Consider the following 127746-nt stretch of genomic DNA (forward strand, 5'->3'; position numbering starts at 1 on the left):
GGCTGGAGGGGGTGGCTGGCAATCCATGTCACTCTGCTGCCACTTCAGGAGCTCTGGCTACGCTGTGGATGTGCTGCCGTGTGGGGAATTTGTCTTCAGGAGTCCATCTGGGGCGTGGAAAACCAGAGATAAACACTCTAGCAGTGTTAAACCTTTAACTCTTCCCTGTGGCTGGGGATGCCACGCAAAAAAGCCTGCGAGGTCCCTGCAGCCCCATCAGAGCAGCTCTGGGTGTGATCACTCAGCTGAGATGCTCTGAGTTTCGCTTGTCCCAGCGGAAAAGCCTGGAATTGCTCAGGGACAGCTCGGTGGAGGCCGTGGGGACACGGCAGGGAGCACGGCAGGGTGCTTGAGGGTGGCCCTGGCCAGCCCCAAAGCTGCTCTAAGCTGCCCAGCCGCAGGACTGAGGCGGAGGGAGGGAGGGAGGGTGGCTCACAGATCCTTCTCTTCTCCTGCTCTGTCTGATCCCGAGGATGTCTCAGACACATCCAGGGACCTGCCTGTCCCAAGGAGGAGAACAACCCCATCCAGCTGTGCTTGCACTCCCGACATCACCGCACTCACAAACATTCAAGGTCCAGGCAGGGTCCAGAAACGTTCCTCGGGACTCTGAGGTCTGCACCGACACTTAGAGATCTCGACCTCAGAGAAACTCCTAGGAGGAAACAGGGCAAGGGAGAAGGTTTGTACCTGGTAAAGCCCGACCAGAAAGCTCAAGGACAGGGCCACGGTGATGGCGTAGCAGCTCCTGTCACAGGCCCCCGTGGTGCCGTTCCTGGGGGAGCTGGAGTTGTCCCCGAGGGCAGCGCTGCCGTCCCCGTACCCCGCCAGCTGCAGGTGCCGCGTCACCGACTGCCCCACCATGAGGCACAGCACCCCGAAGGAGCCCACGCTGGCGTGGCGCGACGTGGCCGCCGCCGCGTAGATGATGTTGCAGAAGAAGTTGGTGTAGATGCCGTAGATGGGGTCCTGGTTGGCCAGGAGGGAGTAGGAGATGGACTGGGGGATGGCCACGACGCCCACCAGGAGCCCCGAGACCACGTCCCCCAGCAGCTGCGTCCTGGGGCTGTACTGGGGCAGCCACTCCAGCGCCGGGAGCAGCCGGCGCAGGGCCGCGCTCAGGCGCCGCGGGCTGCACCTGCAGGCCGCCCTGGCTTTCTCCAGGATCAGCTCCCTGCCGCCGGGGCCCGCGGGCTCGCGCTCCTCCAAGCTGACGAAAGTCTCCAGCGGCCCGAGGGAGCCCAGGGCGTCTTTGCTGGGCGCTGGCTCCCGGCTGGACGCGTCCTCCACGGCCCCAGGGGAGCGCAGGCGGGCGTGAGGAGGGGATGGCCCGAGAGGATCCTTGGGGAGAGCTGCTGGGAGCTGCATCCCACCCGCATCTGGAGCTCCTGGAGCGCCTGGAGCGCCTGGAGCGCCGACATCCATCCCTCCCTGCAAGGAGATCTTCGGTCAGTTCAGCCCCTCCGGCACAGCGGGCGCGAGCACGAGGGGCTTTGCTCAGCTGCAGGGCTGGTGGCATGGATGGAGAGATAAATAAATAAAGGGAAATAACCTCAGACAAATTGAACAAAAGCGTTTTCCCAAGGTCGACTCGTTTGTTGGCACTTAGGGACCCAGTTCACCCCAACCCCCAAATCAGGGGCAGAGCCACAGAGCCCCCCATGCTCCTTCCCCACACCTCATGTTTTGAAACAGGAACTTCACTGAATTTCACTGAAATTTCACTGAAATTTCACTGAAATTTCACTGTATTTTACTGAATTTCACTGAATTTCACTGAAATTTCACTGTATTTCACTGAATTTCACTGAATTTCACTGAAATTTCACTGAAATGTCACCGTATTTCATTGAATTTCACTGAATTTCACTGAATTTCACCAAATTTCACCGAAACAAAGAACTTTCCTTCAAGAAAGGAAAGTTCTTCCCTAGCAAACGACTCCTTTTCCTTTAAGAACTCTGACTTCCATCAAGACACTGCTACTTAGGCAAAAACTTATTTTGGAAATGTTAAGATATTCCAGGGGATACTTTAGGAATCAGGATGTGGGTAAGGGAGATAATTTGCAAATTAATTTTTCCTTCAGCATCACATAATTTTAAATTGCATTAGGGGCTTGATTCAACCCGGGGCTCCCATCTGCAGAATGAAACCATCCTGCTTTTTCCAGGCTGTTAAAGTCACAGAGGCACCTTCCAGAGCCACTCCGGGTTTTTTTTCAGTCAAAATGCAGCTAAAAAAAAAAAAAAAAAAAAAAAGCTTTTTGTGACAACTGGGCAACAGACAGAGAGAAAAACATTCCTGAGGGGAGACCCAGAGCGGCGGTGGTTTGGGACTGAACTGGGATGAGGAGAAATGGAGAAATCCCATTCCCCTGCCCCGCACACATCACCAAATCTTACCTCTGGCTGTAAATTGGGTGTTTCCTCAGCACCCGGAGCTTCTCCCCTGGGGACAGACCTGCCTCCACCTGGCAGCACCCCTCGGGCAGAGGGAAACCCGGCCCACGTGCCACTTCCCTTGGGATCTGAGCTCCTGGGCCAAGCCGTGGCTCTTTTATCTCTGTCCAGCTGCTGCAAGCGGTGCAGCCACCAAGCAGAGCTGTGTTTGGAAAACAAACACCGTTCTGAGAGAGTATTTTGGCTGACAACTCGTTCTGGACACGAAGAATGATTGAAGGGGCTTAGAGGAGTGCTCCTGCCAGATAAGAGGATTGCTTGGATCTGGAGAAGTGTTTGCTAAACAAAGGGAATGATGGAAAGAAACCTCCCTGCTCTGCCCCTCTCTGAACTGAGCGAGCTCGGGTCCTGCTGGGCTTCTCTGCCCAGGTTCTATCTATTCTGGACAAGCTTTTGGGCCAAAAAACAAGAAGCAAAGCTCGTTCCAGAATGCCTTTCCTTTCCTGGTAGTTTTTCCTCCGCAGAGAGCAAAGCTGCAGAGACACAGATTATTTCGGGGAGACGGCAGAACTTCGGGTGTGTCAAACCTGCACCATTCGCGTTCTGCAGAGCCCTTCAGAGAAGGGGTTTAGCGGCGCAGAAAAGAGCAGGGCTGTGTTATTTGCTAGGCCAAGGTGAGCAATTGCACTGGCAGCCAGGGGAAAAAGGACTGTCCATCACCCTGAAGGGAGAGAGCAGCCTCGTAAATACCAGCTGGAGCTGCTGTGCCCCGGCGAGCTGCGCCAAGGACCTCCAGAGACCCGCCGGCACACAGCGCCCTGGTTCTGCCTCCCTCCTCTCCAACTCCCTCCCACCCGCCTAGCCCTGGTTTTGCTGGATGTGCAGCTGGATAAATGCACCTCGGAGAGGGGGCTGAGAGCCCAGAGAGTTCGGAGAGCTGGAGTGGGGCTGGGTGCAGGGACAGGGTGAGAAGCTGGCCTGGCATTTCCTCTAAGTGCAGGTAACCACCTGTAAGTTCCCTTGTGGAGCTGCGTTGAGAATGAGAAGTTCCTTCAACACAACAATCTGTTCTGAGGGCGAGAAACAAGGGCACCTGTGATAACGAAGGATTTGTCCCCCAAGGATCCATAAATACGTAAGAGCAGGTAGATTTGATGGACAAGTAAAATGTCATTTACTAACCAAGAGAACAATTAGCAGGAAAGCTATTAACCAATTAGAAGTTGCCCTCAAAGTTTGTGAAAACTGTGTAAAAGGCAGCATGAGGCCATAATAAAGAGAAGCCTTCTGAGAACTTGATACCGTGTCACTCTGTGTGTCGCGACCGTCCCCAAATCGACGGATGGAGAGGCGGAATTTCCACAAGGTTTGGGTGTAGAGGCTGGGGAGACACCCCGAGGGAAAAGAGAAGGGGAAAACCAACATCCTGAGCTGCATTTATCTCATCAGGGCGAGTCTGGATCTCGGTAATTAGGAGTAAATAAATAACAAACATCCGTGTTCTCTGGCAGCGGCAGAAAATGAGAGCGCGTGGTAGGGAGGCAGCTGCTCAGTGTTTTTGTCTATTTATATCAATCCTTTCTTTCTCTGCCGTTCCTCCTCATGTATTTTCAGGTGCATTTTTGAGAGCTCCCCTCTCCCTCCCCTGCTCTCAGTAACAGACTCTGTCTTTCCTTGGCCTCATCATTCCTCCTGTCCCGAAAAGACGATCCCTCCACACACTTTGTAATTGTTCCCAGTGACAGCTCCTTCTGTGCCTTGGCCTGGACGATGTGGTCTCTACTCACTTTCTTTTTCCATCTTCCTCCCTAGCAAATGACCCGAATTTCCATTTTCCCTGTGAAGCCTTCATCTTGAAATCCACTGAAGAAGCGATGAGTCAGCCTCTGAAGAGCTGGCCAGGCCGGACTTCTGAGGCTGACTGCTCCCTGCGATGAAACAGGGCTGAGCACAATCCATCTTTGGGTCTGATCTTATTCAGGAAGATCCAGCCCTGGATCTCTGCCCTGTCCACCACAAAAACGGGGCGAAGCACTTTTCCCCACGTGTGGCAGGATTTAGGTCACCTTCAGCCTCCAGCCTGCTGCTGCTTTTCCTTCCAAATCCCATCTTCATTTATGCTTTCTGGAGCTCTTTTATTTGTTAAGCCCTGCCAGAGCCCTGCTCTTCCCCTTCTCCGAGGTTTCTGCCTCCCAGCCTTCCCTGCCGTCCCCCCCTGGAGCTTTTTGCACTGCACTGGCTGTGGGATGGATGGATGGATGGGTGTCAAATCGCTCCCACACCGTGCCAGGAATAAAAACTTTGGATTTCATGCCCTGGAAAACCAGAGGGGGCCGTGTCAGGGCAGGCAGGGTCCTGTCTCCACCTGCATTGTCCAAAACCATCCGTGCAGCCCAGCCTTGGCCGGGATGGAGCGAGTTTACAGTGGCAATAAAGGGCCAGCCTTGAAGATGCTTTTGGAAACAAACCGTTCCAGCTGTGCTGACCCTGCAGGGGAAGGCAGCGCAGCCTCGGGCGCCTCAAGGTCGCCTGAAGTTTCCTTTTCTCGTGATGCATTTCCCACAGCCAACGTGAAACTTTTGTCTTCTCTGCCCCTGCCTCGCCTCATCCAGAAAAAGGAATTCCAGAGGTGCCCACAGAGCCACCCAAGGGTGTTTTACATCCCCTCTGCTGGGATGGACGACGTGGAGCGGCCTCTCCTCCCTGCCCAGAATTTCCAGAACCAGCAGGGACAAGGAGCTTGGGAACTGCAGAAGGCATGGAGTATTTGAAAGTAAAGTATGGAATACATTGAAACAGGTATTTATTGTTCGAGTGTACAAAAGCAACTGGGAATTCGGACGCAAGAAAGGGGAGAAAAAAGTTCTGGGGGATAGGGTGGAGCGGAAAGGTGGAGACACATTTCTATTCCATACTGAACTGGAACCCAGCCTGGGCGGTTTGGCATCACTGGGGGGTGAGGACCTGGCACAGGGTGCCCAGAGAAGCTGCCCCGTCCCTGGAATTGTCCCAAGCCAGGCTGGACAGGGCTTGGAGCAACCTGGGAGAGTGGAAGGAGTTTGGAGTGAGATGATTTTCCAACTCAGCGAAGGATTTTCTCCCAACACCTGATCTAATCTCCTGCCATGTGACAGGATTGGATCTTCCATCAGATTTTAAACAGAAGGAGAAGCTTTTTTCCCAGCACTCAAACACTGGGATGCTGTCACAGGGCGTGGTGGGAGTCAGCGGGTTTGGGAAAAGGGCTGATGAAGCCTCTTCATGAGGAAACGTTGGAAAAGCTGTGCCAGTGCCCAGAGGTTTGTGTGGGAGGGCTCTGGAGGGGCCGGAGCCCTGGGACACCTTTCCCAAGCAGCCCCCACACCCAGGAGATGGAGCTGGGAAGGTCCCACCAAGGCCAGGAGCGTGGACGGCAGGGATTAGTTAATCCCAGGTAAGGCAGGGCCTAAAGCAGCCCAGGTAAACGTGCTCACCGTGCTTCTCTCAGCCGTGAACCAGGCTCATTCTGCTGGAGGCAGGGGCTGTTCTCTGCTCTGCAGGAGGAAGCTCCTGGGGGCATTCCCCAGAACCCGAGCGCTCCTCCTGCTCTGCTGGCACCAGCACAAGAGCTGCAGCCGGCGCAGCGAGGTCCCCTGAGGTAAAAGGCATCCTCAGGTAAAAGCTGAGCCACGCTGGGCCAGTTTTTTCCATGGCTCAAGGACACACTTGCAGATGCAATGTCACGGGAACTGCCCAGAACTGCCCTCACAGCTGCTCCCAGGTTTTTCTGGCTCTCACCGGCCATGACCTGAGCCTGGGATGGAACCACAGGATAAAGGGAAAGGACCCACAGGATCATCCAGCCCAGCTCCTGGCCCTGCACAGCCCCAAAATCCCACCCTGGGCATCCCTGGAGCGCTGTCCAAGCTCTCCTGGAGCTCTGGGGCCGTGCCCATTCCCTGGGGAGCCTGGGCAGTGCCAGCACCCTCTGGGGGAAGAACCTTTCCCAAAACCCAACCCAAACCGGCCCTGGCCCAGCTTGATTTATCTCCAGGATCACCAAAACAAGTGTGAAATACCAGCTGCTGTAAAGCACAGGCAGCACCACGCCCGGCCGTTCCCACACCTCAGGAACCCGGTGCTGGCCCGCAGGAGGGTGGCACAGGGCTCACCACTGTCCCCACAGCGCTGATTACGGTCATTAATGCCGGGAGCAGCTGGAGCAAACAGGGGCTGGGAGCCGGCACTGGGACACACCCGGCCCTTCTGGCCAAAATTCACAGCTGCAGCATCCTCTGAGGTGGGCAGAGAGCTTCGTCCACCTCGGCTGGCTCTCCTCCTCCCAGGCTGGCAGAGGGAGGATTGAGACCTGCCCGGTGCCAGGGGCACGGGGTTTTGTGTCACTGGTGTCCCCCAGCGCTCGGTGCTGGCCCGGGTTCGTGTCACTCACCCATCAAGGACCGGCTGAGGAGCAGCCAGCACCCCTGGGGGCTCTGCCGCCCTCCCAAAGGGGCTGGGCAGGGCGGAGGGATGGGCAAAGCACCGCCCGAAACTCAGCCAGGGCCGAGGCAGGGCGCTGCAGCCGGGCAGGAGCAGCCCCACGGAGCAGCACAGCCTGCGGGACGGGCTGGCACAGCGTCCTGGAGAGGGAGCTGGGGCTGCAGGGGGACACGGAGCCGTCCCTGAGCCAGCTGAGGGTCCTGGGGGCCCTGAGCAGAGCCCGGAGAGGCGATGGAGTCCCCTCCCTGGGGATGTTCCAGAGGTGTCTGCACACACTGCTGTGCCCTGTGCGCTGTGGTGGCACCGGCGACCCTCCGAGGGCCCCTCCAGCCTCACCCAGCCATCCTCACCATCCACTAATTTATGTGACAACGAAAAAAAAAACACCCATAAATCTCACCTTTTAATTGTGCTGAAGAAACCCCCACGATTTTCACCGGATTTGACAGAAGATTCCCGTGCTCACAGATCTCCAGTGGCAAAAAAAGAGGCACACCAACAGTTAAAAATGACAAGGGATGCAGCTCAGCCAGGACAGGGCAAGGAGAGCCACCACCAGGCAGAGGGTGGACACAGAACTGATGGCAGGAGGCGAGAAAACCTCTGAGAAAATCAGATTTTCCCCACAAACGCTTGCTGGTGAGCGCAGCAGTGAGGGAGGGGCTGGTGGCAGCGGCTCCGTCCCCACACCGGGCACGGGGACAGCCCCTGCCAGCAGGGAGTGACACAGCTGCCCCAGCCCCACCACCCAGATTCCACTGCACACACAAGTCACAGCGAAAAAAACCAAAGCGACCTTTCCTACACGCTCCACAATTCCCACACATTGTACTGCAATAACGCATAAATCATCCTGGAAACAGATCCGCTGGCCAATGGGATCTAGCCCAGTCCTGAGGTCCCGTGGGGTTAAAATGATTCAAACTCCAGGCACGGTTTTGCCATTTTGTTGGTTCTGCAGAAGATTCTTCACAAGTATCGAAAAATATTCTGAAATTTTGGTTATTAAAAAAAATCATAACCCAGAACGTACCAGAGATGCTCAGGAACACAAAACTAAAGACTCAAAGCATCATGTGCTTGTCATTAAAAAAATGAGGTTTTACCTCTCCTTAACCATGTCTCAATTGCGTTTCAAGTATACATAAAATTCACTTCTTTAAGTTAAAAAAAAAAAAAAATCAGATATAAAAAATTGGACCCAAGTTCAACGAAACGTTTCCTATCTACGTGTGGTGTCTTCAGATCCTTCGGGAGCTGGGCTAAGTGCTGTCAGAGCTGGGATTCAAATATTGAAGCAGCAATTTTACCTCAACGGGAATTTGGTTCTCCATCCAATGCTGAAATATTTGATGAATTTGCACATCAAAGAATACCACACTGCCTTAGCTTACAGAATCTCTAGAAAATAAAATAGACAGGTACTAATTATGCTATGAATTAAATATATATATATATATATTAAATATTTGCCATTTCACCTAACCAGAGGCCTTGCTTTTAGCACTGCAGTGATCTCAGAAGAAAAAGCAAGGCTCAAATTTAATTCCACTTCAAACAGAATTCAACTGAAATTATAAAGATCAGGTTGGTTTTCACACGAGCAGCTGATCCTCTGAAGGCTTATAAAGACGATCACTCGATGTAATTAATTCTTGGGAGTTAACGAGGTTGTTCCCAGTGCAAAGCCTGCACTGGGGACAGGATTCCTCCTGTCTGTGCCAGCAGGGAATTGCAAACCCCTGTGGAGTGGAGAATTGCACCGACACTGGGGTGACATCGATCCCGGAGTCCCGCAGCAGCACCCCACACTGGGCAGAACAACCTCAGCCCAAACACAGAGCCCCAGCACGGCGAGGAATATCTGCATCACGGCTTCATCAGCTTGGAAACGTCCACGAGAAAAAAAAAAATAATTAAAAATGTCAATTACCTCAAGCATTTAATCACTTTTCCAAAGCAGGTGGAAAAAAAAACCCAACCCACAAAACAGAAGATAATGCCCTGAAACAGATTTTTGCCCGAAGAGTTTCACCCTTTAGCTGGAGTCAGGACAGAGTTCCCCAAGCTCAGCACGAGGCTCTGGGCACAGCTTAAACCCAGGATGTTTTCCTGCCTGCAGTTCTCACCTCTGCTCCTCAGCCCCACCAGCAGAGGATTTCAACCTCTTGGCAAAATCCAGCAGAAATAAGGAGAGACAAAAGGGTGGCTGAGATTTCTCCCAGGAGGGAGCAGATTGCTCTGCTGGCCGGGCTGGGACAGCCAGGGGTGCACTGAGGTTAAAATGAGACAAAAATAAAGAACCACAACCCCAGAAAACCCTGATTTCTACACGGGCGGCTCGTGTAGAGAAAGGCACGACACCAAATTGCAGTAATGCCGTAATAAAGACACCTCCAGTGTGGTTCCTGGGCAGCACAAACAGCTCCACAAACCCTCTGCCAGCCCCAAACCAGGCTCCAGGCTTGCACCCCTCTGCCAGCAGAGCCCCCAGCCCCGTTCTCCCAGAGGACTGGAGGTTTTTTGGGGTGGTTTTACACTCACTTTACTGCTCAGGAGCTTTGGCTTTATCGAAAGATCACGAGAACCGAGCAGCAGGTCGCGGGGAACACCGAGACACACACACAGCTTCTCCTGTTTACAGTCAATACTCAGCGAAACACGGAGGGAAGCCCCAGCAAGGCGGAGGTTGGTGCTGCAGGGTTTGGGAGCAGCCGGGGCCCAAAGGGAATCAGTAAATCTCAGTTTGGCAACGCCAGTACCAACCCAAAGCAAGCACCTCGTGCCCGCCCCTGTTCTGCGGGCTGAAAATTGGGGTTTTGTCTCCAAACACTCAGAAAAGTGAAACATTTCTCAGGGCAGCTGCCGAAGAGGAACTGACGGCACTCAGCCACAGCAGCAACACGGGAGGGAAAAGCAGAGAAAAACAGAGAAAAGCAGAGAAAAACAGGAAAAAAAACCAGAGAAAAACCAGAGAAAAACAAGAGAAAAACAGAGAAAAAAACCAGAAGAAAACAGAGGAAAACAGAGGAAAAAAAAGAGGAAAAACAGAGAAAAACAAGAGAAACACAGAGGAAAACAGAGAAAAACAGAGGAAAATAGAGGAAAACAGAAGAAAACAAAGAAAAACAGAGGAAAAACAGGGGAAAAACTGAGAAAAAACAGAGAAAAACAGAGCCCGGCGTTCAGCAGGAGAGTGCTACAGACATTTCCAGAAGAGCTGAGACTGAGAGCGCTCATTTCCATAACGCTCTGTTGTTATCATTAATGAACGTGCTAATTATCTCTTAATTCCTCCTTTAGAGTGATAATTGCTGATTAGGACGTTTGGGAATAGAGATGAACTGATTTATAGCCCGGCCCGGGGTTCTGAAGGTTGCACCTGGGAGGAACATCCCTGCTCCAGACTGATGGATAACCCAAACCCAACCGCCCTGAGCGTCCCTCTTCCCGAAGTTTACAGATCCAGGGGATGGGGGAAGGCACAGGGAGCAGTGAGAATGGCAGATTTCCCTTAAAAATCCTGGCACACGCCTACCAATGTTCATTTAAAGCAGCAGAAGGCAGGAGAGCCCTTTCCAGGAGAGGACAGGAATATCACAAAAGCTTAAGTGGATAAAAAGCACAAATTCAGCTGCTGCATCCATCACACAGCAGCAAAATATGCAAATACATGGAATTCCTTTACAAAACAAATGCTTTAGAGGAAAAGTTCCCAACCAGTGATCCCCAATTCCCAAAATAAAATTGGATTTCCTTAAAGGCTCCATGAACAAATGCAAGCAAAATGTGCAGCTTGCCAGGAGGCTGAAATCAGATTCATGTCACTGCTAAAAAACTATTCCAGGCCTAAAAGGAAAAGGGCTGAAACCCACTGCTCTAAGAAATTCCAGCCATAATAAGCTTTAATCTCCATTTAATCCCCAGGAACTCCCTATTGCACTGAACTCTCTGGCAAATGGAATTTATTTCAGCTGCCTTTTAGCCAGGGCAGTGCGCATTAATAGATGCTACGACCCCTGGATGTTATTTTAATTAAGAACATTAAAAGTATTTCTTTTAGTCGCCTGGCTGCTTTTGCTGTTGCATTTTAATAGTTTCTCGTGTTTTGCTGGAAACGGAATTTGGAGGCTGCACAAACAGCACTGAGGCCAAATGCAACGTGCTCCAGGTAATCCTCAGCACATCTTTGAGATATAATTTAATTACATGAAAAAAAAAAAAAAATTATGGCTGTTTTATTGTGCTTTAATGTAAATAGGAGCCACAAATACACATCCCAGCAGTTGTGGGGAGTGGGTCCTTTTCGGAGTTAACATTGCTCTTCCTCCCCGGCACAGGTAGGAATGGATTTGCAATTCCATCTTTAAACAAAGAAAGGTTTGGAATTCGGTTACACAAACCATGGTCACAGGTGAAAAAAAATCCCCACCTGGGCAGCACGGAAAGAACATGGGAGATAGGGAAAGAGGAAAGAATCACCCAGAGCAGTTTTTATCTGATTTTTGTCCACCCTGAAGTCTCCTGGGCAGCAGCTCCCGCCTCTCCCTGTGTCCTGCCCATGCCTGGGGGCAAAGGGGAGAGAACGAGGAGCTGCAGGGAGGCAGGAACATTTGCAATAACAAATAAAACATCTGCAACAGCCAAAAAAACCCCAGTATTTGCAACAACCAGGTGCTGTTCTTTGTCGCCAGCACTTTCAGTGCTTCTACCTGATCTGCCCTCTGGCAAAAGAGGAGTTAAAAACCAGCGTTTCAAAACTGCATCGAGGCTTTTGTTCAAAGTTCCAGAGATTCCTTCTGCTCATGTGAAGGAACTGTGCTGCAAAGGGAGTCTGTCTCCTTCCCTCCCAGGGGCTCCACACAAACCAGGTTTAGTTAAAAATTGAAATACCACCTAAAAACTAAACCCTGCTCTCTGCTTTCACCCAGCTCGGCCCAATCCTCTCTGGCAGCGCCAGTTCAGGGGTCACAGCTCCCCAAACTGCACAAAGGATGCTCAGCCCAGAACGAAAACGCCCAGGCAGGAGGTTACGGCAGCAAAGGAGAAATTCGGCAGAATTTGGGATTCGCCTCCCTCGTAAAGAAGCCTCCAGGCAGAACGGTATCTGTGGGGTGGGAACGCTGCAGGCTTCTCTCAGGGACGCACGGAGGGCTCCTCCCTCACCAGTGCCAGTTCCAGGATGTGGAATTCCTGAGGTTCTCCCTCTCCAAGCTGTGCTACAGCCACCCCTCACCTCCCCTGCACTTCTGTGCTGCTCTGGTGTCCTAAGAAATGCAATAAGTGCAGTGAACACAAAAAGGACTCATCTTGCTGCTGCCTCATCCTCCTTTGAGGCTCCCAGAGGGAAGCGATCCGTGACTTTCAGCTTTCACAGAAGGAAGAGAATCGTTTACTGGTCCTTGCTCAGAAAAACAAAACAAAAAAAAACCCCAACAAAACAATTTAATCTCAAAACATCTTTCTATTTAGTAAACAGTTCACAACTCATATTGGATTTTATGCCTCTTTTGGCTTCTGACTCATTATTTTTGAATTGTTAAGGATGAGAATATTGTCCGTACCCAGCACCTTTCCCTTTTAAAAGCCGTGAAGCACCTGAAATTCAGATTGTAAACTCCTGGGGAGGAAGGCACGCTCCTCCAGGGATGTGTGCCGTGTACAGCTGGAATTCAGGAAAAGCTGTTAATCTCCCAGTTCTGCCTTCACAATTGCATTCTACTGCTGTGAGGAAAGAGGATCTCTTCCTACCCTTGTATTTTAGCATGAAGAGCAGGCGCTCTTCACTTCCACGTAATTTAAAATCAAAAGTTAAAAGCTCTATTTACACTGATCTGGTTAAAAAAACAAAAAAAAAAAAGGTTCAGGAAAGAATTTTCCTGGCTCCTTTTCCAATGGTCTGTGCACTCCCATTGCATAAAGTCCAGGACAGAGCAAAGGGTTTATAGCCAATAAACTCATGCACAAAGTCTGTGTGACGTGGACATGTGACATTTGGGCAGATGTTGGATAACCTATTTGTCCCTTTTCACTTTGGTGCCTGTGGTTCTCCTTGCCTGGCATAAAGAACTGCCCTGAGGGGACTTCTTTTGGTTAAAATTAAAGAACTAGATATTTTCCATATCTAAAGCTCACAGTCCTAAAGAGCTCCTAAATATTAGGAAAACAGTTGACTGATCATAAGAATGAACCAGACTTCCGAAGAGTCATCTATGGAAAGGAAATTTCATTAAAATCAAGCTGGAGAGGCAGCGGGTCCATGGGCCCAGGCAGGTCAAGGCCTGTGGAGAAATGAGATAACCATGCCCTCGTGGCCTGGCTGAATTAGGAGGCAACGCCAACACCTCAGGAGGTGAGAGGTGCTTGGTTAGAAGATGTTCATTAAGATATTTTCCTGCACATTTATATTTGATTTCTCTATCTGAGATTCAGGGGAAGTCAAACAGTGCCCAGCAAGGCCAGAGCAAACGGCCCCTGAGAGCCATTCCCTGGCAAACACGGGTGCGGTGATGGAAAGCGATGCCAGGATGAGGGATGAGAAAGGAGCTGCCTCACTCTTCAGCTGGACAGGACGTCCAGACCACCCCAAAACCCCACCCCACCCACAAGGACAAGGCTGCAAAAAAGACTCGATCACAACTTCAGAGTGGAACTGAGACACGGAGAGCTCCAGAGAGGAGACACGAGATGAACGACCCAACGCCAGCTTAAGGTTCGCAGATTGGCCGCCATCAGGTTGAGAACCTCCTTTGTCCAGTACCTCCTGTGGGATCGCTCCCCCTGGCAGGTAAATCCAGCGGGATTGCACGGCGCCAGCGGGCTGGCACCCCCCTGCCCCGCTATCTGAGCGCACACACATCCATTGCACAGACACACAGACACGTCTGCCCGGGCTTTGCTCCCGTCTCCCGCCTTTCCCAGCTAGTTCTTCGAAGAGCCGTGCCCCCGCGTGCCCAGGGCGAAGTCCACGGCCTGGTGCACGCTGTGGAAGAGCAGGTGGTCCTCGCCCTCTCTGAAGAACTCCCCCCGGAGCAGGGAGCTCCTGACGGAAGGGTTGCACTGGGCCAGCAGCACGCGGACGCCGATGTCCCCGTAGTCCTTGCAGACCTCCTTGAGCGTGCGGATCCCGGCCGTGTCCAGGAACTGCACCGCACAGCAGTCGATCACTACGGTGTGAAACCCCACGGGTTCCGGCCCCAAATCCACGGGGATGCCGCTCTGGTTGTCCCCGGAGCCCGCCTCCTTCTCCTTGAGCATTCTCTTCTCCGCTTTCCTCTTGGCCGCCTGCACCCACGCGGGGTTGACCCCGGTTTGCTTGTAGAGGGAGGATTTGAAGCGCTCCTTGTTGATGTAGTAGAGGGGGGCTTCAAAGCGGAACACCACAACGCCGGGCTTGGTTTGCAGGTTCTTGTAGGCAGAGAGGGACTCGTAGGTCTCCGACTCAGCCACCCAGCCCAGCAGCGGCGCCTCCGGCCGCTGCGTCCGGAAGATCACGCAGAGCATGGAGAAGCAAACCCCCACCAGCAGCCCGATCTCGGTGCTGACGAGCGCCGTGGCCGCCATGGTCACCCCCCAGATCACCGTGTCCACCCTGCTCAGGCGCCACATTTTGGGCAGGTCCCTGAACTTGCGCAGGGCTCCGCGGAGGTTGACGATGGTGATGACGGCCAGGACGCACTTCTGCAGGGAGTAGAACAAAGGCGCGATCACAAGGAGCACCAAGAGGATCACCAGGCTGGTCACCAGGCCCGACATCTGGGTCCTACAGCCCGTGGACTCCTTGACCAGCGTCTTGGCAAGGGCTGCGCTGGTTGTGAAGCAGTGGAAGAAGGAGGGGATGATGTTGCAGAAGCCGATGGCGTACATCTCCTGGTTGGCCCTCACAGAGTACCCGTGCTTCTTGGCAAACATCTCCGAGAGGGACACGGTGATGGCAAAGCCGATTATGGCGATGGGGATGGCGTCCAACGCCACGCTGGGAACCAGGCTCCAGTCTGGAGGGCGCGGCGGCAGAAACCCAGTGGGGATGTGCCCGGAAATGCTGGAGCCGTAGGTCTCCTTCAGCTTCCCGAAGTGAGACGCCAGAGTGGCCGCCACAACCACGAAGAGTTCCACTGGAACCGGAGCCTTGAGCTTGGATTTGAAGCGTTCGTTGAGCTCCTTGGCTGGGACGAGCACCAGGAAGCACAAGAAGCTGGTGATGAGGTCACAGATGTTGGTCCTGTGGATGTTTCTGAAGATGTTTATCCAGGTGGTGATGAAGGAGCCGATGCCCCCGCTCCGAGGGATGTCCAGGCCCAGAAGGTACTTGACTTGTGAGGTCAGGACGGTGATGGAGGCCCCTGTGACAAAGCCACTGAGCAGAGAATCCGAGAGGTACACGGAGACAAAGCCCACTTGGAAGAAACCCATGGCCACCTGGAAGGAATCAACCACACACAACGTGTCAGGACACAAATCCCGCAGATTTTGCCACCTGGGATTAAAAAACCACAACATTGTGCACGGCCCTGGAGGGTGAGGATTCGCGGAGTTTAGAGGAACTGAAATGGCAAAAGCCAACAGTGTTTCCAATGTGGAGTTCGGGGTTTTTCTTTTCCTAGGTTTTGTTTTTTCCACACCAGGGTAATTAGCAGGGCAAACAATGAACATTTGTTCAGGGGAAGAAGACCCCCAAAAAGCCTGGTTTGAATACTGGGGACTTTTCTCCCTGCTCAGACCATGATGACCACCTCAATGACCTGCTCAATTACCCTGGTGGGGAAAAAAAGAAAAAAAGAAAACCTAAGGAAAAAAAAAAAACAACCCAAACCCCACATCTGAAACACTGTCTGCTTTTGCCATTTCTCTTTCAGTTCCTCTAAACTCCGTGAATTTTGCAAGGATCTAAAAACTTTTCTGGTGGCCTTTGCCTGCCTTACACTGGAGTTCAGAGCCTGCAATAAAACCACAGCTCGTGGGGTAACAACTGTCCTTTGCACGGCAGAAAGTTTGTTGCCCCTGACTCAGAAAAGACTGTGAGCTGCAAATTCCTCTGCTGCAGATCATATCAACAGAGATAACTGGGAACTCCATGAGAATGTCAGAGAATTACTGAAGTGAAGGCAGGATCGGGACCTGGGCTGGTGAAATCAGCTCACACCTCTCAGAAAGGCTCCCTTGTAGCCTTGGTAATTAATTCAAGGTTGTTCTAAGTGTAAAAGATTAACAATAATTAGCTTACCTAGTTAGGCTGTATTAACTAGTGTGAGAAGGTTTGCTTTTTATGATTTGATTGTAAAGTTTCTGATACAGAGAGTATGTGATTTTGGTTGAAAAAATCTAAAATTTAAGGGTGTTGGGCTGTAGAGAATATGCCCAATATTCAGAGGGACTGAAGATAAACTAACCTGATTTCTTCAGATAAAGAAACTCAATTGTATTTGTACTTGCCAATAATATTAAGTGCAATTCACAACTCCAAAACTGCACCCATCCCACAGGGATGAAAGATGAGACCCAAAATCCAGCGCAGCCTGGGAGGCCCAGAACATTTCTGAAATAACTCAACATGACCTTGCAGGACAAAAAGTTCCAGTTTGTGTCCAAAACCCGTGCTCCAAAGTACCACAAACAAGTTTTGTTCCCCTCCCACAGGTTTTGATTGGTTGTCACCCTGGACAGGTGAAAACAAATCAATGTGAACCCACAAACTCAAATACCACAGTTCTGCAGCACTGCTAAAAATAATCCCATTCTGGTTAATGTATGAGACTCTAAAAACAAGGGTACCTGCTTTAATTTAGGCAAGCAGCGAGTTCTAGAAAATAGGTAGAGATATATAAATATACAAAATATTGTATCCTCTCAGCAGAATCCTTTCCACGCAAGAGCATTTTCTTTTTTTTTGGCTTCAAATGGGCAAACAGCAAATTTTTAAAAGCGCGTTTACAAGTAAAAGGAAACTGGAGATACTTTTAGAGTCCAGATTTTTCTTTGTTAAAGGCAAATGATAAAAAGACTGGGATTAGGAGCTGATGCCCCCACCTTTTGGCACAATGAAATGGGGTCTAACGCAAAAAAAAATAAACAGAGCTTCAGGCCACAGCGAGGGAGGAGGAGAGCAGACCTTGAGAGCTGGAGGCGCAGGTCCTTACATTCCCCAAAAGAGAAACAACGGAGGCAGGAAAAGCCGTGAAAAAACGGGGAGCGCTCCCCAAAAGAGAGGCAAAGAGAAGCAAAGCAGGCAGGAAATGCTGTTACCGAGCGGGGAGAGCACCCCGAGGAGCTCCCTGCACCGCCTCCAGCCCCGAGGCGCAGACTGAGGATGGGAATGGGGACGGTCCCCTGGAGAAGAATGACAGCTACGTGCACACCACGCCCGTCTGCCCAGCTCCCCTCACCTGGTAAACTCCCGAGACGAAGGTCGTGGTGGCAGCCACGGCCATGGCGTAGCAGCTTCTGTCACAGAGCGGCTCCGGCGCCGTGCCGTTGCTGGTGCCGTTCCCGTCCCCTCCCGGGGCCGGCAGCGCGCTGAGCGCGGCCGGCTCCAGGTCGTAGCCGGCTCTCTCCACCTCCCGATCCACCACCTGCCCCACCATCAGGCAGACCACGCCAAAAATGCTGACGGAGATGTGGCGGGAGGTGCCGAAGATGCAGTAAATGATGCAGGAGAAAAAGGAGGTGTACAGGCCGTAGATGGGCTCCAGCCCGGCCAGGAGAGAGTAGGCAATGGACTGAGGGACCAGCAGGACCCCCACGATCACACCGGACATCGCATCCCCCAGCAGGTACTCCCGGAGTTTGTACTTAGGAAGCCACTGTAAGATGGGGAAAAACCCCAAAACGCAATCTTTAATTCTGGCTGGGGTGCAGCTGCAAGTTTTCTTCGCTTGCTTGACCAGCAGAGCCTTCACGTTCCTCTTCTTCTCTCGGGGTTCCAGGAACATCCTGCGGTGGAAACTGCACTTGGCGTCGTCTCCTTCCGTCCCTTCCGTCACCGCATGGATATTGTTGGTCTCTGCCATTGCTGCCATCACCAGGAGTCACTAAAAACACGAAGAAAGAGCACAGAGCCAAAAATGAATGTACAGCGTGAGACTTGAACATTTATGGAAAGCAAGGGCCGAAACTCTCAGCTCAGCAGAGAGAAAGCAACTCCCAAGCAAACTGGGAAGGAGCCTCCCCACTGCATCCCTGCGGAGCAAGGCAGGAGCTTTCCCAGGAGGGAAGCTGATAGCCTTGGGAATGCAGCTGCTGCTGGCAGCGTTGGGAAATGGACAGGAATGCAGCAGCACTGCCTTTCTGACAGGCTTCCTGGAGAAAATCTCTGCCTGCAGCCTGTCCCACCTTGCAAAGCCAGCCGGAGGGTTTACTGTAGGGCCACAGCCACTCCAGTTCCACTGCTGAAAATTAACTGCAAGCGGGACTTCTCCAGCAGAGCACAGCTCAATCTGCACCTCATGGGTTGGTTTTAGTTTTTATTTTAATGCAGTGGTTTCACCTGCCAAATACCGTAAAGGTTTGTTAGCTAAGAAGTGTTTTTGTTTTTTTTTTTACAGCCAATGGCACGCTGCAAAAAGAAAAAAAAAAAAAAAAAAAAAGCACTTCACGCTTTTGAAAAACTGGTTTTACAAGGAAATTGCACCTGATCAAAATAACGTACACAAGTGGAAAAGGTATTAATGGGCACAATGATAGGTAGGTAGGTAGGTGGAACACTTCTGCTGGAACTGGTGCTCACAGATGGTAAAACAGGGTAATTACACCGATAATTTAACACTGGGGATATACTGACTGACTGGAAAAGAGCAAAGCCTTGATGAGACAAACCCTAAGGAAACTTGAGCACACCAAGTGACTGCCAGCACTTACACAACTCTCCCACCTCCTGGAAACATCCAGAATTCTCCAGAAAGCTCCTTAAGCCCCAACACCTGGTACCATCGGTAAAGCTGAGCCATTTCGGCCAGAAACTCACGGGTGTGGGGTGGGACCCAGCAAGAGAACCCTGAGAAGTGGCACTGCCAGGCTCCCCTCTCTGGCACTGCAGCCCCAGAGGGCCAGTGGTGTTACCCTGGCTTTTCCGAGTTTCTTTATTAGCCTTTTGATTTTCATAAATGGAGTCAGATCTTTTAGTTCCTGTAGAATATTAGAGCAGTTTTCTACCTTTCCCACAGAAGTAATATAAACAAATCCTTTGTTTTTCATTCTCTGTCCTTTGTTTGCATGTTTCTAACCTGAAAACAACTGTAACTGACAATTGGTCTGGCCACTGAGGCTGAGGGGTGGAAACCCCAAAAAGCCAATCTTCTGCTAGACCCACAAATGTATAAAAAGTAAAAAAATAAACAAAGGGGTGTCTTCTCTCCGCTCTTTCAGCTGGGAGCTGGATCAGAAGAACCTCTGTGAAAATCTCTTGTCTGCGTGTGAGTGCTTTGTGCGTCTCGGTGACACCAGCGGCCGCACGGGCTTTGTGCGCTGCTCACGTCCTCTCCGGGCAGCGCCAACACGGCCAGACTGCTGCCCGTGGAACGCCCACCGCCGAGCTGACCGCCCAATTAACAGTCCTGAATTAATTGCACCAGTCAATAAATTGCTGCTGGAACTGGCAGCGCTAAGGGTGCCCGCTTGAGTCTGCCTCAGAATGTGCTCGCTTGATTTCACAAGCACAGTTCTCAGCACACAGCTGTGGGGTCACCGGGGTTGGAAAATCCCCCTGGGATCACCCGGTCCAACCACTCCCAGCAGTGCCAGGGCCTCCACTAACCCGTGTTGTGCCCAAGTGTCACACCTACAGGTCACTTAAATCCCTCCAGGGATGGGGACTCCAGCACCTCCCTGGGCAGCCCTATTGGCACAGAAGCATTTCCTAATTATGCACTCACTGCTACCGTCCCTCAGTGTGAGTTTCCCAAAGACACGGGAGGGAGAAGCGAGAGAAGGGACTTTGAGTGGCGCCTGCTGCCTTAGGACAGCCTGAGCAGAGGGAACCCACAGGAGCAGAACTACCTACAGAAGTTTAATATTTAGAATGGCTTCTTCAGAGACCTCCAGATCAAAGCAGAAAGGAATTCCACCCAACTAATGCCACCTCACAGCGCGGTGTCCTTGTCCCTGGAGCTGCGGACGTATCTAAAGCCAGCACGCAGAGGCTGACAGAAGATACCAGGGAGGAGTTTCTGTTTTATCTCCTCCCTGCTGGGACTCCCAAAGGTGTTCCCATCCACAGACCCAGACAGGGAGCGTATCTTTGCTGGGTGAGCTCCTGCAGCCACCCAAATAACCGAACGAAGCCCCTCTTTGCTGGCTGTCCCTGAAGGGAGGGCTCCAAACGCAGACCCCAAGCCGTGGACAGCCCGATGGCACCAGCAGGGAGGGATCTTCTGTGGGATAGGAGCTGTGTCCCTCCCTGCTGCAACATCCCAGGGTCACTGAGGCTGGAAAATCCCTCCCAGCCCAGAGCACCGAGTGCCACCTCCAGAGCCACAGGAAGAATCAGGATCTTTAAATGAAGAAAGCTGCACTGCCAGAAGGGACGTGCTCGGGATGACAGAGATCACACTTGGAGGAGACCCCCACCCCCACCTCGCAGGTCTGCAATCCCACCCGCCTGTAGAGGACTGCAAAGTGTGCTCAGGGACGATTTACAGCCCTCACAACCCCCCTAAATACACACAGAGAATCCAGGGAGTATCACAAAAGCCCCTGTCAGCTCTGCTTTGCAAAAGCGCAATTTGGAGCTGTATCTGCTCAAGTTTTACTTGTTTTACTAGAAGGGAGTTACAAATCAAAAGGCTTCTAACCCACCCAAAGCTCAGCAAATCAACGCTGTAAAATCTGAGGGGGGAAAAAAATCAACCCAGACCAACCTTTATGCGCAGCAATGAGTTTGTTTCCTGAGATTTTTACTAGAAGATTTCAGTAGTGAAAATCCTGCTGATTCCTTCTGTCCCTCCTCCAGGACTTGCAGGCAGCTCACTGAAACCTGGGAATTTTCTTAAATGTGCCAAGACAAACCCCAGACAGCTCAGCCTGGTGCTGCCGTAAAACATCAGCACGGGAGGGGGTGCCTGGGTTTCAGTCCTGTCCAGACAGTAGGGAAATGTTCTAAATAAAACCCTTTTGGCTCCACAACTCTGAGCACATACTGGGTCTTTGTGCCGATTGCATGACAGCTTTCTCCCCGTGGCATGAAAGGGACCTTTCTCCACACAGCCCCTGCCCCTCGCCATGCCAGGTTAGTAGGAAATGACACAATTTCCAACACTCATTTCACCCTCTTCTGCCTCAAAGTGCTGCCCTGTATTAATTTTGTAACCGTTAGCCTGGGCTTGTCTAATAAAACTGGATTTTGTTCTTAAACATAAAAAAAAAGAAAACCAAAAAACAAACAAACAAACAAAAAAAAAAACCCTTGAGAAAACCCCTTTGGTTCATGGTTTGGACACTGAAGGACATTCTGTATGTTTAACTTGAAAAAGGAGTTGCTGTCGTTTTTATTCTGAAAGCTGATATTTACACACAACCTAGAATTCACTTTTATGACTCACTCGGCCTTTCAGGGGGTGTCTCGTTGCCACAAACTTCACTTAAGATTAAAAAAACCCCTACAAGACAGCGTTGAGGAAATTTCCAGCATCTGATATCAACTGACTGCCATAAAATAAAGATACAGGGAGGTCCTGCAGTCTCTAAAAGTCATCAGACCTCCAGACTATTTCTGGAGCCCACCTGGGCCCTTCTTTCTGATCCCATGATGTGGCAGCATCTGCCTGGCTTCTGTTTTTGGGGGAGCACTGCCTGCAGCCCAGGGCTGGCTTGGACTTCATGCATCTGTGGCAGGTCAGAGTCACCTTGAGAGCAAGAGAAAAATGGATAAAAATAACAAAAAAATAACTGCTACAAGGTAAAACTTCAGGGGAGAGCATGTCAGAGTAGAAACTAAATCAAAAGCGTTCTTTCCGCAGCACCCATCTCAGTCTTCCTTATTTTTCTACATTTAAGTTATCACTGTGTGCGATCACACCCCCACCCTCACGTACCCCTTTCTAGACAGGAGGATTTACATGCACTAAAAATTGATGCGTAAATCCGTAATCTAAAAAGACAGGAACAGTTTCTGTAAAGGAGAAGCAGGTGACTCAGAAATCCAAGTTCCACACAAACCCAGCCAGAGCTGGGCCCTTAGAAGAGGCCTCCCCTAAGAACAGAACAGGAAAGCAGACCCCAGCATTTTGACAACTAAATCTTCGACCCTTCTCTTGTTGGACAATGGCCTTTTTCAAATAATGTCCTTACTGCTGGGGAGCAACAAGGAAATTCAGTATCACCGTGATAACACCCCGATAAGCACTGGCACAACGCTGCCTGCACCTGGGAATGTGACTGAATCCTTCATATCCTCCAGCAAAACATCCAAGCCACAAACATTTACTTCCACAAAGGACTGGAAATGACAGGAATAATGAAAACCTCGTTTAAGGAGCACATGTGGAACAGAGCTGCCTCACTTTTGGCACGGTAACCAGCAGCCGTCCACTCGTGGGAAAATCTGCGAAGCCGGACAATAAAACCTCGCTTTTGTCAAGTGTGGGATCTGCTCCTACTCCAGCTATGGGATCTCCCGAGCAGCAGCAGCCTCCAGCATTTTCGGGGAAGATCCCGTGGGATCGGCTCCCTGCTGGCAGCCAGATATTCCAGGGAAGTAGTGTCAGCTCCCAAGGGCAGCTGAGCGTGCTGCCTGCCCTGCCCTGCCCTGCCCTGCCCGAAGCAGATCCCTCCGGCAGGTTCCATCCCACCTGGATTTCTCATGGAGAGTTTGCCAAGAGGCCCTTTCAGCAAATTATCCAGGTGCTGGAGCCCTTCTCCCACCTTTCTGCTAGCAGGGAAAGGTGGAGCACCGAGGAGCGGCGCTGGGCAGCGAGGATGGGCTGAGGAAGCGCTGCCCAAAGGAATTTCCTCAGGCACCAGCTGCCGGCTCATCCCGGGGCATCCATCCCACCGCGGATCCACAGAGAGACCGTCCCATCCCAAAGGAAACCCGCCGGGATGGAGCTGGACAACGCAACTGCGTCGCTTGTTGTGTTTTAATGAACAACGATTAATAAAATTAACAAAACCCCTGCAGGAAGAGCCCCTCCTGAAACTGCGGGGTTTCGCCGAGCGCTTTGGAAGCCAAGCCAACACTGGCGGCGCCGGCCGAGCGAAAGGGAAGCGAGAGCAGCAGCTCAGCTTTGGGCCCCACATTCGCACCCACCCTCGGGCTCCCACCGCCTCCCTGCCCAGCTTCCTCATGTGCCGTTCGCTCTCGTCCCGCTCGTTCCGGGGCTGCGAGCGGCAGCCGTGCCCCCCTGTCCCCCCCTGCCCTCGGCACTCACCGCCCGCGGCTCCCCGGGCACCGACCGACGGACGGGGGGACCGACGGACAGACGGAGGGACAGACACAGTTACAAACGGAGGGACTGACGGACAGACAGTGTTACAGACGGAGGGACAGACGGAGGGACAGACGGAGGGACCGCCCGCCCCGGGCAGCACCGCCCCGCTCCGGGCAGAGCCGCGCCCCTTCCAGCCCCGGCCCGGGCCACTTCCGAAGGGATTCCGCCCGTGCCGAGGTGCGGGAGGCCCCGGGAAGGTGCTGCCGGCCCTTTGCTTGGCACTCAACCCTTCTAAATTACAGCATCGCTCGGGCTGCAAGAGACCTCCGAGATCAGCGAGCAGCCCTGACTCCTCAACCGAACCACGGCACCGAGTGCCACATCCAGTCTGAAAACATCCAGGGATGGTGACTCCTCAACCGAACCACAGCACCGAGTGCCACATCCAGTCTGAAAACACATCCAGGGATGGTGACTCCTCAACAAAAACATGGCACCGAGTGCCACATCCAGTCTGAAAACACATCCAGGGATGGTGACTCCTCAACAAAAACATGGCACCGAGTGCCACATCCAGTCTGAAAACACATCCAGGGATGGTGACTCCTCCCCGGGCAAACCATTCCAGTCCTTCATCACCCTTTCTGTAAAAAAACTTTTTCCTCCTATCCAAGCTATACTTGGATATTAGGAAAAATAAATCTCCCTTGGCGCAGCCTGAGGCTGTGTCCTCTGGTTCTGTCAGCTGCTGCCTGGGGAAAGGAAGTGTAGGTTTGATAATGTGAGGTGAGATTAAACTGTGCAGGTGCAGAAGCGTGACACTCCCTGGCCCCTTTTTGCTCTGGGTTACCACTGGGATTCATCACAAAGCTGGGAAGGATGAAGGGGCCTTGGCAACGTGGCTGTTTCAAATCCCAGCTTTCTGTGAAGTGCTCTGCTCTTATCTCTGGGCTGGAGGTTCAAGGCTGGAGGGGCCATGCCCAGCCGTGTCTGCCTTCCCTTCCTGGCTGCACAGAAAAGCAGACGTTCATCTCAAGTCAAATATTGCCCAATATTTGCATTCCAGGTGGAGCCTTGAGCTGTCAGAAAAACCCATCAATACACAGTTGGAGCAAACGAAGCCAACTTCAAGCCTGCAGAATTCATGCTCTTGTCTTACAGTGTTAAGCAAATGCTGCAAATCTTACTGTAGAAATACTGAATATTTCCCTTGAAAGCCTTTCCCTTCTCCATGAGGGTTTATTAGATGTCATGGTAACCAGAGCAGGCAATTGCAATGGAAATAGAAGAGCCCCCTCCCTCTCTCCTGACTGTCCATTGTCAGAAACATCAGTGGCTGACTTCCCAATCCCTTCAGGGGCTTCCACAGGAGTTTTAATTGAGTTTGAAGTATATGGCGACTCCAAGACAACCAGAGCAAATCCTTGGGAGGAGCGACATCTATGACAAAAGCATTTGAAGCCTTTTGTTTAGGGACTCTGGAGAATCCTAATAAGAAATCACGAACCCAAGCAACGGGTGTTCCAGCATTTTCATTCTTGTTCTAGAAGCACAGGCTGTGGAAAAAACTTGGATCATCCAGTACATCATGTCTTCATGGAAGAAACGGGGAAATAATATCTTCTTGGAACATGATATTAAAAGAAAAAAAATCCCAAGAATTATTATTTTTCTGGACCTAAAAAAAAAATCAGGCTTTTTTTATTTCTTGCTTTTAGACTGATTTTCTAAAAAAATGCATGGAAAAAATCCAAGCAATCATTTAAGATAATTAAATCATTTCACTTCCAACTGCTTTCCTGTTCTCGAGGTATATTAAGCTTTATGGCTAATATATTTCTGTGCTGAGGGAACCTTTGGCCCGGGAGAAATGTGCCTCTGGGCTCCTCACGCTCCAGAATCTCCTGCCAAGGACCTGGGGTTTGCTGACACACAAATGCCAGCGTGTGCCATCTGCCCATCCCACTCAGCCTGCCTGGCACACCTGCTGATTCTCCAGATCACCACATCATCTGTGGAATATCAAATCTCCACAGACCAGTTGGTCAGACTGCAAAATAATCCTGGAAATTGCTTTATTCCACTGAGCAGGTGCTGCTGGGCAGCCCTGGGAGCCCTGCCTCCTTGCCTTTTGCCCGGGCAGCTCCTGTCCAGCGCCCCGGTGCCACCTGGCACATTGCTCTGCGGGCTGTGATGGTGTTATCAGCCCTTGGCCATGAACCCTACAGGAAGAGACTCTTCCTGGCTCTTCCCAGTCGTTCCCAGGCTCCCAGCTCAGCGTTATCACTCAGCAGATAAAGGCAGCCTGCGATTTCCCCCGGATCTCAGCTGCTTCGTGCCACCTGGCTCCCAGCCTTGTGTAAGGAGCCTCCTGCCTTCAGTCCCGTCCTCCTGGCACCTCCCTGCCCAGTGCCCTGCTCTTGCTGGTGCAGCTCTGTGGAAGGATGGCTGGGTTATGCTGGAAGTGGTTAAAAAGGAGTTCTTTTCTCTCCTTGCCCTTCCTGCCCTCTACGGCTCGCAGCGCACCGAGATTCAGGTCTGAATTTGCACACTGCTGCGTTAAGTTTGGAGATGGAGAAGATGGAACTGCCTGGATCCCGTCTGTGAGTTCCACCAGAGCTGGGACAAACCTTCCTCCCCACCCTGACCTGCTGGGCTTGGAAGGCCCTGATTAATGTCACACACACACAGATCTACGTGTGGCAGGTCTGACTTAGAAACTCCATCAGCCTAAGTAACAGAAAGAGGCCCATCCTAATGCTCGAAATGCATTTCATTTAATTCAGCCACATCAGTCAGTGCTTGGCAAAACCAAAAAAGAAGAGCTAAAATGAGCTGCTTTTAAAGGCTTCCATCAAGGATGAGACAAATGCCAAGTAAAAATTGAGTGGTTGGAGGGGAGAGGGCGTAATACAAAAGGAAAGATGCAATGAATCAGAGTTCTTCAGTAATCAAAATAATTAAGCCATAAAGATATCAAAAAGAGATAAGCTCTGTCCATATCTCAGGACAATTATACTGCAATCAAGAAAAAGTATTCTGCACAAACATCTTGCAGAATTACTGCACTCTCAGCGTGTGTCACAGTCCAATGTTGTCACCTAGAGTCAAGAAGAAATTAGGTGATAAAATTTTCAGTGTTGATGTGTGTTGGAAGGTTTAGTTAAATAATTGCTGGACTCAGTGTGTCTTCTCACCCTGCTTTCATCCAGTCTTTCAGCTCTTTGCTTCCTCAAGGCTAAGGCATGGAACTTTAAAACAAGTCACAAATTCCGAGGAGTCCCTTTGCAAACAAGCAAATGCATGGGGGAATTAAACTGCACCACCAACTTGGCATCTAACTCAGAAATTCCACCTTCCTAGACACTCACGTTCAGCCAGAAGCTTTGTGAGCCTGCAGCAGGATCACAGATCCCACGTTTGAGTGAGGGTTGCTGCCTGCAGGGATTTGCAGCACTGCAGGAGCTGTCTGCAGCAGCAGCTCTGACCTGCACTGGCTGCTCCCAGCTCCTTCAGCTGGCAGCCAGAGAGAAGCCCAGATCAGCAGTGCTGAAGGACAGGCTCATCTCTTTTGCCTCATCTGAGTGCCTGAGAGCAGCTGCCCTTTCTGCCTCTGCTGGCTTCGAGCAGGAAGGAATATTTGCAAAGTCACCTTGAGCAGCCGCTGAGCTCCCCGAACCTGGCCACGTGCTTTTGTTATGCTGACAGATGATGGGTGCAGCAGAGCCAGGGCTGAGCACACAGCACAGCTTGGAGAGTCCGCTTAAACCAGGGAGAGAGATGTTACTCTAAACCTGAGATGGATTGCTGTGTTTATTTTCAATCCCTGAAATCAGGTACGTGTTGACTTTGACAAGTGACAGAACAGAGTTGTGGCCACAAGCGCTGTAAAAGCACAGAGAACTTCAGCCTTGGTTTCCTGGGGGTCTAGCCACGAAAAATGCTCCCAACAGCTAATTCCTGGTGATGGTATGAAATCCTCCAGCCTTGATTGCGTGTATCTGGAGCCATTTATTTGCTTATTCAGCCACGTAGTGACGACAGGGTCACCACAAATCATCGTACAAAAGTACAATTAGACCCATGAGATGATGCAGCCCACAGTCTGCAATGCAGCAGCAGTTGGAGATTTTATTGTGTTCATGTTAATCCTAACAGTTACAAAATAAATTTTAATTTGTTACAGAATTGATTTGAATGCAAGGTAGGAGGGGAGATCGAAACACGTGGGAGGCTCTCATTATTAGAGGTAATTTTGGGTAATATTCAAGTTTTCCTTTCCATCTCATTCCCAAGGTCTCTTTTTCACGTGTCCCTTATGTCTGGGCTTAGGAGAATCAAAATTCCCAAACAAGTTGTTCAAGAAGTTTATATCTTGTTCCTCCTCGATGATGCTTTCCTGCAATAGGAATAAACAAGATGAAAAAGTTTCACTTACTGTAAAATAAAGTAATATTTTATATCATATTTGACAAGTTGCTTCCAAGTAGAGGATTGCTTTGTCGCAGAAAAAATATTTCTTTTCTCTGAACTGTTTTGAGTGACTGTTTGGTTCTGTACAGAGCACAGCCACTGCCTGAGCCCACAAGACAAATAAATGGACATGCACACTGATTTAAAAAGATACCTCTGGATTTGCTCCAAAAGTTAAAAAAAGGTGGTGAGGAAAGTAAGATTTTCTTTTGAATTTACGAATTAAGAAGAAAATAATTTTCAAACTGAAGTTTAGTTGCAGCAATTAAAAGAATAATTATAAAAAATCTTCTGTATAACTTCTAAACAACATTTATTTTAAAAAGCGTGTAGAAAAGATGCCCTGCTGTGCCCAGCATGTATGTATCTGAGCACTGGACTAGTGCTATCTGCAGAGAAATACAGTTCACACATTTCATATCTCCTGCAGCATTTGGATTTGTCTAGGGAACATTTTCAAGTACTGGGTTTGCTCCAGCTCCTGCCCGGTTGGTGGGAACCCCTCCGTGCTCTTTCCTTGGAACAGGCTGAGAGTTTTCCTGAGTGTTGAAGCAAACCCAGTGTCTCCCTCAGGCTGAGGATAAATCATCTCCCAGAGATTTCTGCCCAGAGCTGTGCCCTGAGGCTGCGTGCTCTGGCAAGGACAGGAGATACCCACAACAAAATACTGATCACGTTGTTAGGTGGGAGATTTCCTCTGCAAAATTCACAGCCCCAAGCCAGAGTCCTGAGGAATAAATGGTATTTTTGGACACTTACATTCTGGAGAGGTTTCAGTAGGTGAAACCTCACTCTAAAGAAATAGTAGTGAATGTTAGAGCCTTGTAAAACACAAATCACATCTTGTTAATAGCAGAACAAGAGATGTGAATAGATCTGACTCCCTTCTTTTAAGGTGAAGGACAGCCTTAGGCCTTAGACCCTCAAGACTCTGCTTAGGTCTCCTTGAAACTGAACCAGGAAAGTGCAGGACATACAGTCCTTAAATGAACAAGTGGAGAAATTTGCAGGGAACCTTTTTTAAGTAAAGAAAAGGATTTACCTCCTCCCGCTCCTCTCCATTTAAGCTGGTGAATTTATCTAAAAAAAAAAGAGAAGAATGGTTAACAAAGCTGGCAATGAATTCAAGTTTGGGGCTGGGTACTGTCCCCTTGGAGCTCATGGTCAGAGATAAACCAGGAGGGGATGGGCTGGGCAAATACAGACCTTGACAGCAGGACTGAGCACCCAGAACTTGGGAAGTTCATGGGAGCAGGAAATCACATCAGAGAGAGGAGAAACTGGCCTTGCACTGCTTAGGAGCAGACCTCCTCCTTGTTATCCACAAAAACCTGTCTCCTGCCCCCTCCCCACACTCTGAGGAGCCCACAACAGCCCCTCACACCCCGGTGGAAGGAGCTGCCAGCAGGGATTGGGGTCCCTGCTCCCCACGGGGCCGCTCACCGCGCACGTCGTTCAGCAGAGAGTCCAGCTGCAGCATCAACTTCTTTTGCCGGGTTTTGTACCGGGTAAACATTTTGTTATCCAGCTCCACTTCCTTCACTTCCACACTCTCAGTGTCCAGATCCAGACTTGCAACCCTAGGGCACAGAGAGTCATTGCACCAAGGAAATCCATCCAATGTCCAAAGGTAAGAGAACTCTTCCATAGGACAGAGTCTGCAAAGAGGAGAGGGCTTTGGCAACATGAATTATTGGGTTGACAGCCCTTTGTGAAGGTTGAATTCCAGTTGTTACACACTGTTACTTATTTGGCAATGCCTTTCACTTACCAGCCTGCACTGGAACTTTCAAATGCTGGTAATGAGAGAGGAGGAGGTGGTTTGGCTATCCCCAAGTGTGAACACGGCCTTGACTTGCTGCAGTTACTGTTGTAGCAGTGACAGAACAAGAATGCCAAACATATCAAACGGTGTCCAGGTTTCTGGAGAGTTACCTTGATCCCACGGGCTAGGATGTGGCTTGTGGCACAGCTGTGAGGAACAGACCGAGCTGCAGCCCCGAGGCGCACGGTGATCCCGAGTTCTCCTCACAGCCCGAGTTTGAACTCAGCTTTAATCTGTGCAAGTTACAGAGGTGACATCTCAGACTCCAGGTAGATGTTTGAGCCAGCCCTTTGTGCAGCTGGCAAAGCCTCTTGTGGATCTGGGACTGCTGGTGCGGTGCTGCACCACTGAATTACAGCTGACACCCACGCATTGCATAGGAAGTGGGAAGTTATAAATGAAAGATATCACTTGCAAGAGAAGAGATAATAAATCTTTCTAGCTGCCAAGCTTGTCCACAACCCAAAAACTAGGTGGGAAATGAGCTGGTTACTTCTGCTGCCAAAGGCTGTTCCCTGGGAACTCAGCTGAGGGAGGGTCACCAATGTGCATCCGAGACAGCGTTACTGTAAACTGAACCCGAGGGGCTTCATCTCTGATAAAAACAGTTTTCTGGTAATAAAGGCCAGTGGTTTTCATCAGAATCCAGCCAGGAAGCCGAAATTTAAAGGGAGAAGTGTAAGAGCAGGCAGGGATCTCTCCGTGCCTGATAATTGAGTGGACGTGGTGCCCTCTGGCTCAGCTGGAATAGGGAGCAGCTCTGCAGCACAGCGTGGTGGGACGGAGGGGCACAGGCAGTGGGGTTTGACCCCAGTTACCAGCACCACATCTTATCAAAGAAGAAAACAAGAGTTATGAAATGGAACATTACCTGTCTGTGACCAGTTTCAGATCCTACCAAGAGGACTGCAAAGAAAAAAAAAAGGAAAAAAGAAGAAAAAAGGAAAAATATAATTAGTGTGATTTTCGGAAAGGTCACCTGGCTGAGAAACAGGCAGAACCATGAAGAAAAGCAGACTACCACTGCTTACTTTGAAGAAGAGGAAAACATCTGGTTGCTTTTTTATCTTCTGCAAAGCCTGAAGATTTTGCTCAGCCTGGTCCGTCTTCTGTTCCATTTTCTTCCTCACGTCAGCGATGACTGCCAGTGGTTCTTCCTCATTAGACCGAATGTCACTCAGGATCATCATCTTTTTCTCATGAAGCTTTGTCTCTATATCATCAAACAGCTCTTTTAGCTCCGAAGTCAGTGTTTCGGCATTGATCTAAATGAAGAGATGAGAAAAAGGGGCACTGGCTCAGAAACTCCACCCTTCAGCTTAGTGCCTCTGCTTATCAATTAGGATTGTATCTGTCCTTTGCACTGGCTTTGGAAGGAAGCAGACAATAAACATTTGCTTAGAATATCTGATTCAGCAGAAGCTTTTCAAAACTAATCCTGATATGGTAACAAATTCAGATGAATTTCAGCTACCAATGTGAGAGCTTACTGGTACACGCTGAAAATCCCACTTGTGGATATAAATTGCTTTTCTTTTATTAAACAGGTAGAAAACTTTAAAAACACATAATCCTATGTACAATCTGTGGGCTGCCAGTCCTGCAACCTGGTCTGTGCAACCACAACACAGGGTGGAATTCCCCAGCTGGCTCCTCCTGTGGAGGAGCTGGAAGGTGTGATAAAGTTTGGCTTCTGGCAGTTTCTCAAACCACTCTTTTCCCTTTCTATTCACCTGCTTCTAATGGTACAGTTACCATAATTTATTGCTGGGAAACTGTGAAGGAAAAATATTCTGAATTAGCAATAACCTGGATACCAACCTTGATCTGATCCTCCCTTTCCTGAAGCTTTTCTAGGGCAGTAACTAAATCACTTTTATATTCCTGCAGCTCTGTCATGGTGTCGAAGAGTTTAACCTGGCAGAAGGAAAGACAGCACTGAACTTCCCAGCAGGAACAACTTCAGACCAGACTGGCAGTTTGTGGAGCTGGTGAAATGGCCATTGTCTCACACATCCCACTTCTGCTTGGCAGCCCTGGAATTCTGGTATGTAACCTGGGGGAGGAAATCAGTCTGCAATTCATATAACTGCAAAGGATGCTTCTGCTAATTCCTGAGGAGGCTGTGACCTGTCCTGAGGTCCAGAGGGAGCCATTTCCTGCCCGTGCACTGGGCTCCTGCAGGGTTTTTGCTTGGACTCTAAGCTGACATATTTCAAATGCAAGGCAGTGAGTGAGCATAGGAAATGCATTTTATCCCCTCAGTCCCAGCTGATTCTGGAGCATTTTAAGGACAGCAGCTGGACTCAGAGGCAGGAACACGGAGACCCCATGTCTCTTGTATCTGCTGGGACACTGGTTCCACAAGATTTGTGGCAGAGGGAGGAGTCCTTGAATCACTGAAATTGGAAAAGACCTCCCAGCCTGCTGAGTTTAACCTTGTCCCCACCTTGTCACCCAGCCCAGAGCACTGAGTGCCACGTCCAGTCATTCCTTGGACACTGCCAGGGATGGGACTCCAAACCTCCCTGGGCAGCTCCTTCCAGTGTTTAACAACTCTCCCAGTGAAGAAATTCCTCCCGATGTCCAACCTGAACCTCCCGGCACAGCCTGAGACTGCGGCCCCTCATCCTGTCACCGGTTACTGGGGAGCGGAGCCTGATCCCCACCGTGCTGCAGCTCAAGGGAAGGACCTCGAGAGGGACAACTCCCTTCCCCGCCCGAAGTTCGGAAGCAGTGGCATTGCAGGGGCTCTGTGGAGGGGAGGGATTTTCTAATATTTCTCAATCCCAGCCAGGAGCACCGCAGTGAGGGCGGCGGGCAGTCCCGGGGCTCGCTCCGTGGGGCAGCCGAGCCTCTCGCCGGCTCTGCCACACGCCTTGAGGGACTGACCCACGCTCGTCCCGCCAGCCCCAAACGCCTTTCTCCGCTCTTCTCCCTCTGCCTTGCTGCCCACACTGCTCTGGCAACGCGCAGGAGGGGGTGAAAAGCAAATTCCAGCACAACGCAGCAGTCCCTTGCTGGGGCGGAGAGGAAATCCCCGGAGATGCCTTCACGCCCATCCCCATTGCCTGTGAAAGCCCTTTTTTTTCCCCCCTTTTTCGCGGCTGGGGCAGGAGCCATGGGGAGGGCAGAGCTCCTTACCAGCTGTTTGTCGTGTCCCTCCTTCGTGGTGATGACCTCGTGGCCCTTGTGGGTGCCGGCGATGGAGCAGAGCATGCAGACGCACCTCTCGTCCCTCACGCAGTAGCACTCCAGCAGCTTGCCGTGATCCCCACACGTCCTCTCCTCCGCCCGGCCCGCTCCCGCCTCCACCAGGACGTGCTCCTGCTGGAAACCCTTGGCGTTGTGTTTGCTCAGGCGGGCCTGGCACAGGGCGGCCTCGCACACCAGGCAGGCTTTCAGGGCCGGCAGTGCTCACAGGGAACCGCGCCGGCCTCCCCCTGCTCGGCACCTTCCTCCCGGTTCCAGGCTTCCTCCTCGAGCCTCTCGCCCTCTGGAAGTGGCGGCCTGAAACTCCTCCACGCTGTTGCCCACCTCGCAGTCCTTCTGCAGCTCCGGGATGGGCCCCAGCTGGGCCCTGCATATGGGGCACGTGGAGGGGCCCTGGGAGCTCTGCTGGGCTCCCAGCACCTTCTCAATGCACTGCTGGCACAAGCTGTGGCCGCAGCCCAGCGACACCGGCTCCTGGTACAGGCCCGGGCAGATGGGGGAGGCCAGCTCGGCCTCCGGGCTGCCGGCAGCCCCACATCCCTCCCCAGCTTCAGCCATGGCCACAGCAGAGAACCGAAACTCAAACCAGACGCAGGAACCCAGCCCCGAGGCCACAAGCCCTTCCTCCGCCCCACGCCGGGCAGAGAAATGTTCCCTCTGCCTGTTCCACCCTTCCCCATGCTGTGACAGCCACTTTGGGAAGTTTCCTTTCATTCTCCAGCAGAAAACGCTGCCCAGTCTCTCCTCACCTCCCAGGGCAGCTTTGCTTCTGCACTGGAGGTGCAGGATGGAAAGAGGCGGCAGAGGCAAAAGCTGCCGCCTTAGATCAAAGATCAGCATTGCTGCTGCCTAGTCCTCTAGCAGTTCATGTTGTGCTGTCAACTTTTTAGATAAAATAAATTGCCATCACGTTTTGCAAGCTAGTAACGTGACTTTAATAACAGGAAGCCAACACAGTGTTGTTGGCTGAGCAAAAATGAGCAACTAAAAGGAACTTCCATTATGATTAACAGAACAAATAAAAGAGGAGCTCTGGCAGGAAGAAGCAGGGTGCTGTGATACACCTCCTGTCATAGCTCCTGTCATAGCAACCCACAAACCAATTTCTGAAATGTCAGCTTAGCGCAGCCTCCGTGCAAGGCCTGGAAATACCAAATAACACCTCGTCTCCACATCACTGCAGGAGCTTCAACACGCTGGTGGCAGCACGGATGGGATACTTCAAAGGGAGGGTCCCTGTCTCGGTAAGCCTGAAATTCTCAGCAGAATGTCCAGCCTTGACAGACACACCAAGCAAAGACAGAGTGCTTCTTCTGCCGCTGATGTCTTTGAAGTAAGGAACTCACAGAGGTAATTGTGAGGCATTTGCAGGCAGCATTCAAACCAGGCACAAACAATTCCAAGCTTCCAGCAGCTCTCGTTGCTGGTGTCCTCCCAGCAGCAGCTCTGGTCACCCTGCACGTCTGGGATGGCACCGTGCGTGCTGGAGTCCTGTCCTGGTTTGTGCTGGGATGGAATTCATTCTCTTCTCAGCAGCTGGTACAGTTTTGGGTTCAGTAGGGAGTAACGTTGGTGACACACTGATGGTTTGGCTGTTGCTGAGCAGCGCTTAACCTGAGCCAAGGACCTTTCCATGCCTCGTGCTCTCCCAGCCAGGAGGTGCACAAAAAGCTGGGAAGGAGCACAGCTGGGGCTGGTGACCCAAACTGGCCAAAGGGATATTCCACACCACAGAACACCACGCCCAGGATATGAACTGGGGGGAGAAGGCCAGAAGGAGCCAATTGCTGCTTGGGAACAGTGGCTGGACATCTGAGAGCAGGTGATGGGGGAGCAGTTGTGCTGTGCATCGTTAGTTTTGGCTGGGGTTTCTCTCTCTTTTCTCTCTTTTTTATGAGTGTTATCATTATGATTGCCACTGAATTTGTATTTCGTTAGGCTACTTGAAAGAAAAACCAGAGTAACACCCAGACATGGGGACATGGTGTGTTGTATGACCACCAAACGTGAAGGGACCTAAACAGAAAAAACACATTATGATTAACAGATAATTGTGGAGATTTGGAATCTGCCTCTGTCCTGACCTGAGGCTCGCTGCCAGCGAGGGCTGAAGCACCATCCAGAGAGCAGTACCCAGGGAACCCTAACTTAATCAATTCAGTCAGACAAGTGTCCTACTGTGCACAGCTCTGGGACTGTAGGCTGAGCTTACAAAGCATTGCAAAGGAGTAGAAGTGTTTACACAGAAAGACCAGGTTATTTATGTCCTAAGCAAACTCCACCTTGCTGCTGCTGTGATGAGTTCTTAACTTTCCCCTTGAATCAAAGGGATGCCACAGAGTATTCTACTTCTTAATCCTCCCAGAAAAGCCCTGGGACTTTCAAAAGCCTCTTTGTCCATAGACTGGTTTAGCAAGGTGTATTAAGGCATGCCCCAAAGCCCTGAATCCCAGGACCAGCTCCCTTTGCTGCACACACATGTGCAAATAAGCATACAGTGTGAGGAATTAGCACTTCTAGAGGTACTTGGTGCCTCATTATAGTCCTGTCTTAAAGATGTTTTATTGACTTCTCCATCTTGCATTTGACAAAGTGAAATGAGCACTTACCAGGTGTTGATTCGTATCCCAAAGGTGATGGTGCCTTAACGGAAAGGACCATATTTGAGAGGTATTGCTGGAAAGAATTCTGAATAGCCTCTGCTGTTAATTTATGCAAAGCAATGGGTGGTTCTGGCACCCTCACACCATCCATTCTAGGAAATGGCTTTCGTTGCCTAAAACATGCAGAAGGAATCACAGAACCACAGAATCACTGAGGTGGGAAAAGACCTCCAAGGCCATAAAGTGCAAGCTGTGTCCAATGCCTGCCTTGTCCCCAGCCCAGAGCACTGAGTGCCACCTCCAGCCCTTCCTGGGACACTCCAGGGATGGGGATCCAAACCTCCCTGGGCAAAAAGCCTGAGCACCCTTTCCGTGAAGAAATTCCTGCTGCTGTCCGAGCTGAGCCTCCCCTGGCCCAGGCTGAGGCCGTTCCCTCTCTTCCTGTCCCTGTTCCCTGGGAGCACAGCCCGACCCCCCCGGCTGTCCCCTCCTGTCAGGGACTTGTGCAGAGCCACAAAGGTTCCTCCTGAGCCTCCTTTTCTCCAGGCTCAGCCCCTTCCCAGCTCCCTCAGCCTCTCCTGGGGCTCCATTCCCTGCCCTGGGCACGCTCCAGCCCCTCGGTGTCTCTCCCCACGAGGGTCCCAGAACCGTTCCCAGCGCTCACGGTGTGAGCTCAGCAGTGCCAGCACAGGGGACAGTCACTGCCCTGCTCCTGCTGCCACACTGCAGCTGAGACACTGGTGTGCCACCGGCCTCTGGCCCTCCTAGGCACACCTGGGCTCGTGTTCAGCCAACACTGAACAACATTCCCAGTTTCCCACCAGGCACCTTTCCAGTCACTGTTTCCCCAGCCTGGAACTGCGTGAGATCGTCGTGACCACAGTGCAGGACCTGGCACTTTGCCTCACTGAATCTCACACTGCTGGCCTCAGCCCATGGATCCAGCCTGTCCTGACCCCACTGCAGAGCTTCCTGCCCTCCAGCACATCCACACCTGCCCGACTCAGTGCGGTATGTGAACTTACTGACAGTGCACGCCATCCCCTCGTCCAGATCGTCAATAAAGACATTAAACCTCAGGAAGAGCTTACCTGGCTTTAATTGCTGCAAAAGCCTGTAAAGACATTTTGAAAGCAGAATTAGCACAGTGCAGGCACAGGCCGGGCCTGGAGCTGTGTGTCTCTGGGAAGGGAGATGCTGATAGGTACCTTGGTGAAAAGAAGTGTGTCCCTCTGATTTCTTAGAGCCTCCAGCTCCTGAACATCATGACTGACTGAATCCCTCTGCCTCTTGTGACTATTCATCTCTATCTCAATCCGATAAATTTGTTGCTCCTCATAGTCGTTGAGAACTTTCAGGACGTTTCCTTTTTTGTTCTCTAACTTCTTATGCATCTCCTCAAACAAGTCCTCCACCTGTGCCCTCAGCTGGCTGTCTCCGCTCTATTAAGAAAACAATTTCAAAATTGTAAGGGACATTTTCGACATGAGCTCTCACTCAGAAAAAAATCTGTCTTTCTTCTGGGATGAGAGAAGTAACTAAACACTGAAGGTTGGAAAAATAAAAAAGCCACACACCAGCCGCTCATCAAGAGGCACGGACTCTCAAGCCTGACTAAGAATGTAGCCCCCAGACTGGAAAGAAAGTTATGCACCGTCCTTTCTCAAAGAAGACACATCAAAAATATGTGAGAAACCACCCAGGAACTAAAAAAAGCTTCAAAATCCTTCTGGGGAAGGGCAAAAGAAAACTTTATCTCATCATTTACCAGCAAGCAACCACCCCAAGGTGATATGGGACCTTGAAACAAACCTTTAGGTCCTCCACTTGTTTCAGCAGCTTTGCTATGGTTTGATCCAGCGCAGCTTCCTGGTTTTTCAGTGTTTCCAGAGTTCCGGGATAAGATATCTACAGATATAAGCGGAAGGAGATATCAGGACAGGACTGGCATAATGCACGAGATCAGCAGCTTTATCCACAGGGGTTAAGCTAGACTGGCAGCAGGTTTGCTCACTGCATGCTCTCAGGACAAATCAGTAGATAAAGATTTTATCCCCGAACAAATGCCACGATTACAAGCACAAAAAAAAAAAAAAAAGACAATTTGAAGCTGAAAACTGTTCATGTGCACAAGCCACATATAAAGCTATTTCCTCTGTTGGCACTTTTCTTTCTGTTACTCTGTCATTAATTATCTTTGCTTAAGTGCAGCTCAGGCTCATATTCGGCTTGGACGCGCACCAAGAGCTAAAACCTTCCAGGAGCACTCAGTCCCACCAGTCCGGCCAAACTCTTCCCTCGGGAGGGGAAAAAAGCGTTTACAACACCTTGTTTTGTATCTCAAGGGCCAAACCCAGAGAGAATCTGCGACAAAACCGAGAATAAAAGCCCAGGGTTGCAATTTAGCCCCATCCCGGGTCTGCAATTCCGGAACTCAGGAGCCGCCCCCGTGCCACGGGCAGCTCTCCGGGGTTTTCCGGGCACAATCCGTGCCCATCCCACCGTGCCAGCAGCCCCTCACCTGAGCTTCGCCGAAAGCCTCCTCCAGGCTGATGATCTTGTGGTTCTTGTGGGAGACGATGGAGCACAGGATGCAGACGCAGTCCCAGTCGTTCTCACAGAAGCACTCCAGCAGTTTGCCGTGCTTGGGGCATTTCCTCTCGGCCAGAACCTGGGCATCGCAGGGCTCCACCAGCACGTGGTTCTGGGCGTTCTTGCTGCCGTGCTTGCTCAGGTGGGCTTGGCACAGCGAGGCCTCGCAGCTCACGCACGTCTTCACTGCGGGCAGAGGCTCCTGGAGGCAGAAATCGCACAGAACCACCTTCTCCGGCCGGCCCGAGCTTTCCCCCTTCTCCTCGCCCGGCCCTTCCTGCTCCGGCGGCTCTTGTTGCGCGGGAGCATCCATGAACTTGTGCACGATGTTGCGCAGGAGGAAGTTGGGCCGCAGCTCGCCGCCGGGCGAGTGGCAGAGCGGGCAGCGGGCAGCGCTCTGCGGGCTCCGCAGCGCCTGCTTGATGCACGGCCTGCAGAAGCTGTGGTTGCAGCTCAGCGACACCGGGTCCTTGTAAACGTCCAGGCAGATGGGACAGGTCAGCTCTTCCCTCAGCCCGGCCATAGCCTCTGTCCCGGCCATGGCGCCGCAGTTCCGGGGCTGGGCTGGGTGCCTGAGGGAGGGCTCTGCTGGGAAACGAAAGGAAAATGCCGTGCGGAAGAGAAGCAGCCTTCACCCCGTCGGCTGAAAGCCGCTGCCTCCTCCCCTTGGCCAGGGAGGGTCATTTCCCCCCTCTCTCCGGCTTCCTGCCTCTCCGTGCCCTGCAGGAAAGGGCCGTGGTGTTGAGGGGGAAAAAAAAAAAAATTGTAACAAGTCGTGTTTAATTAAGTCTTGGGAATGCCTTTCGGTTTACCCGACAGGGCTTTGTCCTGTGTGCAAATGGTTATCTCAGCTGTAAAGGCTGTGAGCCTGAGCGATGCTGATAAGAAGGAATGTCCTGGCCAGACCGCAGCAATGGGATGCATTCAAAGAGAAGAAACGTTTTTGGAAGCCTGTGACCAAAAAAGAATCATTGGAGGAATGGGATGTTCCCCAAATGACCAGCCGAGACCCTCAAAAGAACACTATTCCAATGAAAATAAACTCCAAGAAGTGATTTAAATAAGCAGAAAATTCAGGGAGTGTTTAGCATATCAGTATGAGTTTGGGGAAGTGTATTGAATATATAAAAGTTACATAGATTTAAACTGGTCCGTTAGCAAGGTGTGATGTGTATAATAAATAGGGAGTTACGCCCCACATGCCTGGGGGCTGAAATAAAGTAATGCCGCTTTCTAATATTGAAATGACAGTGTTAGAGAGTTTAATTCCCTCTTTTCAGTGACAACAGGCCAAACTCTGCGCAGCAGCTCGAGGCTGAGAGCGTGCACACTTTGAGGGGAACATGGCAGAAGGTCCAGCCCTGCTTTGATGGGTCAGGAAATGAGGCAGGAAGGAAAGCTGGGAGGAATCCTCGTGGGCGGGGAGCTGGGACAGCTGGACCAGCAGCCAGAGAGCAAAGGAACCAAACCTGTTCCCCTTTACAAAGACACCTGGATGGACCTGGACAACAACCTGGGACTGATGAACCCTGAGCGGGCACGGGTTACTTAAGTGCAGCCTCCAGAGCCCCTGGGCAGACCTTGTGTGGCACAGGGCCGAGGTCCCTGTCGGGGAGCTCCTGTGCCAGCAGAACCCAGCAGGATTTGGTGTCAGACGTCACTGCTCAGGGCACAGGTGGGAGCTGAAACGCTGAAAAGCAGCCCAGGACAGCTCAGTGTGCCAGGAGATAAGTAACACTGCTTCCCTCCCCTCCAGCAGCCACACGGAGCTACTCCAAAAAAGCACCCATCTGTGTGAAAAGGAGTTGTTTTATCACAAAGTTATGCCAAAATAAAACCAGTCATGCTGGGATTTTTCCCAAATGCCCGGAAGTAATTGCTGGGACCAACGGAACCGTTGGGCTGGTGTCAACGTTCACCAACAGCTCCCTTCAGACTCTAGGTCTGCTTGCAGGAGTTATCTTCAATAAACAATTGTTCAATACAGTGTCTGTGCTTTATTTTCCAGGAGGCTGCCTGGGAATGCAGTGTTGGAGGCACAGGTATGGCTGGGAGGACAAACATCAGCTCTGGGTCTGTCCCTCCCTGCAGACCCTTCCTTTGTGTGCCCCTCTCCCTCCTGGGAACCCAACTCCAGTGTCTCTGCTCCACGAGTGCCCACCCTGGGCACCCCGTGGCTGGCTGTCCCAGCTGCATTCCCACATTTCCCCCCTCCAAATTCATGTTTTCACCTCTCTGGGTGCGATTGGCAGCGCAGTGCCTGATGTATCTCAGAACAACATTCCTCTTTGGTGGCCTTGAAGCCTGCTGGGTTTGGAAAGCGGCAGGGAGCAGGCTTTCCATCAGCTGTGCCCTCTGGGTGCAGCAGTGGCAGGGATGAGGGGCTGGGTTTGGGGTGGGAGGCTGGTTCCGGCTGGGGGACCCACACTGGGCTCCCACAGATGTGCTGGAGACAGGCAGGTGTAGAGCTGCTGCCTAAATCACTGCAAACCAGCCCAAGGCAGCAGCTGGCACAGCTCAGCACCTTGCAGAGCTGCTCCTTTGGGCTGCTGGGATCCTCCAGCCTGGCAGCATCACTGACCCGTGCTGTGGATAAAATCAGTGCAGCCTCTCCAGCCTGGTGAACCCTCACAGGGGCACGGCTGGCATGGGGTGCCCGGGGCAGCTGTGCCCGTGCTGGGCCTGCCCAGGCCTTCCAAACATCCCTTCCAGAGCCTGGACTGCCACAGGGACCAGGACACCAGGACACCAGGACACTACGACGCCAGGACACCAGCACACCAGGACACCAGGACACGGCTGTGCCCCTGGAAGAGCAGTTTGGCTCCCAGGGCCTGCTCTCCTGGCCCCAGGGGCTCTCCAGGTGCCATCCTGAGCCAGGACACCACGGCCATGCCCCACTTTGGCTCCCAGGGCCTGCTCTCCTGGCTCCAGGGGCTCTCCAGGTGCCATCCTGAGCCAGGACACCACGGCTGTGCCCCACTTTGTCTCCCAGGGCCTGCTCTCCTGGCCCCAGGGGCTCTCCACGTGCCATCCTGAGCTGCACAGCTGCCGCATCACCACCTGGAGCCTTTCCACACTTTTTCCTGCACTCTTTTTCATCACTCCAGACTACCTCAGGAGCATGCCCTGCTTCATTCTTCACCCACTCCACCTGGGGACTTTCTTTGGCCAGGGGTCCTATGGCAGTGGCCCCACTCGAAGCCCAGAGCCCAGGTTTTTCCTGCATGAGTCAAACTGGGGGAAGCCACACTTCAAATAGCAACAGAGAGGGATGTTCCCAGGCAGGAGCTGCATCCCTGGCAGCTGGGAGGCTCTGCCACCCTCTTGGCACTGGCACCGCCCCACTGCCAGCCAGGCAGAGCAAAACGCCTCACCCCGAGCAGACTTGCACTAAAAACTAAAGTATAGCAGCACAAATGTCTTCCTTTTTTTGTTCTTTCCACTTTATAGTATATATGTTATCGTTTATTTATAGGCAGATCACTTCACTATTTACAGTACATGAGCGTAGAGATTCTACAGTCTTTTTGATGTAAACAAGAAACTCCACGGCAGGGGAGTCTGGAAAAAGAAGCCAGTTCTGAAGTATTTACACAATTTAAAATAGAACTTTTATACCCACTGGATAGATATAGAGAATACATTGAGCGATTTGGTTAAATTATCTATGAAACTATAGAATCTGACAATGTAAAAATACAAGAAAACGTTCTCTCATTTTAGAAGGTAGACAGTTAAATCACACTAGAAATAAATCTCTTTTGTTTTTTTAAAAATAATAACAATAATAATAAAGGAAAGGCATAAGAATCCATGCCATCTCTTAAGGTTAAAGTATATTACATAAATAAGGACACAACAGAACGGAACCGGGGGAAAAATTAAGTGAAATATAAAAAAAAAAAACCAAAACCACTACCAATTAAAAAAAAAAAAGTACTAAAAACTTGATTCTTAATCATAGAGGAATCAATTCTGCTGCTTTTACTTATTCTGCAAGTAGAAAATTGCAGAGTTAAGTAGTACTTACTCAGCGTGAGCAAGGGAGGCAGAATTGGCCCCTAATAATCATGAGCAGTGTCCTTTTACATAGAAAAAAATTAAAAAAAAAAAAAAAAGGAGAAAAAGACAGAATTCAGCTTTTTTTTATAAATAAGAAAGCAGATGTGCCCCTTTTTAGGTGAAATTCTTACACCTTTCTCAAGAAATGCATCAACTGAACCGTTCTCTCTCTTTCTCACATGCACTCACACACTCCCTCCCCGACTCCTGCTGCTGCCCCTGGCCCCGGGGAGGGCGAGGGAAGAGGAATGAAACCCCAAAATGAAACCCCAAAATGAAACCCCAAGGCTGCATTTGGCTCTGTATTGCTTGAGATTGTCAGGGCTGCACTTAGAACAGAACGGTGTCGGGTTCAGCTCCAACACCGGTGTAGCTCAGGACTCGGCAGACCTCCGGAAAGAGAAAAAAAATCCCCCCCCAAAAAAAGGAGAAAACCGTGTTGATCTGCAAAACTCATTTGCATGGCCCAGAGCTGAGATCAGGCTCAGGGCTGTAACGTGCTGACAGAACGACGCGCGGCCCAGGCAGCTGCGCTGAGGAATCGAGAGAAACCTTTGCTTTGGGGCAGCATCCAACCTAAAACCTGGGATTGTCCTCTGCATTCAGCCCACACACTCAGAAACTCAGTTTGCTCCTCCCTGCGGAGCCTCAGGGACACGCTGGATTCCAGCCAGAAACCTGCTGCCCCCCCCGAACAACGAGTTTTTCTGGGGCAAACCTGTGCAAAACGAGCAAAGGGGGCATTTTATCAGAAACTCTTCACACATTCGGCGTTTCCCCACGGCACCTGCAGCAAACGGCTGGGGGACGTTCTATACGTACACAGTTTTAAAAAAATAAATCTCCTCCCGCCTTTATTGCCTACCAGAAGAAACCCTTTTGCTCCCAGGTTTCTCCTGCCCATCCTTCAGCCCCTCGCAGGGGGCTGGGGTGCGAGGGGTCCCTTTTTGAGGGGCACCCACGGTGATTCCAAAGGCTGGGTGGGGTGTAAAGGCAATCCTTGGGAAAAGGGGGGGGTGCCCAGTCCCTGGCAGCTCCTGCAAAGCTCTGGGCACCTCTGGCAATGCCTGGGCGCTGCTTTGCTCCTGCCCCATTTTCCCTTGTCAGCATCCAAAGCTTAGGCAGCTCAGCAGGGAGCTCTCAGCTGCCCCTGTGCCCGACCCACCTTCCTGCAGAATCGAGTGCTGGGAGCTAAAGACACCTTTAGAGTTAGAAAAAAAATCCCCACGAAAACTTAAAAAAAAAAATAAAATTGTTTTTCAACCAGTCCTAAAAGGTGGGGGGAAGCCACAGGGCAGGCAGCACACAGCCCAAGGGGCTCTAAGCATAGTGCATTAGTCCTGGAAAAGAAAGATTTTTTGGGGGGAGGAGGGAAAAGGAACCATCCCAAGCGAATGGGAAAAAAAAATAAAATAAAAAACCCAAACCAAAACCAAGAAAACCCAACCCCACTTATAGGCTTCAGGCACCACGAAGACCACTTATTGCATCTGTTCCTACCCTAGGGCTGCAGTACTGATGAGCTCTGTGCAGGAACAGCTCTCCCCTTCCCCAGCACCGGCTCGGGGCCCGACCCAGGGCACCCAGCCACAGGGAAACACTGGGAAATTCTGGATCTGGGTTTGCCAAAACCAGTGCTTGGGAAGTGATGGCTGATCCCCTGGAGCGGGCTGGAGCCCCCCCAGCTCTGCGCTAACCCTTCCCCTCCACCACCCTTGATGCATCCCCAGCGGGGCCCGGCCATGGGTGCCTCCAGCTGAGTGGGAGATGGAAGAATTCCACTTATTTGCCTTTTTTTTTTTTTTTTTCTTTTCTTTTTGCCTTTTTTTTTTTTTTTTTCTTTTTTTTTTCCTTGGTTGCTTTTTTTTTTTTTTTTTCTTTTTTTTCTTCTTTTGGATTGATCTTTTTTTCTGAAAAACATCAGCACAGCACAGGACAGTACTACCCACCCTAAATGTGTCGCTATATACATTCTACATAAGCTCTATAGCAATCACATGTAAACATCATCATCGTGAGGAAATACTAGGACAGAAAAAGGCAAAGCTACAATGAGGCAATTGCCAATAGCAGATGCTCGGTCTCGGCCAAGAGCTGCTCGCGGTCGCTGAGGTGGGATGAGAACAGGGCGGGTTTTGGGGTGGGGAGAGACGCCAGATTTCACTGCCGAGGCTGAAGTGGCACAAGGGCCGTTCCCCGGCAGCGATCGTCACCGGCGGCGCCTCGGGGACCCCGCGCTGGCCTCTGGGCCCTGGCGCTGCCGGGCCGGGTGTTGTCAGAACCACGGCTCTCCCGAGGGGAACAGCCAGGGAACTGTGCTGGTGTCGGCGCTGCCGGCGTTCCTGCTCCCGCCAGAGCCCGGCTGCGCTCCGGCCCCCGAGCCAGGGGCCACCCCGGCAGGGCTCCGGCGCTCGGTGTCGCATCCCGTGCCATTTCCGAGGCTTTGGTCACTCTCCCTGCAGGACGGAACATACCCAGGGAACCGGGGAGAGAACCCCCCGAGTCGTGGGGAGACCCCAGGAGACTCTAATCTATCTATTGGCAGAGTTAAGGCTATAATATTCTATCTACAGAGGATGGCTGAATCCCTAGCGGTCTCTGGGGCTCGAAAATAAAAGGAGAAGGTGGCAATGGCTTGAGGAGCGGCAAGATCCCCGCTCCCGTGGGAAAAGAGTGCCTCTGGCCGGCTGGTGGTGGGCTTTGCTCCGGCTGGTGGAGGGCTGCGTCCCCACCCCACCGCAGCCACGCGCCGAGGGCAAGTGCACGAGTAAATGTGGCATTTAATCCAGCCCCGAGCGCCCTCGGCCGGGGGCAGAGCTGTGCCCCGGGGCGCTGGCGGGCGTGGGACGGGGCCGGGCTGTGGGTGGGTGCTGGGACCTGTATGGCTTATCAGCTACGGGGCAGGGTGCTGGGCGGGTGTTCGGTGTGGGTGCTGTGCCCCACACCTCTCCGCATTTGGGCTGGACTTTGGGCTGGGTTTGGGGCTGGACTTTGGGCTGGGTTTGGGGCTGGACTTTGGGCTGGGTTTGGGGCTGGCTGCCCAGCGGGAAGCACGGACAGCTTTTCTCGCCCCGCTTGCTTTGCAGGGTGTGGAAGCGAGCGTGGATCAAGCCACAGGGCCTGGCCAGTCTCCCAGCCACCCAAGGGGCTGGAGAGGAGCCAGCTCCTCCACACGGACCGGACACATCCATCCTGTGCCAGCAGGACCCACCGAGCCGGGCCTGGCTGGCCCAGCCCCTCTCTCCTGGCTCCAGCAGGGCCGGAGCAGCGCTGGCTGCGGGCACTGCATCCCTGTCCCACCCTCTGCAGCCTGCAAAGCCCCGGCTCCATCACCCAGCTCAGCACGGGGGTGATGCTGGGGGGGCTCGGGCCACCCCAGCACGAAGAATGGCTTTGACAGCAAAGTGGGTGACCCCGGGGCAAGCACCGAGCACCCCGGTTTGCCAGCAGGGGAGGCAGGGGAATGTCAGCTCCGTGGCTGCTCTGACCCCCCATTTGCTGAGTGGCAAGTGCCTCATTACAGTGCATAGTTAAAAATCAAGGAAGCGGTACAATAAATCTGAATTACAGTACATCTGAGCCATAAATACTTTTTTTTTTTTTTAAGTATATACTTTTTTTTTTTTTCCTCTTCTTCTATTAAAAATTAGTTTATAATCCTGATTCTATTCACAATGAACAATTTCATCATCACACACTACGGACAAAAAGAAAATGTTATGGTGAACACAGCTGCAACTCCACGGCGGGAGCATGGGGAGGGCCGGGAGCGGGGAGAGGGGCCGGGGGGCTCCTAGGCTCACCCTAAAACAACCAGTCAGAAGCAGAGGGGGGGACTAACGTGTGGCAGTGAGACATCAACACCATGGGGACTCACAGACAGAAGCAGCTTTGTTCAATGTAAACATCGATCAGGGGACAGCAGTCTCTCTCTCGCGGGCGTGCTCTCGCTCTCTCTCGCTCTCTCTCGCTTGCCATAGACTGAATAATTTCTTTGAAAACGTAAACATATTGGAAGTGCCTTGACTGAGGTATTGAGGTATTCCTCCAAGGTTAAGGCTGTTACCGATGCAGGCTGAGCTGGGCCTCCTGCAGCAAGCTGTCGAAATCCATGGTCTCGTACTTGCTTTTCACCGGAGCTGGGGAGGACTCGTCCGTGCCGCAATCTGGGGATGGCAGGGACACAAGGCAGCCGGGTCAGTGACTGGGGTGGGGATCAGCGTCCTCTCTGCCTCACTGAGGGGGAAACTGAGGCACAGCAGGGCGCTGCTCAGTGCCCTGCCACTGCACAGGCAGGCTGCACGCAGCGGTGATGGTGACAGGACTGGGGCAGAGGGGCTGCAGCCAGCTGGGCAGGGCACACGGCTCTGACATTCACTGCCAGGGCTGAAAAAATCTGCTGAATTTGGAGGGGCTGGCACGGGGCTACCCCACGGGAGCCATGCTGGTGGCAGAGCCAGCCTGCTCCACTGCCAGCCCTCTGCCAGGAGCTGAACACGGGGTGCCCCTGGAAAGCCCAGGGAATTCAGCAGAGCTAAGGCTGAATTTCACAGCAGCTTAACGTTTCGGGTGTGTATTTTTGAGTGGTTGCATTCCACCTCTGCCTGGGGGCTCCCCTTCTCACCCTGCAGCAGGATGAGCAGGGTTTTGGCAATGAGCCGGGCTGTGCAGGAAGGGGGTGAGTGGTGGCTCTGCAGAAATCAGGTGAGGAGCACTGAGGGGGCTTCTCTCGGCCAGGGGGGCAGCTCTGGCCTCCCTCCCCACAGCACTGCACAGCCACCATCTCCTCATGGGGTGCTACCCGGTTCCTAACTTCTCTGTGCCCAAAATGGGAGGCTCTGGGATTTATTCAGATGAACAACGGACATTTGTGCCCACAATCAAAGTCAAGGGGTGGCTGCTCTAAGCAGAGCAGATGCTGCAAGGCGATAAAAAAATCAGGGAGTACTTGTATCAGATGGGGCATCTGGACGTAAGTCAAGACTTGGGGCTTTATTTTCTGGACCTCAGTCTTTCACTCATCAAGTGGGATCCAGAACCCTTCAGCCCCTGCAGAGGGTACAGCAATAAACATGCAGTGTTGGTGGAACACCTGAAGCAAGGAGGGCTGGGCAAAGCCTGGGACACATTTCTCTTGCAGGACGAGCTCAGGGTTTGGCTCCTGGCCCTCAGCTCAGCTGCAGCCCTGGTGGCACAGTCACTGAGACCTCGCTGCAGCACCGGGAGGATTAATGTCACCACGGCACATTTCAGTGCTGTCACTTTGGCTCCGGAGCGCACGGGCAGCGTGGTGGATCTGTCCTGCAGGGCAGCAAACCACCCACATCACCTCTTGGGCTAGTGAAACGTTGCTGACTGCCTTCTCTAATGCCTGGGAAGGGTTTTCTGCTGGAAAGCCTCCAGCACTGTGCAAAAACTCAGCAGACACAGGACGGGCAGCGCTCAGCTGAGACCCGGCAGCCCCGGGCTGTGATGCTACATTTTGCAGCCAACACACCCTGAGGCCTCACACCAGGTTTTTTTCCCTTCTCCCCAGTTTGCCAATCCACCTGTCTGAGCCGTGAGCAGTTCCACGAGCCGTAGGAAAGCCACAGGGCTTTTCCTGCAGGCTCGGAAGGTGTTTGGGATCCCCGCGTGAGCGGGGCTCAGCGGTGCAGTGTGCTGTAACAGCTCTGTGCTGATAAAAGAGACAAAGCAGCTGCTGCTTCCTCACCCAGGTCGGCGTATCTGGTCCAGAAGAAGCGCCCCAGGCCACCAGAGCTGAGCTGGAAGGAGGGCTCGTTCCTCTTCCTGAGCGAGGGGCCGTTCTTCAGCGATAAGGCGGCGTGCTCGGAATACCGGTACGTGATGAAGCCGTACTTCTCCCCCCTGAGCAACCAGAGAGAGAATTCAAGATGTGATGAGCCCCACAGCCCTTGTGATGCAGCACTACACCCCTGGCCCGTCATTCTTCCACTGCTCCGTCCCACGGATGCCCTTGGATCCCCGGACACACTGAATCTCCTTGACCGAAGCACCAAGACCGAGGGCTCGGCTGACCCGTTGATGTGGCACTGGCAGTGCTGTGGGGCTTGGGGAGAGGAGCTGCCTGTAGCTGCTGGAGCCCTGGACCACAGCTCACCTGTTAGTCCTGGACAGGACCTGACACTCCACGATTTCACCAAACACCTCGAAGCGCTTCTTCAGCTCGCTGGAGCTCATGCTGCTGGAGAGGTTTCTGATGTACACCACCCGGCCTTCCCCCTGCCAAAGCAACCAAAAGCTTTCAGGCTTGGAGCCTGCACCTCTGTGCTGCTGATGGGCTGTGGAGGAGCCCCTGCAAGCCAGCACTGCCGTGGACACACTGACATCTCCACTGTGTCACCCCCAGCACAGCCATAACCAGGCTGCAGCAGCCGCTGCCCCCTTCTCTTTTTTAAAATTCTCCTGCGTTCTTGAAGCTCCTTCAGCTTCTCCTGGCAAACATGGGATATATTCCCAAATATTGCCAGGGGCAAAATCCAGTTGCATTGCAATTGGAAAAAGTGCCAAAGCAGTGTGTGTGTGTGTGTGTGAGTGTGTGAATGAGTGAGTGAGTGAGTGTGTGAGCACAACAGTAGGGAGCACCAATTTACTCTGCCGCCTGCCCACCCCTCTCCCAGCTCCCAGCACGTGCCCACGGCTTCCTGGTGCACGAGGACGCAGCGGGGCCACATCTGTGACAGCTGAGCAGCTTCAGGGATTCCCCAGTTCGCCCCACAGAGTGCCAGTGCCAAGAGCACTGAGGCACCAGCGTAGGCTGCTCCGGGCATCCCCGTGCCAAGGACTCCGTGTGTTGCCAGTCGCTGGCGGCTCCCTCTGCACGTTGGGTTTTCCTCTCCCCCCTCCACCCCCGTGTCCTTGTTTAACGCTGGCCTCGCACCAAGGGATGCTGAAGCCAGGGCTCCACTGGTGCTTTTTGGAGCAGATGAGCCGAGGGCTGGGGTTGCTTTGTCCCCGTGGGGTCCTTGCTCACTTACCATGGCCTTCTCCCGTCTCTTCAGCTGGCCCCGCTGCCCGCTCCCGCCCTGACACTGCTCGCCGTTCTCACACCTGCAAGGGAGGGACAGGAGGTCAGCCCGGGGCTGGGGGAGCTGCTGGGAGAGCTGCAAACATCACTGAGAAGCTGAGACACCCACAGGAGTGGGTGGGCACTCAGGGGCACTGGGAGCCAAGGAGAGGCTGGGGTCTGGAAACACTGGAAAGGACACCGGGGAGGTTTTTCTCGTAGATGCCAGGCCTGGCTTGGGTCCCTAGTTTGGGTGCCTGCCCACACCCTGTCACCCATGGAGCACCCCCCCAGCTGCTTCGTTCTTCCACTGCTCCCTCAGGCCGTGGCTGATGCTTGCAGCAGCGGCTGATGCAGTACCAATTCTTTCCATAGTTCTTCTTTCATTAATTAGCATCTTTAGCGCTGGTGCCAGCACAGCAGAGCGCACTGGGGCTGCCCCGCGCCACGCTGAAAATTCAGGGGGCAAAACCAGCCCCGAAGTCCCCGCGCCGCCCGTACCTGAAGGTGCGTCTGCTGGCAGGTGACCGCGAGCGGCAGCACGAGGAGCCCGAGCTGGACCTGCTCCGGGAGCAGTAATGCAAACTGGTCCTGGAAAGGGGGTTTCTCCTCAGGCACAGCTTGGTGTTGCCATGCTCCTCCTCTTCCTCCTCCTCCTCCTCTTCCTCCTCCTCCTCCTCCTCCACGGGGGAGCCGCTCTCACTGCAGCTGTCCTCGAAGACGGTGTCGTACTCGGGGGTCTTGCAGAACACCATGTCCTCGTCGTCGAGGGCACTGTCCAGAAAGCCAAAGTGCTTCGTCAAGCTGGCTCTGATCTCCTGGTCTCTCAGCTGCTTGACGCCGTCCTTCCACAGCATCTCCGTGCCCGCGTCCTTGCCGAGCTCCAGCCCCTGGTAGTGGGCGGCCGGGACCCTCCTCTTGTGCTCCGTCTCCACCTGGCTCGGGGGCTCCCAGGACTTGAGCACCTTCCTCTGCAGGGCGGCCTCGGGTTTCAGCACCTGGCAGTAGTCGTGGTCCCCGAAGGAGCGGGAGAAGGGTCTCTTGAGCAAGCCCTGCTGCTCGGGGAGCGGGCGCCCGCCCGCCCGGCTCAGGTGGGCGAACAGCTCCGTCCTCTCCGGGTGCTTCCTGGGGGCTTTGCTCGAGGCTGCCACGTCCCCGGCGCCCCCGGGGCTGCGGGACAGCCCGTCCTCCTTCCCTGGCTCCTGGGGGATGTCTGGCTTGTACAGGTCCTCCTCGGCGGGTTTGTAGGGCGGGGTGGTGGGCGGTGTGAGACCTGAACCCCCCAAAGAAAGGGCGGGAGTCAGCTCTGCCCCCTCCGTGCTGCGCGGCCCCACGCCAGTCCTGGGCTGCACCCACAGCCTCATCCAGTGGCACTTGGGGGAACAAGAAGGATGCCTTGATCCCAGTAGGGACCAGAGGACTCTCCCTTCCCTCCTGGCTCAGGCAGGGCCCCCCCTGAGCAGCTCCTCCCACCCCAAACGCATTCCGGTGCTCGGATGTGGTGGTGCACAGGGAGTCTCCTGTGCCTGCAGTGGCAAGGGGACAAAGGTGTCCCCTTGGCTGGGTAGGCTGGAACTGATGGCTCCAGGCTGATTTTAGGGTAAATGAGCCCCTCCCACCCCCCAGAGGAGATTTGAAACTAAAGAATTCAAAGCCTGTCCTACCTGCTGTCCCGCACAGCTCCACAGTCAGCATTGGCTCAAAGTTTCTCTTCCCAAAGGTTGGGTCACTGGAGAAGAGCAGAAAATCAGCAGAGAGAAAGTGTTCAGGTGAACCACAGCCCCAAAACCCAAAAGAAAGCTGAGAAAACACTGCTCAGGACTGAACTCTCCCACCCTGGCTGATGGAGCAACCCCACAAGAGCAGTGGGGTCAGCATCTCCAGGGCACACACACAATGCCCTGCGCTGGGCATGGGACTGTCCCAGCTCCCTGCAGCCTGTGGCTCCCCACAGCCCCGTGCCCAGCTGGCTGTGCTCTGCAAACACAGAGCCCTGCCCAGCCACCACCACCCCAGGCAGTTTCCAGCCCCAGCCTGGTTCGCTCAGCCCCATCTGCACTTACGTTTGTGCCAAGGACAGCGTGAGACACCGGGGTGTTTCTGCAAGGCAGGAGAGAAGCGGGTTACCAGTGGAGCTGTGTCCCTGCAGCGCCCACTGAGGGCTTTGCCCACAGGACAGGGACGGCTCACGCTGCCAGGGCTGAGCCATTCCTGCACTTGCAGCTTGCTGGGGTCTTGGGGCACCACTGCAGCTGAACCCCAGAGCCCAGATCCAGGGGGAGAATCTGGAGGGATGAGGCAACCTAACCCCAGCTGGGTTAAGGCCACGCCAACTCCTTCACCTCATTATGAGGATGGGGAAACTGAGGCAGAAGACGCCCGTGGATTAAAAAAACACCCCAAAAGAGAACAGACCCCCAGCTCCCCATGCATGGCACCCCACAGCCAGGCAGCACAGGGGGCTGCTCACAGCTCTCCTGCCAGCAGCACTCGCCCACGGCAGGGGCGGCACGGGCACGCCAGGGTGGGCGAGCGGTGACGATCCCCCAGCCCTCACCTGTTTGCTCCAGGAGGGCACAGCGCCGGCTCTCGGTGCCCGCCTCGCCGTCCCCCAGGGAGCCCAGGCAGAGGGGCTGGGGCTCTGCCAACGGGGCTGTGCCCCCCACCTCCACTTCGGCCGCCGGCTCTTCGGCAGAGAAGCCCTCCAGCAGCGGGCACGGCGCGGCCTCCCTGCAGCCCAGGGGCGCGGAGGACTCGGCGTGGGGCTCGTCGAGGAAGGAGAGCCAGTGCCCGAGCTCGGGGTTGAGTCTCTTGGAGCGGCGCACGGCGTAAACCGCGCCGTCCTGCCTGCGGGCCGCCTTCCCTGCGCCCTCCTGCTTCCCAGCATCGTCCTCAAGGCCGCCCAGCTCCCGCGGCGCCTCCTCCTCGGGGCTCCGCCGGTGCTCGCCCTTCTCCGCCGCCGCTCTCGCCCCGGCATCGTCCCCAGCGGGCGGCACGGGGGAGCGGGAGCCGGGCGGCCGCGCCAGGGCCGCGTACACCGGCTTGCCCAGGCGGTACGGCTTGCTCACGTCGCACAGCAGGTCCCGCGCCAGCAGCTCCTTCAGGATGGAGAAGGACGCTCCGGGTTTCTTGCAGCCGCCCGCCGCCTGCCAGGCGCAGCCCGGCCGACCCTGGGCGCTGCCCGGCGCGGGGGCACAGTCCGGTTTGGCTCTCTTGAAGGGGCTGCAGGGCTGCTGGGGCTGGGCGTCGGCGGGGTCGCGGGCGGGCAGCTTGCGAGGGGGCAGGCAGTAGGTGTGCATGTAGCGGATCAGCTCCACCACCGAGTGCAGCTCTCCCTCGCACGAGAACTGCCCGCCCGTGCCGTCCTCCGCCGAGGACAGGCCGGCCGCAGAGTCGCCGGAGCTCAGCGAGTCCTCGCTGGAGTCGCTGTCGTCCTCGTGATGGGCGCAGGCGCCCGGGGACGGGTGGTGGGCGCTGCCGGGGCACTCCTCGGGTGCCTGGGGGGCTTTGGTGTGGGAGCAGGAGGTGCTGGAGGTGAGGTGCCGGTGCAGCTCCGTGCAGCTGCGGCTCTGTGCCTGCGGGACGCTCGCCCTCCTGTCCCGGGGACCCTCCACCTTCCGAGAGGAGAGAGGAGAAAGTCAGCCCCGAGCCCCGCTGCCACGACCCCGGGGCGAGGCTGACAGAGCCGCCCCACGCCCTCGAACCCCCCAGTTCTGCCTCGCCGGCACCCCGGCCTCGCTGGGGTCAGCCCCGTGCCCCAGTGCCGCCCCTCCTGCACGCAGAGATGCTCCTTCTCCCCAGGAGGGATCTGCTGCTCTTCCCACACAATCTAATTTGCCAGGCCTAATGCACCGCACAATTACCATTAGCAAGGCAGGAAAAATCTCTGGTGGCACCTTCTGCCGGGTTTCACAGCAGCTGAAGCGTTGGGGTGGGTTCTGCACTATGACTGGTGGCCAAAGGCCGTGGCTTGGGCTCAGTCAGCAGGGAGGGGGGCAAGGGGGTGCCCAGGGAGCGCAGGGGGCTTTCACATGTTTGATTTCACAAATGGGCGCTCAGAGAAGGGGCAAAGACCGAACCCCCGCTGGGCTCAGGGGAGATCAAGGTGCTTCTTAGCACAGCACCAAGTCTAAAGTTGCGCAGAGCCCAGACAGGGACGGGAGCGCTGCGGGTGACAGCCCCTGCCTGTCCCCAACCCCTTGCCCAGCCCAGAGGCTGCCCACGCTCCCCACCAGCCCCGTTTGGGACAGCGGGGGGTGCTGCAGGGGCTGCAGGCAGTACCTTTGTGCAGGGCCGTGCGGGCCGGGACTTTGGGGTCCCCGGGCGCCGGGCGCTCCCGTCCCGCTGGGCCTCGCAGCTCGGAGGCGACGGAGACAGGAGCAGCTTCTTCAGCTGCAAAGAGAAGGGGCAAGAAAAGGGGTCGGCATCGCAGCGAGGGCAGGAGATAAACGCCCAACGCCCTCAGCCCCTTGGCTCACGTGTGAGCGCATCCATCATCGAGCATCCCACCCAAAAATGGGGTGTAAAAAAATCAGGCAGGGAGGGTTGGGGTTAGGATTTGCCAGCCCCTGGTGGCCGTGGGGCAGGTGCCTGGCTGTGTGCAGCCCTGTGGGGGTCGGGGCTGTCCCCACAGCATTGAGCCCAGGGACCCCCAGGCAGGTTGGGGCAGTGAGGACAGGAGGGAATCTCCTTCCTCCCCGCCGGTGTCACACACACAGGAGCTGCCGTGGCATCCCAGCTTCTCACTCCACCAGTTGTGCCCTGAGGTGACAGAGGCTTTACACCGGTGTGAGGGATGGGTTTGGACAGCTCGCTGTGGCCTTTCGAGGCTCATTTAGCCAAAACATCCACAGAGGGCCTCGACTCATTAATGAGCTCTCAAGGCATTTTGCAGATGCAAATCCCTGTGGGATCTCGAGGATCCCCCAGCACCGTGCCAAGCCCACGGGCAATGTGGGAGCAGGGTTTTTCCCCAGGCCACCCCGCAGTGCCACCGCTTCTGACAGCACGGTCAGCACAACCTTCTCCTTCCACTCAACCCCAATTTTGGTCAGGGGGAGGGGAAAAAAAAAAAAAACCACCCCAGACCCCATGCCCAACAACGACATTTGAAATTATGCCCGTGTGGCGCTAACAACCCGAGGCGACAACAGCTCGACAGCAAGACGACTGCGTAGGCACCGGGGACTGCAGGAAGAGACAGATCTGGGGCTCCCGGGGGGCACGGAGCCCTGGGGGGTTAGGGAGGGATAGAAAAGGGGTGCCCGGGGCAGGGTCTGCCAGGAAACGCCAGCCGGGGCACCCGCAGCTTTAGGAGTGAGGCTCCTGTTGGTGGAAGCGCCCAGCACCCCTTCCCGCCCGCCCCTGCAACGTATACATCCTATATATACACATACAGGTCATGTGTGATATATACCCCGCGGGGCGGGGGCGGTGGAAATGCACGCTGTCACCACTGGATGTCACTCCTCCCCTTTGCTGGCCTTTTGGGGACACCCCGGGGCCGGGCTGGGGGCTCTGGGGAGGACCCAGAGCCGCAGCAGGGAGCAGGCTGGGGGTCCTGTGCCAGGGAACCTGCCAGGGACGGCAGGAAACGCTCCCAGTTCATCCTGGCCAGGAAGGGGAGCGGGGCTGGAGCCCCGGTATTGCAGGGAACCCAGTGGGATGCTCCAGCCACGGAATCTGGAGGGGCTGGAGGCCACACAGCCCCCTGAGGGGCTTTGGTGGAAGGCACAGGGAGGGTCAAACCCTCCCGCTGAAAGCCGAGGGCAGGGGCTGGCACTCGGGCAAGCCCCTCTTGTGACAGCAGGGAGCTCAGCCCGGGGCAAGAGCCGGGGGGAACGGCCACCACTGCCCACGGGCACGGGGCTGGGATGAGGCGGGGAGAGCCCCGGGCAGCCCCACACCCGCGGGTGGCATTAAAAGCAGGAGTGGGTGTGCCAAAGCAGCCCCCGGCCCTCTGCCACGCGCCCCCGCCCCGTCCATCGGTGGGTTTGTATACACACAGCTGGTTCCCGTGAGGATGGTGATGGAGGTGACAGCGATGATGCAGAACATGTATACGTATACAATACAAGTATATGCTTTGGTATTGACGGTTAAAGAGAGTTTTAAGCCTAGAATGAAAAAATTCAGACCTTGGCTTCCTATCATACCCATGCAGCCGGCTTATCTGGGGCTCATCCAAATCCACCTTAAACAGTAGGAAGTGGGTTCTTACTAGAGACAGCTCATCACACTCGGGGGCCGGGGGCGGCCCCCCCGTGACCGGGGCGGTGGGTTTGGGGGAAGGGGCGGGTGAGGTGGTGGCGGAGTTGAGCGTGTCCCCCTCTTCCATAGTTCGGAAGGCAGCCAGGCCCATGTCATCTCCCTGTATATCATCCAAAGTCTCGGTGAGGGCTGCCAGCAGCGCTTCGTTCTCGCTGTCTATTATCTGAAAGGAGCAGGCAGAGAAGAAAGGGGGTGTTAGGCGGAGGGTCCCCGGGATGCTGGAGAGGGGACGGGGACCAGCAGAGCCACAGCAGCTCCCACACTTCCCAGTGACCCCACTGTGGGAGCTTTTTCCCAGCACAGCACGAGCATGGGATGAGGAGGGACCTGGAAAAGGAGCATCAGTCTGTCCACCTGCACCCCAGCAGAAGAATGAATCAGAGCATCTTCTTTTCCAGCAGACCCTCCACCCCACCATGAGGCAAACAGCAGCAGATGCAGGATCTGTGAGGAAAAACTCCTGGCCCAAACCCTCCTGACTCTGGGCTGCAAGAGCTGCGAGCTGTGAGCTCAGCCAGGGCTGCCCAGTGGACGAGAGGGCACAGGCTCCCAGGAGGGCACAGGGGAAGCTCTGCCCGGGCTGCACCGCTGCCACAGCTTGTGACAAAACCAATCTGAGCTTTGTGTTCACTAGAAGCCCCCGAACACAGGCACCTCCGGCTCCTCAGGGGCTCTCAGCCCTCACCCTTAAAGCTGGTGCACCCAGTGCTCTGTGAGAGAGCCTGTCCGGAGCACAGCCACAGTCACACCCAAATCTCCCATCAGCATCCCCAGACCACGCTGTTCACCCAAAAACTGGCTCAGGGGAGCTGTAGCGCAAGGCACATCTCACTCTGGGCCAGGCAGGGCTCCTGCCTTCCCCATGCCCCCTGCTCCAGCTTGACTTGGGTCCCTCTCTTCATCTGGGCTTTGGCTTTGCTGGTGCACCTCCAGCCTTCCCAGCGCCCTCCCAGCCCCACGAGTTCCCTTCCAGTCTGACGACACGGTGCAGAAGCCCAGAAGAGGATGCAGAAGCTGAGGAATGGCTGGAGCGAGCCAGGAGTCCCTTCTTTTTTGGTCCTCCTCCATCACAATCTGAATGTAAACCGTGTCCAACGAGAAGCAGGCTACCATCAGCGATAAAATTAGCACGGGGGTAAAGCCAGGCTCACGGGCAGGACTGCTGCCTGCACGCTGCCTCCTGTGCTTCTCTCCTCTTGTTCGAAAATTAAACATCTTTTGTTCCATGCCCTAACCTTGCTCGCAGTTACTAGAGCAGGCTCCAGGGAAAGGCAGCAGGATGCTCCATTTTTGGCTCCGTTTCTTTTCCTCCTGTTATTGGCACGAGATTGCTGCGCACACAAGTTCAGTGGGATACATTTCATCACAGTCCACTGCTCCTCATCGGCCTGGCTTTTGCATTTCTTTTCTGTTTATCTTTTCCCCAGGAAGTTCACGGAAAATATGCATCTCGTGATGAAGGTCCCTCAGCTGGGCTGGACCATTTTCAAGCACAGCATCAGCCCGGCATAAAAGCCAGAGGGCTGTTGTTATTATGGGCAGGTTAGAAAATATTGAGGCTTTTTTTTTTATTATTTTTTAATCTCCTTGTTTAACTAGAAATCCTTCTCCTCCCAAAATGTAACCCAGGGTTGGCGATTGGCTGGTACCAGTGGCTCACGCCCTCCTTGTGCAAAGGGTAAAAGGCCTGGGTGCTGCTCAGGAGGGGACAGAGACCCCAGCTCCAAGGTCAGGCACACCCAGGGCATGGCATGAGCTTTGGGCAGGCGAGGGGGCTGCCCAGCCGGCTCTGTGCCCGGTCCCCTCTGCATCTCCCAGCTCCCAAGCTGTCTGTGCTGTGCCCACAGCCCTGCCCTGTCCCCACAGCTGCAGGAGATGAAAGAGATGGGAGCAGAGGGACGTGGAGCAGCCCTGCCCCAGCCGTGCACCACGCTGGCACAGCCATGCATCCATCCCAGAGCCCAGGAGAGGCACCAGCCCCTCTGCCCGAGAAAGCCCAGCCCCACACAGAGGGGGAGCTGGGAAAACAGAGGAAGGGGCTGCTCTGAGCTCCTGGGAAGGGAATTCTTCCAGAGCCGAGACCCCCGCGCTGCCGCCCTGGCATTCCGGGAATGGAACAGGACACGCTGCACCCCGGCTGCGACTCCCTGTGAATAATCCAGCACAGGAGGGCTGGCTCAGCAGCAGCCTCCTCCTCCTCCTCCTCCTCGTTAGCCCTACTCCGCTCGCCCCATTTAGAGCCGGTGCACAAATTAATGGAGCACTAATCAGCTGGGGAGGAGATATTAATAGTTGTGTGTGTGTTCCCAACTCCCACCCTCCCTCTCCTCCTCCCCCTGCCTCGGTGCTCGGGGGGATGGGGGTACCTGGAAGAGCTCGGAGTCGTCGGTGCTGTACTGGCTGGAGTCAGTCTCCGAGTGCTCCCCGCCCCACTGCAGCTCGCTGAAGCAGCCGGCAGAGTCCAGGTCCCCGGCGTCCAGCTGGGACAGATCGATCTCAGGGAAGTCGGAGTAGAGGTGCTCCTCGCCAGACACCTCATACTGCACACGGGAAAGGAGAGAGACACGGGCTGAGCACGCAGGTGCAGGCAGAAGAGGCAGCAGATCCCCCCATGGGGACAGCGATCCCAGCCCTGGTGCTCCATGGGGACAGCGATCCCAGCCCCTGTGCTCCGTGGGGACAGCGATCCCAGCCCCGGTGCTCCATGGGCACAGCGATCCCAGCCCCGGTGCTCCATGGGCACAGCGAGCCCAGCCCCGGTGCTCCATGGGCACAGCGATCCCAGCCCCGGTGCTCCATGGGCACAGCGAGCCCAGCCCCGGTGCTCCATGGGCACAGCGATCCCAGCCCCGGTGCTCCATGGGCACAGCGATCCCAGCCCCGGTGCTCCATGGGCACAGCGATCCCAGCCCTGGTGCTCCATGGGGACAGCGATCCCAGCCCCTGTGCTCCGTGGGGACAGCGATCCCAGCCCCGGTGCTCTGCGGGCACAGCGATCCCAGCCCCAGTGCTCTGCGGAGACAGTGATCCCAATCCCGGTGCTCCATGGGCACAGCGATCCCAGCCCCGGTGCTCCGTGGGCACAGCGATCCCAATCCTGGTGCGCCATGGGCACAGCGATCCCCATGGGCACAGCGATCCCAGCCCCGGTGCTCTATGGGGACAGCGATCCCAGCCCCGGTGCTCTATGGGCACAGCGATCCCAGCCCCGGTGCTCTATGGGCACAGCGATCCCAGCCCCGGTGCTCTGTGGGCACAGCGATCCCAATCCCGGTGCACCATGGGCACAGCGATCCCCATGGGCACAGCGATCCCAGCCCCGGTGCTCTATGGGCACAGCGATCCCAGCCCCGGTGCTCCGTGGGCACAGCGATCCCAATCCTGGTGCTCTGTGGGCACAGCGATCCCAGCCCCGGTGCTCTGTGGGCACAGCGATCCCAGCCCCGGTGCTCCGTGCACAGCGATCCCAGCCCCTGTGCTCTGTGGGCACAGTGATCCCAGCCCCGGTGCTCTGCGGAGACAGTGATCCCAATCCCGGTGCGCCATGGGCACAGCGATCCCAGCCCCTGTGCTCCCAGCCCCTCCGGGAGCAGTGACACGGCACTGGCAGGGTGTGGAGGGCACCTTTTCACCCAATGGATCTGCACAGCCTGGAACTGCTCACTGTGAGCAGCCCCACAGCCGCCACCAAACCCCCTCTGGGGTCCCAGCTGTGGCAGAGGATGGAGCAGCAGGACCTGCAGAGAGATGGTCAGGGCGCAGCACAGCCACCCCTGGGGCTCTTCGGGGCAATTCCTGCCCTTGGTGCCCTAAAAGTGACATCCAGCTTATATCCAGGTGGCCTGGGGATCAGCACAAGGGACCCGGGAGGGCAGCACACAGGGCCAGCCTCACAGCTGGTGCTCACCCTGCCCCCAGGACACGGCCCTGAAGCGCTCAGGGCATCCCAAAGGCACCCCAGACCCTGCTCCCTGCAGGATGAGAAGAGCAGCACGGAAGTGAGTGGATGTCTGAGAGCACACGGGGCGATGGGAGCTGCAGGAACCGAGTCAAAAATCTCCATTTAACCACAGAAAGGAGCTGGCACCTGCCCCAGCTTCCAGCCACGAGACCCCACGGCTGCAGCCAGCACCCGAGGGAGCCGGGGCTGGCACCAGCACCCGCCGCCTGCCCCAGCATTTGGGCCGTGCCTCGGTGTCCAGGTTAAAACACGGAGGGGAAAGGTCTGGTGCGACTCCTCCCAGCACTGGCTGCCCAAGGGGAGGTTTCTGGCAGGGAGGGAAGCGAGTTTATTTACAGAGCAAATGGATTTTGGAGCAGGCAAACATCTGAGCATGTGAGAGAGGCTGCAGGGGAGCGTGGGGGCCCCTCCTGCCGAAGCACCCTGGAAGGGTCTCCTCCACCACTCAAAGGGAAGGAAAAAGCCATTTCAAACCCAGCTGCAGGAATGGAAAAGACAGCTTTCCTCTCTTTTCTCCTCTCGTTTTTTGTTTCTCAAATTGGGATAATCTGGGATTACTGAGTGTGTTGCCCCGGGCTGATGAGCCTGTCTGCCACGCTCCCCACCACATTAGGACACTCCAAAGGACACTTGTCTGCACACTCACTCCCATTTGGCATCTCTCACCTGCTTCCCACCCTGCCCAGTCCCAGGGGAGGTGGAAAACAGGGAGAGCACCTCGGAGGGCACAGCAAGGGCAGGGGAGAGTGTTTTCGTGGGCTGGTGGTGAGCCGGTGCCATGCCCCAGCTGCGCCCAGGGGCTGCACTGGGGCTGGGGGATGCAGGGAGCTGCTGCTGCTGCCCCAGACAAAGCTCTGGGAGCTGTCCCCGCTCTGGGGGATGTTCTCCCAGCACCCTCCCTTCACCTTTTTGCTGGAGGGATGTGTATCAGGTAAATACCACAAGCGTGGTGCCACAAAGTGCATCGGGCAGCCCTGAGTGGCTCTGGCAGCTGAGACTCCTCACCGGGCCCCCGGGGATGGGGATTTTCCAACCTGCCCTGCAAACCCCTTTGTTCCCAGGTGCCAGAGCAGGTGCAGCAGGTCAGGAGTCCCCACTGCCAGCTCTGGGGGACGCAGACGCTGCCCTTCCCCTTGCTCTGTCCCCTCTGCTCTGGGATCAGATGTCCTTTGGCCTTTCAGATGTGTCCCTTACCTGCTGTGGCTCGTCCCTGCCTTCCTGTCCCCGCTCTAGCTCCTGCTCCAGAAAAAGTCTTGTGACAACTCTGTCTCCCCCTTCTCCCCAAACCTTCCCATGGGAACACAGGCGAAGGCTTTTATTTTTAGCCAAGCCATACATACATCGCTATACGTGTGTCTGTGTGTGCGTGTGTGCGTGCAATTAAAAATAGCAGAGCAGCCAAATTCTCCTGCTCCTTTTGATATGCCACAAGGGGAAAGATCCTGGTGCTGAGATCACAAGGAGCAGCTGACACCAGTGCTCGGGATGTCTTTTGATCAACTCCACAGATGTGACACGTCCCCGTTGGCAACAGGGCCGGGTAAAAATAAACTCCTGGGTAAAAAATAAGCTGCCCTCTCTGGGCACTGCGGGGCAGGACTGCCACGCTGGGGATGCTCCCAGGTGCCTGCCTACCACAGGAATGCCCAAAACTCAGCTCTGTCTCCTCCTCCTCCTCCTCCTGGAAAAACACGGGGACAGCCTTTCCTTATTTGGGTCACTCACTGCCACCCGGATGGGCACCCCAGGCCCCTCTGCTGGGCACTGCCATTGACCCAGCACAGCCACCAAGGCTCCAGAGGGAACCTATCGCTCCCAGCCCAGAACCCACAGCAGCCCTGAGAGCCCCTGCGGGTGGGGAAGGGCCCAGCCCCTGCCCAGCAGCCATGGGGAGGCTGCCCGTGGGCACGGGACCTCATCTGCTCCGACTCTCCCTTTTCCCACCCTTTGCACTTCCTGCTGCCTTGGGAGACGAGTGAACTTTTGTTCTAATTTTACTCGGGACTTCGTAGGAAGATCAGCCATGGGTTCTTGGTGTGCAGCCAGCGAACACCCATGGAGACACGCTCAGAAATTGGGAGGCATCCTCCAGCCCAGACACCTGGGCCGGGTGTGCTGCAGCAAGGCAGAGAGAGCAGAGAGCTGCTGGCGGTGTCTGCTGAGCCCCTGCTCCAGGGAGGAGAGCTCCTGCTGTCTCCTTGCTCAGCATCCCTTTGTCTCCTGGCAGTGGAAGAGCTCCTGGGTGCTCTGGGGCTGCAGGCAGTGCTCCCGCTGCCTGTCCCTTTGCAGTGTCCCCAGCCTGTCCTTCCCAGGCAGCAGGAGGAGCTGGCACAGGGGTTTGATCCATCTCCCTGCCCGACTGTCAGGGTGTTCAATGCAGGTTGCCGTCCCTGGTGTCCCCAGAAGCTCTGGGGACACGTCCTGGGCCGGAGCCACATCCAGGGATGTCCCAGCTCAGCGCTGGCTCCTGACACCCTGGGGACAGCAGGTGGGACACGTCCGCTTTCAGTTCTTCTGGTTTGGAGCAGTGTGGACTCTGGCACGTGAGCTCTTATCTCTGAAGAGACACAAGACTCCTCTCTGAGCCCAGCTCTAACTCAAACACTGGATTAACCAGACAGGAAATGTTTTCCTCTTCTTCAGTGTCAACTTGGGCTCCCCAAACTCAGCCGCCAGTGCAGTCAGCAGGACTGGAGAGGCCTGGCTGGGGTCAGGCTGCTGGCTCCTGGGGACAGCTCTATCCACGAGCCCAGGGACAGCAGGAACAGCCCTGCTGCCAGGGAGCAGCAGCCCGAACCAGGGCAGGGGCTCGGCTCACTGTCCGCTCTGCTTCGCCGGCTCAGCGAGCTGGGCACAGCGCAGTGACCGTGACACAGAGACCTGCAGGTGCTCTCCTCTGTCTCCCTCCAACAAAAGCACCGCCAGGAATTACCCTTATCTGCAGAACCCCCGGGTCCAACCCCTTGAAGTCACGGCCAAGAATTTTGGCGTGGGCTGCGGGCTGAGGGCACACGCGGGGCTGGCGCTCACTCAGCTGCACGGGAGCAGCCTCTGAAGGGCCGGCGTTGGCAGCGCCTTCCAGGAGCCTCATCCTGCTCTGCCATGGCCCTGCCACTCACGTGCCACCCCGCTGCATGGAAAAAAGGAAGGGAAGAGGCAGCACCTCGGCGGGGCCAAAGGGAACAGCCGGGAACAGGCAGCTCCTCGCTGGGGAGCAAATGGTGACTCAGCTCCTCCTGCACGGCCGGAGCCTTCCGCAGGCATTAAGGGATAAATATCCATCCACACGTGCTGCAGGCGCTGCCCCGAATCAGCCAGCGGCGTTCAGGCTGGCACCCAAAGCAGCAGAGGGTGAGAAATGCCGAGAACACCGAGTGCTGCTCCCACGGGCAGCTTCTCCGTCCTCATCCTCATCCTCACCCTCCCCCGGGCCTGACTCGAGGAAGGAAGGAAAATCCTTGGGCAGGGGTTTTGCAGAGTTGTCTGGGCCGATCAGGGAAATCCGTAATCACAGACTGCCTCAAACGGGGATTACAGCCCTGCAGGGAGATTGTGGGGCTGCTCCGGCGTGGGATCTCACCGGGGAGGTGCTGCTGGGCTGGTGACACAGGCTGCTGTGACACTGCTGTGACGCTGCTGTGACACTGCTGTGACACTGCTGTGACACTGGCTGGTGTGGCACTGGGCTGGTGTAGGACTGGCTGCTGTGACACCGGCTGGTGTGACACTGGTGTGACACTGGTGTGACACTGGCTGGTGTGACACTGGGCTGGTGTAGGACTGGCTGGTGTGACACTGGGCTGGTGTAGGACTGGCTGGTGTGACACTGGGCTGGTGTGACACTGGGCTGGTGTAGGACTGGCTGGTGTGACACTGATGTGACACTGGTGTGACACTGGTGTGACACTGGCTGCTGTGACACTGGGCACAGCCACTCACCCCTCTCAGGGTGCCTGCAGACCCCCAGCACCCTCCTGAGCTGCCCCAGAAGCAGGGCGAGGAGGCTTTGGGGACGTGACCCACACTGGGACCAAACCCAGGGTGAACCCTGCTGTCCCCACAGCTCCCAGCCAGGGGACACGGTCCCCCTGATGGCCAGGTGCTGCCAGCCCCTCATCATCCCCCAGGATGTGCCAGCTCCCTCCCAGCCCAGAGGGATGAGGGATGTGTGGGGTGGGCAGCCTCCAGCACCAGGGAGGAGGGCAGAGGTGGGAATGGAGCAGAGAGCTATAAATAAGTGTAAATACAGCAAGGAGGCACCTGGCCAGAGCTGTGAAGGTCACCAGAGCGTGTGCCAGCAGATAAGCAACCCCCCTCCCCAGTGGCATTTGACGAAATGTCACCGTGATTGAGGGAGAGGTGGTGTCGGGTCACCCCTCGACGCCCCCGGTATTTATAGCCTGAGAGCCCCACAGGGAAGGGCGAGGGGTCCCTGGGGGTGAGGGGACCCTGCCTGCACACACAGTGAGCACAGGCACGGGCAGGTCCCTCATCCCCTCCCAGGGCTGGGGGACAGGCACACAGGAACCTCCCAGGCTCCCCGGAGCAGGAGGCACCTCGCTGTCCTGCCAGGCGTTTTGCCCTCTGCCCCCTGTTAATTTTTAATTACGTTTTTTTTTTTTTAACTTTCTGCTGATCCGTCCCAACGATTCAGCCCAGCCAGCGAGAGGCAAAACCTCGTTTAAAGCCCAGACTAAGCAAACTGAGCAGCTCTTTCTTCCTCCTGAGCTACTCCAACCTCTGCTGGTGCCTCTGGGTGCAGCACGTGCGAGCTGCTGGGCCCCACGCCGGGCACGCTGTGCCAACACAGCCTGGCCTCAGAGGTTGGGCTCAAAGGTTGCACCTGATGACCTTAGAAGTCTTTTCCAACCTAAATGATTCCGTGATTCCCTGGAGCAGCCGCCCTCCCAACACAGCCTGAGATGTGCTGAGTGGGAAAAGGGGTGCTGAGTGAGGAAAGGGGGTGCTGAGTGGGAAAAGGGGGTGCCCAGTGCCAGGCTCTGAGCCCCAGCCCCAGCCTGAGCATGGTCTCGCTCGCTGACTTTTGTCTTACATTGGAAGGGTGTAATTAAGATCAACCATGAGATGCCAGTAATGGGAAATATTAAACATTAACCACAAACAATAAACATGAACTTGCCAGGATAAGTTTGATACGGAGGAAGGATGGAAGAAATTGCCCTAAACTGTCCTTGAGTCGCAGGATAGAGAAAAGGAGCCTGAGATACTGGTAATAATGCCCTGGCTAAACAACATTCTGCTGGAACACTTCAAACAAAGGTGTGTCGGGTTTAGGAAGAAGGGCAGCAGCGAAGTGTATCACAGGTTACAGAGCTGCGTGTTCACACCACGCTCAGCTCATTTATCCAGGCTCCAAATTACAGAGTCCACTTTGGTCCCGCCTGAGCTCCCCCAGGGAGCCCCTGCAGCCCCCACAGACCCTAAAGCCCCCTCCCAGTGCTGCCAGGCACAGGGCAAGGGCAGGTGGTGCCCCGTGCAAGGAGCAGACACGGCAGGAACAGGCTGTTCCCAAGGAGCCACCTCCTCTCTCAACACCCCCTCATGGAAACAGCCCTGCCCGGCGTGCTGTGCTGTGCCAGGGCAGTGCCAGCACACCTGGGCACCCACAGCGTGCTCGGGACTGTGCCTGCCCGAGCGTGACGGCCTCATCCTGCACCCCCGGGGACAGACAGCAGCACCCCTGGCAACCCACCCTGCCAGCCTGGCCAACGCCATCCACCTCCAGCACCCCCAAATACACGGTGCCAGTGGCTGCTGCCAGCCCTGTCCCTGTCACCAGCTCCCTGTCACCGCTCCATGGCACCAGCCAGGCAGGGCACAGCCCCCGGGCTGAACGCTGGTGGGGATTTCTAGGAAATTCCTTCTTATCTCCCCCAAACCAATGGCAGGACCAACGGACAGCAGCTGGCACGTGCCGAGCAGGGCACAAAGCACAGTGGGCACTGAAATGTCCCAACAGCTCCGAGCTCTCCATGTGACCCCTGGCCATGGGGAAGGAGCAGGAGCAGGAGCAGGGGAAGGGGAAGGAGCAGGAGCTGGAGCTGGAGCTGGAGCTGGAGCAGGGGAAAGAGCAGGAGCTGGAGCAGGAGCAGGAGCAGGAGCAGGAGCAGGAGCAGGAGCTGGAGCAGGGGCAGGGGAAGGAGCAGGAGCAGGAGCAGGAGCAGGAGAAGGAGAAGGAGCAGGAGCAGGAGCAGAAGCAGGAGCAGGAGCAGGAGCAGGAGCAGGAGCAGGAGAAGGAGAAGGAGCAGGAGCAGGAGCAGAAGCAGGAGCAGGAGCAGGAGCAGGAGCAGGAGCAGGAGGTGGAGCAGGAGCAGGAGCAGGAGCAGGAACAGGAGCAGGAGCAGGAGCAGGAGCTGGAGCAGGAGCAGGAGCAGGAGCAGGAGCAGGAGAAGGAGAAGGAGCAGGAGCAGGAGCAGAAGCAGGAGCAGGAGCAGGAGCAGGAGCAGGAGCAGGAGGTGGAGCAGGAGCAGGAGCAGGAGCAGGAACAGGAGCAGGAGCAGGAGCAGGAGCTGGAGCAGGAGCAGGAGCAGGGGCAGGGGAAGGAGCAGGAGCAGGAGCAGGAGCAGGAGCAGGAGCAGGAGCAGGAGCAGGAGAAGGAGAAGGAGCAGGAGCAGGAGCAGAAGCAGGAGCAGGAGCAGGAGCAGGAGCAGGAACAGGAGCAGGAGCAGGAGCAGGAGCTGGAGCAGGAGCAGGAGCAGGGGCAGGGGAAGGAGCAGGAGCAGGAGCAGGAGCAGGAGCTGGAGCAGGAGCAGGAGCAGGAGCTGGAGCAGGAGCAGGAGCAGGGGCAGGGGAAGGAGCAGGAGCAGGAGCAGGAGCAGGAGCAGGAGCAGGAGCAGGAGCAGGAGAAGGAGAAGGAGCAGGAGCAGGAGCAGAAGCAGGAGCAGGAGCAGGAGAAGGAGCAGGAGCAGGAGCAGGAGAAGGAGCAGGAGCAGGAGCAGGGGAAGGAGCAGGGGAAGGAGCAGGAGCAGAGGAAGGGGAAGGAGCAGGAGCTGGAGCAGGAGCAGGAACAGGAGCAGGAGCAGGGGAAGGAGCAGGAGCAGGAACAGGAGCAGGAGCAGGAGCAGGAGCAGGAGCAGGAACAGGAGCAGGAGCAGGAACAGGAGCAGGAGCAGGAGCAGGAGCAGGAGCAGGAGCAGGAGAAGGAGCAGGAGCAGGAGCAGGAGCAGGAGCAGGAGCAGGAGCAGGAGCAGGAGCAGGGAGGGTTCCCCCAGCACCATCTCACCTTCCTGCTGCCTGTCTGTGCAGCAGCACTGCCTGGGTGGGACAAGGACACAGCAAGAGGTGGCACAAGCCCTGCAACCCCGAGAGGATGGCCAGTGGGACTGGGAGCAGCGGGGACTGGAGGCCAGCAGAGCACTGAGACACTGAAATCCTTGGGATTGCTCCACTCACACACCGCTGGAGGTGCCAGGAGAGGCCGTGGCTGCAGACAAGCTGGGAGCCAGGCTGGCAGGGCAGGGGAGCAGGCTGGGCCATGACAGGGGCAGGTCCTGACTCACTGAGGAGCTGACTGTTAGCCAGCTCCGCTGGTCACAAGAATTCCCCACGATGGCAACTCTCTCCTTTTGTAAGGAAAACATGAGGGGGTGATTATTTTCAGACCTTCCTCTTCCGAGGTGCCTGCAGGCAGCAGCCACATGACTGATGTGGGCACAGGGGCACCAGTGAGGAGGAGCAGCCCTGCTCTGGAGGTTTGGTGGCCAGCTCAGAGACTGGCAGGGCTCCACCAGGCCCTTTCTGCCCAGAGGATGTTGTGAACATTCCCGCATGGCACAGCCTGTCACACCTGACCCCAGCTCAGCTCCAGGGGCACTGCTCACCCTGCCCCTGGCACCTCTGCACCCCCTCAGCCAGCTCCAAGAGCAAATCCCTGCCTGGAAGCAGCAGCTGTCCCTCCAGCTGCCCACAGCATGAAGTCAGACCTGTGGTGGCACTCAGAGCCACTGCCCATGGGGACGTCACCCCCTCGTGCCACCAAGCCCAGCCACAGCCGTGCTCCCTACCCACGGCCACAGCCTTGGGATCTTCCAAGCTCCCCAAAGCTGCCCTTGGCTTTGCAGGAGCCACAGCCCGTGGGAAGCCCTGAACCGCTTCAGCCTCCTCGGCAAGGGCTGGAATCCCCAGCACATCGTGGCACTCGGTGTCATCCCGTGCGACACGGAGCTGAGGTCACACCCGGTCCAAATCCTGCCCAAATCCTGCCCAAATCCTGCCCGAATCCTGCCCAAATCCTGCCCCTTTACACCTGACAAGCAGCTGGAGAGAACCTGCTGCCTGCCAGCCCCCCAGGCCGGTGTCATCGCCCTGCCAGGTGTGTCACCATCACCTGTGGGACGCCCTTCACCTCCCCGAGCCACAGGCTCGCACTTCTCCCACCTCGCTGATGCTCTGCTGAGGAGCAGGGACTGCCAGCACTGCCTGTCCCTGTGCTGGGAGCACTCCCAGTCCCTCCTGCAGGCACAGCCCCTGCTGCCCCTCCCGCAGCTCCCCTGGCTCCGAGGCTCAGGGGGGGTTCAGACCCCTCCTGCCACGCAGGACACCGTGGGCTGGCACTGCCCGGAGCTGCTCGTGCCACCAGCAGCCTCTTAGCGCTAATCAGGCCGAGGCAGGAGACAGGGAAGGTTCAAGCTGGGGTTAAGAAGGCACAAGGAGGATCTTCCTGCATTAGCCTGACCTGGTCCAGCCCCAGCACGCTCCGGGGACGGCCCTGCCCTGCTGGGGGTCAGGCCACCACCACCAAACGCTCGCTGTGACCCTCCAGGAGCTTTCTCCTGCTGGGCACGGGCTGCGCTGGCTCTCCTGCCAGGGTGGGCTGGGGGAGCCCGTGAAAATGAAGTTTTCAGCTGGATGCACGAGGTTCCGGGGGGATGCAAACCTCTGTGCAAAGGGCAAGCCCACTCAGATCCGTCCTCACCCTCCTGCCCAGCCTGCCCAGCCTGTCCATGCCCATATTCCGGGTGGAAGCCCCAGCCCTGCCCATGCCTGCTCCTGCCCTGGCACCTCCCTGTCCCCATCACCTGGGGACAGTGAGACGTGGGTTCCCCCCACTTCTCCCCCCGAATCAGGGGCTCCCTCTCCTCCCCCATCCTGCTCCACCCAAATAAATCATTGTCCATTTTCTGAGGTGTCCTGGCCACGGGGGACTGTCACCACCCAGCGTGGTCACCTCGTGCCTCTGCCCCCACACCACAGTGCCCGGAAAGCCGCTGGGGAAGGGGAATTCTGGCAGCTGGGGGTTTTCCAGGTGGGCACCAGGGAGCCCCTGGGATAAAGTGATTTATCAGTATTGACACCACTCCAATCCTGTGCGAAAAGCGGGCCAGGGAAGGCGAGAGGAGAGCAGGTCCCAGCAGGTCTGTGGATGCAGGGACACGCTCACAGGGGGACGGTGGAGGTGAGAGCCCTGAGCAGCACCTCTGGGCAGGCTGGGCAGGCGCTTCCAGCAGCACAATCCTGTTTGCTCTGGGGATTTCCTGGGGCTGCACAAGGCTTTGCTGTGTCCGGGTCTGCACCCGGGCGCTGTCAGGTGTCCCAGCCAGGCCACCCGCCCCCGGGGCTGGGCTCTGTCCCTGCTTTTTGGCTCTGCAGGAAGCATTTCTGGGAGCCACAGCCTGGAGCTGGTGCTGCCAGCCTGCTTTCCTCGGGCTTCCTACTCTGCAAACAACTGACTCACCCTGGAAAGAAACTGCTCCAAGATCTCCAGATAGAAAAATCCCTATGAGGGCACGAAGCTCCTTCGGGAGCACATGCAAACCCACATACACAAAGCTTTGTTCTATTTCAAATTCTCCCCTGTGAGGGACCACACCTTTCCCCTCCCCAAAACCCCAGGCAGGCTCCAACAGGGCACGAGAGGAGGGGTCTGGCCGCTCCCTGTGCCAGCAGCTCGGGGCTGGGGCCCCTCTCCTCCTCCCAAACCAGTTGGGGGCCCTTCTGCTCCTCCCAAACCAGTTGGGGTGAAGCCCACAAGCGTCAGTTCTCACACTGAACCTGATCCTTTAACTGCTCCGCGTGCTGTGCCGGCTCCCTCGCCTCCCTGCCCTGAGCCTGCCTGCTCCCAGGCCTTGTCCCCCCTGTTTTTGGCCCCAGCTAATCCAGGGATCAACAGAAAGCCAGAGACCCCAGGGCAGTCTGGCCTGAAATGCAGCCCTGAGCTCTGGATCTGACAGGAACTGCTCTGACCCAGCAGCCACCCCTGGATTGGGAGCATCAGAGCCAGGGGTCCCCTCTGGGGCGGGGGAAGCCACCTGGACCCTGGCAGTGCCACATCCCAGGTGGTCTGAAACCCCCTGGGGGTTCAGGCTCCTCAGCCCTGCCTTGGGGTGCCACCTCCCTGCACCCCGCACGGCCCCAGTGCCACGGCCAAGCGCCGGTTTGCAGCCCCGTGCCTCGCTCTTATCCATCCCCGTGCCTCCGTGCCAGGGGCTGCCATGTGGGAACGTGGCCAGGTGTCCTTGTCACAGCCTGCAGTGTCACCTTGGAGGGTCCAGCGGGGAGGCGGGGCGGCAGCGCTGCGCTCGGGGTGGCACCACGAGGGGACTGGCAGGGACACTGCTGGGGCTGGAGCTGCAGGAGAGCAGCCAGCCCTGCACCTCCCAGCCTGGCAGCAGGACACGGAGGGCACGGTGGGCACGGTGGGCATGGCAGCAGAGCAGGCAGAGCCTCGGCCCGTCCCCCCAGCCCCGGTGACCAGGTGACACCGTGCGTACCCAGAGCTGGCCCAGCCAGGCTTGCTTATGCCAACCGCAACGGGAGCTGCTTCAACCAGTTGGACTCCTGCCTGGCAGTCAGGTGCCTTCCTCCTCCTCCTCCTCCTCCCAAACGGCTGCCAGTGCCCCGGGCAGCTGCCCAAGCTCTGCGGGTGCCTCTGTCCCCACGCTGAACGCGCCGCGCCTGCTGCGGGCCAGGGGCTGTCCCTCCCCGGGGTGTGGGGGGCAGGCAGGGGCTGGCTGACCCCCTGCACCGTGTGCTGCCCTCCCCAGCAGGGAGGTGTCCTTGGGGTGTCCCCAAGGCACGGCTGGCACCACGGGCGGGCACGGGGAAGGCTGTCCGTGCACTGCGCCCTTCACAGAATCTGGAATGCTTTGGATTGGGAGGGGACCTTAAAGATCTTGTTCTGGGCAGGGACACCTCCCAGGTTGCTCTAAGCCCCATCCAAGCTGGCCTTGGACGCTTCCAGGGATGCGGGGGCAGCCACAGCTCCCGTGGTGCCCAACTGGGAGCGGAGATCCGGGGCTGTGCAAGCCCCAGGGTGCAGCAGTGGGAAGGGGATGTTTGCCCCATGGACGGGGAGTTTTGCCCAGCATTGTGCTCACGTTGGCGTCTCCCACCCCTGGGAGGTGCAGGAACGCAAGCAAAAGATTTCCTGTGGGAGGAAGGATGCAGGATAAAAATCTTGGTGCTGTGAGGCACAAAGGGAGGCTTGGGCAGAGCTGGTCACCAGCTCACTGCTCCTGTCACCAGCTGCCTCTGCCACACTCACACCTCATGGCAATGGCTCAGTGTTTGGCTCTGCCTGAGGAAACTCTCCCCAGGCTAGGAGGAGCCAGCAGTGGACAGCATCTGTTCCCAACATCCCCTGACATTGCAAACCACGGGAAAAACCCAGATCCCAGCACCAGGAATCTTCATGCAAATCTCCTCGTTCCCAAGCCGGTACCAACCTCGCACTCTGGGATGCCAGGAAAGCCACAGCCTGGCCCTGCACAGGGCTCTGCAGCCTTTGCACAACACTCCAGCCTCTCCTTGAATTTCAACACGGATTACCAGGCACTGACTGAGTCAGCAGCGGCCCCAGCTCCATCAGGGAACTGTCCCCTCCCCAGCATCAGCTGCTCCTGGCAGCTGCAGTGGCACAGCCAGGCTGCTGTGGGGGTTTGGGGACCACAGGGATCAGCAGCTCCGTGGGGTGAGAGCTGTCCTGGCCGCAGCAGCAGCGGCGCCGGGGTAGGAGCTGACAGCGGGCTGGGGTGGCACAAGGGATGGCTCCATCCCTGTTTTCTTTACTACAAAATTCTGTGCAACAAAATAAAGCCTTTGCCAAACGACACGGGCCCCAAGCCAGCTCCTTCCAAGGCTCCCTGGAAGGCTCTGCTCTGTCATCCCTCGGCTGAGGTTTTGGGCAGGTATCAGTTTTTCTGTTCAGGATGCTTTTCCAGCTGGATGTCTTTGATGAGCTTTTCTGCAGAGGTGGCACGGAGCTGGAGGAGCAGGGAAACCTGCCTGTGGTGGATGGTAAAACCCTCTGGCAACGCCGTGACGCTGCTCCAGACACAGAGTCTAAATATAGACTCCTCATTTATTATCCTGCAGCTGCTGGGATCGGCGTGAGAGGAGCCAGGGGCTGCACTGATGCTCCCCTCAGCCATGGCTGGGACTGCCTGCACACATCCACAGGCTCACACCGGCCCACACAGGGTGCAAAGCATAAAATAATCCATGGACCTTTTCCCTGGGAGCCTACGAGGGATGAGACCGAGTTTAAATCCCTCACTCTGCATCCCACAAGGGTTTGGATGTGCTGGCATGAGCGGGTCCTGCCTGGGTGGGAAGGGGGTCCCCCTGCTCCTGGTGAGCGCAGGAGGGTACCCAGGCTTCTGGCAAGGGATGGATGGCTTTCCTCTGGCTTTCCTCTGGCTTCCCCATTGCCAAAATCCAGGGATCTTCCTCAACCAACCCAGCCAGAGACGGAGCAGAGAGGCAGGAGGGGCAGGGAGCCGCGGGTGCCATAGAGCACTAGACCTCCATCTCCTTTCCTCTGGGATGTGCCACAGAGAGATAAATCCCGGTGTGACCCCGGAGCCTGGCAAAGGATCCCCTGCCCGTGGTGCCAGGGAGACGGCGAGAGCAGCCAGGTTGAGCACTGGCACCGGTGGCTGGCTGGGGAGAGGAGGCATCCCTGCCTTCTGGAAGCCACAGGAAAGCCACCCATCCTTTGGCAGGAGGCCTGGGTGCCTCCCTCAGCACAGCTGGCACAGAGGGGTGAGAGGGAGCGATGCCCCGCGTGGCCAGGCTGGGCTGTGGCCCTGCTGGGACTGGCAGCGGCCATCCCCCCACGCCTGGCACCGAGTCCCGTTGAGACGGGGCCAAGCGGGACGGAACTCCAGGCATCCATCCTGCCTGCCGGGGCTCCCGGCCGGGTCACGCTGGGACACCGGGCTCCCTGGGTGGCCAGGGCCCTGCTGCCAGCGCTGCCGGCACTGCCAGCCCCACCAGCACGGCCCCGACCAAAGGGACCAGCCCCCAGCTCCCCAGCCTTCCCCCCACAGACACCCCACCGGCCAAGAGGGAGGGTTGGAAGTGCACAGGAAAGGGTTAAACCTCATCATCCCAGCTGGAGTGAGCTGGAGCCACCACTCCTGCACCCCCACACGCTGCTACTGGATCCTCTCAAGGGTCTCACAGGCTGTGGGGGCTGCTGGGGCTGCCTCACCCCACCGAGCGCTCCCTGGGGACAATGGGATGGAGGGGAGAGGTGGTGCCTGGTGCCCACCGTGCCTGTGCCACCTGCTCGGGAGGGGACTGGAACCTGCCTGGCACTGCTGGGCGCTGGGAGGGTGGGACACGGCCCCCTGCGCATCCCGCAGCAGGGACAGAGGCGACAGTCCCTGCTCTGAGCACCCCAGCCCCGGGCTGGACCAGGCTGAGCCTGGTGGCCGCAGAAGCAGCCAGTGTGCAGGGACACGAGCGATGTCACAGCCCAGGCTGCTGTCCCCACACTGGCACGGGCAGGACCAGGCACGGGGCGCAGGGAAAACCACTTGGAATGACGGCTCCTTGGTCCCCGCAGTGTCCCCACTGCCATGGGGCTGCAGAGAGGCCGTCACCCACGGGGACCCGCAGCACCAAAGACCCCCCTGTGCCTTTTGGGGCCGCTCCCCCTTCTCCCCTCATTCCCTTTCCAGGCACCATCCTATGCATGGACTTCCAGCAACCCGAAAAATCCCCAGATGTGATCCCTGGGTGACCTCCCCCTCCTCCCGGTGCCGACATCTGCTGAAGCAGCACAGAGGGGACACAGGGACGCCCTGTTTCTGCCTCCCCCCTCGGCCCCAGAGGCCTTTCCCCTGCTTTCCCCCGCTGCAGGAGGGGCATAAACCCTTGGGCAGGGGCTGGTATTTGGGTAAGAGGCCACAGCGGGGTGCAGAGCCAGGAGCACGTGCTGCTGCTGTCCTGACACACAGAGGGCTGGGGCCGTGCCTGGCCACCAGCACAGGCTCCAGCAACTCTCCCACGGCCGCCAGCAACACCCCCGGGAGCCCCGGGCCCAGCTGTGAGAGGTGACAGGCAGGGGAAGAGCTCAGTGGGGAGCAGAGCCTGCCTGCCCGAGGCTCTGCCCTCTCTGCCTGCACTGGAAGCCTTCCCACCGCTTCTTCCCCGCTCCAGGACTGCTGCTGTCCTGCTGGGAGGATCCCCGTGCCCACCTTCCACGGGATACTCTGCCACAAAGCTCCTTCCCTCTCTGCCACGCTCCTCACCCTCCTCTGGCTACCAACAGTGACCCTCTCCCACCTCGATTTTCCTAACGCCCGCCAAGGGATTCGCAGGTTTAAAGCGCTCCCTCCGTGCCATCGGCGCCCGGGAGCTGCTGGCATCCACCTCGGCAGGCACCCGGCGCTGTCCTGGAGAAACACGGGCAAAAATCTCCCCCTGGCACCGCTGAGCCCACCCTGGGCAGCCCCTGGCCCCGGCCATCCCCCTCGCCAGGGGCAGGGAGGCAGTGCCCGGGCAGCCAGAGCACGGGACATCCAAAGAAGGAAAAGAGTCGGATGGATGGAGGAGCCGGCCGGGCTCCCTGGCCAGCCAGCCCATACTGTAAAAGGAGTGGGAGCAGGGAGTGCACAGCTCTGCCTCCAGCAGCTTTAAGATGGCTGTGGAGTTGAGAGAAGGAGGAGAAGGAGGAGAAGAAGGAGAAGGAGGAGGACATTAACCCTTGCAGCACTGCGCTCCAGCCAGGAGCACTGCAGGGAGATGAATGGCAGCTTTCCAGAGGCTCCAGTTAACAGCAGATGCATTGGGGATCACTCAACTCCCACCCAGTAAAATCCAGCTGGTGATGCTTTCAGGCCTGGCAGGGCCGAGCGGGGAGATGCTGACCTCAGACAGGCTGTGGGGAGGAGGAGGAGGGAGAGAAGGAGGAGAAATGTGACAAGTAAAGGAGGTGACCCACCATGGGACAGGACATTCAGCAGGACCTAAAAGACCCCTTGGATATGGACTCCCTGAAAAGATGCCCCTCCATCCGTGCTGCCCCTGGGGGTTCAGCACAGCAGAGGGGCAGGAAAGGGGCACCCTTGGGTGAAACCCCTCCGGGTGCCCGCCCTGCCATCCCTTGCTGGCTGCTCAGCAGGGAGCAGCAGAGCCAAGTGACTGCTCAGCTTCCCTCCTCTTGTCCCTGCGGACACTCACGTGAATATTCACGTTTTTCCTCCTTAATGTTTTCCTTTAAAAACATAGGGCTTGGCATCCCCGGCGCTTTTCTGCAGGATTCATCAGAGCTGCAGCGCCTGGAGGAGCAAAGGTATCGGGCACTTAACAACAACTTCCCTTCTCCAAAGTTTTAATTGGTCATTGACGTCAAGTGATTATTGAGAATTATTAATTAAGAAAGCATTTAAGAGCCTGGCTTTTGTTGAGGTTTTGCCATTACAATTAGTTTATCGGCCAACAGGAGAAACATCAGCCTTTGCAGTCGCTTGGAGCGCAGCAAAGTGCCCATAATTAATTTCCCTTTCCGCAGCAAGCGCTTTGCTCCGGCCTGCCTTGGGGACTCGCCTTTCTCCAGGTGTGCCAACCACAACAGCCCTGGAGACACCCAGCCACGGGGACATCGGCACGGGAACACCATGTCCCCTCCAGCCCCCCCGCAGAAAACTACGCAGGGATAGCGGCTCTTTTCGGGAAAGCATCCTGGCCACACGCCCTGATCCCGGGGAGGAGGCCACCCTGCCTTTGGAAGAGATTTTCCTTTTCATCTCCTTCCTGCCCTGGGGAAGCAGCTGCCTCACAGGTGCTTGGCGCTCAGAGGATGTGTTTTGGCAGCCCAATGCTTTCCAGGAGTTCCCTCAAGCCCCTCGCACGCCGGCGGCACCCACTGCAGCCGGCAGCAGGATGGAGAGGCAGGATAAGCCCACGGGACGGCTCCAGGAACGGGGCTTGAGCACTGCCTGGTCCTGCCTCAGCCTGTGCACAACCTCGGGCTGCTCCCCGCAGCAGCAATTGCTGCCTCTGCACCTCGGCTGGGGCACGGGCAGCTCCCCCTTCCCTGGGGGATCCGGGGTGCTGAGGGGCTGGCACTGCCCAGCCCTTCCAGAGCAGGCTGCAGGGGTGCAGGGGTGCAGGGATGCAGGGGTGCAGGGGTGCAGGGGTGCAGGGGTGCAGGGGTGCAGGGGTGCAGGGATGCAGGGGTGCAGGGATGCAGGATGTAGCCCAGCCCTGCTGCTGCATTCCCTCACAGCACCCCAAGTGCAGCACCAGGAGGGACCAGCAGCCCCCGCTCGGCAACTGGGTCAGCTAAATATAAATGGAGCAGCCCCAGAACCAGGCACCTTCCTGCCTTGCATCACTGACACCCTAAAAACCACGGTCTGGGGACAGGGGCTGTGGCTGCCCCGAGGCACTGCTGCCTCACCAGAGGCTCTGCTGAAGCTCCAAGAGCTCCCACCCTTCGCCCTGCTCGCCCAGGGCAGCCACCACGGAGGTGTGGGACGAGGTGGGACAGATGCCTGCAGGACAAGAGGACCAGGTGGGACTGCAGGATGGATGTTCCCAGGGCTGCAAGCTGCGTGTGCATTCCTCCACACAGAGCAGGCTCCCAGGAGCGAGATTTTCCACTTCTAGTTATCCAAACCAGGATCAGCTCAAGCCAAGCTGCTCAAAGCCCCTCATTAAGGCTGGGCAGTTGCCTCCCAGCCCAAGGGCTGCAGCTGAGCACCCACAGGCTCAGTGCTGCACACCCCTGGGTAAGAACATTTTTAAGAAGGCTCTGCAGCAGGATGGGTTAGTCCCAGTACCCCTAAGGACAGATGCCACCCCCAGTGCAGCCTGCCCTGCAGTTTGTGGGTGCAGTAAATCTGGTGCTGGAGCCCAGGAGAGGCAGGTTTGGGGTGCTTTGGGCTGCTCCCTTCACAGCCTTTTTGGGAGAAGAGGGATGGTGCTCACCCTGCACCCCACACGCAGCCTGAACAGCCCTTTGCAGCCTGCCGGTCTCCAGCTGTCTGCGGCTGAACATCACCCAGCCCAGAGGGTTGGTTATTAGGGAAAAACACTTTAATGAGGCAGCTCATTAAAGGCAGGAACAGATTAACCCAGGGACCTGAGGAACTCGGTGACTGCCGAGTTCAAGAGTAGGAGAAGGAGGCCTTTCCCTGGCAACGGTGGGAGATGCTGCCTCAAAGCAGTGGGATGAGCCCTTGAATCCTCAAAGCCCTTCCAAAGCTCTGCACCCTCCCAGGAGCTGTGTGAGCTCTGGAGATGAGAGATGCTGGGAAGGGTGGACCACAGCTTGCGACCTATGAAAACACCCACTGAAATACGAGCGGAAAACGCTCCATCCCCAATAGTCAACTTCACGCGCTGCCTCCTCCACCGATCAAGGAAAATCCCAGCACTGGTTTGGACTTCCAGCAGGGATGCTCCAGGGAGAAAGCCTCTGCCAAGACACAACCCTGCCGCACAGGAGCGACGTGGGAGGAGAGGCAAAGGCAAGCAGAGTTCAGAGTTACGGTCACCACAGAAAAATGAACCCTGGGAAAAAAACAAATCCATCTCCGTTTCCCACTACGGGGAAAGAGAGGTTTGCAGCCCATCCCTTTCCACAGGCAGAGGAAATGCTGGTGAGTGGTGGAAGCCCAGGTGAGCGATGCCAGGGTTACTCCAGAGCCCCTCCAGCAGCAGGGCGCAGAGTCAGGCCCGTGCCACGGCTGTTATGAATGAAGGTGGGAGCAGTGCAGCTAAAGATAACTTTGTGAGCAGGTACTATTAATAGCAACACTCTGGGGCTTCTGCTCCACGCTCCCCGCGAGGCTCTGCGGGATGGAGGAGCGCTAATGGATCGGGCCCCAGCCGTGGGACTGACGCTCTCCAGGAATGGGGCTCAGGAACGGGAACCAGCAGCGGTGGCTGAGCCTGGCACCGGTCACCCACCATCAGTCACCCACCACCATTCACCTGCCACCATTCACCTGCCACCGGTCACTTGCCACCGGTCACTTGTCACCAGTCACCCGCCACCGGTCACTGGCCACCGGCGTGGCACCGGCCGGGCGCTGGGAGCGAGGATGCTGGTGAGGCTGCTCCGTGCCGGTTTCCATGGCGACTTCAGCACTTGGCGCGAGATGGAGATGACGGGATCAGCCAGCGAAGTCACTGAGCGGAGCTGGCGTCCTCCGTCTGCCGTGGCCGGCGGCACAGCCCTGCCAGCCCCGCGAGAGCGAGCGGCTGGCACAGGGAGCGCGCCCGCCGGCCTCGGGGCATCTGGGTCCCCCTCGCCTGACAGGGCGCGAGTGGCTGCCAGCTGTCCTGGTGATGCAGAGCCCGCACGCCCCATCCTCCCTGGCACCTCCAGGAAAGCTCTGTCCACGTCCTGACCCCAGCCCTGTGCTGGCCACCCACCAGACCCATCGGGTCTGTGCCCCAGGCTCTCCCCCAGCGCTGCATTCCCACTCCCAGCGGGGCTGTCTCCTCGGCAGCAGGACGCACATCCCTTCACAGCCCGGTTTGTGGCACCGGGGCCCGCTGGCACGGCCTGGCAGGGTGGTACCCAGCTCCTCTCTGCAGCTGAAGGAGATGCTGCAGGCTGGGGCTGAGCTGGCACCGGGACAGCTCAGATCCTCACCGGCCCTTGGCCCCGCAGAGGCTTTCCCTGGCTTACAGGTAATCTAAGATCAAGCGCTCCAGCCAGCCGTGCCTGGTCAGACACACAGGGACACCACGGAGCACTGGGGAACCGAACACCTGCAGCATGTGACCCCCCCAGCTGGCTCGGCCTCCCCGGCCTCTAGAGAGCACTCCCTGGGGACCCCAGCCCTCGCCAAGCTGCCAGGCGTGGCCGTGGCATTCCCGGGCTGCTGGCAGGGGGCACAGGGGGCTGGGGACCCCCGGCACCCCCTCCCACGGGGGATCCTCGCCGCGCACCCTTTTATTCCAGCAGCGCAATTAGCCTTGCTGACCCCTGAAATCCTCAGCCTCTCTAAGCAGCCATGCATTAAATCCCGGATCCAAGAGTGGAAATAGACTTTGTAAAAGGCTTATGGCCCTATTTATTACATTTTACGCATGACGGAGCCGGCCAGCGCGGCAGCGGCGCTGCCTCCGCGCCCGGGCGGCCGGACACACGGACGGGCAGGGGCTGCAGCGGGCAGCAGAGCCTCGGCGGGTGTCTGCTCCCCGGCAGGCTTGTGCTGCCAGCTGAGCGCTCCCGCAGACGCAGGCCGGCAGGGATATCGATCTAGATGAAAGCCAACACCGCTGCCGGGGCCGGTAACCGTATCTGCCGCACATTTGTATTCCTCGGAGCCGGGCGGGAGGGCTGCAGCCATCTGCCAGGGAGCTGGGGGATCCTGGGGACACTGCGAGCCCTCCGCATGAGGCCCCGCTGCGCCGCCTCCTCCCCTTCCACCGCACGGCCTCTGCCTTCTCCATCTCACCTGCGCCCTGGTGGGGCCAAGCGACACCGACCCGAGCAGGGCATCACCCTGACAGGACCTGCCTGGTCCCTGCGGTGCCAGGGGACCCGAGCAGGGCATCACCCTGACAGGACCTGCCTGGTCCCTGCGGTGCCAGGGGACCCGAGCAGGGCATCACCCTGACAGGACCTGCCTGGTCCCTGCGGTGCCAGGGGACCCGAGCAGGGCATCACCCTGACAGGACCTGCCTGGTCCCTGCAGTGCCAGGGGACCCGAGCAGGGCATCACCCTGACAGGACCTGCCTGGTCCCTGCGGTGCCAGGGGACCCGAGCAGGGCATCACCCTGACAGGACCTGCCTGGTCCCTGCGGTGCCAGGGGAGCTGAGGGGACATCGCACCGGCGCTCACGAGGTTGTCCAAGGGCACTGCGAGAAGCCAGGTGTTCCCCGACACATCCCGGGGGTCCCACGGTTTAGCCAGGTGGCTCCTGCCCCAGGGGGGTGGCAGGGGTGGCAGAGGAGCCTGCACAGCTCTGGGCACACGGATGGGCAGCACGGGGATGAGGCAGAGCCGCTGTGTGCAAAGGAAACAACACCAAAAGCACGGGGGCAGTGCTCAAACAGCTGAGGGACCCTCTGCTATCCTGCAGGAAACACAGGGCAGCTCCTGCGTGTCTCCAAATCCCAAGGAGCCCCTGCAGCAGCACCAGGCCGGGCAGCCGCTCTTGTGTCAGCGCCGCAGAGCAGGCGGGAGCAGAGGGAAACACAAAGGTGTTCTCTCCACACTGTCGAAACGAGCCAGCTGCAGAGGGTCCTGCAGATGTGTCCCCAAGCCCCTGGGACACCAGCACACCCCCACACAAAGCGCTGCTCCCCACTTCCTCGAAGGGACACACGGCACTCTCACTGCAGGGCAGTTGGAAATGTTGCGAGACAAAAGCAAAGGTCGCCCTGTGCACTTCAGAGGAACTCAGCTTCTGTCGGTGCTTGGTGCAAGGTGCAAGCCTGGCTGATCCCAGGGGGTGCACGGGAGCCCCCCCACACCACAGGGTCAGACCCATCCCTCGTGCTCACTCCAAAGGCAAAGAGCTCTGGTGTGAGCGGAGAAGCAGAAGTGTGTCCATGGGATGTGCACAGTGCCCGGGTCCTGCATCTCGGAGAAGTGCACAGGCCCCGGTGCCCAGGAGGGTGGGTGTCCCTGAATGCCCATGAACATCCCTGACAAAGGGAAATGGCACCTCTGGGGTGTCCCTCAGCCTGGCATTTCAAAGGCTGGGTCCCACACCTTTCCTAAAGGCTCTCAAGGGCTTTGCTGCCTGAGGTGCACCCATGGGCAGAAGGACCTTTGCACTTCCCTGCCTTTCCACCCAGCACCACGTTATGGGGTGATTCCTCTCCAACAGCCCCGACTGATCACCCCGGGGTGCTGCAGCCCCACAGGGCCCTTTGGCAGGGCTGGATGTGGAGGTTTCACCCCGTAGCTCAGCTCTGCCTCAGCGCCTTGGAGCACAGATCCTCCTTCCGAGGGGAGGTGAGGGCTCAACAACAAACAGCGTGTTCGGGCAGAGATGGGCCCTGGCCTCAAAAGGAAAAAACCCTGCAGCCCACATCTCCACAGGTTTGTGCTTCCCAACCCGGTCACTGCCGTGAGCTCCCCGCTGACCTGGAACACTGCGAGCCCCTGCTGAAAATGGCAAGGGGAATAACCCCCCAGGCCCCGCTGAATGGGGCTTAAACACCCCACAACGCCCGTGCACAGAGGTCCCATACCCGCCAGGGCACTCGCAGGCTAATCCTCCCTCCGGAGCAGCTGCTATATTTAGGTATCTAAATGAGACAGAGCGGCTCTTTCCAAAAAAGAGTTCGTTTGGGTTACATAAATACAGAGAGAAACTTGAAAGCTGCATTTCCAGGTCCTCGCGCTGCCATAAGCGAGCGGCAGAGATGAGGACAGTCTCCCCCTCATTATCGGCCTTTCATGTATTTTCGACTCAGCTGGATGTGCAGACGGGTCTCCAGCTCCTCTGGGCTCACGGGCAGCTGGCACTGGTGGACACTGAGGTGGACACTGCGAGGAGGCAACCAGGGCAGGCAGTCCTCAGCTCTCCCCAGGGAAACCACTGTGCGCCCCGGATGTCCCGGCAGAGGAATGGAGAAGCCAGCACCGCAGGCAGCCAGGCAGCACCACTCACAGCACAGGAGGAGTCAACAGGAATAAATAAAGGGAGCAGCTCCAGCCCTCCCCATCCACGCTGTCCCAACATTCCCTCCATGACATCGCTCTCCTCTCAGCTACCAACTTCCTTCCTGCTGCATCCACTTCCACGTCCCGAAGCCTCTGGTCTCATGGAGAATTCCCGAGAATGTCCAGCACACCTCCCACGGCTCACCCCAAGCTCCAGGGGCTGCTCCCCAGTTCAGCTGGGGGGTGATCACCAGCAAAGCAGTGTTCCCCCCCGGAGCTGGGTGACACCATGTACCGTGAGGGTTTCTGGGGACACGGGCCACGTGCTTTCATTTTCAAAATATATATAAATAGACATACTTATTCCTTCTTAAAAGGACACGGCAACAAGGGGAAAAAAAAAAAGAAAAAAAAAGGCAGCTCGAATACCATCCAACCTTTCAGCCTGAGAAAACCACAGTTCTCACAGGCTTGAGTTCTGTTACCTGGGAAATGGGTTCTAGCACTCGAAACCCGCATGCGCCAGCCTCCCTGTGGGGCCCACACAGAAACAGAAACTTCCTTTTTAAGAAAAAAAATTGCCTTTTTTTTTTTTTTCCTTTTCATTATCAGCACAGTTTGGTCGTGACTGTGTGCAAGCCTGCTCGAAAGGAGAAACGATGCTGGTGGTTTAAATCCCCAGCTCTGCAGAGCTCTGGGCTTGATGCTGTCGGAGGGGAGGTTTGAAAATCCTCCTGTGATTAAGAAGTGGGAAGGTGGCCCTGAGCCACACACACCTGGCACGGGCAGAGCCGCAGGTCCCCGAGCCCAGGGGCAAAGGGAAGCAGCCTCGGTTTGCAGGGAGCCAACAGGAATGCACAGTTTCATTAGCTGGAAGCCAAGGCCCGTGGAAGTTGCAAACATTTGCACCGAGGCAGGGGAAGTGCCAAGAAATCAGGACGGAGGACTAAAGCTGGACAAAGTTCAGCCCCGCCGTGCTGCTGAGCACCCTGTGAGGGCAGGAGGGGTGCTGGCAGCTCACCTGGCATGAGCCAAGGTGCAGCCCTTGGCCAGCCCTGCCTGCAAGCCCCGATCCCACCCACGGGCAGTGGGATCTCTGCTCGCAGCCCAGGAGTGTGGGCTCTGCCTGGGCATCACACCCGGAGCAAAGGACCACGGCCACCAGCTCTGTGCCCACCAGTGTCCCCACACCGTGCTGGCACCAGGTCTGGCCTCTGCAGGGAATGGAGAGCCAGAGCCTGGCCCGGCTCCATCCTTCCAGGAGAGCCGTGAGCGCCGTGTTTGTCACCTCCAGCTCCTCGCTGTCACCCCGGCACGTGCACAGCCATGGCCCCGGTGTGACCAGGGCTGGTCTCAGCTCCAGCCCAGCCCTGCCAGTCCTGTGTGCATGCAAGGGGTCATGGCAGCCTCCCGAACACCCCGCAGCTACAGATGCACTTTCCTCGTGAAAAAATAACAACGCCGCTCCCTCCTTCCTAGGAACGCGGCTAAAAAACATGCGAGAACGGCTCAGCAAAAAACGCTGCTCGGCAGCTGCCCTGCACCCCCGGGGAGAGCTGGGGCTGCTCCAGCCCTGGGTCACCTCGTGGCAGGACGGCCAGGTCCCCAGCTGTCACTTGTGAAAGCCACATCCCGCCTTCCAGGGCGCACAGCAAACACGAGGAGAGGCGGCTGGGCTTCCTTCCATCCGCAGGGCCCCGCCGGCCGCCCCAGCCCCGGCTCAGGACGCTCGGCCCTCGCCACAGGATTTCCTCGCTCTTGACGTCCATGAAAATTAGGAAATGAGGGTTCCTGGGGGAATAGGTGGGGAACAGGCGGCTTCTGGCAGCGGGGGAGAAAGGATGACACTTCCTACACCGCTCCACGCCACGTGTGCCAGGGACGACCCGGGTCCTGCAGCCCCCCCAAATAACGGGGGGAGCAGAAGTGACAGCAGCGCCGAGCTTCTGCTCTCTGACTCCCTCTCAAACTCACAGCAAACTGAAACAGGAACCCAGGGGCCTGGCCCTGCGCTGGCTCAGCAGAGGGGCTGCGGCCGCAGGGCGCACAGGAAGAATTCAGAAAATGCATCTCACTAAAGATATGCTGCTGCCCTGCAACTGTAGTCCCTGCGAGAGAGCTTGAGGCGCCACCTCAGCACAAAAACATCCATATAAAGCATGTACTGCTCATCCCAGGGGAGGGGAGAAGTGTCACATCAGCCCTCCGTGGGCTCTCCAGCCTTCGTCCCCATCGCCAGGCTCCTCTCGCCAGCTGCTGGGTGGGCACGGGGACAGAGGGGACGCAGATGTCAAAAGCTCCTGCCGCCCCTCAGCACCATCACGCTCCCCCAAAGGAAACTCCTGGTGCCGGGGTGCCTGCCGGCTTAGCCCGGGGACAGCGGGATGTGAGATAAGGGAAGTATTTTCCCTAAGGCCCACATGGCTGCCCAGAGCCTGCAGAGATCAAAGGTTACTCCGGCTACTGGATGGGGCCGTGTCCCCAGGGCTGCCACCGCCTCTCCACATCCCCCACCAGCAGATACCACACAAGAAACCCTCCCCCGGGGGGTGGGTTTCCACATCTCCCAGGGCCAAAGGAGATTTCCAGCTTTTACTTTTTCCCTGTGTTCATTCAGAAGTGAGCCGGCCTTGGCTGTTGCCTCCGCGTGGGGAAGCGCAGTGAGACGGGGCTGGCGAGACCCTGAGCGCAGCCAGATCCGTGCAAAGTCCTTCGGCGTTTCTTGGAAGCTCCCGTTATTGAGAGAAAAAAGGGGGGGAGGAAAAAAAAAAAAACAAACCAAACCCACAACCGCCATAAATAGATAAATAATAATTTGCGAGCCAGAGTTCAGGAAAAGTGCTGAAAAGCAGAACGGCCGAGCGATAAGGGAAGGGAAACACATTGGCTGGACCATCACCCACTGCCTACGGTGCCGGTGCCCCTGGAAATAGGTCACTACCTCACCTGACCACCCGCCCCATTAACTTCAACCTTTAGTCCCTGGCTCCTTACTACAAGCAGGGGCAGCTGGGAACATCCTTGTCCAGGCTCTGCAGGCAGCAGGAGGCGGTGGGATCCTGCCCTCGCGGGATGCCCGCCGCTGCGGGAAGGGAGCCGGAGCCCCGCGCGGCCGGGAGCGCGGCGGTCACCCCGGCAGGGCCGCGCTGGCGGCGGCTCCGGCGCTTACAGAGTTCTCCCCCCCCTGCTAAATCACTTCAGGCTGCCAAGCAGTCACGAGAAATATAAGCCCGCGCCGGGTTGCCATGGAGCGGGGCTCAGCTGCGGGAGCCTGAAGCCGATTCCTCCGGCAAACGTGTCTGCGGCCGAGGCCTTGCCAGCGCCTGGCGTCCCCGGCTCCGCCAGGCCCACGCGCCCGGTCACGGCAAAGCCAAACCCCCGGGGACAGCACTTGCCTTCCCCGACACAGCCAGCGCTGCACAGCCCCGCAGGCACGGCGCCACTCGCCCGGGTGGCACCATCTCCGCAGCGCCACGGGCACGCACAAAGTGGTGGCTTCGGTGGTGGCACTTGGCAGCGACGGCACGGGCTGGCCCTGCACAGTGCCTCTGTCCCACTGATGTCCCCAAATCTCTGTGGGGCTGGCACGGGCTGGCCCTGCACAGTGCCTCTGTCCCAGTGATGTCCCCAAATCTCTGTGTCTCTGTGGGGCTGGCACAGGCTGGCCCTGCACAGGGCCTCTGTCCCAGTGATGTCCCCAAATCTCTGTGGGGCTGGCACGGGCTGGCCCTGCACAGTGCCTCTGTCCCAGTGATGTCCCCAAATCTCTGTGGGGCTGGCACAGGCTGGCCCTGCGCAGTGCCTCTGTCCCAGTGATGTCCCCAAATCTCTGTGGGGCTGGCACAGGCTGGCCCTGCACAGTGCCTCTGTCCCAGTGATGTCCCCAAATCTCTGTGGGGCTGGCACAGGCTGGCCCTGCACAGTGCCTCTGTCCCAGTGATGTCCCCAAATCTCTGTGGGGCTGGCACAGGCTGGCCCTGCACAGGGCCTCTGTCCCAGCCCAGTGATGTCCCCAAACCTCCGTGGTGCTGGCACATGCTGGCCAGGAGACTCATGTCCTTCAGGGGATCATAGGATTGTTTGGGTTGGAAGAGACTTTGAAGCTCGTCTATTCCACTCCCTGCCATGCCCAGGGACACCTTCCCCTGTCCCAGGCTGCTCCAAGCCCATCCAGCCTGGCCTTGGGCACTGCCAGGGATCCAGGGGCAGCCACAGCTCCTCTAGGCACCTGTGCCAGGGCCTACACACCCTCACAGGGAAGATCTTTTTCCTAATATCTACTCTAACCCTGCTCTTCAGTTGGAATCCATTCTGCTTGTCCTGTCACTGCAGCACTGCAGCTCCCATATTCTGCCACAGCCCCCTGAAGAGGATCTCAGAGCCTGGTGGGCTCCTGCCCTTGGCACCACAACAAACCACCTGCCAGGAGCCAGCCTGTGGCATCCCTGTCCCCAGCCCTGCACCAGGGACATGGGACCCATTCCCCACAACCAGGAGTTCGGGGTTGGAAGGGGCATTCCCAGAGCATTTTTAATTAGACAGCCATCCGTGCCAAAGAGCTCCTCGTGCAAGTGGAGTTCCTCCCTGCAAAAAGGCTTTTGACATTGGAAAGGTTAATGTGAGAGAGATCCCTCTCCCTCACAAAGCTCCCTTTGCTGGAGGCCCTCGCTGAGCCCTTAATTATTCACCTGTTGGAGAGGTGCCTTTCCATTACGGCATGAGAGCGGGGCAGGGATGTGCAGGCAGGCAGGTGGCGGGGAACCCCCCGGCATGGGGCACCCCTGGGGCACTGCCAGGCTGGGGAAGAGCGGTCAGAATTCGGGGGGAAGGCGGGCAGGCGTGTGGGGAGGCTCTGAGGGGCAGGTTCCAGCCCCCCTCTCCCTCCAGCTGCTGCCGGCCGCTCTCTCTCTCTCCTGGCTCTGCTCAGGCTCTGCTGTGCTCGCCCGCCTCCGCAGCCTCTGCTGTGGTGGGGACAGCCACCAGCACCCCCAGCAGCCTCCAAGCCCTGCTCCAGCACGGTGACAGCCACCAGGACACAGCCACCCTGCTTCCCAGAAAAGTTCAGCCTTCTCCAGCCCGGGCACTGCAGCAGCCCTTCACCCACGCTGCAGCAATGCAGCTGAGGATGCATTTTGCACCGGCCCTCGGGCTGTCTGTCGTCCAAACCCACTCCAAATCTTCGAGAGAAAAGCCACAGAAAAAGCAGGATATCGCTCAGCTCAGTGAGGACTATCAGAAATTAAGGATGCATCCCCACTTCATCAGGAGAAATGCCAACCCAGCGCAGGCTCGCTGTGCCTCCTGCACTCATCGATGGATTAAGCTGTTAGCAGGAGGCTGGGAAGTTAAAGAGGGAATATTGTATTTCAGTTCATGTGATCTTTAAACATCCCTCCGAGAAGCAGCTTGTTTTTTCTGTTTTTTTTATTATTATTATTTTTTATCCCCCCCACCCCGCTGCACTTTGTTTGGGGTTTTTAAACAAATTGAAGCCGTAAGAGGCACAGTACTCCAGGCTCTCACAGGGATGCTGAGAGCTGCTCCGTGGTGCTCTGGGCAGAGCTGCCTGGCTGGCACTTCCCAGTGCCTGGTGCCAGCAGATGAACCAGCTACAACCAGCTTCGTACCTCAGAGCAGCAGACTTGCACAAAAAGGATTAAGCAGGCCCAGAAATGACACATTTTTGAGGCTCAGCGGAACAAAATCACTTTTTTTTCTTTTTGTTGCAAAAAAAAAAAAAAAAAGAAAAGAAAAAAAGAAAAAAGGAGTTGGCAGGAAAAAGGCAGATATCAAGTGAAAAACCCTGATTTTCTTTCTGCAGCAATGCAGGTACCATGTGAATCATCGCTGTCCTCGATATGTAAATAGAGGTTAGCAGGCACCCTCGGCACAAACCCTCACGAAGAAGGGACTGATGCAGACACCCCTGCCAAACCTTCCCCGTGCATCTCCCCGAGAGCCCTGCTCAGGGTCCCTCCCCTGGGGAGGAAGGGATCACCCGGCGCCTGCACCAACCGCGCCTTCCCCAAAAACCCACTGCAGAAGCGAGGGCTGGGGAGGAGCACGGGCGAGAGAGCGGGAGAGCCCCGGTTCCTCCAAATTCCCGCGAAGGAAACGGCTCCCATTCATCATGCCGTGGCCTCCCGACACCGCAGCCTCCCAGGATGATGTGCTCTCCTGCTGGGGTCTTTGCGGAAGCGGCTTTGGGGCTCCACAGAGGAGTCAGTAACCCAGTTGTAAGCAGAGGCTCGGGCAGTAGTAATGGGGAGAGACGTCAGAGCCAGCCCGGCCCGCCTCCCGCTCCCGGTTCGAAGGCAGCATGTGACAGAGCCAGGGCTGGAGCCTTCCCCCGGTTTCATCAGAGGTTAAGGTACAGGCACAACACATGCTTACAACTTCAGGCGGTTCTTAAGCAAACGCATGCAAATCATAGCTGGGAAGGGGGGGGGCCTGTTTCTTTCTTTTTTTCTTCCTTTTTCCTGCTTCTCTTTTCTTCCCATCCCAGCCCTGAGCCCCTCAGCACGTGTGGGGGCAGAAGAGGAAATGGAATTATCGAAAGCAGGCGGCGGACGGGAGAGCACGGAGGGGCTGCACGGGAGCTGCGGCGAGCTGCAACGGTGCCCTCGCTGCTCGTGTCCTCCCACACCTGCAGACTTCGGACCAGCGCTACCTGTGCTGCTCCCTCCGGCAGAGAGCACGCCGGGGACAGGGAGAGGAAACAGGGGACACAGCCAACTACGTTCCATCAGCGCGGTCTCATTTCAGCACAGGCCATTTCACAGTTCCAAATTTCCCAGGGAACGTTCACAACATGGTGGGCTCACACCAGAGAAGGATGACAATTCGTAGGATTGTTTTTCCCCGCCACCCTCCCTCAGCAGTCCCTTTTTGGAAGAAGATTCTTAAATTGGCACATCGAATGCTGACCGAAAAGCAAAGAAAAAGAGAAACAAGGCTCCCAGGCACGTGCTGCAGCCAAAAGGGCTTTTTCCATGTCATGGTTAACACGCGGAGAGCGGGAGGGTTATCATAGGTGGAGCCAGGAACTTTCACCTGCTCAGGGAGCAGTGGGGCGGCTGGGAGCTGCAGGGTTCTGCCGCTCTTCCAGGGGATGCCATCCCACACAAGCAGCCCACTCCGAGGGACAGCGTCCCACGCAACCAGCCGACGGCAACCCCTCAGCGAGAACAAAATGGGAAAAAAAAAAACCAAAAAACCCAAACAAACCACAAACTGCTTACAAAATCTCGGCCCGCTTCTCACCTTCCCTGACCCTTCTGCTGTAATCAACCTGTCAGCAGCTGTTGGTTAAGAAGCCCGGCTGCCTCCCCCCTGCTCTGCCCCCGGTCCCGTGCCAAGCTCTGGCGCTGGTGCATGCGAGCAGGGGTGCCGGGACTACATCAATCTGGCTGGTGGCAAGCCCTGCCTGGTTCTGTCTGGCACACGCACCGCGGGCAAATCTGATTTACCGGCTCTCGAGCCCTTGTTTGTTTTGAACCCAAACGGCGGCGGGATTAGCCCCGGTGCTGTTCCCCACAAACGCGCACGCTGTTTGCAATCGCGGGGCTGAACTGGTGAGAGAGCAAGGGTTGGGATGAATGTGCCCGCTTCACAATCAGAGCTATTTTGTAATCCGTGGTTATGAAAGTGAAGGGTCGGGGGTGGGGGGGGATGATACACAACTACAGAAAACTCTTCCCACTTGCAGCAGCCTCATCGAGCCGACTGCGAAATGCTCGGGCTCAGCCCCGGCTCCGGCTCCTGCCCGGTTTATTGTATAGCGCCTCTCTTGCAGCCCCCAAAATGGAAAAGCATGCGAGCCCTATAGCCCAGCACGGCTCGCTCTCGTGATCCCGCCGGAGCTGCCAAGGAGCCTTAATCTGATTTTAATACCCAGCTCCGTCCAAAACACAGCCCATCCACATTTTGGAGCCGGCGACTCGCGGCGCAGAGACCCCTGTCGCTGTCGCACCCCCCCCCCCCCCGCCCCCCCCGCCCTCCCCAAACCTCCATCCCCCAAGATCCCAGCTCGTATGCGTGGAATTGACGCTCGGCATGACTCATCCCACCGCCCGGCTCTAGCAGCCCCCGCCGCACAGCAGCCCCCTGCGGAACCCCCCCACCCCAGCGCCCGCACCGCGCCGCCCCCTCCCCACCTTTGGGGGGAGCCGAAACAACCGGGAGGGGGTGGCTCTGCACCGAAACCCATCAACTTGTCCCCTGTCCCCCCCCAACCCCCGGCCCACGGGGCGCGGGAGTCCACGTGCGAGTGGTGCTGAAAGCGCCCGGCGGGGCTGCGGGGCTGCGGCCGCCGGGAGCCCCCGGGAGGGGCGCGCACAGCCCCGCGGGCGGGCACGGCTCCGCAGCCGCGGGGCGAACGGCACCTCCGCACGCCCCGGGGCTCCCGGCGGGGCCAGCCGGGCCCCGCAGCCCCGCTCTTCCCCGGGCCGCCCCGGCATGCGGAGAGGGGGGGGTCTGCGCCTTTCCACCCCCCCTCCCGCAGCTGCAGCGCGCCGCGGACCCGCTCAGCCGAGCCCCCCGGCCCGCGCTCCCTACCTGGCTGTCAGCTAGGTAACTGAAGACGAACGAGGAGAGATCCTCGTCGAGCAGAGAGCCGCAATCCGGCCCCGGCTCCGCCATCTTCCACCTCCGGCTGGGGCTGAGCACCGAGCATGCAGCAGGCGCGGCGGCGGGAGCCGGGCGGCCGGCGGGGCGGGGAGCGCGGAGCGCCGGGGCGGAGCCGCCCGCAGCCCCCGCCCGCAGCCCCCGCCCGCGGCTGCGGGAGCCGGGCACGGCGGGGGTCGCCGCGAGGCAGCGCCCCGAGGGCTTTGCAGACACGCGTGGGACACCACTCTGCGCGTCCCTTGGAAGTGCCACCCCGTCAAAAGCGGGGGGTGCCCAGCGCCGCCCGCTGCCGCTGCGCGGCCCCTGGGTGGCTCTGGGTTCGGGTATGTGAGAGCTGGGTTGCAGCGTGTCGGATCAAGGGGGGGGGGACATCCAGGCTCTCTCTGGGGTTTTTGAAGTGCGCCGTAGTTCCTGCAGGAGAACCTTCCCCAGGGACACCGGCTTTGAGCAACGCCGCTGCGCGCACCCTAAAACTGCCGGCGTTTAGAAGTGGGAGCACCCAACAGCACCGGGCAGGTCTGACAGTCCCCAGATCACCCCGAGTGGAGATACACAAACCCCAAGAGCCGCACTTGGGACAGGGGTCACTTCCAGGCTCTGTGGGTCTGCATTGAAGCGGGACCAGGGGACTGCAGTAAAAAGTAAAAAGGAGCAAAAGATCTTCTGATTTCCCTTGTTTTCATTTCGGCTGCCGCTGTGAGCATCTCGATGTCACGCACGTCATCTTTCTGTCTGGGGTTTTGAGGCGTATCCTAAAAGCCCGTTCAGAAATAATTAATGATGGGACCAAAAATCTCATGAATGTTCTATTTACTTACCCGTAGCAATTACATGGGAAAGAACAGGGCTTGGCACTGCAGCCTGAATTAGCTGATACACAACCTACCAAGTGGCAACACCTGCAGCCTAATGGCTCCAGATCCCGGAATCCCCCCTGAATCCCCTAGACAGCCCTTCAGGGTCACTGTGAAGAGCTGATGGAGCAGAGTGATGTGGAGCTGTCGGGGTGGGGAGCTCTGTGCCAGGCCCTGAGGGGTGAACAGAAAGTGCTTCTTCCTCTGCAGGAAAGGCCCGTTGCCCATCGTTGCTGTCGTTTCAAAGGCAGAACTGTTTCCAGCCACTCTTTTAGTTCCCTCTGGCCTCCCTTTGGTTCAGGACATGTTGTGAACACCGTGCAGTGTAGCAACACTGGATTTTCCCTGATGATCCCAAGCTTTGCTCCGAAGGGGAGACATCAGGGACAATGCCTGTTGTGTCACACTGGTGTGAGCTGGAGGCCAGGGTGGCCTGGCTGCTGGGATGGGACAAAGCAACTCTTCCTCGCTGCTGTGCACTCTAGTATTAATTACTGTGATCGAGTGCCAAAACACTTACTCAAGGTGCTTTTCCGGCTGCCCTGCCAGCAGTGAAACTTCTCTTCCCGTGGGTGGGAGGCCTGGGCCCCGGAATGCCCTGCCAGGATCCACAGCTGGGCACAGCACAGTCAGCAGGGCCAAGGAAGGAAATTGCCTTGCTCTGGGGCATGTGCAATTCCTTGAAGAGTGAGACTCAAATTCCCAGGTGAGTGGTGATCTGCTGTGCATTCCTTTCTTTGCAGAAGGTACAAGTGATGAGGATGAGCTGAGAACAGAAGGGATGTTTGCCCCATCAGGGCAAAAAGCAGGGCTGGAAGGCCTCACCACAGGAGTAGTCCTTTGGGAGGAATTTGTTGCACAAAAGGCGAGGTTCGTACTCGAGTATCTCGTGATTTCCTTTGCACCAGCTGCTCTCAAGTAGGAAGTAACATTCTTCGTGGGAATTACTTGAGAATTGTCATTCGAAGATCAAGCTGTGCGTAGCTGGGTTCTTCGGAAATACCTTTTTCCTTCTGGTCCGTGTGCAAGCACATGTCCTCCTCCCTTGCTTTCTAACCCGAGGAGATGAATCCTCCCCAGCCTGCCGTGGTCACAGCCTGCGGGACACCCACCCTGGCAGCAGCCACCCCCAGGCGTGGAGGAGCATGAGGAAAGCAAAGCCCAGCCGGCACTGCCCCATTTCTCCTCTGAACAGACGGGTTAGGGCTTCTTCCAGCCCTGCAGGCAAAACTGCATGTGACACTGGGGTCAGGCTGCCCTTGTGGCGGGAGGGGGACAGCAGAGCACGGTGGGGGCATCTTGGCCAAAGTGGATTTTCTGCTGCTCCTGGGTTTCGGTGGGATCCTGCGGGATGAAGTGCAGTTCCTCACGTGGCTGCGAGTTGACGTTAACCTGCCCAACTTCAGCTCCTGACTGCTCTGGACTTTTGCACAGTCCAAGCGTTTTTCTGTGCCTTTGGGTTCTTTTCACCTATGAAATGGAGATCGCACCACCTCCCTGTGCCCTGCAGCTTCTGGAGGAACTGGTTGAATAACACTCATAAAAAGAGCTTCGGAAGCGCCAGGAGAGAGGCGAAGGAGGACAAGATGTTATAAGTGGTGTTGCCTCCACCTTCTCAGAAGCCAGTCATGTGGCAGCCTCAGAAACACCTGCGGTGGGTAGAGGTGGTGTCTGGAGTGCCGTGGTGCGAACGGGACACGGCATCGCCCGTGTCACACCCCCTGCCCTGTGCGCAGGGGCCGGGCAGCTCTGCCCTGTGCTCGCAGCTTCCCTCTTCTACCAGACCCCAAGCTTTGACAGCAGGGCGGCTGCCAGAGCTCCAGCCCGTGCTGCTCTCTGTATTTATGGACCCAAAGAGGCATCAGCCGCTCTCTAGCACAGCCAAGCCCCCTGTGCCCACCCTGGCCCGGCAGCCCCCGGCTGAGCCTCGGCGCCCCGTGGCACCGCGCCGATGCCGCGGCAGCAACCCGACGCTCAGCCCGGAGGGGCTGGGGATAACATTACCGGGGTAAAATATAACAGGAAAAGCTTGCAAATGCCCTTTCAAAACAACAGCGAGTGAGTAATGTCATTGGGCCAGCGGTCAGGAGGGGACAGGGTTTGAAGGTACCCTGAGCCTGCCAAAGGCCAGGCGTGGGACACGGGCAGGAGCCAATGAGCTCAGGCTGGGCAGGAGCCACCCCGGCCCGGCGACCGCCCGCCCTCGCTCTCACGTTGCAGCTGCCTCTGTTTGTGGACGGCAAAATGTTGTAAGGACCGGGCAGTGAGAGGCAGCGGCAAATGGGGCTCCTGCGAGTTACCACATCCCCGGGTCCCCGCCAGCCCCCCGCCTGGTGACGCTCCCTGCTTGGCACTCGCGTGAAATCGCAGCCCCAGGGTGGGATCGGCGTGGTGGCCGCTCTCTCTGGGGACCGGGGAAAGGCTCTGTGCGCGGGCAGGAGCTCTGCGAGCCGGCGGCGGGGTGAGGAGGGGGCAGCTGAAGGGGAAGGTGTCCCCGGGCTCCCGCGGAGCCCTGCCCCGGAGCGCTCTCCATTCATGCCGGCTGCTCGCTGGAGCCGCGCTCCCCGCGGGGCACGGCGCTTGGCACTGCCCTGCCCTGGGTTTCGCTGAGTTTCTCCGCCTGGCTCCTTTCCACGAGCTCTGCTTTCCCTTCCCTGCAGCCCTCGGCTCAGCCTCATCCTTCACCTGAAGTCAGGAGCGCAGGGACAGAGCGTTGCTTTCCCTCCGCGCTTTCTGTGCCTCATTAGCTGTGTGCACCTGGGAGCTCCCTCCTCCTCCTCCTCGGTTGGTGACAGGAGGGCTCCGTTATGCATCACGGTCAGCAAGGAGTGAAAGTTGATGTCCTCTCCGCCCAGGGCTGAGGGACTGGCCCCTGGGAGCTAGGAAACAAAAGTGGATTTTGAAGGCAAGTGGGCGCTGGGTGTGCTCCTGGCTCTGAGACCCAGCTCGTCCAGGGAGCAGGGCTGAGCCTCCGGTAGTTCAGGGGTTGCCATTCCTGCTCCAGGTTCCCTCGGCATCGTTGTGGAGTGATGTCCCTCTGTGCCAGCAAAGCTCTCCTGCAGGCACACCTGGACGCCACGGACACTCTGTGCTGTGGCAGAGCCCCCCGGGCCCCTCCCCAGCCTGTGCCAGGCTCTCTGCAGCTCTTTCCCTGGAGCAGAGGCTGCTGCAGCTCGGTCAGAGGAGCCCGGGGCCAGCAGGGAGGGTTGGAGGGATGCACGCATGCAGGGGGATGTTGCACAGGGCTCCAGCCTGCCCCATCCTGCAGCCTGCCCCTCTCCCAGACTGCAGCCTGGAGCGTGCTGCGGAGGTAAATCCACACAGTTACTGCAGAGAAAGCCTGGGAGGAGACAAACGTGGTGGCAAAGGAGCAAGAAGGGGTTTTGTGGATGCGCTGCTGAAACAGATGGGAATTTCCCGCAGCGAGAGGCAGAGCCCAGGCGGCGGAGGGTAGGGAAGGCTCCTGCACGATGGCTCACGCTGCCCACCAGCTGTGTGGGCAGAGCAGGGGACCAGGCTGCCCATTGACTCCTTATGGCACTTTCAGTGACTCATTTGTCCGCGGAAGCAGCGCACCCACAGCAGCTGAAGCAGCCTGTCCTCCTCCCCGGGCTGCTCTGGCACAGCAGGGCCAGCCGGCCCCTTCTGCCCGGGGATGAGAGGCTGGCAGCAGCCCAGGGCACTCGGCTCATCCTGTGCCTCGCTTCATCTGGGGGAAGGAACGCGCTGTCAGAGACCTTGCGCTGCTCTTTCTGCGCTGCCCGACGTCCCAGCCTGCAGCCCGAGCCTGCCCCTTGGTGTAGCAGGGTCGGTGTGCCCCCCGCGCTGCCCCAGAGCAGCCTGGCACGGGGCACGGGCCAGCCGTGGGGCCGGCGGGAGCTGCGCCATCCGCTTCGTGTCCCTTGTGTCCCTTTCACTCCGGCTGAACTCGGCTTTCCCACAGCTCTGGCAGCTCTCACGCTGTGCTGGCAGCATCTGTCACAGCCCATCCATGTCACCCCACTGGCCTCTCGCTGCCCCCCCTGCCTCATCCCTGCCTGTCGAGCTGCCTCCAGTCCTGGTGGTGCTGCAGGACAGCAGCAGGAGCTGGGGGATCTCCTGTATCCCCACCATCCTGCTGCCAGCTGCTGCCAGGAGCAGTGAGGGGCGTTGTGGTGGCTGGTGAGACCCAGGCTGGCCTCATCCTCCTCTGCTGCTGGCTCCGAGCAGGGAAATTCCTCCTGCCTCTCCCTGGAGGCTGCTCAGGGTCTGGGTGCATCTCTTCCTTTCTCTGTTTTAACTGCCTCATCCCTGGGGCATGCCGTGATCACCAGCTCTGATCCTCCTGCACCGGCAGAGGTGGCCAAGGCAGTGAGCAGTGAAGGGAGACGCTTTGGATCCGCAGCACTGCTGAGCAAGGACTCGCTGTTCTCCAAGCAGCTGTTGCTGGCAGGGATGTCCATGGGCATCTCCTGGCTCGTGACTCCCAGCCTGCCAGGCTGGCTCTGTCTGTCCCTGGGCCTCCATCTCGCAGCATCCCCTCCTCCCTCCTCACCAGCTGTCCTCTGAGCATCCCCCACAGTGCTGCTGTCCCCAGCTCCTGCAGCCCTGGCTGGGCACGAGTGGTGGGAAGGGGCTGGTGCTCAGCTCCTGGCACCTCCTGAGCGCAGACACCGCTGTTAGAGCAGAAACCCCTCCGCAGGCGTTCTCCCCTTGCCAGGCTGGCCAGCAAAGCCACCCTCAGCACTTTGGGGGGCTGAGGGCTCAGCGGGGCTGGATGGTGGGGGGTGGGCAGCAGGCGCTGGTGGGCTCCAGCCCTGTGCAGACTCTGCTGCTCCTCAGCCCTGTCTCCCTGAGCAGGAGACACTTCAGCTCCAGCCAGTGCTATAAATAAACCCACGTTCTTTTATCCCGCCAAATAGGTTCTCATCGATTTTACCTATTCCCCCTGCTCCCCCCGAATCCCTTTGGAAGGTGAAGTCTGGTGTGGAGGAGCTTGGGGAGCCGCCAGCCTGGCTGGGGAAATGCCACCCCCTGCAGCCCCTCTTCCTGGGAATAGCTGCTCTCCCCTGGTTCTCTCTCTCTGAACAGGAGGCACCGCTGGAGGAGAGGAAGCGAAGCTCCCCGGTGGAAGTTTGCCGGCTGATTATTTATTAATGTCCTGACAATGCAGTCACCGGCAGCCAGGCAGCCCCTGAGCCCCGGGAGAAGGATGAGGAGGAGGATGGAGAGCTCTGCTGCTGGGGCTTTCTTGCCGAGGAGCTCGGGATGAGCCGGCACCTCTTCGGTGTCCGGCTGCTTCGGTTACCCGTGGCTAATATAAAGGGGGACAGAGACCCCGGGAAGTGCCGGGGACTGCTCCCAGGGTGGCCCCCGGTCCCTTGTGGCTGATGGCAGCTGTGGGGCTCAGCCCCCCGCGGAACAGGCAGCGTTTGGATGCTGACTTGCTGCAAGCATCTCTTCCGCACACAGGAGCTCCCCGTGCGGGGATAGCAACAGAAATAATGCAGCAAATCACAGCTCGCACAGCCTCCCCGGCACTTGAAAGCATCTCGAGAGCTTAAAAAGCTGCAAGATGCTCTCATTCCCATCCCCTCCCCGCTCCTGTGCTTTGGGCCCCCCTTCCAGAGGACGGGGGGAGCATCGATTTCCCCGGCAACGGGGCCCGGGTTGGGCTCAGCGGGCGCTGCCCGCACGGTGCGGGAGGCAGGGCAGCCCGGTGCGGGGCTCGGGCTGACTCATCGCCGCGCAGCGTGCAATTACCACCGCCAGCGCAGGCCCCTGCCGCTCCGCACAGGTATCTGTGTCAGCCGGGGCTATTTCCAGCTCTGCCCGCACTCCCCGGCTCCGGCGAGAGGTAAGAACGCGGCCGCCCCGCTCCTCCGCCTGCCACGGGGACGGGCACGAGTTTCCCAGGAGCGGCGAGCCGGGGAAGGCTTGGAGATGGCATCCCGACAGCCCGAACTGCGCAGCCCGGGGAGGAGAGAGCGCCGTGCCCTCCGCTGCCCGCGCTCGGGGCGGTGGGACCAGGCAGGAGGGATTTAGGGCTGGCGTTATTAGCGCTGCTGGCGGCGCTGGAAAAGGAGCAGCAGGGACGGGATAAAGCGCAGTTCCAGGAGCGCTCCGGCCGGGGAGGGCAGGGCAGGGGAGGGCAGGGATAACGGGAGCGCAGCGCCTTTCCCCGGCGGAGCCGACAAGCCGGGGCTCCGCGGGGCAGCGGCTCTGCCTCCCCGTCCGGACACCGAGCTCCTGCCGTTCCCCACCGAGCTGTTGAGCCCAACTGCGCCCAGAGAGTGAGATTTTTGGATTCCCAAAATGCTTGCCCAAGGTTTTGCTGGCTGCTTTTCCCACAGGGAGCTGGAAGCGGGGGAAGCTCCGAGCGAGGATGCGGCCCTCCAGCCACGAGCCTCGATCAGGGCAGGGGTTTTACAGCTGGAGCTGTCGCAGCAGGGCAGGAGCTGCAGCCCACGGCTGAGCAGAGGCAGCGGTGCCGTCACACCGGTGCTCGGACTGGGAAGGGCTGGTGTCCCTTCCTGGGAAGCCTGGGCGGGGTGAGTGTGCCCAGGGGGACCAAGCCCCGCCTTGCACAACCTTTGGGGGCTTTCCCGAGGCGCTGGAGGTTTGCTCGCCTTCATCCGGAGGCTGAAATGCGGGAGAAGCCTCCACGTGTGACACAGCTGTGCCTGGCACGGGCCTGCCCGGGGTGGTGACACGATGGATGTGTGACATCCCCGGAGCCCCAGGGTGCGGGCTGTGTGTCAGGGAACGTCCCGTGTCCATTCTCACACCGGCTGGGCTCGGGTGGCCGGGCCTGCTGGGAGAAGGTGTGGGAGATACTGGAAAAAGAGGGGATGGACACATCCAAGGGCTGGGAGGGCTCTGTGCCTCGATATCCCTTTGGCTTTTGCCTGAGCTGTGCCCACCAAAACCCGGCCCGGGAGAGGGTGAGGCCACAGCCAGACCCAGCGTGGGCTGTGCCCCTGCTCCAGGTTCCAGCACACTCATCCTTCCCGCAGCCGTGAGCAGAGCCCACAGCTCGGGAGAGCCGCTACAGCATTTCGCTGGAAAAACCACATTAATCATCCTCAGCGCCGCCTCCCTGGCCTTTGTCACAGTTTGGTGCCCCAGCGCCAGCTTTAAAAGCATTATTTATTTTTAATAAAAGCTGATCTAAAGAGCGGCGTTGGCGGGATGATAAAAATAAAAGTGCAGTGGTTGTCACAGCTGTCAGCAATCCCTGGGAATGGGGTCTGGCAGTGCCCGGCTGCCTTCCCCACCAGCCTGAGCGCACAGGAAAAGAGGAAGTGGCCAGCAGCGCAAGCCTTGGGCATCCTGTGTGCCAGGAAAGCAGCTCCTGCTCCTTATTCTAACACACGGGCGCACTTCTCCGGTGTATTTGTAATTTTCTAAATGTTTAGTGACTTTAATTTCATTTACTGCATGAATAAATGAGCAAATAGGACATATACAAATGTAGGGGAGAAAATTAGCTTAAGTCCCTTCATTTAAAGAACTATGTGCTGTTAAAACATCTGTGTTGCGACGCGCCGATAGCGCATTAGCAACAGGAGTAAGAAATCCCGTTTATCCCTACGGAACGAGATTTTCAGGGCATGGATCTGGCAGCGTGCGCCGGGGCTGAGGCTGTAAACCAGAGTGCCTGGCAGCATCTCCATTCCCCGGGGAGCTGTGGAGAGTCACGGGGCAGCATTCCATGTCCCAGGCTCCGGGGGCAGCATTCCACGTCCCTGGCTCCGGGGCGAGCTGAGCGCTTCATCCCTTGGCTGTCCCTGGAGAGGTCTGCCTGCACTGCCCAGCCCCACGGCGGTGTCCGTCAGCAGGGGGAGAGGGAAGCGTGCAGGAATTGTGCAGGAATTGTGCAGGAATTGTGCAGGAATTGTGCAGGAATTGTGCAGGAATTGTGCAGGAAGGATGCAGGAAGCACACCTCACTCGCTTCCTGGCCGTCTCTTCTCTTTCCATCGCTTTTCCTTCTGGCAGACGGGAACAAAGCTTGGCTGGAGGCGCCGGGAAGAGCGCAGCTCCTGCACATCCCTGCTGCTGTGGCTCTGCCCGTGGAGGTTTCTCTGCGGAGCAGGGTCAGGATGCTGCGCCAGGGCTCCTCTCAAGCTCAGGTTTCTCCCCGGCTTTTCCAAAGGAGCTCCATGCGCGGAGCCCCGTGAGCAGCGGGGTTTGAATGCTGCGCGGCCGAGGCAGGGCACAGCCACGGCTGGGACAGAACAAAACCAGCATTCACGGGCGGTCATTTAAATTCCCGGCAGCTGTTCCGTCCCAGCACACTCAGGTCTGCCCTCCTTTGCTGTCCTCGGGAGCTTCCAGGGACGTTTTCCTGCCTGGTGAGGGAACAAGTTCACCCATGGCCAGCATCCCTCCTGCTCCTGCTCCTGCTCCTGCCTGGTACAAATAAGCCCTGGTGGGGTGGCAGTGCCCGCTTCAGCGGTCACTGAGGGCCAGCTGGGTGCTCCTCCCTGCCAGGACACCCCAGGGTCACCGGAGCCCCAGCCTCTGCCCCGCGTGTCCCGCAGCCGCTCCGTGGCTCCGGCTCATCCCGGTTTCCTCATGATGCTGCCTGAGCTCCCGAGGACGAGCCGGGCTGTGGGTGCGGCCGCCTGGACTGCCTGCAGCACCTCCCCGCACGGCTGCACCGGGAGAACACCCGGGACACCGGGAGAGAACCCCCGGGACACCAAGAGACCCCCGGGACACCAAGAGAACCCCTGGGACACCAAGAGAACCCCTGGGACACCAAGAGACCCCCTGGGACAGCAGGATAACCCTCAGGACACTGAGAGAGAACCCCCGGGACACAGGGAGAACCCCTGGGACACTGAGAGAACCCCCGGGACACCGGGAGAACCCCTGGGACACCAAGAGACCCCCTGGGACACTGGGAGAACCCCTGGGACACCGTGAGAATCCCCGGGACACCAGGAGAACCCCTGGGACACCGGGAGAACCCCAGGGACACCGGGACAACACCCAGGACACCAAGAGAACCCCTGGGACACTGAGAGAACCCCTGGGACACTGAGAGAACCCTGAGGACACCCAGAGAACCCCTGGGACACTGGAAGAGAACCCCCAGGACACGGGGAGAACCCCCGGGATGGGGCTGCGGGCCGGGCGCAGCCACAGCAGGAGCCGAGCGCTGCCCCAAGCGCGGCTCACATGAGGCTGGAATGGCTCGGGCACGTGTTTTGGTGTGGTCGGGCTCAAGCCCAGCCCTGCCTTGCCGTGGGGCAGGCAGGGGCACGCCGGGCATGGCGGCGGCAGCCAGCACACCGCGGTTCCCGGCCGGAGCCCGGCAGGCGCTCGGGGATGAAACGCTGCCTGCGGCCCCGGCACGGCTGCGAGCACGAGTGAGTTTAGCGGCCTCGATTTAATTCCCGTTTGGACACGGTGAGGGAAAAAATGTATATAAAAAGAGGGAGAGGAGCAGAATCCCGGATCAGTGCTGGGATTGGGATGGGGATGGTGAGCCGCGGACACGTGGGAGGCACGGAGTGCCCAGGGAGGAGCCCTGGGGAAAAGGGGGCTGTGCTGGCAGCAGGGATGGGTGGCACAGGGACAGCAGAAGGGTTGTCACTCCCACTGGATGTGCCCAGTTTGTGTAGCTGGAGCCAGCAGCCAAGCACGGGGCTCCCCCGTCCCAGGAAATCCCTGGACTGCCAGGACGGTGTCCTTCTCTCCCTCCTCTCCTCACCCAGGAGCTGCAGCACGCCCAGCCAAGGGAAGGCTGGCAGAGGGAAGGTGCCACCTCAAGCCCTCAGGAGCCAGGGCTCCAATTTCAAAAAATAAAGTGAGCTTTTGGTCTGTATTTGCTTAGCGAGGTGATGACTTTATTCCTGATTTGATGCACGAAAAGGGAGAGCTGATAAGAGTGAAGAGGCCCAGCCAGAGGGATGCTGGTGGCTGCTCCGTGCCTGGCATTCCCCACCTGGATCCCTTCCAGGGGATTCCAGCGATGCTGTTGGCTCTGGGAGCTGGACTGTGGGCATGGGGAGGGCAGCAGCTTGAGGAGATGAAAGCAGCAGCAGCCAGCCCCGATAAGAGCCGGGCTCTGCCCCGTTATGGCCGTGGGGAAGGCTCTAAGAGGAGCACAAGGTATTCCATACTTGGCCTGACCTGCCTGGATCACTCTGCACCTCTGGCCTCGTCCTCTTTGGGAGAAACAAACCTCTCTGGTGGGGAGGAGAGGAGTTGTTCCCCCTCCCTGCCATCCCTCTGTGCCCACCCCACGCCCCTGGGTGGCTGCTGGGGCCTGGCAGGCAGCAGGGAGTGCCCCTCCTTGGAGGATTTAATCACTCCCAGAGCAACCCAGCTCCTTTTGTTTTGCCTGAGGGAACTGCTGCAGATTGGGAGAGCAATCCCAGCCCCAGTGCACCCAGTTCCCCCCAGCCTGAGCAGGAAGCTGGGAGAAAGACGCATTTTCTTGGCCGGGGAGGAGGTTTCTCCTCTCCCCCATCACTTGTTCCAAGCTTACCAGTCCCACAGAGACACGAGCAGAGCTCTGTGCAGCTGGAGGGTTCAACATCTCAGCTCTTCCAAACAAATAGAAAATGACCCAGTTTCTTTATTTTCCTCTTTTCCCAAAGTCCAAACACCCACAAAAATGAGACGGTAAGCGGAAGCCACGAATAATTTCATGTGTCCTGGCAGAGCTGGGAGATGGAAGCAGGGAAAACAGCTCCTGCCTGCCCTGCTCAGACCTGGGAATGGCGCAGCACACCTTGCCAGGGGTTTGTTTCCCTGGGTCAACAAAGCAGGAGAGGCTTTGGGTCTGATCCCAGCTCAAATCCTCATCCCTGGAGCACCAGGCTCTTCCCAAGCTCTCCCCAGAGCTGCTCCCATCTGCCTCTCTCCGAGCATTCAGGTGAGTGGCAGAACGTGCCCAGCCTTCAGCGATTCCTATCACGTCCCATCTGGAGACAGAAATCTGCCTGCTGGCTTTACAATTAAAATTGAAATGATTTGATTATGGGGCTTCATTAGTAAAAACAAACACCAGGCAGCCTCCCTGCCTCCCTCTCCCCTCACATCCCCGCCCAGCCGTTCCTCCCTGGGGCTGTTTTAGGTAAATCCCAGCCGGGATGCGGTCGGGCTCACAAAAGGGTTCGTGTCTGCAGCTTGTAGCTCCTGCCGGGAGCAGCCTAAAAGAGGCAGATTTTAGACCCGCAAATCTCCTCCTTTGGGCAGAGAACAGCTCCGATGGGGTTGAGCAGGATGTTTTCCAGCCCCTCTGGATGCTCCTAGACCTTACCAAGGGCTTCCCACAGCTGCTGGGGCTCCTGGCTGGACTCCATCCCCTTCATTCCCTGAGTCTTTGCAATTGGGGGGCGTTTGCACCTCCACACCAACCTGGCCTGGCTCAGTTTTCCTTCCCTGCAGCTGTGACATCCCACGGGAAGGGCTGAGCAGGCAGGGAGCAGGCAGGGAGCAGGCACAGAGCAGGCAGGGAGCAGGGATGGGGCAGGCAGGGAGCAGGCAGGGAGCAGGCAGGGAGCAGGCACAGAGCAGGGATGGAGCAGGCAGGGAGCAGGCAGGGAGCAGGCAGGGAGCAGGCACAGAGCGGGCAGGGAGCAGGCACGGAGCAGGCAGGGAGCAGGCACAGAGCAGGCGGAGAGCAGGCACAGAGCAGGCAGGGAGCAGGCACGGAGCAGGCAGGGAGCAGGCACAGAGCAGGGATGGGGCAGGCAGGGAGCAGGCACGGAGCAGGCAGGGAGCAGGCAGGGAGAGGGCACGGAGCAGGCACAGAGCAAGCACGGAGCGGGCTGCCCGCGGTGTGTGCAGATGCTCCAGTCCCTAAAGCATCGGCAGTTCTGGGGGAAGTAATTCAATTAACACTTGCGGCGGTGGGAACAGGCTGTGCAGGCTGGGAGAGGAGGAATGCCAACGGAGGAGGGCTCGGGAATGCTGCTGGGTGAGGGTGCACTCCCCTGCCTGCTCCCAGGGCTTTCTCCGGTAGGGACAGGACAGGGGAATTGGTTTCAAACTGACTGGCAGTAGGGTTGGGTTAGATATTAGGGAATTATTGAAGTGTCACCGAGCCAGTGGCACTGACAGCATTGCTGTCCTACCCCGGCTTGCCTTGTGGGCTAAATCTTTAACCAGATCAAGGGTTTAACTTTATCAGTAGCTGGAAAAACGTGGCACCACTTCCCCAGGGCAAAGTATCTTGAGCCCTGCAGAAATCCCCTTTCCTGGGCCTCACTCAGCAGCTCCTTTGCCACGGGGACCTGTGGGATGCTCTGGAGCAGGGAGCACCCTGTGCCCCACTCGGGCTCCCCGCTGCCTTTCCCTCCAAAATCACGATTTGCACGGCCCCCAGGAGCCGGCACTTCCCCTGGCAGGGTGTGTGCGTGGTCATGGATTGCCCTCCTGGTGGGCAGAGGCTTCTGTGTCCCCTCAGGGGAGCCCCCCAAAATCCCCCTGACGGCCCCACCAGCTCCCCAGCCCTGGAAAACCTTGCACATCCCCTGCCCAGAGCAGGGTGATTGATCATTGCTGTTAGAGGTGGAGAGCAGTTTCTGTGCACGGCCGGGTGCTTCAGGAGCAATTCGTCACCCACCGGCCGGGGGGGCCGGGCTGTCCCTCTGTCCCTGCCGAGATGGGAGCGCTCTGCAGCCTCGGGAGGCTCCGAGGCGGCTCCGGGCGCGGCCGGATGGAGCAAGGACAGGGCTCCCACCTGAGCTGATCCCGGCAGCTCCGGGGCATCACCCCGTGGGATAAGGAGGCGGGAGGGCAGCCCCAGCCCCACGGCAGGGACCCATCCCCGGCCCCACGGCAAGGATCCATCCCCGGCCCCACGGCAGGGATCCAGCCCCACAGCAGGGATCCAGCCCCACAGCAGGGATCCATCCCCACAGCCAGATCCAGCCCCACACAGGGATCCCCATCCCGGTGATGTACCCACAGCAGTTCGTGCGTGGGCACAGCGGAGGGGCTGAGAGGCAGGGAGGGGACCCCGTGGAGCTCCCGCAGCCCCTGGTACAGGGGTGTGCCGGGCGCTGCTGCAGCCCGGGGCTCAGCTGGCAGCGGGACACGGCGGCAGCCGGCGCGGGGGGCGAGGGGGGGCCGTAATGACGGTCCAGCTCAGCAGAGGTAGCAGAGCATGAAAGCAATTTCACACTTTATTAGACAATTCAGGTGCCAGCTGCACCAGCCTGGAGCGAGCGCTGCTGCTCACACCTCCCCTCCCGCTCCGCAGCCCCAGGCTGGCTCCGCGTGGGGCTCAGCCCGTCCTCGGGCCGCGCTGCTCCCGGCTGGCACCCGAGGGGCTCGGGCACACGGGCAGGTGGCAGGGCAGGGATCTCCAGCTCCGTGCCCAAAGCCACTCGGGCTGGCCGTGCCCTCCAGCCCAGGGCAGCCACCCTGCTCCTCCTGGATCCCCGCTCCGACCCTTTTCTCCCCTCCCTTTCTGCACCTCGTGGTGAGGGGATGTGCCCGGGGTTGGCAGCCTGGGCTCGGGGCTCTCGTGGCAGCTGCTTTTTCTCACACCTCCCCGCCCCCGGGGTGCCCCAGCAGAGCCGGCGGGCACACGGACACCTGGGCACTCAGCCATCCTCCTGCCATCCCGGGATCTCACCTGGGATGCGTTTTGCCGCCCCGCCGCGTCCCCGGGGAGCAGCAGCCGGGCGGAGCGGAGCCGGAGCTGCCCCGTCCTGGGCTGGCACCCGCGCCTCGGGGACACAGCCGTGCGCTGTCACACCCCGCGGGTGGACAACATCCAAATGCCTGCACGTCCAGGATATGAATCAGCCCGGACAGGAGCGCAGCAGCCGCTCCGGGACGAGCGGAGCTGCCAAATTCCGAGCGGGCAGGGCGCAGGGAACAGCGCCTGCCCGGCTCCGCTGTCGCCTCCAGATCAGCCCCGGGCACGCCAAACCCCCGGCCTGGCATTCATTGCCCTGTTTGCACGGCTCCGTTTCCTCGGTGCCAAGCCATGGCACGGCGGCACCGGGCCAGGGCCGCGCCTGACCTTGACCTGCCCTCCCGGCGAGCGGCCGGCCGTGCCCGGCTGTCCCCCCGTGCCCCCAGGCACAGGCATGTTCCGCCGGGCCCGCCAGAGCATTCTTCCCGGGAGAGCCTGTCCTTGACGGGCTATTTTAAGGCACACTCGTGCCCTTTATCCCCACTCATGTTTAGGCTGGAAGAGCCCCGTGCCCTCCCGTGACTCTCAGAGGGCATTTCCCGGCTCCGAGCAGCAGCCGTGCCACGGCTTTGGGTGAATTCACGGAGAAGGGAGGGATGGAGGCACCCACGTCCTGCGGTCAGTCCCGGGGACAGACGCCCTGGCAAGCTCCCGTGGCCATCGGGGCTGGCAGCAGGGCCGGGGCAGAGCCCGGCTCACCCCGTGGGATCCAAAAACCGGAGAAGCCGCGTGAACTCATTTCCCTGTTCCCGGCAGGAAGCACCCGCTGCTGGATGTCCAGTCAAGCCCTGACCACCCCCGATCTCCTTCCAGGTGGGGGCCCAGGCGGCGGCGGTCTGAGCGCTCCTTGTGCCACCATCACTGTAACCCTCTGAGGGGTCTCAGGCACCGTGGAGCAGGACGTGCCGCCATCGCCTGGCACAGGGCTGATTGCCCACCGAGCTGGCAGGAAGGGGACTCGGGAAGGGAAACCCGACCCGGTGTGGTTTGATTAGGGATGGAAAAATCCCGAGCAGCCATCTGCGGGGCGCTGGAGGGGCTGCGGGGCCTGGGCTGGGTGGGCAAGCACAGACACAGCTCAGTGACCCTCGTCCCCAGCCCACTCGTGTTCCCTTTCTGAGGAACCCATCGGCCTTTCCCCAGGCTGGGAGCACCCCCAGGACGTGTCCCCAGCTCTGGCACCGCTGTCCCCTCCCGGATTTTGTGCAGCTGAGCATTTCCTCGGGGCTTTCGACGACACCTGTGCAGAGGCGTCGGTCCCCCCAGGCACCCCCCAGGTACCGAGGAAGGCGAGCCCCCCCCTGCCCCAAAGCGGACCCCAGCCCCACCCGTGGGGCGCACGGGGCAGTGCCTGGGGCCCGTCCCCACCCGCCTGGCTCAGCGTTGGGTGAAGATGTGCCAGCCCTGCCCCACTGCCCAGCCCGCAGCCACGGCCGCACGGGAGCCCGCGGGCAGCCCGTGGGTGGCCGGGCGTGGGCAGGGCAGGGCAGGGCCCGGCGAGCCAGCGCTCGCCAGCCTGCACGGGCACCTTTGATGCGGGCAGCTCCAGGAGCCCAGGGCAGCCGGGGCGACGCCAGCCGGGTGCCCGCAGCAGGTGAGGGGTGGGCAGCGTGCCGTGCCGGTCCCGGGCACCGTGGCAGGGCTGCCCCGAGCGCCTCAGCCCCATCAGCATCTCCTAACAGCGCAACCGCGGGGAAGCTGAGGCACGGAGCTGGGATACCTCGGGAATGGTGGGACGGAGGCTGTCTCCATTCTCAAACCGAGCCTTAGGTCAGGACCAACGCGGGTTGATTCTCCCAAAAACCTTTTCCGCGGGACCTGTGTGAACCCGCCGGGGATCTGTGCGGGTCGCAGGGGGTCGGGGGGCTCCGGGGGCCCCGGGAGTGGCGATCTCCGGGGGCCCCGGGAGTGGCGATCTCGGTGCCCCGGAGCGGGGCGGAACCCCCGGGCTGTGGCCCCGCGCTCCCGCCCCAGCGCTCCCAGTACGAGCCGGGCGGGCACTGGGAGATGGTGCGGGGCGCCCTCTGGCGGCCGCAGCCAGCGCTGCACAGGGGCCCAGGGGCCCAAATCCTCAGGTGCCCAGGTGCCCAGATAGCCAAATTTCCAGGTGCCCAGGTGCCCAGATAGCCAAATTTCCAGGTGTCTAGGTGCCCAATTTCTCAAATACTCAGGTGCCAAGATAACCAAATTCTCAAGTGCTCAGGTGCCCAGTTTCTCGGCTACTCCAGTGCCCAGGCAGCCAAACTCTCAGGTGCCCAGTTTCTCAGGCACCCAGATAGCCAAATTCTCACTGCCTAAGTAGCCAAATCCTCAGGTGCCCAGGTACTCAAATTCTCACTGCCCAGGTAGCCAAATTCCCAGGTGCCCAGGTGCCCAGTTTCTAATGTACTCAGGTGCCCGGTGCCCATCTGCCCAAGTGTCCAGGTGCTCAGTGCCCAGGGGTCCAAGTGCCCCATGCCTGGCTGAGGTCCCCTCTGCAGTGCTGCACCTTTGCTGCTCCATCCTGCTCCCAGCAGGGACGACGCTGCCTCACCACCCCCAGGACGCATTTGTCTCTCGCGGGGATTTCAGCCGGTCCCAGGCCAGCCGCAGCCACCTGCCCTCACTGCCTGGTGCTGCTTTGCTTTGTGCCAACACCCACACGCACCCGGCACCTTCACCATCCCTCAAAAGGCGCCTCCCCGGTGCCATCCTCGTGCCCGCGTCCCCGGGCCGTGTCCCCCGGGTGCCCCCCACCACCTTCCCAGCCGGGGGCTGCCTCCCTCCAGCATCTCCTGTGCGGTTCCCTCGGGTGTGCCAAGCTGGCGGCTCCCATCCTGCGCCCTCGCTGCGGGCTGGCCGCGCTCACACGGGCAAGCTCCAGCCCGCGGGCTCCCGCACGGGGACGGTCACCAGGTAGCTGGAGGGGACGTAGCCCCTCTGGCCGTTCACCTCCACCAGGCTCCACTCCGTGCTGCCCTTCTTGTCGTGGGGCTCCAGCACCAGCACGGGCTGCCCTGCCTGCAGCGTCACCTCCTGCGGGCTCCTGGCCGCGAAGGAGAAGCCGGCGACCACCTGTGGAAGGCAGGGAAGGAAGAAGGGAGGGAAGGAAAGAGGAAGGGAAGGAAAGAGGAAGGGAAGGAAAGAGGGAGGGAGGGAGGGAGGGAGCCCTCGCTGGAGCTGGGAGTTAAGGGCGGAAGGATGTGGCAGGACAGGCAATTCCGAGAGGGCAGCGCAGCAGTGCCACGGATGGAGGGACCCAGGACAGTTCTCTTGTCCTGTCCACCCTGGTGCCAGCCAGGAAAAGCAGGACCACCTTCCCACCCACACAAGGACTAGCAGGGAGCCGGTGAGGTTGCTGGAAATGGCCCCGGGGATGTCCCCCAGTCTCACCTGGAATGTTGGGGTGAAGGTGGCCACCTGTGGCCTGGGAGCTTCAGGGAATTGATAGGAATGTCTCCTTCTCTCCGTGCCGCTGTCCAGGGTCAGCAGGTCCATCCCGGGCTGCTGCACTTGTGCCGGGCTGTAGGGCCGGAGTTTTGCAGCAGGAACAAACCCTCGGGGACCTGCAGGACACGGACACACGCAGGTCATGGGGCTCTGCTGCCTGGCACAGGCTGCAGGAGACAGGAATGACAATTTGGCAGTTGCCCGGCTTGGCACAGCAGCCCTGCTCCAACTACTCCACCACTAGGGGATATCCGGGAGAAATCCCCGCCAGAAAAGGAATTCCATAAGTTTCTGCGAGCATGGCTTCTCCTTTCCCAGCCACGACCCTTCAGGAGTGCCCCCCGGGGAACCCGTCAGGACACCTGAACCTTGCAGCTGACGGCAAAGCTGAGGTGGCCTGGAAGGGAGCAGCCAGGAGCCCACGGCCTGCCGTTTCACCCAGGGTAAGGAAATGGTGCAGGCGAGCCCGGCCCTGGTGCCAGGGTGAGGAGAGGCTGCCCGCGGCGCTCACGGTACCTCCAGCATCCACCAGCCACCTGCCCGTGTTGCCCTTGGTGTCGGCGCTCTGCAGCAGAGCCACGATCTGTCCCCTCAGCAAGGTCAGGTCCAGGTCCCTGCTGCCACTGATGTTGCTGGTCACCTGGTAAAGCTTGTCCGGGCCGTGCTTGCTCACAAGGGAAAGCACCTTCCTCTCCTCAGCGGGGGTCAGAGGCTGGTGGGGAGCACGAGACACGGGGGCACTCAGTGACACACCGAGGCACGCTGCGGGTACAGCTGCCCTCCCTTCCGCAGGATCACATCCCAGCTTAAGAGGAGAAACCCTTCCACACCCCCTGCTCCACCCCCGGGTTTGGAGATGAGAACCATCGGAGCTGAGCTGTTCCATCCCTGCTTACCCCCAGCCAGCTGCTCCCAGGGGCTTGGGGGAAATGCTGTGGCAAGCCCCTGGGCCGGGTTCCGAGCCAGCAAAGGGATTTTCTGCTCTGGGAAGCCACAGCCCCAGCTCTCCCGTTATCCAGGCGTGCCCTGCCCGGCCCCTACCTCTGTGCCAGGGCTCGGTGTGACCGTGTCGAAGGCCTGGCAGAAGGCACGGAGCTGGGCACCCGACTGCTGCAGCGTGTCCTCCACCACCTTCCAGAAGCTGGGCAGGGGCATGTGGCCGTGGGGCAGCTGTGGAGACAGGCTGGCATCAGGGAGGGCTCTGGGTGGGAGCAGGAGGGAAGCAGGAGGAAGAAAAGGGGTGAGAAAGCAAGAGAAATTCCTGAAAAACCTGACCATGAAATTCACCTTGAGCAGGGGATCAAAGGTGCGCAGGGGATCAAAGGTGCTGCTCTCTGGCTTTGAGCTGCACCTTGTTCTCCTCAGGCCAGGGCTGTGCTCCACCCCTGTGCTCCACCAGGGCTTTTGACAGCCCTCATTTTCCATATTTACAAACATCAGGCTCCGAGTCCCGAGCAGTGAGGAGTTCTGGGAGACATCTCCCAGGGGATGGGGCTGGGGATGCTGTTCCCCAGGCCGAGGCAGGAGCTGCCTTTCTCCTCCCTGCCCTCCTGGCACGGGGCTCTCAGGAGCTCCGAGTTCACACTGGTCTCTCAGGCAGCAGCACATCAATAAATTACCACAAACAGAAAGCGGGACAGTTTCTGACAGCACAGAAGAGAAAATTTGCCTTTCCCCAGGCAGGGAGGAAGTGAGATCCTCACAGATCCTTACAAACGTGTGTCTGCACGGGCAGCTGGGCCACAGCAAACCTTCGGTGCCCTGATCTCCCAAACCTGGAGAAGGCAGTTGTAGCTCAGCTCATGTGCCTGAGGGGTCCCACTCACCTGCTCCAGCTCCTTTTCTGCGTGGTGCAGGACCTGGGCAGCCAAGTCCAACTGCAGGGCGCTGAAGGAGCGCAGGATCTGCCCCAGGAGCTGCACGGCCACCCGGTTGAACTGGGGGAGCTCGGCCACCAGCAGGTCATTGATGGCCAGGTAGGTGTTCATGGCTGCCTCCTCCTCGTAGCTGACGCTGCCCAGCTCGCTCTTCCTCTCCTGGATCTCCTCGTAGTCCAGCAGCTTGTCCAGGCGCTTCTTGACCAGCTGCTGGGGCCCCTCCAGCGTGTCTGAGAGGCTGCAGAGGGGCTGCCACACCAACCTGTCCACACGCCGCTTCTGGGAGGTGAGAGAGCCCCGGCTGCCACCTGAGCCCCCGGACAGGAGCAGCTGCCAGCGCTGGGACGGGGGGAAGAGGCTCGGGGGGTCTGTGGAGGGGCTCGTGCGGAGTGGGGAGCACCCGGGACTTCTTCCCCTGAGGGCACGCAGGATGCCAACCAAGGCAAACCCTCGGGAGGGAGCACTCATTCCCGACACAATTCCAAACTTGTGCTCCGTGGAAACAGCGGGGCAGGACCCTTTAATGGCTCAGAGCAGTCTCAGCTCTCAGCCTCGGCCGAGCCTGCCCCCACACCCCTGCCCAGAGCCCTTCAAGGGCGTTCTGCTCTCCTCCCATCTCCCCGGATGCACATGGGACAGACCCCGCAGCTCATCCCGGCCCTGGATGTGCTCAGGAGCCGCGCTGCTGCTGTGTCCCTGCCCTCCCCTCTTCCCTGGAGCTGCTCCCTCGCTTCTCCTCTCAGGGGCTGCGGGTGGGTCCGGTTACTCCTGGCTCCTGGCTCTGCCTGCTAAGCCGGGCTCTGGGGCACTCATCTCCTGGCTGCCAGCCCCCACCGTGCCCTGGCAGGAGGTGGGAGGGCTGAAGGAGACGTGCGGGGAAGGAGCACTCACAAACTCCGGGAAAACGGTGCCCCGGAGGAGCTCTGAGAGGCGGCGGTGCTGCAGGGCAGGTCCCTCGTCCACCTGCAGGTCACAGCGGTGCGGGGCGGGCAGCAGGAACGCCTGCAGGGGAGGAAGCACCACCTCACCTCAACTTTTCCAGCCTTCTGAGTCTGCATTTCTCTACTGGAGTTTCTCACGGATTGTAACAATAAACAAAGTGATTGTTTTCGCGTTCCTCTCTGAGGAGGGACAATTGATGGATTTCTGGTTTGACCAGTGGGGTCGGAGAGGTGGCAACCTCCTTCTCCAATCCCTGGTCGTTGTCCAGCATCTATATAAATCGAAGTCGAGAAATAAATAACGCCCCCTTTGCTCCTTCTGCTCTTTTTCGCACTGACAACCTCGGTCTAGCGACAGCACCACACTCCTCCACCTCCTTCCCCACCATCCCTGGGCAATCCTTTCCTGCAAGGTCTCTCCAGCCCAGGAATTGCTGCCGGACCTTCGGCCGCTTCCCGAGGTTTTGCCCATAATGCCGTGTCTGGGGATCGCATGTTGTGCCAGAGCCCAGACTTTCATTTTCCTCAGATGCCCCAAGGGGTTTCCATGAGAAAACCCTGGCAGCTGCTGACCCAGGTGATTTCGGAAGGGCACTTTGTTGTCAGGCCTGATCTGGGGACATTTCTGCCTTACGCACGTTATCAAAGCAAGAATTCCCAGGCTGAACAACACCCGGCCTTTCCAATCATTTGAGACCTTGAAACAATGATAAGTTTAAGGACAGATTCTTCTCCAACGACACCAGCTCAGATTGTTGTCAAAGCCTCAGCTTTGCTTTAAACTCCCCTGGACCCGAGCAATCCTCGGATGTTGCGCAAGTCCCTGACACACAACGACTCAGCTGCAAACCCCTGAACGTCCCCAACAGCTCCTGGGTTCCACAGGGCTTGAGAGTGTTCCACAGCCCCGAGGAACAGCTCCTGAGGGGATGGGGCCAAGCCCCGGCCACTGGTCAGGGTTTTACCTCGAAATGGCCCAGGTAGGACGCCACGTTCTCCTTCAGCGTGGCCACGCTGGATGCCACGCACTGGAACTTCTCTTCCAGGTCGTCGTATTCCTTGTCCTCGGTCTGTAAGGGAAGAGGCAGCTCGTCACCGGCATGGGCAGGGCTGATGGCCAGCACTGGGGGCTGAGAGAGCAGCCAGGCCTGGAGCTCGCAGGGCTGGGACAGGCAGCGCTTCCATGGATCTGGAAAGGTGCAGGCAGCAACGAGGCTCTCGGGGTGATCGCGGTGCTGGGGAGCACTGGGGCGTCTTTCCTTTTGCTGGGTGGGGAGGGTCCCAAGGGTCCTGTAGGTCCTTTGGGGGCCAAAGTGCCGCCCTGCAGCGCTCTGGGATGGGGATTTAGGCGTGTCCCTGCACCCCTGCTATCCCACTGCTCCTTGGGATGATGGAGGCAGCATCGGCCGCCCCACCCCATTCTGCTATCGAGGCACTTCGGGGGCAGCAAAACGCCCCAGAAAGGAGCCGAGGAGGGGCAGCCGGTCCTGGGGTGAGGGCAGGGGGTGAGGGCTGCCCACCTTGGCCACGATGCCGGCCTCGTGCATGAGCAGCCGGCTGAGGCGTGTGGTTTTCTTGGCGATGGAGTGGGTGTTGAGGCGCGCCAGGCGGTCCCGCAGCGTCAGGTGCTCGGCCTTGTTGTACTTGGTGGCTGCCTCGGGGTGGGAGGGCACAAAACAGGGGGAAAAAAGGATCAGAAGAGGAGGCTTCGTGGCGGAGCAGGCAACGAAGGTGAGCAGCACAAGGGGCTGATCAACAGCACCAAGCCACACCAAAGAAGGAAAGGAGTAGGAAAAGCAAAAAGCAGGGTGAGCTCCCATCTGTGGGGAGCCAGATTTCTCCTATCCCAAGGGCAGGACTGTTATTCCCCATTCCCCAGCCCCAGGAATGTGGATGGACTGGTTTTGTCCTCAGCCCCCCCATGCCACCCTGCTCCTGCAGCCTTCGGGTCTCACCCAGAGTGGCATTTTCAGGAGCAGAGCAGCTCCAGCAGCTGCCTGCACCGCCTGCAGCTCCGCCAGGCAGGATTAAGTGGAGGGCAGGAGAGCTTTGAAGTGATTTAGGTGGGAATTAGGGCCCAGGAGACCACTGGGGTTGGGCTGGGTGCTGTGCCCACCCCTGCACCAAGGCTCTGGCCGCTCACCCACTTCCCGGCGCCGTTTGTACTCGTTGATGTTGGCATTGACCTGGGCCATGGCACGAGCCGCTGCCTGCAGGGCCGAGTGGGCACTGGCACTGCTCGGGGTGTTCTCCAGGATCTTCCCCAGCAGCAGAGGGTATTTGGTGACCCTCTGCACGGGCATCACCAGGAAGAAGCTGAGGTCTGACGCGCCCGTGTGAGGCCTGGCGGAGAGGGGGATTGCTCAGGGCTGGTGTGCAGCGCTGCCCTCCTGCCCCGCTGCTCTCCACGGCTCCTCTGGGAGCGTTTTTGGACCCCAGATGTTGTGGGGCATTTCTGGCTGTGAACCCCTGCTCCCCTCCAGCTGCAGGGGGGACTCTGTCCCTGCCAGCCCCGGGGGCAGTGCCAGCCCTGGGTGGGTGTCCTACCTCCCTGAACTGTGCTTGTGCAGCCCTGGGACACGGGATCAGAGCCTGCGCCGTGGGCAGCAGGGAGGGAGGGTGTTGGCAGCGTGTCTCCCTTCCCACCCGCAGGGAAAGCGTCTCACTTTTGGGAATCACACTGCCTGTGCCCAAAGCAGCAACTCCCAGGAGCTGCTCCACTGCCACTCCTGCTTCTCCTGGCTCTGACAGTGCTTGTGACCCCCCTGAGAGTTCAGGAGGGTTTGGCATGTCCCCAGGGCCAGCCTGTGTCCCTCTGGTCAATCTGGGGTTGGGGAGGCAGCAGCTGTGGATGTCTCCTATCCCTTATTTTAGGATCCATCATAAAAAGAGTATGAACCAAGGGTCCAGGACAGGCTGCCAGGGATTACACCAGGAAATGCCACAAAGGCGGAGGCCGTGGCATGACACCCAGCCCGGTGACACAGATCCATGCAGGCGGCTTGTCCAGAGAGGAGAAGGGCAAAGCCAGGATGTGAAACGGGGACAGGGAGGTGGTGGCTCAGCAGCGGGGACCTACACGGTGGCATTCAGGGTGTCCAGGATCTCCTCCTGCAGCCGGGGCTCCCTGCGGTAGCTCTCCACCAGCTGCAGGGCGTGGTCGTAGCTGGCACAGTAGATCTTGTAGACAGCCTCCATCTCTTCCTTGAACTCCTGGAACAGGGTGCCTGGGGAAGGGGAGCGGGGCTGGAGAGGAGGCTCAGAGAAGGCAGGGGTTTCTCCCCAGCCTGCTGGAAGGCCGAAGCCCCTGGAGCAATGCCAAGCGTGCCAGGGCAGGGCTCTGCCCCTCGGGCACCCTGCTAAGCCGGGCCTGGTGCTGCCCCATCACCGTCTGCAGGCTGGGCAGGAGCAGGAGGTGTCGGGGCACGGGTGGGCACGGGGCAGTGCACCACTTACTGATGCTGTGCAGCTGCTCCTGCCCCTGGCCGGCCGTGGCCTCCAGAGCCTTCAGAAACCGTCTGGAGACATGCAGGATGTCGTCGGTGTTAGAGAAGAGTCCTTCCAGGTCCAGCTCAGGCAGCTGAAGGGAACAAAGGTGCCCCAGGCTGAGCCAGGTAGATCAGAGATGGAGCAAGGTGCTTTAGGGGCGCTCCCGCTGAGGTTTTATCTGCCCCATGGGACACCCCAGGAGCCGGAGCGATGCTCTGCTTCGGGAGGCTTTGGGAATGCTGACACCTGTCTGGGCTCCCGGGCAGGACAGGGTTAAAGTCAGTGAAAGGGGCTGTGCTGGGTCAGACCCAAGGTGCGTCCAACCCCGGAGCTCGGCTGCTGAGGGGGAGCACAGGGAGGCGGCAGGAGAACCTGCGCTGGTCTGGGCAGCTGTGGACGGATTCACCCTGCAGCCCCCAGCCCGAGATGCCCCGTGTCACCTGCTTCTTCTGGAGGTGTGCCCGGATGTCGCACACGCACAGCTGGATGTTGTGGACGTAGCTGGCCTCGGTGGCGATGAGCTCCTCCACGGCCAGGCGCTGGCTCAGCTCCGTCCTGTCACAGGGCATCGCCTCGTAGACGGCTTCTTCAGCCTCGGCCGCATCCTCAGAGCCGGGCTCTGCGCTCGCCATCGCAGCAGGACGCTGCAGGGGTGGCAAAGGCGGCCTGGGACTGCTGCTCTGCTGCTCGGTGCCCGTGCTCCTCCCCCGTGCCCGGGGCACCCCACAGCACGTCCCAGGGACGCTCAACCTCTCAGCAGGGACGCTCCAAAACCCCGCAGTGCTGCGGGGCAGGCGCGGGCTGGCTGCGGACACCCACGTGTGGCGGGCAGGGACGGGTCACACACACGTGCCCACGCTCCGGTGACCCGGCGTGGGGCTGGGGGCAGGCAAGGGGGGCCCAGGGGCCTGGCAGCTGCCACCCAGCACCGGGACTGCACAGGGGCCTGTTCTCCACGGGCAGAGCAGGGTTTGCCACCTCCACTCCGGCTCCTTGCTGCCAGGGCCAGTTGTTCCCTCCCTGCCTCGGCTGTCGGCGCCTGGCGCCTTGCCTGGCATTCAAGGGTTCTGTTCAAAGTACAAAGAGTGGTTCTGCAGTGCTGGAACAAGAGATGTTTCTGTGACAGCAAGAGCTGCTCTAAAAGCCGCTGGGACGAGGGGAGAAGTGGGCAGAGCTGCTGCTGCCTCTGCCAGATGCACTGGCGGCCCCTGGCACGCAACGCCAGGGCCCTGCGTGGCACAGCACGCTCCTCTCTCCTCTCTGCTGTGGAAAATCCCAGCTGATTCCTGACGTTTTCTTCTCGGGAAACACGCTCTGCTCTAAGTGATACCAGGGAGGATGAGCAGCATCACAGTCAGGGCTTGGCCCCGGGCAGGAAGGCCTTGAGAGAGGGAGGTGTTGGCACAGCCCACACGGGCACGGCACAGCTGGGCTGGATCCAGACCCTGGCCGGGGCAGGAATGCTGCCAGGCCTCCTGCCCGCCTGCGGAGGAGGAGAGGAGCGAAGGCAAGGCAGAGGTGGCCCGGCAGGGTAAAAAACAGATGGCACAAGCGGCAGCACAGACTTTGCCCTGCCCTGCCTGCCCAGTCGGTGCCAGCCTCCACAGGTAGAGCACAGCAGGGTGCCCACCCCGGAGGCTGCAGCCCCTCTCCCTGCTCCCACCCGCTCCAGCTAACAAGGTGAGCCGTGGGCAGGGCTGAGGTGCCCTCCTGGCACATGCCCACCGCTGTCACCCTGCCAGCTGTCATCGCTCTCCCCGGGATTTGGCTGCCACCCCTGCCTGTGGCATGGCACTGGCTGCGATGGGGCACGGGGGGGAGGAGACTTTTCTGCACCTCTCTGGGTGCTTCCGAGGGGTCCAGGCAGAAGGATTCCCACCAAGGACCGTTGGGCAAACCAGGTGTCCTCTGCCTGGGGTGGCAGCAAAACCCCAATTCCGTGGAGGCAGGTGGAAAACCCCGATCTGAGACATCCCCCCCGAGCCCTGGAGCCCAGGTCATGCCGGTATTGGGGTGTCCCTGGTGCCTGCAGCAGCATCCCCTGAGCACAGAGCTGCTCTGGGGGGTTCCCCCAGGCTGAGGAAACCTCCTTGTCCCTCCTCACCCCCCTGGCCTGAGATCCCAGTGGGACAAGGGAACAGTGGCAAAACTAAACCGCGGCATTTGTGGGCTGCGTTGGAGCAGGCAGACAGCGCAGGGGCAGGTTTCGTTTTCCCAGCCCTCTCTTGCCAGGCAGCTTCCCGCATTTGAGCTGTCACTGCTGCCTCGGCGGCTACCAGCATCACTGTCCCCAAGGGGGGCTCCGGGCATCACTGTCCCTAAGGGGGGCTCCGGGCATCCCTGTCCATGACGAGGAAGGGGCTCCGGGTATCCCTGTCCCCGAGGAGGACTCGGGGTATCCCTGTCCTTAAGGGGGGGACTCTGGACATCCCTGTCCCCGAGGAGCGCTCCGGGTATCCCTGTCCTTAAGCGGGGGACTCTGGACATCCCTGTCCCCGAGGAGCGCCCCGGGTATCCCTGTCCGTAACGCGGGGACCGGCCCGGCCCTCCCCGACACCCCCGCACAGAGCTCGCCGTCTCCGGGCCCGCAGCTCCCCCCGCACCCCAGCAGCGTCACGCCGTCTCCTCAGCCAGCCCAGCCTCGCCTCTGCCCCCCGAACCCCCCGAACCCCCCGAACCCCCCGGGCCCGGCTCTCACCTGCGCAGCGGGCGGGGTTGCGCAGGTCGCCGTGCCCGGCCGCTCCTGCGGGCGGTGACAGCGCGGCGGGCGGGCAGGGGGGATCCCGAGCGGGGGATGATCCCGAGCAGGGCTGATCCCGCCCAGGGGGGCCCGGCCCCGCCGCTCCGGGCCCGCGGCAGCCGCAGCCGGTCGGTGGCAGCCGAGCGGGGCGGTCCCTGCGCACGCCCGGCGGGCGGGGGAGGCTGGCGGCCGGCCCGGCTGGCACCGGCTGGCCCGGAGAGAACCGCCCCCGCCGCCACCGGCACCCAGGGGCACCGGGACGGGCTCCCAGCCGCCGGAACGGCCCGTCTGTACCGGGCCCCGGTGCCGCTCTCCCCGGGTACCCCGTCCATCCAGCCCCCGGGGCGCTGCGCCGGCAGCAGCCGAGGATGGAGAGCAGGGGGAAAACCGGGAGAGCAGGGACACAACGGGAGATCGGGGACAAACCGGGAGATCGGGGGACACACCGGGAGATCGGGGACACACCGGGAGATCAGGGACACACCGGGAGATCGGGGACACACCGGGAGATCAGGGACACACCGGGAGAGCAGGGACACAACGGGAGATCGGGGACACACTGGGAGAGCAGAGGACACACCGGGAGATCAGGGACACACCGGGAGATCGGGGACACACCGGGAGAGCAGGGACACACCGGGAGATCAGGGACACACCGGGAGATCGGGGACACACCGGGAGAGCAGGGACACACCGGGAGATCGGGGGACACACCGGGAGATCAGGGACAAACCGGGAGATCGGGGGACACACCGGGAGATCAGGGACACACCGGGAGAGCAGGGACACACCTCCTGGCCCCTGGGCCGATACAGGGACAGGTCCCCGTGTCCCCCACATCCCCCGGGCACAGCTGTGGCTCCCATGCACAGCCCCGGGGGTGCCCTGCTGGTCCCACAGCCCATCCACAAACGCACGGGGGTCTCGCTGTGTAATCCCAAGGTCAGGGGTGTCCCCTGCTCTGCCCCCCTGCTCTGCCGTCCCTTACCAGCTCCTCAGCCTCGGGAACCGGGACAGAGAAAACAGAAATGAAAATATAACCCAGGAAGCTGTCGCCAAGACTGGGGCATGGGGAAGCAGCGGCTGCTTGGCATGAAGTTGGTTTTATTTTCTGCTCGGTGAGTGTTTGTGTCCTTATAAACAAGCTATTGAGAAGAGAGAGGCTGAGAGGCTGTTCCCTCGTCCTGACCGCAGGGAGGGGATGGCAGCACCGGGGTTTTTCCAGGCTGACCCACAGCCTGCAGAAAGTGTCACCGTGAAAAGGACTCTGAGTTTTTCAGTGGCTCATGCAGGATAAGGCAGCGTCTGTGACTGGATCCAGAACTTCCCATGGGCCAGGACAAGCTCTCTGGCACTTCCAGCCCTTCCCTCTGGGTCCCTTTGTGGGACCCTTTCCGATATGGGCTGCACAGGGCAGCACAGGGACCCACACGCACCTGCTCCACTGCCTCCAGCCAGTGCCGGTGTCACCAAGGCCACCCTGTCCCCCTGCCTGCATCCCATCCTGCCCACGGAGGGGCTGGGTGCAGATCTTGGGGCCCCAAGTGAAGACCGTGGGACCAAGCTACCCCAGGGAGGGTCATTCCCAGGCTGGTCTGTGCCACACGGGCTCAGGCTGGGACCCACACGTGGCTGGGCAGCGAGGGCATGACCTGGCCTTGGGCACACAGATGTCCTTCCTCCCTCGCAGGTGGCTGCAGTCCTTGCCCAGGCGCTTTTTGGAGCGGCACGAGTCCCTTTGGGCTGGCACCGCTCTGATTCCAGGAGCTCTCAGCTCCGTCCTTGGGCAGCAGCTCTTACTGCCGCGTCCAACCCATCACAGCTGCTTTGCTCCCATCAGCACATCCTGGGTGATGCAGGACAGGAACCACGAGGGAATCCCGGCAGGGCAGAGCTCCCTCCTCGCCCAGCATCCCCATCCCACCGGGCAGGAGCAACACGCCCAGCCCCAGCTCCTCCCCGGCCAGCTCGCCCCCCGGGTGTTCCCTCAGGCGTATTTCCCATTCCGGTCCGGTTTTTCAGAGGCTGGATAGCCTGGCTCCGGCGAGTTCCTCGCAGGATGGGCTTGTCCTCCTTCCTGACAGCTCCTTCCCTCGGCACAAGCTGTTCCCTTCCTGCCCCGCCGCTGGCACCGCGCACCTCCCGAGCGGCCCCGGGCTGGGGCAGCGGCTCCGCCCGCCTCACCTGGCCGGCTCGGGGAGCACCGCGAGCAGCGTGACAGCGCTGTCACCGCTCCAGGGGTGTGACAGCAGCGCTGTCACCGCTCCAGGGGTGTGACAGCAGCGCTGGCTGCCCCGGCCCGGCTCTCCTTACACGAGGAAAACAACCAGGCGCCGGCCGGTCGAGCACGAGTGTTTGTGTGCGCCGGGGTTGTGGCCGGCTGAAGCCAAGCGGGGCTGGCTGTGCCCTGGCACCCGGCCGGGTGTGCTCCCACCCTGCCGACACCAGCCTGGCCGGCTGCGGCGGGCAGCGGGATCTCCGGTGCGCACGGAGGCAGGGCTGGCTTCTCCCGCAGCAGAGCCAGCTTTGTGCAACCCCGTTGCAAAACTGCTTCTCCCAGAGCGAGGGCGAGCATTGCCCAGCCCTCTCCACACCCCTGCCCCAGCAGGAGGGCCCTGCCAGCCCTTCTCTGGCAGTATTTAAGAAAAAAAAAAACAAAAGACGCCGTGAGGCTGGTGGGAGTCGATGCCCTGTGACGCTCCTCGTATGATGAGCACAGCCTCGGGCCAGGGGCTGGAGCAGCACCTGATGATGGTTCTGTGCTCCGGCTCAAAACAGGTCGTGGAGAAAGCCTCAGGAAGAAGGGAGGTGGGTGGGAGGCAGGAACATTTGGCTGCTCAGCAGCCACGCAGGCAGAAAGCATCACCTCACCCTGGAGAGGGATTATTCCCACCCTGCATCTCTCCCTGAGCTCGCTGGCTCCTGCAAAGCCTTTTGCTGTCTTGCCTTTTCCCGGCTACTCCAAACATTCACGCTCAGGATACTGGGATGAAAGCTAAAGCCATCAGGGGGCTCTCTGGGAACGCTCCAGACGAGCTTTGAGCTAAACAGGGCTCGCTCAGAAAATAAACACAGCTTCCAGCCACGCAAAGCACGACAGCTCAGGCTCTGCCTAATAACAGCAGGAGGGGGGTTCTCCTCCCAGCAGCACGTTTGTACAGGAAAGTTCCATTTCCTCTGTTTAATCTCTCCCATTCTTACTGTTCTTTGGAATTCTTTCCCGTCTAGAAAGGGCCCGGTGAGCACAGGATGGAAAGAAAAACACGGGGAGAAAAACAGCAGCTCGAGGATGTGCTCCCAGGTGCGTCCTAATCGCAAAACTTCCTCCCACACGGCAGGGATTGGAAGTGGACTTTGCCTGCAGCCCCAGCGCCTGTGTGTGCTGTGCAGCTCCAGCCACTGGGAAGGAGAAAAAACCCTGTGAAATTAAAGGTTTTCATTCTGCTGAGCTTGCCACCAGCATGAGCAGCTCCCGAAAAACCACGGGGATGTCGTTCCTTCCTCTTCCTTCTTCCCTTCCCAGCTTATGTGCTAAGAGGGAAGGAGGGCTGTGCCTGCCTTGGGATAATCCCATCCAGGTACTCGGCCAGGCAGGTGGAAATGGAGCTGCGGGCTCCAGCCACATGCCTGCACCACGAGGCAGAGCACGGCCTAAAAATAAGCAGATAGGATTTGATCTAGGCAGGATAAATGAAGAGTCAGCTCTTTATTTCCAAGAGGGTTATTTATGGGCCTCGCAGAGGCCTCTTTCGTGGAGGAGGCTTCAGCCCCTCCTGGCCTCTCTGAGGCTGCAGCAGCACACGCCTCCTGGATCCGTGTTTTTGTGGTTGAAGCTTCACCTCCGCCAGCCTCTGTGGTCCTTCCCTCTCCCCTCTGCTGCCCTGCCTGGCTTTTCCTTCCCCAAGATCTCCATTTCTCTCCCAGGGCTGGTGACTCCGGGCCTTTCACCCATTTGTCACAAATCCCAGTGAGCCAGCTGAGCCAGCTGGTGGTGGCAGCAGCTCAAGGAGAAAGGCAGAGGCTGGTGTGAGGGCACTGAATCCTGAGATATTCGTATTTCTGCCCTGACAGAGGATCCTGCTCTCCCAGGACCAGCACGGGCAATGCAGAGGAGTGCACAGCCCATGGGAATGTGGGGAGAGACAGGAGCCTGCAGCATCCTGCAGCTCTGGGAGGAAGGACTGATATCTCCAGCCCCAGACAGGGCCACCCACACCCCATCACGGGCCAGTGCCGGTGACAACGCTCCCCGCCCGAGGGTGACCCCACTGAGCACCTCCTGCCTGCAGCAAGGAGGTACCAGGAGGTGAGGAAAGTAAGAAGAGTTCAGAACATTCTGGCGGTTTCTGCTGCTTACTCATTTCCACTGATCCAACACTGATCTCCTCCCTGCCTGACTTTGTGGGATTTCTGCTCCTGCTGCGTCATCACCACCACCCACCCATGGAGCTGGAACTCCACGTGAGCTCCTCCTCCTCCTCCTCCTCCTCCTTGCGGGCACTCCCTGCGCCCGGGCACCCCGGGCACCCCCTGCCCACGGCCACCCCCGGGTGCTGCCGCTCTCCTGTGCAGGGCGAGGGCGCGAGAAGCCAAGAGGAGACGCGTCCCCTCCAGAGTCACCCTCTCCTCTGGGGTCAGGCACCCCTGCAGTCCCACCAGCTCCTCCAGGCAAGCCCCTGCAGGAGTGGCTGTTGTGGAGCCGCAGCAGGAGCTGCTGCCTGCGCAGGAGGAGCTGCAGGAGCTGACTTCTCTTGCTTCAGAGGGAAATGAGGCATGGCAGGGGGGCGAGAGCCCCTTCAATCTGCCCCGTGCCATCTCCCCATCCCTTTTTCCACTGGAATGCCTGTGCCATGCCAGGGCTCGAGTCTCTGCCACAGGCAAGTGTGACAGGTGCCCCTTGAGAGAACCCTGGGCGCTGGTTTCACTACTGGAGGCAGAAACCCAGCGCAGGGGGCTCAGCTGGGTCTCACAGCACGGTGAGGACACCTAAAACAAAGACCTGGCAGGTCACAGGCTCCAGGCTCTGCTGGGAAGGAGGGCAGGGCTGGGCAGCCCTGAGCCTTCTGCTGCAGGCTGGGGAACAAGAGCTTTTTCATGAGAGCAGCCTGATGCCTGGGTCCCTCTTCATTTTGGGAGAAATAATCCCAGAGAGCTGGGACTGGTGGGGCTGCCAGATTCCAAGGCTGAGAAAACAGGGAGATGTGGCTGAACAAAGCCAGAAGGGATGAAGAGTGTGGAAGGAGAGCTCCAGAGGTCCCTGGAGCCTCAGCAGCAGCAGAGGGGCTGCAGGGCCAGCTCATGGTGTTGCCCACACGTCCTCCTCTCCCCACCACGTCACATCGGAGCAGGGAGGACGTTTTACCGAAGAGGAGTTTGTTGTGGAAAAACCCCAGCAGTTCATGCCAGGGAATATAAAATGATGGCCAGGAATCCCAGTTCTGGCGGCACTGAGGTCTGGCAGCTCGGTCTGAGTGCCAGGGACAGCTCAGAATCCCCCAAACCTGTGGGATTGTCCCAGCTCTGGCGATGTGGAGCTTCCTGCCGAAGTGTCAGTGCTGTGCAAGGTTACTCTGCCTGTCCACTGAGGGCAGAGCTCCCCTGGGTGTCAGCAGCCATTGCTTCATCCTCCTCCCTCCAGCCACAGGATGGCTGCGGTGTCAGAGGGACGTATCCATTATTAATGTGTCTCCATAATTAATGAGATTCCAGCTCTTGCAGCCGCCCTGACTCACCAGCCCACGCCCCAGCTCCAGGCCACGCTGGTGGGACCCAGCAGCCTCCACACCCTCTGCCAAGCCTGGCTCCTGCTCCCGGCCAAGGGGCATCACGGGGACATCCTGCAAGGATCGGGGAAGGAAACCTGGTTTGTGAGAGTGTCCGGCCAGGCCTCCCACCAGAGCCCCCGAGGGACACGGGAGGGAGAGAGGAAAAACCTGCCAGGCAGAGCAGTTGTTACAGGCAGGAAAGGAAGGGCTGAAATAAAGGGTTTGTGTTCGCAGCTCATGGGGAGCCATGGAGTGTGTCCACAAATTATCTGGAAAAGGGCAGCGCCAGCAAAGTGACCGTGCACCAGCACTGCTCTTTGGAGTTGCTGTGTCCACGTCCCTGAGCAGGGGACTGTGAGGCAGCTGAGGAAACTCGGGAAAAGGCAGGGAAAATGCATAAAAACCAGTCCTAACACTGGTGGCCCAGTGATAGACTGACTGGGGCATCTCCTCCCAGGAAGGGATCGTGCTGAACGATGATTCCAAAATGCCTGGAGCAGAGAGAGCAGAAAACTGAGTGTTGGAAACGAGTAGGGAAGAAGCAGAGGATGAGAAAGGGAGCGCTGGCGCTGTGGATGTGCCCACGCTGGGGATGCTGCCTGCAGCTCTCCCCTGTTCCCTGTCTCCAGAGGGATGTGAGGAGGCTCAGAGAAGGGAAGCAGGAATGCCCCAAGCTCTGCAGGAGGAATGGCAGCGTGGCCAGGAGAAGGGATGAGGGAGAGGGCTGTGACGCAGATCCTGCCTCGGGAGGCGTGGGAGGGCAGGCAGGGTGGTTACTCACCTGCTCTGCCACCGCAGGACTATGGGCTCCGAACAAAACTACCTGGAGGGAAGTTTGGGACAGGCAGGAGGAAGTGGTCCTCGGTACAGAGTGTGGTTAATCCACGGAGCTCCTCGCCACAGGATGTGACAGATGTAAAGCATTTCAACAGGAACTGGATGAATTCATGGAAGAAAAATTCCTTTGGGTTATTAAAGACAAAGGACCACCAGCTCTTGCTTAAGGCTGGAGCTCTGTGGGGAGCTCAGGGGATATTCTTGGGACAAGAACACTGCAAACGTCTGCTGTGGGCCCGAGTATGGGTGAGCTGTCACAGGGCTCTCACGTGTTGTCCTGAGGTGGAACCAGAGATCGGGAGCTCCCCGGGAACATGGCACACCACTTCCTCACCCAGGGAATGCTGCAGCAGCTCCACCCCTGTGTGAACACTGAGCACCCCTTCCTTCCCTTCCAGACTGGGATTTTTTTGTCTCTCTGCAGAGGGGAGGCAGGTCCCACGGGTCTGAATTTTCTTGAGAGGTTTCAAAGTGAAAAATCTCTTTGAGTGATGGCAGGTGGGGTCCCAGAGCCAGCAGTGTGGCTCCACCAGCCCAGGGAACACGGGCTTGCTGTGGGGTGACACTGTTCACTGTTCTGTGTCCCTCTGGCAGGGTCACAGGACACCTTGGGACAGCTCAGGGACTGCCTCACTCGGGAGAGAGGTGATGAGCTCCGGGCCTGAGCCACACGAGATTCTGGTCTGCTCCCCAGGTGCTAGTGGGGTTTGGAGCGGGCCAGCAGCGCCGTAACGGGGGTGAGGTGTCCATGCTGGGTGACGTTTCTGTGCCAGGCATCAGCCACAGACCCACAGGAGCTGCTCAGGAAGGAGTGTGGCTATGAGAGCTCACGCGGTGACAAATAATTCTGTATTTTCAGCCAATGTCAGCGCCAACCAGAGCAGGGTCACGGGGCAGTGACCAGCAGAGCTGTGCTCCCATCATGAAACCACTCTGCAGCCAAATCTGGCCCTTCCAGCTCTGCAGCAGTCCCTGCCAGGACCTGCTCCCCCTCGGCAGAGGATGATGCAGAGGGAGCCTGTGCCGTGTGTGCTGGAGCTGCAGTCGGTGCAGGGCAGGAGGGACGGAGATCCTTAGCTGGGGCTGCTCCCAGATTTGCATTCCAGGGGTCTGTGGAGCACCCTGCTCTCCCAGGGCTTCCCAGGGCTGTCCCTCTCAGCAGCAGGTCGGTCCACGAGCTGCCTCGTGTCACAGAGCCCCAGCCCAGCTGTGCCCAGGCTCTCAGAGCCACCCCGCTCTGAAGCTGGATGTCCCCTGAGACCCCTCAGAGCCACCCCTGGGGTGCCTCAACACAGGCTGGAGTGTCCAGCAGGGACAAGACGGCAAAGCCCGGCCCTGCTCTGCGCTGAGCTGCTGATCATTGGTGCTGAAATCCGCCGAGGGGCCGTCAGTGAAGGAGCTGACAGAGCTCGCTCCCAAGCCATCCAGGCGGGACAGCCCGTTCCCTCTTCACCTGCTTCTCCTGCTCCTCCAGCCGAGGCGGGGCACGCACATCCCGGCTGCTGCCCCAGAGGGGTGACGGGCCAGGGCCTTGTGCACCGAGGGGCTGATCCATTCGTTAGTGATGTTTCCAGCGCTGTGCTGACAATAGCGAGTGATGAGCCTTTCCCCTTATCTGGCACTTTCCACCCAGTGCTCTTCCCAAACGCAAATGAACCGGAGCTCGTGATGATCTTTGGAGGAGGGGAGGGGAAAAAAAAAAGAATTCAGGCTTAATCAAACAGCATCTCTCAGCCCATTGTTGGGCTTTTTTTAATCTCAGCAAGCATCAGCGTTTGAATGACCTGAAAAGCTCGTCCATTGAGCAGAGCTGATGTTCAGGCAGGAAGGAACGCGTTTTAAAAAAAAGTAGAAGTGGAAGGGACTGAGGGGAGCCCAGCCTCTGCTCCAGCTCCATTGTAATTTCTCCCCCGGTGTGTAAAGAGATCCGGAGCACCCCAAAAAGAGGACGATGGGGCCGCTGGGACAGACTGTGCTCAGCTGGCTCCTGCCACTGGAGAGCAGCAATGTCCAGCAAGCACAGGCACAGCCTGCACCGGGACCAGCTCAGACACTGCACCAGCTGCTTCTGCTCCTCTCATCCTCCCCGGCATCCTGAAGCACGGCACACGGCATGTGTAAAACCCATGTTCCCTAAAATGCTCCAAGAAATTGCACTTAGGAGGATGATGTAGTCCCAGGTGTATCCGCTGTCATCCAGCAGCCGAGTTATTTTGTGTTAGAGCAGACTCACCTCAGTGATTTGAACCTGACTGAGAAATGTGGAAATATGCCTTGGCTGCCAAACACCAGAACTCTGCACACCAGCAGGGAAATTAATTCAAAAGCACCAGAGAAGCTGCTGCTGAAGTCTTCTCCACGGCACTCGACATGCAGTGAATCAGCTGTGCTGCCACTCACATCTTTTTGGGCCCGTGACTTGTTCAGACTCTCTTTCCTCACCTCCCAGTGCATCCTCTCAAGCACTCAAAGCAATTTCAACCCTGACATCACTGGGAAGTTTGGGCCTCAGCTCCACACACTCTGCAGGAAAGTCTTGCAGGGAACAAGTTCATCGGTGGAGCTTCAGCTGTGCACTAACAACATTCCTGTGAATCATCCATATTACTTGAAAATCCTCCTTTTCCTCCAGTATTTAAAAAACAAAAATAAAAATCCTGTCTCCAAGCAGCCAAGAATGTCCCAGACTGCAGAATTCCCCTCTAAGTCCTTACAGGCTTGGAAGTGGCACTGTTGGCTCCTGGACACAGACACCTTTGGTTCAATCCAAGAATGGGATCTGTGCCACTGTCCCTGCCTGCTCCAGGCTCTGTCCCATCTCCAGGGCCTGTGGAGCCCTTTCCTTGCTGGAGGACGAGCAAGGCATGATGGCTGTGGATGCTGGGACCTGCCTGGAGACACCAGGGGGTCACATGTAAAGGTTTGGTATTAGTGGGGGAGCCTTGTCCCAGCCTTGTCCCCGGTGTGCCCCCCTGCAGCCGTGCTGGAGATGAAATCCTGTGATTTCATGGCTGCTCACATCCCTGCTGAGGCAAAAAGGCACTGCCTGTGCTGGCTGCGACGACAGGGGCTGACAACTTTCCGAGGGTTGCGTGCAAACACTCAAAGCCGAAAATAATGGTGCCTCTTGCCTCGTGCCAGCGCTGGCATTGAAACTTTGCGCGCCGAGATCCAGCCTGGCAAAGGCTGCCAGTGTCAGACTGTTCCGGAAAAACGGAGTTATTTTCAACCTGGAGCGGTTCCCCGTGCCAGCGCAGGGGAGGGAGCCGCAGCAGGGCAGGCACAAGTGGCTCTGGCAGGGGTGGCCAGCAGCACCCCTTTGGGTGCCCTTGGCGTGGCTGGGTGTCAGGAAGCACACTGCCCACGGAATGTGGAGGGACTGGATCCCTCCTGCCTCACTGCCGAGCCCCACGTCAGCCTGCCCTGCAAGAGCCACCCGAGGGCCGGGAGGGTTTGGCCGGATGGGTGGCAAAGCCACCTGTCCTTCCTTGGGCAGCAGTGTCCGAGGAGGAGCTGCCTCACGCAGGGACCCAGAGCCAGCCTGCTTTGGCTCCTGCTGGCACCAGCTGCTCCTCTCCAGCCGTGTTCCCAAACAGCGTAAGCTCTGCTGAAAATAGCTGCGTGCAGGATGAGCTGAGCTCAGCCCAGAGATGAAGGCTGGGGCTCGGCAGGGAGGCCAGAGGTCCCCGTGTGAAGGACACGCTGCTGCTGTGAGGTGTGGGCGGATGCCAGAGCAAAGAGGGTGTCCCAGAGCAGGGTGTGCTGGGACTGCACCCCTGTGACCGCATCGGGCTGACACACACGTCCCTCAGTCGTGCCACAGGCTCACTTGCCCCTCCTGGCAAAGAGCAAAGGGATGCTGAGGAGATTTTGGCAGCCCAGGACTCAGTGACGCCCGTGGGTGGTGTCTCGGTTCTGTCTGCACCTGGGTTTTGCTCACTTACAGGGAAAATGGGGTAAAATTGGGTTCTCCGTCTCTCTGAGCCAATAAACACTTCAGAGAACAAGATGAGGGCTGAAGATGGGGGCTGCTCCCACTGGAGGCTTGGTCATGCACCGGGACTTCTGGGCTGCCTTTTGGAAAGGGAAGCGACAGGATTTATTCCTTTCACTCTCTAAAGTGATGCAGATACAAAGATGTTTTCATCGTCTCTGTGGCCCTGAAAAACATGAATAATACTAAAGCCGGGGAGGTTGGTGCTCTCCCTGTGAGCAGGGAATTCACAGATTCTCCTGCCCTCTCCTGCTGCCTGCGGAGCTCCTTTCCAGGCAGTGGGAGATGTTCCTCCAGTTTTCCAGCTGACATCTCCTGTCTGCTGCTCTGCCATGTCACTGCCAGCCTGGGACAACCCTTGCACTGTCCCCTGGAGCTCCATCGGGGTCGCCAGCCTGGCAGAACATTAACCCACGGAAACCATTTGGAAAATTTTCTGCTGGTTT

The 127746-nt window shown here is 58.3% G+C and overlaps 6 protein-coding genes across 6 annotated transcripts in view; all 6 read right to left on the bottom strand.

Moving 5' to 3' along the window:
• Positions 1–1368, bottom strand: part of LOC120759353 (sulfate transporter-like) — a 2981-nt gene extending 1613 nt beyond the window's left edge. The window contains exon 1 of the mRNA XM_040078534.1: positions 691–1368. Coding sequence (XP_039934468.1) covers positions 691–1368 — 678 coding nt within the window. The remainder of the gene's footprint in view (positions 1–690) is intronic.
• Positions 1369–11940: 10572 nt separating this feature from the next.
• Positions 11941–23356, bottom strand: LOC120759229 (sulfate transporter-like). Its single transcript, XM_040078321.1, has 3 exons — positions 23240–23356; positions 17264–17908; positions 11941–15299 (listed from the first exon to the last, which is right to left on the bottom strand). Exons 2-3 carry the CDS (start codon positions 17894–17896, stop codon positions 13803–13805), a joined length of 2130 nt encoding a protein of 709 aa, XP_039934255.1. The 5' UTR covers positions 17897–17908; positions 23240–23356; the 3' UTR covers positions 11941–13802.
• Positions 23357–27251: 3895 nt separating this feature from the next.
• On the bottom strand, positions 27252–33308 carry LOC120759390 (probable E3 ubiquitin-protein ligase MID2). Its single transcript, XM_040078568.2, is given in 8 exon segments — positions 27252–27638; positions 28755–28792; positions 29156–30443; positions 30569–30802; positions 31359–31454; positions 32682–32947; positions 32950–33016; positions 33018–33308. Coding segments are annotated over 6 exon segments (966 nt in total). The 3' UTR covers positions 27252–27638; positions 28755–28792; positions 29156–30431.
• A 353-nt stretch (positions 33309–33661) lies between these two features.
• LOC120759391 (E3 ubiquitin/ISG15 ligase TRIM25-like) lies at positions 33662–38587 on the bottom strand. Its single transcript, XM_040078569.2, has 6 exons — positions 37875–38587; positions 37166–37261; positions 36562–36795; positions 36445–36467; positions 35360–35526; positions 33662–34766 (listed from the first exon to the last, which is right to left on the bottom strand). Exons 1-6 carry the CDS (start codon positions 38484–38486, stop codon positions 34690–34692), a joined length of 1209 nt encoding a protein of 402 aa, XP_039934503.1. The 5' UTR covers positions 38487–38587; the 3' UTR covers positions 33662–34689.
• A 5352-nt stretch (positions 38588–43939) lies between these two features.
• Positions 43940–89792, bottom strand: PPARGC1B (PPARG coactivator 1 beta). The gene is made up of 12 exons (XM_040078493.2): positions 89656–89792; positions 57674–57847; positions 55258–55470; positions 53319–53429; positions 51595–52651; positions 51101–51137; positions 50702–50766; positions 49539–50310; positions 49009–49081; positions 48132–48253; positions 47724–47878; positions 43940–46176 (listed from the first exon to the last, which is right to left on the bottom strand). The coding sequence occupies exons 1-12, from the start codon at positions 89737–89739 to the stop codon at positions 46073–46075; spliced, it is 2967 nt and encodes a 988-aa protein (XP_039934427.1). The 5' UTR covers positions 89740–89792; the 3' UTR covers positions 43940–46072.
• A 15996-nt stretch (positions 89793–105788) lies between these two features.
• Positions 105789–116761, bottom strand: ARHGEF37 (Rho guanine nucleotide exchange factor 37). The gene is made up of 13 exons (XM_040078610.2): positions 116663–116761; positions 114405–114608; positions 113932–114055; positions 113555–113702; positions 112619–112818; positions 111996–112126; positions 111441–111545; positions 110426–110536; positions 109484–109813; positions 108699–108827; positions 108174–108369; positions 107601–107773; positions 105789–107282 (listed from the first exon to the last, which is right to left on the bottom strand). Exons 2-13 carry the CDS (start codon positions 114594–114596, stop codon positions 107073–107075), a joined length of 2049 nt encoding a protein of 682 aa, XP_039934544.1. The 5' UTR covers positions 114597–114608; positions 116663–116761; the 3' UTR covers positions 105789–107072.
• Between the last annotated feature and the right edge of the window lie 10985 nt (positions 116762–127746).

This window comes from Hirundo rustica, chromosome 14, assembly GCF_015227805.2.
Source record: "Hirundo rustica isolate bHirRus1 chromosome 14, bHirRus1.pri.v3, whole genome shotgun sequence".
Taxonomy (NCBI): domain Eukaryota; kingdom Metazoa; phylum Chordata; class Aves; order Passeriformes; family Hirundinidae; genus Hirundo; species Hirundo rustica.

Bases quoted from the DNA above. Each gene is read 5' to 3' on its own strand.
- LOC120759229 (XM_040078321.1), bottom strand. From the start codon at position 17,896: ATGGCAGCAATGGCAGAGACCAACAATATCCATGCGGTGACGGAAGGG. The intron at 15,300-17,263 runs GTGAGGGGAGCT...GATTCCTTCCAG, and splicing joins TCGTCTCGGGAGTTTACCAG to GTGGCCATGGGTTTCTTCCA.
- LOC120759391 (XM_040078569.2), bottom strand. From the start codon at position 38,486: ATGGCCGGGACAGAGGCTATGGCCGGGCTGAGGGAAGAGCTGACCTGT. The intron at 36,796-37,165 runs GTTTGTTTCAAG...TTTTCTTAATAG, and splicing joins AACAAGTGGAGGACCTAAAG to AGCGGAGACAGCCAGCTGAG. The intron at 34,767-35,359 runs GTAAGTGCTCAT...TTTTCTGTTTAG, and splicing joins GGGATACGAATCAACACCTG to GTCCCTTCACGTTTGGTGGT.
- PPARGC1B (XM_040078493.2), bottom strand. From the start codon at position 89,739: ATGGCGGAGCCGGGGCCGGATTGCGGCTCTCTGCTCGACGAGGATCTC. The intron at 57,848-89,655 runs GTAGGGAGCGCG...TCCCGTGTGCAG, and splicing joins GTTACCTAGCTGACAGCCAG to TATGAGGTGTCTGGCGAGGA. The intron at 50,311-50,701 runs GTAGGACAGGCT...TGGGGGGTTCAG, and splicing joins GGAGCTGTGCGGGACAGCAG to GTCTCACACCGCCCACCACC.
- ARHGEF37 (XM_040078610.2), bottom strand. From the start codon at position 114,596: ATGGCGAGCGCAGAGCCCGGCTCTGAGGATGCGGCCGAGGCTGAAGAA. The intron at 112,127-112,618 runs GTGAGCGGCCAG...ACCCCGAGGCAG, and splicing joins CAAACGGCGCCGGGAAGTGG to CCACCAAGTACAACAAGGCC. The intron at 108,828-109,483 runs GTGAGTGGGACC...CTGTCTCCACAG, and splicing joins CAGAAAAGGAGCTGGAGCAG to CTGCCCCACGGCCACATGCC.